The 144179-nt window shown below is 32.7% G+C and overlaps 5 protein-coding genes, 1 long non-coding RNA gene and 5 pseudogenes across 9 annotated transcripts; 10 read left to right on the top strand and 1 right to left on the bottom strand.

Annotated features, from left to right (window-relative positions):
- Positions 1–15146: 15146 nt before the first annotated feature.
- Positions 15147–18103, top strand: LOC142637046 (uncharacterized; annotated as a pseudogene).
- A 13404-nt stretch (positions 18104–31507) lies between these two features.
- LOC142633535 (receptor-like protein EIX1) lies at positions 31508–34362 on the top strand. The gene has a single exon (XM_075807772.1). The coding sequence runs from the start codon at positions 31517–31519 to the stop codon at positions 34304–34306; it is 2790 nt and encodes a 929-aa protein (XP_075663887.1). The 5' UTR covers positions 31508–31516; the 3' UTR covers positions 34307–34362.
- A 3402-nt stretch (positions 34363–37764) lies between these two features.
- Positions 37765–48789, top strand: LOC142633334 (cycloartenol synthase-like; annotated as a pseudogene).
- Positions 48790–56727: 7938 nt separating this feature from the next.
- LOC142633724 (beta-amyrin synthase-like) lies at positions 56728–68120 on the top strand. The gene is made up of 18 exons (XM_075807970.1): positions 56728–56986; positions 57352–57573; positions 61983–62168; positions 62386–62475; positions 62581–62778; positions 62973–63057; positions 63259–63425; positions 63768–63959; positions 64051–64164; positions 64257–64376; positions 64482–64604; positions 64694–64792; positions 65802–65858; positions 65978–66168; positions 66753–66930; positions 67130–67210; positions 67377–67460; positions 67758–68120. Exons 2-18 carry the CDS (start codon positions 57373–57375, stop codon positions 67878–67880), a joined length of 2289 nt encoding a protein of 762 aa, XP_075664085.1. The 5' UTR covers positions 56728–56986; positions 57352–57372; the 3' UTR covers positions 67881–68120.
- Positions 68121–71092: 2972 nt separating this feature from the next.
- LOC142635917 (tyrosine decarboxylase-like) lies at positions 71093–72522 on the top strand (annotated as a pseudogene).
- Positions 72523–81176: 8654 nt separating this feature from the next.
- On the top strand, positions 81177–83118 carry LOC142635916 (tyrosine decarboxylase 1-like; annotated as a pseudogene).
- Positions 83119–84527: 1409 nt separating this feature from the next.
- LOC142634534 (receptor-like protein EIX1) lies at positions 84528–88105 on the top strand (annotated as a pseudogene).
- Positions 88106–102155: 14050 nt separating this feature from the next.
- On the top strand, positions 102156–107182 carry LOC142635974 (receptor-like protein EIX2). Its single transcript, XM_075810022.1, has 2 exons — positions 102156–105076; positions 106210–107182. The coding sequence occupies exon 1, from the start codon at positions 102236–102238 to the stop codon at positions 105071–105073; it is 2838 nt and encodes a 945-aa protein (XP_075666137.1). The 5' UTR covers positions 102156–102235; the 3' UTR covers positions 105074–105076; positions 106210–107182.
- Positions 107183–108290: 1108 nt separating this feature from the next.
- Positions 108291–118509, top strand: LOC142635975 (cycloartenol synthase). The gene is made up of 19 exons (XM_075810023.1): positions 108291–108539; positions 109779–109959; positions 110157–110161; positions 110293–110382; positions 110674–110868; positions 110964–111048; positions 111339–111505; positions 112314–112502; positions 112729–112842; positions 113063–113185; positions 113270–113392; positions 113463–113561; positions 114482–114538; positions 116069–116115; positions 116202–116345; positions 116552–116729; positions 116804–116884; positions 117599–117682; positions 118211–118509. The coding sequence occupies exons 1-19, from the start codon at positions 108291–108293 to the stop codon at positions 118322–118324; spliced, it is 2325 nt and encodes a 774-aa protein (XP_075666138.1). The 3' UTR covers positions 118325–118509.
- Positions 118510–125629: 7120 nt separating this feature from the next.
- LOC142636296 (beta-amyrin synthase-like) lies at positions 125630–137501 on the top strand. 3 transcript variants are annotated; one of them, XM_075810466.1, is made up of 18 exons: positions 125631–125976; positions 126338–126559; positions 131642–131827; positions 132052–132141; positions 132236–132433; positions 132621–132705; positions 132907–133073; positions 133415–133606; positions 133698–133811; positions 133904–134023; positions 134128–134250; positions 134340–134438; positions 135141–135197; positions 135317–135507; positions 136304–136481; positions 136701–136781; positions 136868–136951; positions 137110–137501. In XM_075810466.1, the coding sequence occupies exons 2-18, from the start codon at positions 126359–126361 to the stop codon at positions 137230–137232; spliced, it is 2289 nt and encodes a 762-aa protein (XP_075666581.1). In that variant the 5' UTR covers positions 125631–125976; positions 126338–126358; the 3' UTR covers positions 137233–137501. The 3 variants fall into 3 exon arrangements, with proteins under 3 accessions (XP_075666582.1, XP_075666581.1, XP_075666583.1); XM_075810467.1 differs by lacking the exon at positions 134128–134250 and having other exon boundaries at positions 125630–125976; XM_075810468.1 differs by lacking the exon at positions 131642–131827 and having other exon boundaries at positions 125633–125976.
- A 4813-nt stretch (positions 137502–142314) lies between these two features.
- Positions 142315–142852, bottom strand: LOC142636298 (uncharacterized). Of its 2 annotated transcripts, none has more exons than XR_012844299.1 (2): positions 142668–142852; positions 142315–142557 (listed from the first exon to the last, which is right to left on the bottom strand). It is a non-coding gene; the product is annotated as an uncharacterized LOC142636298 (long non-coding RNA). The 2 variants fall into 2 exon arrangements; XR_012844298.1 differs by having other exon boundaries at positions 142315–142550.
- Between the last annotated feature and the right edge of the window lie 1327 nt (positions 142853–144179).

Genomic DNA, 144179 nt, shown 5'->3' with positions numbered 1-144179 from the left:
TTACAAAGGTTTAACCATCATGTGAGTTGTCTAACTATGACATTATTTAATATCTAAACTAAGTTATGTGGCTGTTTTGAAGTCATAGTTGTTTGTATGGTGGAGTTAGACTTATTTATTCTGTTTTCTCTTTAACTATTTGTTATTGAAAACTTTCATGGCAAGCACAAAAAGAATAAGGTAAAACAAAGACAACATGAGCGAAAGTTGAATAAAAATGTTCTTCATTAATTATATACAAAAAAGGGGGAGGAGTACAAAAGGTTCTATCCTAGGCCTTAAGCTTGTACAGAGGGGTCTTGGAGGGAGCTGCTGCCAGCCTCGGTACTCTTCAGCTCCAGTTCAAAGGTGGACAAAACTTGCTTCCCTTTGTTTGTTGAAGGGACGAGGGGCTCCATGTCTTGAACTTGCTCCTTCTCGGCGCCATCACACTTGTCCTTCTCTTTATAGGAACCTTCAGGTTCTGTAGGATCAGGAACAAGTTCTTGCACCACAGGAGGAAGGGCAGGAGAGGCAGCAACAAGAGGGTCTTCAATTTCCTGTATGTCTAGGGGAAGCCAAATGTTCTCGGGCTTCCTCAGCTCGGAAGCTTGAGGAACCCCTGCTGCATTCATGGCCTCTCCCCAGACCAGCTGACAGTACTCTCGGCACAAGGCCGTAAAAGCCTCTGTCAGCTGTTCTTGCGTTCTAGTCACCTCCTCCTGATAGCTGGCCTTCTTCGCGGCCTCCAGTGCGTGCTTGTGGGCGCGAGCCTCCTCCTTCGCCCGCGTAAGCTCCTTTTCCAAGTCAGAGCGTGCCTGTTGGACTTGGGCAAGCTCGTCATCCTTTTGGTGGAGAAGCTTACGCTGCCCCTCCACTTGGCCCTCCATCGTCTTCAAGCTGGCCTTGTCACCATCTCTCTCTCTTTTCAAGTCGGCTAGCTGTGACGTGATCTTCCCGTTCTCTGCTAGGGCCTGGCCTAGGGACCTTTCTGCCTCTTGCCTTAGCTCTTGATCCATCCCAGCGTGCTTCCGAGAATCCTCCACGAACTTCTCGGCCGCGAAAACTTCTTGGATGGACTGCAAAAATGTCAGGAGGTTAAATACGGTAAAGTGTTTACAAATAAATATAAAGTACGAGTGCGAGGTGGAACTTACCAGAGCTAAACCCCTTTTTAATGAGAGGAACAACTGCGGCTGGCCCATCTTCTCCAAGGTTTCCATGTCCTTGGGCAGCAGAAGAGGACGCTCCAACACCTCGGCCAAATGGTGGGCGTGGCCTTGTTGGACTGCCCTAATGCTGGAGTGACAGGGAATGGGTGCGCCGTCCAGTCTCAAGTCAGAAGACCAGGTAGCTGGTGCTCGGAGCACCTCGGCCACGTCTCTGATCTCCCCGCTTTCAACTGAGCGGGCGCGCCCTTTGCCCTTGTCCAATTTCTGCTGCTGGGCCGGCGTGGGCTGTTTCATCTTCTTTTGTTTTTCACCACCAGCCCCTTCGGCCTCCGCTTTCCTTTTCTTCTTGGGATCTTCAGCTGGAGGCTTGGGGTCGGCTGGAGGAGGAGAAGGTGGTGGTAAAGCCGGGGGAACCTGGGACCCCCTCGTCCCCTTCTTCGCCACTCGTGCGCCTCTCGCGGTCATAAGGCCCTTCAACTCGTCCATCTCTTCTTCAATGGAGCTGTCGTCTGGACGCGCTATCACTAGACCTTCTATCACTAGACCTTCGATCCCAGAGGCCTCGGCTGCTTCTTCCTCCTCGTCGGAAAGAACAACGAACGGGTTTTCGCGAGGTCGTGGGGAGTCCTCGAACTAAAATTGTTCTATCTCCTCGTCCAACGTGTTCGAAGAAGACACTCGCTCCTCTGGGACAACAATTGCCTGAGAGTGCACAGCGAGGGGAAATGCCGCTATGGGCTGTGTGTACAACACTGTGTGTGGGGCGTCAGGGATGTCGTGGTCGGCCAAAAAGTGGGGTCTGGCTACGTGAATTCTCCTACGCCTTCGGTCACCCGCGATTATTGCGTTCTCAATCTCCTGGAAGTCCGAGGAGATGGGATCGTACCCCAGAATCAAGTGGGCCGCCCTAAGTTGTAAGTCTCCGCTGACGAACACCTCGGAGCGTAGCACCCTATTCAAATCTGCAACGTTGCAGTGGCTTAAGCGTGGGCGCACGTTTTGCTTATCTGCAAAGAAAAACATCCAAATAAACAAACATGGTCAGATTCGTAGAACACATAATAAATTAAAGTTAGACGCTCAAGTAAATGCGAATGCACATGCCTAAATGATTTAGGGAGTTATGGAGTGGGAAGTTAAATCCTAAGGTGTCGCACCTGGATCTCCCCACTCAACTGGGCAGTGGGGGCCGTCGTGCCAGTTGCCAGAAACGATGAGGTAGTCATCCTTCATGCCTTTATTGGACTTGGGCAAACAGGAGATCAACCTAACTACGCTATAGCGGGATTTGATGTAATAACCTACTCCAGTGAGTTTGTGGCATTCGTACATAAAGACGACATCATGCCAAGTGAGGTTCAGACCCATTTGCTCGTTTAGAGTATCAACGCTTCCTAAGACCCTAAAAACGTTGGGAGCGCACTGATCGGGGCACAATCGGTGGTTGCGGAGATACTCCCTGGTAACGGGTTTCATTGGGAGGGTCATCCCACCTTCTACGAAGGCAACCATTGGGATGATGACCTCTCTGGCTTTCCTAGAACCGGCCACGGCTTCCGCCGGGCAGTATCTTAAACCTACGTCGCTGGGAATGAGGTACTTAGCTCTAAAACCCTCCATCCCAGCAGCGGTATCTATTAGACACTTAAACTTTCCCATCAGAAAGAAACGAAAGACTAAGTTCTAAGAGAGGGAACAGTTAAAAGGGGGGCCGAGGACAGGATCCGAGGAGAAAGGGTTAAGGAAAAGGAATAAAAACTTACAAATTTCAAGTTGTACGAATTTCCACGGATTTCTGCAGACAAAAGGTGATTACTGATGTTTTGATGGGATTAGCCTCTGAGGAAATAAATGAGGGCGCAAGTTCCCGAAGCGTCACGACGTGCGGGAAGCGGCCTCGAAATTGCATTTGTCCCGCCCAAATTTTCATGGAGTAACAAGGGCCGTTGGATGCTCATCTCACCGTTGAACGTGGGGGATAAGGTGTAACTTACGGTAATAAATGCGCGCGTTTTTTAAAATAAAACCGCCAGGTGGCACCCTTTGGAACGCGAAACGGTCTCCACACGTGCAATTATTTACAAAATGTGTGGGGAAAATTCTCGTTGGATCAAAACCCTATTTTTCTCCTCGGATGCTGAAAAATAGAGTTTTGAGGGGCTATTGTGGGGAGTAAAAGGACCCAAGTGGGCATATGGGCCTTTGGGCTGTAGCCAAGAGGGCCGACCTGCTCTTGAGCTAAGAATTTGTTAGTACTGCAAATCGGCCCATACGCCGAGGATCCGAGGGTACATCTGAGGGTAAGTTTCTCCTCGGATAGATCCAGGGGAACTCGGAGCTTCACTATGAAGGTCAAGGCAATATTCCGGAAAGACTGTTGGTAAAAAGGGGGAAACCCTGAACCTTCGAGGTGCACCGGTGTTAGAAAAATACCAAAAGCAAAGGCTGCCACCTCCACATTAAAGACTCTGCACCTACTTCCCTGGCCGCATTAATGGGGAAGTGACCCCTGAACAGTAGAACTGAAACTTCTGGTCACTATTCAAAGGCACTAAGAAAAGAAATATCTAGGAGGGAGGGGGTTGGAGCAACACGTGGATAAAGCATAAGGAAAAGAAGTATTTAAGGGGGATGAACGCCAAAGAAAAGGGGGGGATCTGCAACGAAGAAAGAAATTAAGAATTGTAACTTTTAAGCAAGAAAGAGAAATAATACAGAAGTAGTCCTCGGCTTACGTCCGAGGAGGCCTATTTGCAATTATCATTTGTTATTTACATGTGTTTGTAACTCTTAGCCTGTTATTAAGTTCTCAATACTTCTAACCTAGGTTTCAATCCCACACTCTACAAATTTTATTGTTTAAGGCTCATTGGGCCTGAGCCCGTAGTTGTCTTTGGGTCCAGGTGCAATTGTGCACTTACAACTCCAACCTCACCTAACTCCAAATCTTGGGTATGTCCCTTCCTTGAGGGCATACATTAGTAAAACCCTTATGGGAAAGAGAGAAATGCAGACTTGTTTGTTTATTTTTAGTTTCCATGAGACATGGTGTGGCACGTGTAAGAGTGGTGGAAAGTAACATGTGAATGGAATAAAGAAAATTAGTGATTTTTGTGTAAACTAAAACAAGACATGATGTGATATGTTTAAGAGGCCTTATTTCCACTAATTTTGGATGTGCAACTGATAAAGTCTCTTATGGCTGAATAAGAGATTTGAAGATCGATCCCCATTTATACAAAAAATTGATTGATGTATTGATTTAATGAAAAATAGCTATATCATAAGAGAACACTATAAGTTGAAACTCTTTTTAAAAAATAAAAAAGTTTGACTATTTATTTGTCATCTAATTTGACTGTTCTTTGCATCGCTCCATAGATTGTATAGTAATTGCTTTTTTAAAAACTAAAGTTAAATAAAATATATTGATTGTTTTTTAGGATAATTAAAATAAACTTATATGTGGTTTGACCCGAAATCATGTCTACCAATGATTTGAAAAGTGTCACTCTACAGACCTAAGGTAAGTACCGTTTATCTCCCATAATCCACATCTATTGAAAATAGGATTAAATTTGTATTTTTGCAATCATTTTATGTCTCTCTTAAAAAAAAACAAAAACACAAAAATACAAGAGAAACAAAATCAAAAATTGGTATTGATCACTCCTTTCATTCACACAGATCATGAATATGAAGAACATATACCCAAAAAAAAAAAAAATCAAACCCAAATCAACCTCAACAAAAACAAAATAACAGTAACAAAGTTGCTCGCTATATTCATGTATTAACGAATTTAGGAAGGGGAGTGGAGGTGGGGGAAGGGAAGGGAAGGGAAGGGATAACTGTCATTCATAAAATCCTATGAGAGGACAATACATTAGTGGAACCACATCAAAGCAGGCAAAAGGGGAATTAGCAAGTCATACCAATACTTTGTCCCAAATGACAATTTTGTGAGTAAATCCCTCATGCTAACCCAAACTATAAGCTAACACAAAAGAATAAATGACAATAGAAATGTAGGTGTCATAACTATCACCATGGCAGGGAAATAAATACTCCAACAAATTGTTGGAATTGGTTTTGGACACCAAAAATTCAATAGCAAGTACAAATGACACTAAAGAATTCACTTTAGAACACCTCCAGATACATGCGTATCACAATGACTGAAAATAAAAAAGAGGAAAGAGATATCAGATCAACCACAACTAAACCCAAATCGCAAAGCAGACATGCTCCTCCTCAAAACCCATTCCCAACCCAATGCAGCCACATTGTGCTCCTCCATAACCACCACAGAAGCCACCGTGACCCAAAGCTATTGTCGATCTAAACCCATTCCCTTCTTCCCCATCCCCTGTGTCTTTTGTTTATATTATCTCAAAAAAGAAAAAGAAAAAAAGACAAGTGATCTAAAGTACCACATCAGTTAGTTAGAAAACGAGTCTTCAGTTCATAAGTCTTGCTAGTACTTACAAAAATAAGCTTTTTTGTAAGAGCTAGTGTTGTAAGTCTTGTCTTTCTACTCCTCCTTTCCCATCTTATGTGTCTTCTGTCTATATTATCTCTCTCTCTCTCTCTCTCTATATATATATATATATATATATATATATATATATATATATATTGACAAAAATGTTTGCCTTCAACCTAAAAAACCCAAATAAACCGATAATTATACAACCAAATAGAGCTAGTGGCTATTGGAACAATAAATTGCTTGAACAAATTAATAACCCAATAGCAATCTAAAATAGCCCCTCAATCCAAACAAAATACCCAGGACTCTAGTATCAATTTGTTGAGATAGTGAAAGTTTTGAGACATATTTACTATATGCTTTTGTAACAAAATAATAGTAAGTTTATGCCGAAAAAAAAAATCACATATGGAATATATAAATTATGTAGTTTAGCTATATTGATTTTGGATACAATTTTTTGCTTTTTGTTATAGGTTACAGTCAGCTCAACTGATAAATTCTCTTATGGTCGAATAAAATATTTGGGTTTCAATCTCCCCCTACACTAAAAACAAATTGAGTGTTTTAATCTGATAATAAAGAACAATCATCATGAGTGGACACCATACATTAAAATTCTATAAAAATATTCAAACAATCTAATTTTTTGTTGTTTTTATTATATTATAAAAAAGCTAGCTTTTTTTTTTTTTTTTAATACCTTAACGTAAAACATATTAAAATTTACATTTTTGAATAAATACTATGCACTACCGAAAATTTGCAAAAAAAAAAAAAAAGTTAAAGATTTTCCACCCAAGTTATACAGTTGGATAATTATTGTCCAAAAAATCTTCAATAAAGTCAAGCCACCGATGTAATAGAGGATGTGTAGAACACCTTCCCAATTCCCATTGACTATTTCTTCTTCCTTAGAGCATTAACATTCGAGATTGTATAAAATGTTCTATCTTACCATCTAATAGTCCCTTTATCTATTATACAATACCGCTTTATAATACACTCAATAACTCATTTCTTATTTATCTCACCTATTTATTTATTTATTAGTTTCAACACATTTTTCTCTCTCCTCCTCTCGTCTTTCCCTTCTCTCTCTGTCTTTCTTCCTCTCTATTTCTCTGTGTCTAAAAGACTACTACCACAAAAAACCACCACCTCCCTCTTCATCATATTCTCTCTCTCTCTCTCTCTCTCTCTCTCTCTCTCTCTTCGTGTGTGAAACCAACCACCATCACAACTCAATCACTGCAACCCATCAGCCACTACCACAATCCCCACTGATAGACCAAAAATGTATTGACCCCTTGTGATGAATTAATTGATTAATTACCCAAGTTTATTAATTAATCAAATTAACATGCAATGTACGTGGCAGCACAAACAAATCACCAACTAAAATATAATGCAGTGGAAAATAAAAGTTGACACGTGATTTGTTTACGAATGGGGGAAACTTTCGAGGCAAAAACCCCACCAGGTGAATTTAAGGTCACCACTCTCAAGAATTCACTATTATCACAACAAGCGGTTACAAGTAAAGGAATCCCAGTACCTTATACCAACCTACAGTTGAACTCTCACCCCAATACCCAATTGGACTTATTTTGTAGTGACAATCTCTCCTTGTATTGCACGGCTCCCAGAACATGACTAACCAAAAGATGCACGGATCCTAGTACACGACTTGATCACCAACTTGAGAATGATGTTGGCTGTAAAGTTCTTCAGTTCATCACACAATGAAGATCATGAATTTGCTTGGTCACAAAACCCTACGGTGTACAAACACAGCAGCTTCTTCAAGATGAACTAGGGTAAGCTAGGTTTCCAGTCACAATCTGCATGAACAACACTTTGCTTCACACTTGTGCAATTGTGCTCTTTGTGACGGCCTTTAAAATAATCCTTATATATATATATATATATATATATATATATATATATATATATATATATATATATATATATATGTTTAGGGCTGTGAGGAAAGAAATCTCAAATACATACTCACAGATTGGCATGAAATCAGAACAGAAATTCTGATTTTCATAATTCTTGATAGATACCCTATTTGTCGAGAAGCTGTCAAGTTTTGTGCTTAGACAGCTTTTAAATCTCGATAGACACTAGCTGTCGAGATAGCTGTTGAGCTTTAAAATCCAACACTTCATCACTTGAATCTCGAACAAACTTGCATGACATAACACTTGAACTTGAAACCTTGTTCCTTAAAGTATTAAACACATCTTAGATCTACCTAAATACAAGTAAAGTGCGTTTTGTCAAAGGATTATCCAATTACATAAAATATTGACATATTTTCCTTACATGAATCACATATGTCCTAACACCCACCATCAACAACACAACCACCACCTAAACCCAAATAAATCCAAACATCAATAACATAACCACCATCTAAACCCAAAACTTTCCAATCACATTCGCACCACCACCTTGGCCAAACCTACCACCCCACCACTGCTGCACCACCCATACCACCACCAGCAATCCACAAAAAGCCATAATTACCAAAAATGAAATCCAGCCACAAAATAAATTACAATGGAAATAGAAGAATGAAAAAACAAAAACAAAAAAGGGAAGGAATTCCTACTGTCTTCACATACAGAACTGTTGTTAAATTGTTGGAAACCCCAACTTTGCATGGGTCATGTTGTTAGTCTAACTATTTTTAAGAGATATTTTTAGAAACCTTTTAAGGAAAAAGAAAAAAGTAGCTGACTTTTTTAATAGTTTTTATATTTCTCACAAAAGTGGTACTAAAACTTTCCTAAATTAATCTCTCTATATATATATATATATATATATATATATATATATTTAACAAATACCCTAATAGCATCTCCAATAGGCTTTTTAAACGTATTTTTGGAGATTAAATACACAGTAAATGATGTAGTATAGACAATACAAACCTTCCTAGAGCAACAAGGGCGCTGAAAGTCACGATGTAAGATCAAGGGGGGGTGCAAGTAGAACCCATTAGGGTGATAGTGTCAGAATTGCATGAAATTTGGTAAGTTGAAGGGAAACGACATTCTAATCCAAACTCAGAGCATAACCTAATTTTAGGCAAATTCCTTCGTTAAGGTCCCAAAAACAGTGTTTTTGCTATTTATAGTAATAGTTGTTTTTCTTTAATAACTTTTAGTTCAAGAGTCACAAGAAGACCCCGTCTATTTTGGGATGACCCTTAAGGTCAACAGTTTATAATTTTGCATTTAACTCAATTTTACTATTTTTGGTGAATTTCAGTATTTTGCCACCTAATCTCGTAATTAGTGCAAATTAGGGGTTTTGGGCGTTTTCCTAGCCGCCCTAGGGTTTTCATTACAATTTAAACATATTATAGCCTCTAGAGTAATTTAGTTTTTAGATTTATAAAAAAACAGGCTTTGTCTATTTCTCTTTGGTGGATTCTAAAACCCTATCACCATGTGGATTCAAGGAATCCCTTGTGGATTCGAGGTTTTCATTTAGAAACAGTGCAACTTTGTGTAGTAAACACTGATCTCCATTGGCCCTCATCCTTCAAGCGACTCTCTCAGATGTTCTTCGTTATCTGCCTGTTTAGAGATGATTGTACTAGGCATTTGGGATGAAGGGGTAGAAAAATAATAACATAGATGAAGAAAGAGTGGAGAAGACAATAAAATAGATAAGTGGAGAAGAGTGGGGATACATATGTGGAGAAAAAACAAGAGGGAAAAAAAGGAAAAAGATAAAGATAAAGATGATTCTAGAAAGTGAATAGCATGGATAAAAAAAAATTATATACACAATATTTTCACAATAAATTCTAAGTAAGAAATTGTTACTTATTATAATTTAAACCCATTACTTAAATTACTTTTTTACCCAGTAACAATCTGTCACTTAAGATTTGTTATGAAAATATTGTAGACACAAAATTTCTCAAAAATAAAATAGAGAATAAGAAATAAAAGGTTTTGATAAATTTTGAATTATATAGAATTTTTTAAAGACTTGCACAAGACTAATGTAAATTTGATAAATTTCAAATTAACGAAAGCATTAAAATTAAAATTAGATGATTCTATAACTCACTATATATTGCCACAAATGCTTCACTAGATTTGTTGAAAATTTTACAATTACTACTGTTGGAAATGTATATAAGAAGATAAAAAAATAAATAAATGAATGAAAAAAAAAAATTTAAATGGGATACATAAATGACAGAGAGTTTATTAAAAAGTGTAATTGAAAAAAGTAAGTAACTAAAAAGTAAAAGTAATTGTTCTATTGTTTACTTTCCAGACAGTATAAAAATTAAAAAAAAAAAAAACAGTTGAAAATACTCTAGAGACAACTGTTAACAATGCTGCTTTTTTTTTTTTCTTTTTTTTTTCAACTTTCTTTTTTGTTATCTGGTCTCAGAATAATTTGTTTGAACAGATTTGACAAAGTTGACCTGGCCTTGTAGTTCAAAAGTTCAACATAATCCTAGCCCAAAAAGTTCAAAGGTTCCCACTCAAGGCTCGATTGATTATCCATCTTGTACATTATAATTGAATAGTTGGATTTCGATTGGTCTTATACAAAGATCAACAGTTGAATACATGTGTCTCTCGAGTTGGGCCAGTCTCCGTGAAACAACCAACTGATGCTTTAGCCTATTAATCAAAACTAATTATTGTGGCCGAAATGGCATAATACTACGGGTCTACGACAGTGAAACTTTTTGGGAACATTTCTAGTTCCACGTTTTTTAATATGAGCAAAACTTCTTGTGTCCTGTGCCTTAAGTTACCGTCTTTAAAATTCCCCCACGTGGTAACTTAACAGAAATACTAAATGGTGTTAAAACACACTGTTTCTTACGGTGTGAGAAATCCCAACCCAGTCCTTTTTTCTCACTTTCGTTGAACTCTCTAAGCCAGGCCTAGAAATCAAGCACCCACCAACAGATCGGTGACTTTCCATACTCGGATAAACCCCTACGATCCATAACAATGGAGTATCTCTGTTGTATACAAGTTTTGGGTGGTTATGCAAATTGACAGGTTGTGTTTGAAAATTAATTTGAGTTTTAGGTTCTAATTCATTAGGCTGGAGGAGAGAATGAGAAGAATTAGTCTTGTGCGTGACAAATTCACGGTGGTAATGACACAAGTTTGGGAGGTTATGCAAATCCCCTCCAATAATTATCCAATTTATGCTATGTTTGGAAGTTTGGAAGGAGAGAAAAGTAGAGAGAAAAAGAATAGTGAGGAGGAGAGTAGAGAAGAATGTTTATCCTCCATCTTATTTGGATGTTTTTAAAAATTGAGTAAAGGAATAATTAGCCATTCCTTTTGTAGTTGCTATAAATGTTGAAGAGTAAAATAGATAATTCAAAATGTTTAATTAGCTCTACAATCACTTGTCTCTACTCATTCCCCAAATCTCTCTAGTTTTGGGGAATTAAAAATAAGAAGTTAGAGGTTCTTAGAATCTCTCAAAATTCTTTCCCCTCCTCCTCCTCCTCCTTCCTTAAAAAACAACCAAAATATGTAATGGGTAATGTTGATCCAGATCTACTAAGTCATTTTGAGATACAAGACATTTGTGCTGATGCTGGGGGACCCATTAACAGTAGGATTTATTAGTTAATACCCAGTGGTAACTTAGAACAAGGGTTAAGATTAATTACTTCAGATGATGATGTGACCTACATGTGTGAACTTCATGCTGAATGGCCAACAAATAAAATCACACTTTATGTAGAACCTGAAGTTGAACCAATTGCTATTGATAAACCTATGGTTGAACCAGATCAACCAATTGTAGTAGAAAAGGCATGGGAAATGAATGATGAAGATGATCATATTGATTGTGAGGAGGTGACTCCAGTAATGGGTGAACATAGTAGGGGAAGTGACAATATTGTCTCTCTTAGATCACTTGTGGTTGACCAAAATGATGTTAGTGAAAAACCTGTTGAAGGTTTAAGGGATGGTAGTATTGGTGGAGCTGTATATCGTAGTAGACCTAATTGGAATGAATAGAAACTGTTTAATTGTTAGGGAGAACAATTTATCTTCAACAAATTTTAGAGAAAAAATTATACATTATATTACAATACAAAATAATTATTTATTCATACTCATTGCTTGGGTTTGCGATTAGCATTTTTATAATTGTGGGCCACTTAAATTAGTGTGCATGGGATGTGGCAATTTGATGCTATGCCAATGGCAGCTTCAGAAATTCTTTTCAGGATGGTCCTTAAAAAACATAAATTACACAAATTAATAAAAAGAAAATTTCATATATTGACAATAATAACAAAAAAAAAAAACACAAATAAATAAAGTTTTACAACGTCTTTCTTCGAATTTTCATATTTTAAAATAGTTGCCTAACATAATTTTTTTTTTTTTTTTTTTTTTTTGTCTTTTATAATGTCAGGTGCACTTACTTTTAACGCCCACTATTCTAGTTTCGACCCCCCCCCCCCCACCCCACCCCACCCCACCCCAATGAAGCAATTGCCAATCAACACAAGTACATACACTCCTATCACCAAAAAAAAAAAAAAACACACACACACACACACACACACATAACACAATTACATGCACTCCTATCTAGGGCTGTCCAAGGACCCACCGGACCGACCCACCCGTTGCTGCCGACCAGAACCTGACCTGCCGTCGACCGAACCGATTGCTTCGGCGATCGGCAACGGATTTGATTCTCCAAAATCCAAGATTAACGGGTCGGAGATTGGATCTCCTCCTCTCAAATCCGAGAAACCCGATCCGACCGACCCATCATTTTTCCGGCGAGAAGGTGTAGATCCGGCGAGATTTGAGATTTGTTTGGTAAGATTTAAGCTAGATCCGACAAGATTTCGCTAGATCTAGCCAAGATCTTGCCGAAAATGGCTAAGATCTCGCTGGATCTGGCCGGATTTCTACTGTTTTTCAACATTTTTTCGCCGAAGTTCTACCGCTTTTCATCTTTTCTTGACCGGATTCTCGCCATTTTCGAAATAATCAATCCTGACTGATCCGCCCGAATTTTGTGGAAGCTCCGACCAGCCCGATCCGATCAACCTCACGGTCGGCAGCGGGTTAAAATTTGGGAGACCCAATATGGTCAGGTCGGTTTCGGGTTTGGCACATACCCAACCCAGACCAACATGTGGACAGATCTACTCCTATCCAAAAAAGAAAAAAAGAACAATTACATACACTTAAACAGTTACACAAAAGACAAAAGATGAGAGCCTGAGTCTAAATCACAGGTCAAACTAGTCTGTGGAGAGTGGGTGGGTGAAGTTAAAGAAATATAAAACATTAACATTACACAAAAGCACAGCCCGATAAAGTCAAATAAAGGCAAATCTATGCAATATTTAGTTACTAGTCTGTTGTGCATGTGCTATTCAGTATTTAGTTCAGAACATCAGATGATGAATCAGATTTTTCAATTCCAAAGAGAAAGAGAGAGAGAGAGCGGAGATGAGATCGAGAACAAAGAGAGAGAACTGAGACACCTTGAGGGCTTGCGTTTGAGGCTACTGGCCAGGCAATGAAGGCTGCCTAGGCTGGGTCACCAAATTAGCGGCGGCTGTTCTGGGCCAAGGCAATCTCGCCGATATGCTCTGGGACAGGGTCCTGACTGCTGAGTTTCTTATTTTCCTTTTAGGATAGAATTTTTTTTTTTTTTTTTGTTTAAAATTTGATTGGGTATATAGTTTATAGAAATTAAAATTAAAATTATTTTTATTGATTTAAAAATCTGTCTAAGTAGTGAGTAGAACTGATCTTGGACTTTTTTTTCCTGAGGTTTTTATTGGGCTTGGTATTATTATAAATATTTTTTAGGCTTTTTTTTTTTCTTGAAATACTTTAATAATTGTTAAGTGGAACAAGTTATGAATCAAAGATTACTTTTATTGGTTATAAAAAAAAATTGAGGTTGGTCACAAAATTTTTTTTAAGGGTAAATAAATATAAAATTTTAAATTATTATGTGTCTATTTAGAAATAGCTTATTTAGTGAAATTGAAAATTTTTTGTTGAAAATATTAAATAAAGCTAAAAGGTAACTGAAATAATACCGTGAGAGCTATGAATGGTATCACAAAGTGCAATAAACTTATAAATAATACCAAAAATAAGTTAAATAAAAAAATAAAAACAAAACTGGCTTTACAAACAATTATTACATGTCTGTTTGGATACAATTTATTCTGCTGAAAATTAAAAATACTGTAATAAAATAATTTTTAAACATGTGAATGGTATGGTGAGACTTATTTTTTATTTTACTGAAAATTAAAAATACTGTAATAAAATAATTTTTAAATATGTAAATATTACAGTAAGATTTATTTTTAATTTTTTTTTTTATGAATACAGTGGTTTGGGCGTCATGAACTACGTAAAAAGTGCATTCTGTGGAGGAAATCTGAAACGCGTGAAGTGCATGGGGGAAAAGTCAAATTTTACAGCTTTAAAAAAAAAAAAAAAAAAAACCGAAGGCTGAAAATGCAAACGCAATAGACGTGGACGTGAACAGATACGGCACATAAACTGAAAACTGAAAACACTATAGTAAAATAATTTTTAAATGTGTGAATAGTACCGTGAGACCCATTTTTAATAAAAAAAATCTGTAAAGTGAAGTTTGTGGGTCCCATGAACAGTACACGAGACCCACAAATGTGCTGAAAGTCAACAAAATCAGCTACTGTTCATGCACAGTAACATGAACAGTAACCTTCCCCTATGAAACGCGGGCAGCATAAGGAAAAAAAAAAAAACGCTGAAGTCGCAGACACAATAATTTTCATCCATATCCAAACTCAGCCAAAATGTTTTTTTTTTTCTAGGTCAAGTGGTCTTTTTCGAAGAAGAAGTAAAACACTGTGACCTTACATGGGGCCTTTTTTGCTCCAGGCAACTTTTTTTGCGTCTACTTAGGGCCAAGTTTGATAGTGGAAATCAATATCGAACCAACCTATGTTTTGTCTCGAGCGACTTATGGTGTCTAATCTTTTGGCTTTTTTCTTTTTACTTTTTAGTGCTAATAGTTTCTACTCAACGCATGTATAAATAATTAAGGCTATGATTCTAGGCAAATGAAATCATATACTTGTAACATTGCAAAGCTCTTTTTTTAATCATATTCCTGATCTTCTATGTTCTTCCAAATTATGGGTGGAAATTCCCTCCAATTTCTCCTCACTTTTGTTCTTTTTTTGTTGTGCACAAAGCCAACCCTCAGCTGCATAGAGCAGGAGAGACAAGCACTTCTTAAGATTAAGGAGGACCTTATTGATGACTATGGTCATCTTTATTCTTGGAGTGCTGAAGAAGGGCAAAAGATTGTTGCAAATGGAGAGGGGTCTGCTGCAGCAACCAAACATGCCACATAATCATGCTCAATCTTAATTTCTCCAATTTGGAACCTTTGAGAGGTAAACTTAGTCATTTTCTGATTGACTTACAATATTTGAATTATCTGGACGTGCAAAACAATGATTTTAATCAAAGCCAAATCCCAAACTCCATTTGTTCTCTCTCCAACCTAATACACCTTGCCTTAAATCTGCAAATTTCGGAACAAACGTTCCTTTTCATCTTGGGAACCTTTCGAGCCTGCAGTATCTTGATCTTAGCTGGAACAATTTTAATAATCCTAAAAACTTAAAGAGTGGCTCCCTCAACTTTCTTCTTTAAGATACCTTGACATGAGTTCTGTTAACTTGAGCAAAGTTAATAATTGGCTCCAGTAGTGAATAAGCTACCTTACTTGACATCCTTGCACTTGGAATCGTGCAGTCTTCCAAATATTTTCTCTGTTTGGCTTGTTAATTCTTCTACTTCTCTTCATTCCCTTGATCTCTCTGATAACATTCTCACTTCTTCTTCTTCTGTACTACAGTGGTTGTTCAACTTCAACACCAGTGTTGTTAAACTTGATTTACGATTTAATCAATTTCATGGTTTAATTCCAGATGGTTCTAGCAAAATGAAGTCTTTGACACATCTCTTTCTTGATTATAATGAGTTTGAAGGTGGGATACCAAATCAGTGGTCATATACCAAATTTGTCATTGGAGTTCTCCTCTCGCCCCACAATAGACTTGAGTTGAAATACCATCATTTTTATTTACAGTGACTCATTTGGGTATTTCTAATAATATGTTTTCGGAGCCAGCCTTATTCTTATGTACAACCAATAATAGGAATTTGAGCATTCTAGACCTCTCCAACAATCAATTATTGGGAGAACTTCCTAACTTCTGGATGCATTTTGAAGGACTTAAAATTCTTAATTTGGCAAACAATCGTTTACATGGGAAAATCCCAAACTCAATTGGTTCCTTACTTGGGATTGAAATACTAGATTTAGGAAACAATTGTTTCACTGGGGAACTTCCTTCCTCATTGAAGAATTGTACAAAGTTGAAATTTGTTAATCTTCGAAATAACAAATTGTCGGGACAAATATCTATGTGGTTAGGGAGCAGTCATCCTGATTTAGTTGTGCTTTTCCTTCGATCAAATCACTTCTTTGGAAGCATTCCTTCACATCTATGCCATCTAACACATCTTCAACTTTTGGACCTTGCTTTAAACCATATCTCAGGAAGTATACCAAAATGTCTCAACAGTCTTACTGCTTTGACTAGTCCAATTTCAACCATTGGTCATCTTTATAAAGGTCCTATAGACTTTTTTCACTGTAATGCCCTTGCATTTTGGTTGTGGAAAGGAAGAGATCTCTCTAGTATTCTTGGACAAATAAAGAGCATAGATCTCTCTAGTAATAAACTTACTGGGCCAATTCCAGGGGAAATTATGGAACTTGTTAGATTGATTTCTTTGAATCTCTCAAGAAACCTTCTAACTAGAAGAATCACTACAGAAATTGGTGTGTTACGGTCATTAGAAGTCTTGGATCTATCTAAGAATCAATTATCAGGTGGAATTCCTTCAAGCATCGCTCTTATTAATTCTCCAAATTTCTTGGACTTGCCGAACAATAACCTTTTGGGCATAATTCCAACAGACCCTCAACTCAATACTTTTAATGCCACTACATATGAAGGTAACCCAAATCTTTGTGGATTTCCACTTCCAAAGAAATGTCCAAGAGAAACAACTCAAAACCCAGCCGTGAATAGAGGTGGTGACCAAGCTGGCATTCAAGAGACGGAAGTTGGGTTTATAACCCCTGGATTTTATGTTAGTGTGGCCCTTGGATTTGTCATCGGTTCTTGGGGAGTTTTTGGCACATTACTACTAAACAGGTCATGGCGAGACTCCTATTTCAATTTCTTGAACAATATCAAAGATAAATTGGATGCGACTATAGTTGTGAATATGGCTAGATTACGGAGGCAGCATCAAACATAATTGGTAATATTTGTTTCTGTACTTTTATTATCATTGTCATTATCATCAATGCCATTCTAAGTTTTTTTTTTTTTTTTCTCTCTTCCTTCATTATTGTTTTTTTCTCGATAACTAAAGTCTAAAGTAGTATTATTATCACCATTATTACTCCCAAATTTATGAACATGTCTCTGTCTCTGTTCTTCATTTATTCAAAATTCTCAGTGACCTATGCTTTACAAAAGCATGTCATAGACCCTCTACTTCCCTTCGGTTATGTAACTATCCTTTTACACAACCATGATTGATCCCAATGAATTACAAGCTTACAACATTTTTATTTAATCAACAAGTTTACATGTTAAATATACTTTCTAGTTTACAAATTCGAAAAGTCTCCATCAAGATGTGTTACGTCTTAAGTGTCTTACTTAGGTAATTACTCAATTATGTTGCATGCATCACTAATTTTGGTTCCAGGATGAACTTGTGTTGGTTATTATTACCATTTTTAACACTCTTAATAACCACAAAGCTTAATTTGATCTATTCATTTCCTTCCGGACTCTTATTGTACAGGGCTTGGAATCATTATTAGAGACACGGGGGCAGGGTTTATTGCTAGCAAGTCTTGGAGAATTCCATTGATACGTGGTCGAATGGAGTTTTTTAGTTACATTCTGGGTGCTATTTGAAGCTACTAAATTCTTTCAGGAAATTGGTATCTATACACACTTAATCTGAACTATGCAAAAAGAACGTCTCCCAACGGCCTCATTTGGTCATTTGATAGATGAACTCAAGTTGTTCACAAATTGTTGTACCTGGGCACAGTTCAGTTTTGTAGCTACTAGTGGGAATAGAATGTCTGGTTTATTGGCGTCTCATGCTAGGGTCTATTGTAATGTTGTTATATGGTTTTTAGGATTTGTCCTATTATTTTTCTGCTCCTTTGGCAGACTGAATTTTAAGTTAAATTATACTTTTACTACTTTATAGTAAATGAATTTTTTTTACAACTGAGTATGTACAAAAATTCAACAATTTCAATTTATGTATGTACACAGAAGTTTATGAGGACATAAAAAAAAAAAAAAAAAAAAAAAAAAAAAAAAAAAAATACATGTGTGAGTGCGTGCGTGAACTTATCTGGATGGAGATAGATGGAACATGCTCTGTGAAATCAGTGAGCATCATCAATCAATATTTAATAACCACTTACTGTAGTTTGTAAAAAAAAATTGTTACTTTAACATTTACTCCTCCCAAATGAGACCTTCTCTAGCATCAAGAAACACCTTGATAAGCCCTTTGCTTGTGGAATATCTGGCTCTCCCCCAATAACTTAAAGCTAAGACGTACGGTAAAGACGTATATTGTATTTTTCACGTCTACCCTTTTGCTACTAAAGCAAGGCACAAAGGATCAACTGTTTTGATAATGTTGAATCCATGCTTACTGATTTCTTAAAAGCTAGGAATCTGACACGGGCCCATGGCTATCTAATTTGCTTTCATCACAATTGATAAAGTCATAGTGACACCAATTATAGTCTCGGATGACTTTGAAGTCCATACTCCCTTATTTACGTTGATAATTTGTAGTGACATGAGCTGAACGATGATTTAATTTCTTAAAAATGATCCAATATAGTACCCACTCAATTTAAATTTGAAGTGTGTTTCTATATATATATATATATATATATAGTTAGGTTCAAATTATACTTTATATAGCTCTAAGCTATATTTATATATATTCAAACTACACCTTTCAACTACTATCGACAATAAAGCAAATTGATATTGAAGCATCCTATGCTTTGACCCCAGTCCTAACCGAAATCTAAATTTTACTACTTTTCTTTCTTCTTTGATTTTTGTATTATAGTTTCTATTTGATGATATTCTAAATACTAAAAGCAGAGCTTTTGAGAACATGAAAACCATACCTTTATGATTTCTCTCATGATGGGTGGAAGTTTCCTCCAACTTTTCCTCGCTTCCGTTCCAAATTTGTTTTGCATATATAAATGATTAAATTCTAAGGAAAAAAGTAAGTCATCCTATTCCAATGCATTTTGGTTATTATCAATCGCAACTTTAAACTTAACCAAAATGCCTAATAAACATGTCATGTAACATGTAAGAGGAAACTGTTAATTAGAATAAAAAAAATCTTATGAAATGGTTTTATTAAACTCTCCACACATTTTGTGAGAGGATAGTCTTATGAGATATAATCAAGTCATCTATCATGACGGTATTTATAAATATAATTATTTAAAAAGAGAAAAAGTGTGCGTGTGCCCCTTTTGAGAGTTTAAAGTTAGCACTTAAAAACTTAATCGCCAGCACCTATAAAATAATTACCTTAAAACTCTCTCTGACGTATTGAGATTAAGTATATGAGACAATATGACCTAAAAGAAACCAAATTAATTAGTATGAAAAATATTATGGGTCCTGCTTACCCTAAAGGCACGAATTAAAGATTAATAGAAGTACAATTATAAGTTGTAATGCATACATTTCAAAGCATGCATTTCAAAGTATAAAATATACTATTCAGCATAAAATTAAAGATGTAGAAGTGCAAAGAATTAAAATTTTGTACAAGTTCAGGTTTGGATAAATCTATTTTGTCAGAAACCTATACCCATATTTTTTTTTTATCTCTCTCAGGTTCGAGCAAGTTATTGACTCTAAATCCAATTTTTCCAAGTCAATCAGCATTTTATATCCAATCCCTTTACACAAAATGAAGGAGGCAAGGGCCACATAGTCCCTTGCGTCCAACAACCAACCTAAAATGGGCTATGGTTTCAATTCCGCCAATGTCTATTACACACTCCGCATGTTACCCACACCTTACACACAACTTGGTTGTGTTACACGAGTCATTTTTGCACAGAAATTGATTTCCAACTTCCAAGTGTGTGTGTGGATGTGTAATAGGCATGTCAAAGAGACATTTCTCATGGTATAAACTAGAACTGTCCCAAATTAAACAGCACCACTCGTTACTGTCTCTCTTCCCTTCTTTCTTTCGCCAAAAAAAAAAAATGTATATATAAAAAGAATAAAATGAATTAAAGCACAGTGACTATGGGGCCTTTTCTGGCTCCGCGAAACACGTCAACTGTTGTTTTGCGTCTTTTTTAGGGCGCTAGGTTTGATTGGGGAAATCAAAACCCAATCCTCACGTCGACAATTGAGTTGAAAAGTACGTCAGTTGGTTAAAATTTAGGGCCAATCTGGGAAGAGATTTTTAGTAATATTGTTTGTATTTTTTTTTTAAATGAGTATGGGTGAAAAAATGTGTAAAAATTCGTGTAATGTTGTTTAAAGATTAAAAACTGTTGTTTAAACAACAGTAACAAACAAGCCCTTAGTCTCTATCTTAGGTTCTTTTACCAAGCATTTCTTGGACAATAAAACTTTTTGGTCCACTTTTTTACATTTACTCTTTTATATCGGTTTTTACTTTTAAGATTGCGTTTGGTATTGTCTTAAAAAATCAATTTTTTTACTATTATTCATGAGTCTCATTTCACTTTTTGATATTATTTGTGGGTCTCGTTGTACTATTTCAGTTACTTTTTAGGTTTATTTACAATACCTTTGGTAAACGTTTTCAGTTTCGACTAAATAAACTGTTCTGAAAGAGACTATAAATATGCAAATGTTTAATTGTGGATATTTGTATAAAATAGTTTATGTAAACAAGTATGGGAGGAAATTTTCTCATATTTTTTAGACTTGAATTCTCATGAATTAATAAAACTAGTAAGTTGTCCGTGCGATGCACAGATAATTTTATGATATTTTATGTAAAACACTTTTGAATAATGTTGTACATAAATTATAAATAAAAAGTAAACTAAATTAGAGTAAAAAAACATATACATTTTGAGATATTAAAAATTGGTTTAGTAGCTTCATTTCATATTTGTAGCCTTCTTAAGGTAAGATTTTTTTTTTTTAAATCATGAAACCAAAAAAAAAAAAAAATGCAAAAGAGTAATGGGACCATGAAATAAACTAATTTGTGTTGTATTTACATATTTCATACTATGAAATAAAAGTATACCCAACTCTCTGACTATCTTTCACTCATCGATAGTGCAACATTAAAACATGGTGTGAGCAAGTGTGTATGCATGTGTCTTATAGATGATTTAAAATTAAACCATGGTAAAATATGACTTCACATTGCACACTTAATATTCTCTCTACTTATATACCCAAAACAAAAACTAACTAACCAAATTACCTAACCTAAATCATATTTAAGCCCCTAATTTAAAAAGAAAAAAAGATTGCTCGTAGGGGTTTCGGTGTCTTGATGGTGGTGGGAGGTCAGTATAACGGAGGTGGTGACCCCTCAGATTTTTCTTTCTCTCTCTTTCAAATGTTTTGTTAGTCTCAGGTTTTTTAATTTGGTAATATATAGTGAAATAGTGCATTTTATTTAACAATTCACAATATTTTTGTGTCTCTTTGTCTCTCTTTAGAGACTTATCTCATTAGCTATTACTATTAGCCCGCCCTTATTTATTTATTTATTGTTTTTGAAAACACTAAAACAGTGGGTATGCTAAAAGACATGAAGAATAGTGAAAGATATGGTATAAGCTTAGGCAATTAATGAGATATGAATGAGATAACAGTAAAATTAGATAATGTGAACTTTTGGGTAACAATAAAAAATAATAATAAAAGAGGTAAAAAAAAGGCTAAATACAAAATTAGAGTGCCACTTGGCAGGACCTCATACATTCTTGCATGAGGTCTCTGAGAGAAAGACATTTTATAACAACTTTTATTCTACAATATTCTTCCAATCTTTTTTTTTACTCATTCCTTGAATCGAATAATTATAATGGTTATTTGTGCGCAATTTATAACTGTTATTTCACTACATATTTATAGCCTTCTCAAGGTGAGATTAATTTTTCACCCTAAAAAAAAGGTAAGATTAAGTTTTTTTAAAATTATGAAACAAAAAATAAATGCAAAAGACTAACAGGACTGTGAAAATCAAATAATTTGTGTTGTATTCACATATTTAATACTATGAAATAAAAGTATGTTCAACTCTCTCACTGTCTTCCACTCATTGATAGTGAAACATTAAAACATTGTATGGGCAAGTGTGTATGCACGTGTCTTATAGATGATTTTAAACCATCGTAAAATATGACTTTATATTGCGTACTAAATATTCTCTCTACTTATATACCCAAAACAAAAACTATCCAACCAAATTATCCAAACCTAAATCATATTTAATCTCCTAATTTAAAAAGAAAAAAAAAATACCCGTAGAGGTTTAAAGTCTTGATGGTGGTGGGAGGCCAATATGACGAAGGCGACGTCCTCTCAGATTTGTCTTTCTCTCTCTTTCAAATGTTTTGTCAATCTCAGGTCTTTTATAGTGAAACAATGCGTTTTGATTTTATAGAGAAACAATGCATTTTATTTAACAATCTACAACATTTTAATGTCTCTCTCCAGGGCCTTATCTGGTTAGTTATTACTAAAAGTCTTTAATTATTACTTTTTTTTACTTTTTTTAAAATATTAAAATGGTGGAGATGCTAAAAGACATAAGAAAGAGAGAAATGTGTGATGTAAACTTAGACAATTAATGAGAGACTAATGAGATAACAGTAAAATAAGTTAACGTAAACTTTTGGGTAATAGTAAAAAAAAAAAAACTTAATGAAAGAGGTAAAAAAAATACTAAATGCAAAATTAGAGCGTTACTTGGCAAGACCTCACGCACTCCCATTATATATTCATGATTATTCCTTTATAATTTCTAATCACTAATCAACATGAGTCTCAAAAAACTTTGTGATAGGACTTTATCATACGTACAAAATAAGAATAGATTTTTTCATCTTTACTTTAAAAAAAAAAAGGATATTGTTATTGTGTTCATCCTTATAAGAATTTAAGCAGAGATTGAATTTTCATTATTTTTGACAATTTTTCTTTGTTTTCTTTATAATTTATATATTGTGTTAATTTTAATGAATTTTTTCTCAAGCTTTAAGAGGATTGACTTTAGATAAGATGTTCAACTTTTATATGTCAAGCATTGATTATAAGTCTTGTACATGGAACAAATAGAGATAAGAAATGAAGATTATGGTCCATTTTGGTTAGCTTTAGCTTGATTTTTCTAAACATCAATTTTCTCTCTTGCCAAAAGTCCGATTTATTTTAGGTGGAAGTTTCCTTGACTATTACTTGTATACAAAATTCCAAAAACATTAAATTGGAATAGGTCCCTTACTAACCTAACCAATTGGAATTGGATGAAATTTCTTCCCATTCACACTAAACGTTGTGTACACTCCAAATTTTTTCTGCATCTCATAATGATACGTTGTTGATAGGTATTATCTAAGTCAAACATGATTGAGAGTTGTAATTGAGACTAAGGCCCAAAAGCTTTACTATTCAATACTTTGCGAGAAAAATTAAACACTCATTTGATGTAACAGGAGACTATAAAATTTGACATTGTATACACTGGGGTTTGTTTTTGATGTTGTAAAATTGTTGTACGTACTAAAAACTTTAGTTTGATTAGTTGGCAATTCATGTTCTTCAATCATGAAAAGTCTACAATGGAAAACTTTTGTGTTCCTACAACAAATGTTTTGGAGAGAAAATTGTTAACCCCCTCATCCCATTGGGACCCTTCTATTTATACAAAGGAAAAATGGTCCAATATTCCTAAGTGTGAGTTAGTTACATGGAATTTTTGTACAAATGTGTCTAGATTTCTTTTAAAAATTTAGTTATAATTTTAAACGCTAATTTGGCAATTTTTATATGATTTCATATGTTTATAAATAATCTAAATGTTATTTCAGTTTGTGCAAATTATAGAACATAGAATCGGTAATTTAGCAACATAGGCATATGAGAAGGCATGCAGTAGTTTAGGAAGAGTATGCATTTAGTTATAAGGGAAGAGGAGTAGGCATAAACATAAGAAAACCTTAGGACGGAGGAATAAGGAAAACAAAGAGTTTTTGATGATTAATATCCCTCTATCTTATCCATTAGTCTTATTTATTACTAATTAAAATCTGTTGAGTTAGTAAATAACTGATGTGGCATCTAATAAGTGTAATAAATGAAAAATGAAGTATTTTATTTCAAAAACAAATTTAATTATCTTTTCAAATAGAGTGCCACTTGGCAAAACTTCGTACTCTCCCACATGAGGTCTCTGCTTATATATATATTTACTCATTTCTTGAACTGAATAATTATAATGATTATGTGTGTACAATTTATAACTGTTGTTTTACTACATATTTATAGCCTTCTCAAGATAAGATTAATTTTTCACCCTAAAAAAAAAGGTAAGATTAAGTTTTTTTAAAATCATGAAACAAAAAATAAATACAAAAGAGTAACAGGACCGTGAAAATTAAATAATTTGTGTTGTGTTCACATATTTAATACTATGAAATAAAAGTATGTCCAACTCTCTCACTGTCTTCCACTCATTGATAGTGAAACATTAAAACATGGTGTGGACAACTGTGTATGCACGTGTCTTATAGATAATTTCAAACCATGGTAGAATATGGCTTTACATTGCGTACCAAATATTCTTTCTACTTATATACCCAAAACAAAAACTATCCAACCTATATCATATTTAATCTCCTAATTTAAAAAGAAAAAAAAAAAATACTCGTAGAGGCTTAAGGTCTTGATGGTGGTGGGAGGTCAATATCACTGAGGCGACGTCCCCTCAGATTTCTCTTTCTCTCTCTTTCAAATGTTTTGTTAGTCTCAGGTCTTTTATAGTGAAACAATGTGTTTTGATTTTATAGTGAAACAATGCGTTTTATTTAACAATCCACAACATTTTTATGTCTATCTATCTCTCTCTAAGGTCTTATTTGGTAAGTTATTACTATTATTCCTTAACTATTATTTTTTTACTTTTTTTAAAATATTAAAACGGTAGGGATGCTAAAAGACATGAGAAAGAGAGAAATGTATGATGTAAGCTTAGGCAATTAATGAAGGACTAATGAGATAACAATAAAATAAGTTAATGTAAACTTTTGGGTAATAGTAAAAAACACTTAATGAAAAAGGTAAAAAAAATATACTAAATGCAAAATTAGAACGTTATTTAGTAAGACCTCACGCACTCCCATATGAGATTTCTACTTTTATATATATATATATATATATATATATATATATATATACATACATACATATTCATGATTATTCCTTTATAATTTCTAATCACTAATCAACATGAGTCTCAAAAAACTTTGTGATAGGACTTTATCATACGTACAAAATAAGTATAGATTTTTTTTTATCTTTATTTAAAAAAAAAAAATATTGCTATTGTGCTTATAAGAATTTAAGCATAGATTAAATTTTCATTATTTTTGACAATTTTTCTTTGATTCCTTTATAATTTATATATTGTGTTAGTTTAAATGAATTTTTTCTCAAGCTTTCAGAGGATGGATTTTAGATAAAATGTTCAACTTTTATACGCCAAGTATTGACTATAAGTCTTGTACATGGAACAAATTGAGATAAAAAATTAAGAATATGATCTATTTTGGTCGGCCTTAGCTTGATTTGTCTAAACATCAATTTTCTCTCTTGCCAAAAGTCCGACTTATTTTAGGTGGAAGTTTCCTTGATTATTACTTGTATACAAAATTCCAAAAACATTAAATTGGAATAGGTCCCTTACTAACCTAACTAATTGAAATTTGATGAAATTTCTTCCAATTTACACTAAACGTTGTGTACACTCCAAATTTTTTCTACATCTCATAATGATACGTTGTTGATAGGTATCATCCAAGTCCAACATGATTGAGAGTTGTAATTGAGACTAAGACCTAGAAGCTTTACTATTCAATACTTTGCGAGAAAAAATAAACACTCATTTGATGTAATAGGAGACTATGAAATTTGACATTGTATACACTGGGATTTGTTCTTGATGTTGTGAAATTGCTGTAAGTACTAAAAACTTTAGTTTGATTAGTTGGCAATTCATGTTCTATAATCGTGAAAAGTCTACAACGAAAAACTTTTGTGTTCTTACAACAAATGTTTTGGAGAGAAAATTGTTAGCCCCTCATCCCGTTGGGACCCTTCTATTTATACAAAGGAAAAATGGTCCAATATTCTTAAGTATGACTTAGTTACATGGAATTTTTGTGCAAATGTGCCTAAATTTCTTTTTAAAATTTAGTTATAATTTTAAACTCTAATTTGGTGATTTTTATATGATTTCATGTGTTTTTAAATAATCTAAATGCTATTTCAGTTTGTGCAAATTATAGAACATAGAATCGGTAATTTAGCAACATAGACATAGGAGAGGACATGTAGTGATTTAGGAAGAGTAGACATTTAGTTATAAGGGAAAAGGAGTAGGCATAAACATAAGAAAACCTTAGGATGGAGGAATAAGAAAAATAAAGAGTTTTTGATGATGAACACTCCTATCTTATCCATTAGTCTTATTTATTACTAATTAAAATCTGTTGAGTTATTAAATAATTAATGTGGAATCTAATAAGTGTAATAAATTAGAAATGATGTATTTTATTTCAAAAAAACAAATAATTATCTTTTCAAAGAGAGTGTCACTTAGAAAAATTTGTACTCTCTCATATGAGGTCTCTGCTTTTTATATATATATATATATATATATATATATATATATATTTTGATGATAATAAAACTTTTTTTTGACAATAAAGTTCTCTCTGCACAAACTTTAATTTTAATTTCAGTTTGAACTGTGTTCAATGTAAAGTCAAGTCTCTGGCAAAGGACTTGGAAAGTTTATGCAACTGAAAAAGTTGGCAATAATTACAATCGCTTGCAGTAAAGAGAACAAAACCCTTTTTTTTTTTTTTTTTTGTAAGAGTGAGAACAAAACCATTTGACACGGACAACTCTAGGAGGTTTGTTGTTGACGTTTGGTTAGCAGTTTTTAGTATTTAATAATATTATATATTTTATATATATATTTTTTTGTTTATATATATATTTTTAAAGTATAAATAATATTATTAAAAATTTCTTATCAAACAGTTCTTAATTATTGTGGGACTATTTGGTATGCATGCTAAAATAAAAAAATTTAGTGTTTAAACACTAAAAACTATAGTAAAAAAAAAAATATTATCATCATGATGAAATTATTTGTCAAGCATGTTAGAGAATCTATCTATATCATTTTGACTGTTAGTTAGAATTGAGTTTAGTTTATGTCTTTGGGGAAAAGAATTAAGTTCAGTTTTAACGACTTTTATATAGAAAATAGAAAAAATGATTGTTTTTTTTAATAAAAATTTTTCTAAATAAATTTTTAAAAAATGGCCGTAGTTAATATTTTCCCCAAAAAAAAAAAAAACTTTAATTAGATAACAATAGTGAGTCAATTGAAGATCACATTGCCACAAAATGTGAAATCTGCTGCATTGGGCAGGTGAGGTGCTGTCAGGCTTTAAGAGGAGACTTTTGTGTTGCACACTCCGCATGTTACGCAAACCTTTCACACAACTTGGTTGTGTTACACAAGTCATTTTTGCACAGAAATTGATTTCCAACTTCTAAGTGTGTGTGTTTGGATGTGTAATAGGCATGTCAAAGAGACATTTCTCATGGTATAAATTAGAACTGTCCCACATTAAACAGCACCGCTCATTACTGTCTCTCTCTTCCCTTCTTTCTTTCACCAAAACAAAAATGTATATATAAAAAGAATAAAATGAAGTAAAGTACAGTGACTATGGGGCCTTTTCTGGCTCCGCGCAACACGTCAGCTGTTGTTTTGCGTCTTCTTAGGGCGCTAGGTTTGATTGGGGAAATCAAAACCCAATCCTCATGTCGACAATTGAGTTGAAAAGCATGTCGGTTTGGTAAAATTTAAGACTCGTCTAGTAAGAGATTTTTAGTAATGTTGTTTTTATTTTTTAAAAATACGTATAGACGAAAAAGTATATGAAAATACATATAATGTTGTTTAAATACTAAAAACTATTGTTTAAACAACACTAACAAACTGGCCCTTAGTCTCTGTCTTAAGTTCTTTTACCTAGCATTTGTTGGACAATAAAACTTTCAGGTCCACTTTTTTACATTTATGGCATGTTTGGAAGTTTAGAGAGGGAGGAGAGTAGAAGGAAATGGTTATCCTCCACCTTGTTTAGATGTTTTTAAAATTAGTAAGGGGGAATGAAGTAATTAACCATTTCTTTTATTTAGATGTTTTAAAAATTATAATGGCAATGAGAGGAAATGATTTAAATAGATAAATTTACTCCTATTTGAAAATAGACTTGCAACATTGGTCTATGATTAATTTGTTAGACTAAATAATTATTTAATCAACATTCTCATTCCATCAAATACCACTAATAAAAGTACAAAAATACTATTAACTATTATAAAATACTTTTTATTACCTCAAACAAAATTATAATAAAAATAAAAATTAATTCAATTTTCTTTAACAAAGGCTCCTTTTCCTATTTAGTGTCAACGCATTCCCGAGAAACAAACACCAATAAATAATCCATCAAAACCAAAATTCTCCTTCCTCAACCACCATTTTCCCACCTGAATTGAAACCCATAATTATTCACTAATCACACACGACGATGCCTCCACCGCCACTGAAGGCTGTGACATTGACCCACGTGCGTTACCTGAGAGGAGATTAGTTAGGTCACTTCCTAGCCTAGATTTCCCTGGTCCCTTCCAATCAAGCCTTTCATCGAATACCTTGCTGCTGAGGTTACCCTTTGATTTTTTTTTTTTTTAGGTTTGATTTCGTGGGGGTGTTTAGCTGCCGAGAGTATGTGGGAAACTGGTTGTGACTGATTTTGTGTTTTGTGATTGTTGCTCTGTTAGTTTATGGATTTGGCTATTGGATCTTTGGATCTATGCAATTAGAGACTTTGTGTCGTATTCAGTTTTGGGTTTCTCTTTTCTGTTTGGTTGCTGAGAAAATATTGGATAGAAAGTGTAAAGATACTAAATTTGGTAGAAATTGTGTTTGGTTTGTAAGAAAGCACTGGGAAGAATTGTCATCTGTAATGTTAAATTTTCTAATGAAACAAACAAAGATTATTTATATAATTAGTTTGTAATTTTGTTAATTTAGAAAGGGTAAATTGGAGAATCTATTTTGTCAATAATTTATCTACTTTACTGTCCTTCCAAATCTCTCCAATTTGGGGGAATTAAAAATGAGGGGTTAGATGTAATTGAAACCCCTCCCACTCCTTCTTTAAAAAACTTCTAAATAAGATAATTGAATTACTTTCTCTCCCTTTATTCTACTCCCCCTCATTTTTTTAACTTCCAAACAGGCCATTACTCTTTTATATTCATTTTAACTTTTAAGGTTGCGTTTGGTATTAGCTTAAAAAATAGGTTTTTTTTACCTATTAGCTTATTTTTGCTACTATACATAGGTCTCATTGCACTTTTTGATAGTATTCGTGGGTCTCAATGTATTATTTCAGTTATTTTTTAGTTTTATCTACAGTACCTTTAGTAAAACGTTTTCACTTTCAGCTAAATAAACGGTTTCAAAAGGATTATAAAAATGCAAATGTTTTAATTGTGGATATTTGTATATATAAAATAGTTTATGTAAACAAGTATGGGAGGAAATTTTCTCATACTTTTTAGACTGGGATTCCCATGATGTAATAAAAAGATGATAAAACTTTTTTTTGTCAATAAAGTCTTTTTTTGAAAGTTTGTCAATAAAGTTCTTTCTGCGCAAACTTTAATTTTAATTTCAGTTTGAACTGTGTTCAATACTTCAATGTAAAGTCAAGTCTCTGGCAGAGGACTTGGAAAGTTTATGCAACTGAAAAAGTTGGCAACAATTACAATCGCTTGCAGTAAAGAGAACAAAACTTTTTTTTTTTTAAAGAGCGAGAACAAAACTATTTGACACGGACAACTCTAGCTGTTTGGTATGCATGCTAAAATAAATTTTTTTGGTATTTAAAACTAAAAATTATAGCCCCAAAAAGAATATTATCACATGAAATTATTTGTCAAGCATGTTAGAGAATCTATCTATATCATTTTGACTGTTAGTTAGAATTGAGTTTAGTTTATGTCTTTGGGGAAAAGAATTAGAGTTTTCACAACCAAAAAAAAAAATTTCCAATAAAAATTAAGTTCAGTTTTAACGACTTTTATAGAAAATAGAAAAAATGATTGTTTTTTTTAATCATTTCCATGTTCTGATCAGATCTGATGTGACGCTTTTTCATGTAGATTTGAAGAGAGAGCTGTTGGATTTTTTGGTGTAAGAAACGATAGACCCCAGAAAAATAGGTAATGTGAACTAAAGAGCAGCTGGCCTAACCACATGGATTAAACTGGACCAACCATTGCAAATCGAGTCTTTGAGACTCGATTTTACTTTTTAAAAACTGAGTCTTTCAGACCCAATATCTAGCTAGAGTTCATGTGGATGCAACTGACAACATAAATAGAGTATTTAATTGTTCATATGTAAATCGACTCTTAGAAACTCGATTTTCAGGTGGCCGCCACGTGGAAAAGCGCTACATCAGATCTGATCAGAACATGGAAATCGTGTCTCTAAGATTCGATTTATAGGTACAAAATCGACTCTCTAAGAGTCGAGATGTTAATATTATATTAACTTTCGAAATAGTACCTGCTAACTATATTGTTTAGTAATTATGGTTAATTGCCCATTTTCGCCCCTATTTTATTGGTTAGTTTGAGTAATGTTGTTGGGATGTTTTTGATATATGTGTGGAAAAAAAATGTGTTGAAATGTGTGTAAGATTGTTTAAAATGTGAAAATGTTGGTTATAACTAATCAACCAAACATGCCTTCAATTTTTGTAAACTCGAATTTCAAAAAAGTGATACATTGTTAAATATTTCTCAAACAATAGTAAAACACTAATAATTTCAAAAAATAGTAGTATTTGTCTATTTGTGTCTATCTATCAATCTTTAGTCTAGATTAGAGGTTTGAGACTTTCAGCAAGCATTAATTAATTGGTAGGCTTATTGTCTGGCCGGCCGGGTTCCTATTGTTGCATTAATTGCTTATTAAAGAGAAATTAAGGGCTGTTTGGAATAGGAGTTTAAGGATATGTTTTCAGTTTTTAAATAATATTACATATATTTTTATACATTTTTTCATCCATGCGTATTTTTAAAAAATATAAACAATATTAATAAAACAGCATTACCAAACAGACCCTAAATTTCCAACCCTCGTCTTCTTTGTGCCAATGCTTCCAACCTAGCACATGGTATATAAAGATAGGGTTGTAAAAGCAAATGAAATCATGCGTACATGTTAAATTGCACCTTTTATGTGTTGATACTCTATTATCTTAATCACATTCTTGACCTTCTACGTACATCCCACTCATGGGTGGAAGTTCCCTCCAACTTCTCCTCACTTTTTTTCTCTTTTTGTTGTGCATGAAACCAGCCCTTGGAAATTATTGGGGTGTGGGAAATGCTAACCTCAACTGCAAAGAGCGCGAGAGACAAACACTTATCAAGATTAAAGAAGACCTCATTGATGATCATGACCATCTTTCTTCCTGGAGTACTAAAGTGGGGAGAGAAGATTGTTGCAAATGGAGAGGGGTTCACTGTGACAACCATACAGGCCACGTAACCCAGCTCGATCTTAGTATCTCGGATGTGGAACCTTTGAGAGGTAAACTAAGTCCTTTCTTGAGTGAGTTGCAATATTTGACTTCTTTGGATGTGAGTTTCAATGATTTTAATCATACCCAAATCCCAAAATCCATTGCTTCTCTCTCAAACTTAAGACACCTTGACTTTTATCGTGCTAATTTCGGAAGAAATATTCCTTTTCAGCTTGGGAACCTTTCTAGCTTGCAATATCTTGATCTTGGCTGGAATAATTTTAATGAGCCTGAAGACTTGGAGTGGCTCCGTCCACTTTCTTCTTTAAGTGTCCTTTGCATGACTTCCGTTAACTTGAGCAAAGTTAATAATTGGCTCCACGTAGTGAATCAATTACCTTATTTGACAGTCCTAGTCTTGCGTACCTGTAGTCTTCCGAATATTTTTCCCATTCCCCATGTTAATTCTTCGAATTCTCTTGATGTCCTCAATCTTTCAGATAACAATCTCACTTCTTCTTCTTCAGTACTTGAGTGGTTGTTCAACTCCAACACTAGTGTTGTAGGACTTGGTCTTTCTCATAACCAATTTCAAGGTTTAATTCCTGATGCTTTTAGCAAAATACACTCTCTTGAACTTCTCATTCTCAATGATAATGAGTTTGAAGGTGGGATACCAAAAAGCTTCAGTGGAATGTGTAATTTAAAAATATTGTCTCTATCAAGTAACAATTTTAGTGAACTACTTCTAGGAATTGTTCATAACTTGACTGGGTCTGCAAACCACTCAATAGAGGAATTGTATTTAGATAACAATCACATTATGGGATCATTTCCTGATCTCACAGCATTTTCATCATTGAGGGTATTATTTCTTTCTGCCAATCGATTAAGTGGGACAATACCTGAAAGTTTGGGAAAACAATCCAATCTAGAGAGATTATATATTGGTGGTAATCCATTTGAAGGTGTTATTTCTGAAGCTCATTTCTCAAAACTCACAAAATTGAAGGTGTTTCACATATATAATAACTCTTTGGTTTTCAACTTCAGCTCTAATTGGGTTCCACCTTTTCAATTAGAGCAGTTATATTTTGTGTCTTGTCAACTAGGCTTTGGATTACCAAAATGGCTTCAAACTCAAAAAAGTTACTATTGGCTTGATCTCTCTAATTCTACGATTTTGGATACTCTTTCCAATTCATATTGGATCTTCCCAAATCAAAAATTCTATATGAATTTGTCTGACAACCAAATTAGTGGCCATATTCCAAATTTATCATTGGAGTCATCCTTCGGCTCTATCATTGACTTGAGTTCAAATGAACTTGAAGGCGAAATACCATCATTCGTATTTAGAGGTGTACATTTGGATCTTTCCAAAAATATGCTTTCAAAGCTAGCCTTCTCCTTATGTGCTGCCAATAATAATAGTCTAAGATTTCTAGATCTTTCCAATAACCGATTATCAGGAGAGCTTCCTAATTGTTGGATGCATTTTGAAGGACTTAAAATTCTTAAGCTTGAAAACAATAATTTTCATGGGAAAATCCCAAGCTCAATGGGCTCTTTAATTGAGATTGAAACACTGGATTTAGGCAATAATAATTTTAGTGGGGAACTACCTTCATTCCTGAAAAATTGCTCAAAGTTGATATTTCTTGATCTTCGAAACAATAGCTTGTCAGGACTGATACCAATGTGGTTAGGGAGGAGCCATCCAAATTTAGTTGACCTTATCCTTAGATCCAATCACTTGTACGGAAGAATGCCTCCACATCTATGTCATCTAACACATCTTCAAATTTTAGACCTTGCTTCAAACAAAATCACAGGAAGTATACCAAAATGTCTCAACAATCTTATTTCCTTGATGGATAAAAAGAATCCAAGTGTAGCCACTAGCCATTCATATGAAGTACTCTCTTTAAGCTATGTTGACCACACAATTTGGATGTGGAAAGGACGAGAGTACGAGTATAGAAATAATCTTGCACTGGTTAAGAGCATAGATCTCTCGAGCAATAAATTAAATGGGGTAATTCCAGAAGAAATTGGGGTGCTTGATGGATTGATTTCTTTGAATCTCTCAAATAACTTGTTGACTGGAAAAATCACTTCAAATATTGGTCTGTTATACTCATTAGAAGTCTTGGATTTATCTGACAACAAGCTGTGTGGTGAAATTCCTTCAACCCTTTCTCTTATTGATCGTCTGAATTTCTTAAACTTGAGAAACAATAATTTGTCAGGCAGAATCCCAATAGGCCCTCAATTCAATACATTTATTGCCTCTGCATATGAGGGGAACCCAAATCTTTGTGGATTCCCACTTCTGAAGAATTGTTTGGGTGAAGAAACACCTCAAAATCCAACCGTGAATAGAAGCAGTGGAGATATTAGCATGCAAGGTGAGGAAGATGGGTTTATAACCCTAGGGTTTTATGTTAGTGCAACCATTGGATTTGTCGCCAGTTTTTGGGGAGTTTGTGGCACATTACTACTAAACAGGTCATGGCGATTATCCCATTTCAAGTTCTTGAACAATATCAGAGATTAATTATACGTGATTGGAGGAGTGACTATGGCCAGATTGCAAAGGCAACTTCAAAGCTAATTGGTAATAATATTTTCTCTATTTTTGGCGGTCATTGTTTGGGCCCATTTCTACTTTCCATAGTTTGTCAAAAAAATTTCTAGTTTCCATATCTTTGAAGACTACCATTGAATTCTACATAAAATTAGTGAAGTAACCAAGTACAAGAATAAAAGAAAAAAAAAAATTTTACTTACTACTAGTATATTGTGATAAGGAGGGGATTTTGTTTTGGGTCACTAAAGCTTTTTTTTTTGTTAAAGTAGATAGCAACATTCACTAACAAGAAAATAAAAGCAATACATCTTAGCTAATGAAAACTCAATCATATATGAATGTTAGTTGTTTTGTTGTTGTTAGTATGTTATTGTTTATTTTAGGCCCCCACCCAAAAAAATACCTCATACGGTAGTTTTGCCCCTGATTTTAATGGGGAAATACAAAAACCATAACCTTCTATATATATAGCACAAAATTCTTTACTTTAAAAAATATAAATTAATTTTTTTTAACAAAAGAAGAAAATTTTACGATCTAAAAGAAATACTTTGGAAAATTTACAAATAATTATTATACAATATGCTCCAACTTTTTTTCATTCGATAAAGAAAAGTCAAAGTTAATGAAAGCTGTGTGCCTTTTACTATTTGAAAAACCATGGAAGATGACTTAAAAAAAAATGATTATCAACTCAAAGCATTCAATATATGTTCCAAAGAGCATCTTATGAGAAAAACTATACATGAAAAAATCCTCTCCCAAAATTATTAAATTATATATATATAAAAAAATCACAACAGATCACCCTAAGTTGCTAACCATTGTAGCAAAAGTTGTGAAAGTGTTTGTGTCATAAGACTTATTGTTTCTTAAAAGATCATGCTTGCTCAAAAAGAAAAAAAAGAAAAAAGAAAATAAAAGATCGTGCTAGCGCAACAAATATTGCCATTCTTTTATAGTTTATAGAATTTTATTCTTTCAATATTGACTATTCATTAAGCAAGAAGGTTATTTTTTTCTATTTTTTATTTGTTTAAAATAAGTTCTACACTAAATTTATCATTCATTCCAATATTTTTAAAAAGTGTTATCCTTCCTCAAACATATTATTTTCTTTAGTTAGTTTTTATTTATTTTTATTTTTGTTTTAATTTCTGTCCAATTTGATATCGCCATCTTAATCATTTTGTTTTCACACCAGGTGTTGCTGTGTAAGCCTCAGACTCAGAATAAATTTCTCTGGGAGATATATCATATATGTAATGTATGGGTGTTTGTGTACGGTGTGTCGGTATGTGAGTAAGATTTGGTGTGTTTTTCAAAACATTTACAGTGTGATTAGGTTTGTGCTTCAATAATTAAGATTTGTTGAGGTTGATAATTTGATATGTATTTTAATCTCAACTAGCAAAGTGGCTGTAGGATGTAGACTTGTTTACCCTAAAATAACTAGTTTTTCATGTGCTATGATAATTGATGAAGTGGTAACATTATTTTTCTTTAAATTGCTAACAAATTACATTAATTAATGACTGACAAAGGTTAGGTTCTTTTGTAGTTGTACTCTGGTTAAATAATGTATTATAAATCCGGTTTAAAACACTAATATTACTATTTTCGTGTGTATTCTAATAAATATTACTGTTTACTAAAAAAAATGACTGACAATTATATTTTTTATACCATTTTTTTTTCCAATTAATAGTTCTGATAAATAAAGATAAATGAAAGATATTCTGTCAACTTAAAGTGATGTAAAATCCCAAAACCTTTTGACGGTGTTCATTAGAATTATTTTCTTAGAAAAAGAAAAGAAAGAAAAAGATAAAATAAAACAGACAACATTGGTGTGGCTACTATGTATGGACTTCAATTGGGGTTTTTAATATTGGGCTTAATGTAATATGAGTTTAGGTTTGGGTATTTTAATTTTTAAGTGGATTTGAACTTTGGGTTTCTACTAGCTAGGCATGGACTTGGAGCTTACTTGGGCTTTTAATTGACGTTGGGGTTATTGTGTGTGATGTTAGAAATGGGGCTTATTTATTTATTTTACATCAATTTATGATGGGAAATTATATTTTTTTTTACTATTTTTCCCCATTACTATGGACTTCAATCTGGGTTTAATATTGGGCTTTAATGTAATGGGAGTTTAAGGTTTGGGGTTATTGTAAGGCGTTAGGGTTATTGTGTGTGACGTTAGAAATGAGATTTTTTTTTTTTCCTTTAGAAAATTTAGTAGAAATTTGACACAGTTTCTGTACAGTGTCCAATGCCCTTTTCTCTTTATTTAAAAGAGAGGCTGTGGACTCTCTTGTGGCCTTGAGAACTTTAATTTATAGAATTAAATGATGATTTTAATCTTAAATAAAGTTCGAAAAAAAAATCCTGAAACAAAAAATTAGAGAAAACTATGAAAAATGTGTGATTCAGAATTTCACTCTTTTTTTCTTTATATGCAAATTTGATAATTGTTATTTATTATCATGTCAAAACATTAATATATATTTTTGTGTAAATATTGTCCAAACTTGTCTCAAATATCTTAGGTAAAGGCAAAATACTTTACCAATTTCTTCTTTTTATACACTTCTTATCCACAAAAAAAATTATAAAATAATGAACCACTGCACATGTATATTACTTTGATAAAGGACACGACAAAAAAGAAATTTTTTTTTTTTTGGGAAAAAGGGAAAGGACAGTTATGTGTGCGTTTGAGAAGCAATGAAAATTATAAATTATTTCACTATTCAGCTTATTTTTACTACTATTTATGGGTCTCACTGCACTTTTTGGTACTATTCATAAGTTTCACTGTACTATTTCAATTAATTTTTATCTTTATCTATAGTACTTTCAGTAATAAGTTTTTTGTTTCAATAAAATAAGCAGTATCCAAATAGACTCTATGTATACAAAGTATTGCACGTAATTGAAATCTCTTAATATATAATATATTAATAATATTGTTTTTAAAATTTATTATATTCATAATATTTTTTAATATTTTTTTAATAAATATTATAATATTTTTACAACAGCTAATGAGTGATAAATTATTAATGATTATAATTTAAATTTAAAACTTTAATTACTTTTTTATTTACACTAATAACAACTACAAATATATTTCTTTTTTGAGAAAAGATAGGACAAGAAAGAAAAACTATTTTTTAAAGGAAAAAGAAAAGGGCAACTAGGTATATAATATAAATTCTGCACGTAATAGAAATCTACCATATATAATAAATATATAATATTTTTACAATAAATAATAAGTGGTAAATTTTTTTTAAAAGAATAGTAAATTTAAGTTTTTATTAGTTTTAATTTAAATTTATAATTTAAATAAATGTTTTCCTTTTAGAATTTAGGATTTGTTATAACATTTTTTATATCCTTTTGCGTGCAAACTGTTGAAGTGGAAGAAGCGAGGGAAAACAGGCTGTCCTGTCTGGTGTCCACTCTGCAGTCTCCATTGTCAACCTCTTCTTTCTCTCTCTCTCTCTCTCTCTCTCTCTCTCTCTCCAAGTTATCTCATTTGATCCACTGAAAAACTAAGCAAATTCAAAGCAACTGTGGAATGTGGAAGCTCAAGACCGGTGCAGAGACAGTGAGAGAAGAACGTAACAATGATGATGAAAGTGGTGGCAGTACTGGCAGTGAAACGTGGCTGAGAACTTTGAACAGTCACTTGGGACGTCAAGAAACGCCAGAAGAGCTTCAGCAGATCGAAGATGCTCGACGCGGCTTCTCCGATCGGCGGTTCGAGAAACGCCACAGCTCTGACCTTCTCATGCGCATTCAGGTCTGGTCCCATGTACCCACTATCCTAAATCTGTTCAATTTTCTTTCTTTCTTGCTTGTTTTAGTTCTATGGTGAGTATGGTGAAATGGGTTGTTTTCAATTTTGTTTGTTGACTTATTTGTTAGTGGCATTTCTCAATTTTGTTGAATCTAATGGTTATATGAAGTTTTGTATTTGAGATCATGATATGGGGTCTGTGATTACCAAGAAAAGAGTGGGGTTTTCACTTTTTCTTTTTTTGTTGGTTAACTTTTTTGTTTGTGACATTTCTCAGTTTGATTGAATCTAATGGTTATATGAAGCTTTAGTTTTCTGCTAGATTTGGATGAATTGGAGTGTGTTTGTAATGATGTATGTGTTGACAATTGAATCGAGATCATGATGTGGTGTCTGTGATTATCATATTCTAACCACCAGTTGTGAAGTGGGGTTTTCACATTTTGGATGAAATTTAAAGGCCACAGCTTCCTGGATTTTGCATTGTAGAATTCAAGAGAATACTTCCATTCCAAGCGCAAAAAGATAAGGAGATAAGGGATCACCTTGTCTAAGTCCCTTACCTCCTTGGATAGAATTGTATCAACTTAAGGGCCAAAGTGGGGTGGTGAAAAATTCTAAAGCTCAAGAGACTTATTCAGGCCTCATCTCAAGTTCCTAGTGGGGCCTGGTACTGAAATCTACTTGTGGTATGACAATTGGCACCCTGAAGGTCCTTTAATCCAGAAATTTGGTCATAGAGTAATTTATGATTCCTACATTAATTGAAGCTAATGGTTGTATTTACTTTTAAATTTCAATTCAGATTTAGATGGATTGGGTGTGTTTGTATATGTGTATATACTGAGAAATTGAGAATTGAGGTGGGATCATATTCTTCTTCTGAGCTCATGGAACATCTTCTGTTTGATAACAATTATAAATCTTTGTGGATTCTATGATATATTAAGTGGGTCTGTAACCATCAAGAAAAGAAAATGTAGACTGTGTATGAAATGATTTTTAGTATTTAAATTTTTTGTTAGTGGCATTTATCAATTTACTGGAAACTAATGCTTAAGAAAGGATACGCAATTTTACATTTTTTTTAATCAGAATTTAGATGCACTGGGTATGTTTGTCTTAATGTATATATTGTGAATTAACTTAAGGTCATATTATCCTTAGGCAATTACTTTTTGCTGGGAACATATTGAAATTTGTAATTGACTTGGTTTTTTCTATTTTTCTTTATGTACTAATTGATTCACAGTATGTTGCTTTACTTTTTCCTCTCAAATTTAGTTTGCAAAGGAGAATCCATCTTTTTCTACTGTACCACAAATCCAAGTACAAGATACAGAAGAACTCACAATGGAGGCAGTTACAATCACATTACAAAGGGCCATCAATTTCAAACCAACAATTCAGGCACGTGAATCACATTACAAAGGGCCATCAATTTCTACTCAACAATTCAGGCATGTGATGGTCACTGGCCGGGGGATTATGGGGGTCCCATGTTTCTAATTCCCGGTTTGGTAAGGATGAAACCTACAAAATGGAATTTTTTCCATAAGAGTGGGGAATAAGAAGGCGATCTCATAATTTTGTGTAGTAAAAGAGAACTAATCTATGTATTGTGGTTGAATTTGAAAGCACACAGTTTCATGTTATAAGATTAGCATATTTGATTTGAAAATTTGTTGGATTTGCAAAATGATCTGGTAGAGGTCTGGTAAGGCTTAGCAAGGAATGGGAAAAAAACAAAAAAACAAAAAACAGAAGAAAAATGAAGTTCTTTCACTTCTTGAATTTTTCCTCTGAAGTTATCTTGAGCTGACCTGAAGTGTGATCCTTCTTATAAATTGCAATAGGTGATTACTCTTTCAATTACTGGAGCACTCAATACCAACTTATCAAAAGAACATATACGTGACATCTGCAGATATCTGTACAATCATCAGGCAAGAATATTTTCTTGCAGCATAGAAAGTTTTATATATAATGCTCCTTTTCCACTTTGAATTTCACTTTTAGTCACACTGTTAACAAAGGGATAACTGCCTTACTAATAATTTATTTTTTTTGTCTTCAATTTTGTGGAAACCTTTTTAATGATTTTATTCCTCATACTCTGGTAAATTGCATATATGATTGAAGAAAACGTTATGAATTAAACTCAATAGAGCTTTGTTCTAAACTTCTAATTACTTTGGGTGTGGTAGTATTAATATTGTTAATGAAAAAAAGAACTTGAAATGGTGACTCTTCTAATTGCAGAATAAAGATGGGGGTTGGGGTCTACATATTGAGGGCCCAAGCACCATGTTTGGTACTGCACTAAATTATGTTACTTTGAGATTGCTTGGTGAAGGAGCTGAGGATGGATTAGAGGCAATGGAACAAGCACGGAAATGGATCTTGGATCATGGTGGTGCCACTGCAATCACTTCATGGCGGAAAATGTGGCTTTCAGTATGAACTCATTGTTATTTTTTGTAAGATATTGCCAAAGAAGTTAATACCTTGAAAATATCAACTGACTTGTGGTTGATTTTCTCTGGTTTCAGGTACTTGGAGTGTATGAATGATCTGGGAATAATCCACTGCCGCCAGAAATATGGCTCTTCCCTTACCTTCTTTCCTTGTCATCCAGGTCTCTATTTGACTGCTCTTTCTTATACCATTAACACAATGTATGTTAAGTTTTGTCAAGGAAAAAGTATCATGTATTGCTTATGGTTTAAAAATCTTACTAACATGGTTTAGAAAACATTGGGAAAATGTCATATATCGCTTAAAATTTGTTCAGTCTGCATATTCTCTGTTAAAATTTGTGAGGAAGAACTTTGATTCATGAGTGTCAACTAAGAGGGTTGCTAATTGCAGTAGAATGGCTTTGTCCTCAGTTTCTTGGTTATGAATTTCCATGTTTTCTATTAATAGGAATGATGTCGTGTTAGTGCTGAATGGTGTATTTGCCCATGTCTTATTTATATGGGAAAAGATTTGTCGGTCCTATCACGTCCACAATCCGATCTTTGAGAAAGGAGCTTAATACGGTTCCCTATCATGAGATAGATTGGAATGAGGCTTGCAATCTTTGTGCGAAGGTAGGTAAAAATTATACCTTTTCTTCTCCTTTAAGTTTTCTACATTTAAATTTTACCCTTCCACACTATAATATATTTTATTCTTTTTTCAAGCTCTTGCCGTTGCACAGAAAAATAATTCCAATAGTAGGTTTCAAAGACACTTCAAAATAGGAAGCACAGATACTTCAAAATAGCTGCTGTATTGGATTAATTGATATTGTATAAGTAATAATGATTGCGTCAAGATTTAGAATTGTAATAAGATATTAATTAATACTGCAGAGTTTGGTCAGGCTCCCAGAGGGTCAACTTCAAACCTATTTCTGTCCCAAACTCAAATTGTATCATGATTTCCTATTCAAAACCATTATCCATAGTATCAAAAAATGTGGAATTCATAAACAAAAAATGTCACATCAATTACAGATATGCATCAAAACCCTATGGTGCCCAGAGTATCATTATTGCTTACTACAATTTGCTAGCTTTTTAGCACTTTCCAACACCATCAAGGTTTTATTTATTTTTTAATTAAAAAAAAATCATATCTTAGGTTTGTTGTCTATTGAATATAAGCCAACTTATTTTTTGGGGCTATGTGAATGTAAGCTAACTATATAACTATTGCTCTTAAGTTTTACTAACATACCCTCTGAATTGGTCTGAAAAAAGCAACTGAATTAGACAATGAGCTAATTTGAGTTCATAGATACATTAATATGCAATAGAACATCTGATTCAAAATAAGATTTAATATGCAACTTCTGTCATGTTTCACTGTCTCTGTTGATGCTTACATGGGTTGCTTTACAAATATTGTTAGGAAGATGTATGCTACCCCCATCCACTGGTTCAGGATATCCTCTGGGGATCTCTATACTATGCCTATGAACCTGTTTTTATGCGTTGGCCTGCAAAAAGATTGAGGGAGAAGGCTCTACAAACTGTAATGCAGCATATCCACTATGAAGATGAAAATACTCGGTATATAAGCATAGGGCCTTGCCAGGATCGGTGGCGGATTTGATATATTGCTGGCATCAGTGGCATGGAAAGGATAAGTCGGACATATGGAACTTGGTTCCAGGGTGCTTAATGTGGATTGTGTGGTTGGAACGAAATCGTCGTTCCTTTGAGGACAAAGAGAAGACCTTGGTTGAGTTAAATCTTTTATGCCAGCGTAGTCTCTTAGAATGGTCTCGTTGTTGGGGGTTTACTAATTGCTCTTCTCTCTCTGAGTTTTTGTCCTCCCTTAACTTAGTTTCCTAGTAGTTTTTTTCTTATTGTTCATCATCATGAACTTCTTGTATGACTTTCTTTCTATCATTTATAAAAGCATTCGGATTACCTATCCAAAAAAAAAAAAATATGCATAGGGTCTGTCAATAAGGTAATTTTTTTTTTAAGAGGTGAGAGAGAACTAGAGAGCAAGGTTTGACACTGGAAAATTTTAATTTGAAGCTATGAGGAAAAATTGTTGATAGTCATTCAAACATAATATCAATTGAAGAGTTAGATTAATTAGCTTCTTTAGCTCTACACCTTCACTCAAAGGCACTCACTGTACTTGTTGGTAGTTCCATTGAGCTATTGGCCTTGTATTTTTTGGATGATGCAGGTGTTGAATATGCTTTGTTGTTGGGCGGAGAATCCAAACTTAGAGGCATTCAAATTACATCTTCCAAGAATCTTTGATTATTTGTGGATTGCTGAAGATGGCATGAAAATGCAGGTTCAGACATTTACTGTTAAACAGTTTTTAACTGACTTAACAAGCATTTCTCTCTCTCTCTCTCTTTCAGTATTCCCCCCCCCCCCCCTCTTCCTGTCTGTGGGGGGAAGACCTTCTTAGTATTTTTTTAATTGTTCAATGAAGTATAAAGAGCCCATGATTATGTTTCACTACCTCAAATATTGAGAATTATACATTGTGTGTTTGTATTAATTTTGAGGTAGGGTTATAATGGGAGTCAATCATGGGATACTTCTTTTGCTATTCAAGCAATTATATCAACTAACATTGCTGAAGAATATGGAGCAACTTTAAGAAAAGCACATGACTACATAAAGGATACGCACGTTCTCCTTTTGCAGAATTTTTTTATTATCATATCTTAAAATTATTCTTTTCCATTTTTTCATGACCAATTGTGGTTTGCTTTGAAGGTCTTAGAAGATTGTCCTGGAGATCTAAATTTTTGGTATCGTCACATTTCAAAAGGTGCTTGGCCATTCTCAACTGCAGATCATGGATGGCCTATTTCTGATTGCACTGCAGAAGGATTGAAGGTAAAGTTAGAACAAACAGTTCCATACTATATAATGTAAAAAATTTCTGATATCTATTTCTTTGTGCAGGCTGTTTTATTACTATCAACATTCCCATCAGAAACAGTTGGGAAGTTGTTAGATTTGAAGCGGTTATATGATGCTGTAAATGTTCTCCTTTCCTTACAGGTGATTGTTAGATATGTTGCATTTTTAGAAGCTCAAAGTTGGAGTATGACATAGCTAGTTTATAGAAAAAATGTTAACAGATTGAGAAAAGACATAATAGTTTACTCTCATGATTCTTGTAATTGACTTAAGTCAGCCGTTTAACTCAAGGCTTTGTTCATCTGGGTAGAAGTGACTAGAGTAATTTATAATATGTACATTTCCCTCACTGATGGCAGCAAATTGTGCCTTCAGCTTGGGCTTGCTTAAATATTTAAGTATTAAAGAATGTAGGTGTTGGCAGTACTGAACTCTGAACATCCAAGGATTTATCATTTATTCACAAATGATGAAAATATTAACCTGAACATTTATTGTCTTATTTTCTCTGAAAAATGTAGACAATACTCTGAAGTTCATAATTCTCATACCTCTGGTTGTTCTTTTTTATTCGGATAGATATCTTCAGAAGATAATAGTGGAAGAGGAAAAGAAATTCCTCCAACAAAGGATGTAGTTTGTCTACTCTTTAGCTTTTCGTACGTATATCTTAATGTCATGAATGCCTTAAAAGAGTCTTGGTTGATTGGATTAGATGATATGCAGAGTATTAAATATGGTTATAAGCATGTTGGGTTTTTTTTTTTTTTTTTTTTTAATGTTTTATTACTCTTTCCAGAATCATGCATCTGAAGGTGTGAAGTAAACATAGAATAGAATGTGGCACTTTGAAGCTTTGAAGTTTTATGCAATTCTTAAAAGAAAAGAGTTCTGTATACGAACATTTCTGCATGATATGTGCACCTGACTTTATTGTTCTTCCATTTTGTTGTGATATATATATTTTTGTTTAGTTTGCTTGTCTCTGGTATTGTTAGCAGATTAGTATGCAATTCAGTAGCTGGTGAGTTATAAACATTCTAATGGATGTTCTTAGATCACTGCAGAATTCTAATGGTGGCTTTGCAACTTATGAATTAACTAGATCCTACCAGTAATTGGAGGTAACTATTATAACTTCTTAAGGCTTCTTTCTTTTACTTTTACCTTTAGTTTTAAATAATTCTTCTGACCATGAATTTGCTATGTCTTGAAAGTTTGAATTATTTCCAAGTACCCCCTTATTAAGAGCTTCATGACTCAGCTGGCCCTGTTCTTCCAGTGATATTTGAACTCAAATACAATGAATGTTTAGGCTTAGCCTTCACTTAGAAAAAAATTATAAATTACTTGAGAATTGTTTTTCCTCATTCATGTTCTTAGACATATATTATATAACTCAGCCCTAGAATCTTTTTTGACTTTTGGCTGCACCAATATTGTGATTCATACTAATCCATTGGAAGAAAACCATCAGTGTTTGGAATGACACTTTAGAAGCTATTCCACCTTGAATTTCATTGTATGGAAACCCCTTGAATTGAGATGGCTAAAATACATTAGGGATTTTTAGTTCAGAAAAATAACCTTGATTCACAAACTTAAAAAAAGCTGAATTTTTACTGGCATCCTTACAGTCTACCAATGATACTTGTTTCCAGAGTAAAAGACTTTCTTACATGTCATGGGACTCAGCTCATGGCTCCTATATTAGCTCTGGTTGGTAATCACTAATTGCCCAGATGACTTCCTATATAGATGCCTGTGTGGGTGTGTGTTTTGCATAGTCTATACTTTCCTACGTTGATTGAGAATTATATGACATTGATAGGGGATTGTAGGGAATTGAGGTCAATGAGCACTCTAACGATACCATATTCCCCCATAAGAAATGGTGGACGGTAACACTGTAGGTTTAAAACTCACTGGGTGTTTGTGTAGACTTATCAATCTAAAAAAAAGGATTGTAGGAAGTTGATATAGAGCAATGGTGTTTTGACCTGAGAAATTTAGGGTCAATGTGATGATTCACTCTATATAAGATTCTTTTTTGATTGTTAAGTTTGCATGTGCACTTAAGTGGGTTTTGAAACTATGGCCTTACCCTTTGCCCTTTCTTATGGGGAAAGAGGTGCCTTTTGAGCTAGAGGTCATTGGCAATTCCGTATCAATTTCTAATGATTTTATGGTTGTATTTAATTATGATTTGATGAGCTCTTTTTAGATATAGGGAATGTGGTAAAGAAATCATATCAGTTAGTAATTTATCCACACACAGTAGGTGCTTCTAACCCTTGAAATTATGGCTGAGTCACATGCATTTTTATAGGGCAGTCAGTTGGAAATTCACTAGAAATTAAAATTTAGTTCTTTGTAATCCATATTCATGTGTTTTTCCCTCTTCTTTGCCTTTCTTCGGGTTTGAGCGGGGGATAAGGAGATGATGTGTGAAATGAAGATACTTTACTATGCCTATCTGGCTTTTAAGTGGTGGCTTTGCAACAGTGGTCGAGTTATGTAAAACTAAACTCCATGTTCTTATCTTGTAATTGGCTGTATAGTTCATTTTATCCTATGCTGCAAGTTTATTAGAATGATGCTGAGATTATATTTGCATTGTCTGTTGTCTCCATCAATTTTCAGTTAATCAATCCTGCTGAAACCTTTGGTGATATTGTGATTGATTATCCGTAAGATTTCATCACACTTCATTTTGTAATTCTATCTACTTTCATTGAAAAATTCTGATATGATGTTAAATGAAGTGATTATGTAGATATGTTGAGTGTACGTCAGCAGCAATTCAAGCACTGACATTATTCAAGAAATTATATCCTGAGCATAGGAGGGAAGAAATAGAAAATTGTATTGCTAAAGCTGCAGAGTTCATTGAAAAAATACAAGCTTCAGATGGCTCCTGGTTTGCTTTCACATTACTTTTCTATTTATATTCTGCATATTTGCTTGAATGTCTTCTTTATTATCAGTCACTAATTTCTCTCCCACTTTAATTTTGTATCAGTGCCTGAGCTTAACCTACTTAGTCACTTGTATATCTTGGAATTGTTTGAACTTTGAACAGTTATGAAATTACTTGCACCCAATTAATCTAAAATATTTAAATAGGTATGGATCCTGGGGAGTCTGCTTCACCTATGGTGGGTGGTTTGGGATAAAAGGGTTGGTAGCTGCTGGAAGGACATATAAGAATTGCTCTAGCATCCGAAAAGCATGCAATTATCTGTTGTCCAAAGAGCTTGCTTCAGGTGGTTGGGGAGAAAGTTACCTATCATGTCAGAACAAGGTTGGTACTATTTTTAATTCTTATATTCTTCTGTAACTCCCACATGCAGGCCATCTTAATCTTTTCTTGAACAGGTGTATACCAATCTCGAGGACAACAGGCCACATATTGTCAATACCGGATGGGCTATGTTAGCCCTAATTGACGCTGGGCAGGTACATTTGGTGAAGAATCTTTTGGAAACTCCCCCCTCCCTTCTTTTTTTTTTTGCCTTTGGTGCAAATCAACCTTTCAAATTTATTTTAGCATTTGGTTGCTAATATGAATTCGTCTTCCCATCTGTCTAAAGTTCCTCGCAGTAAGGTTATTAAAACTAGAGAATTATCATGCATGCCTACGTAAGAGTCATGAAGGAAAAGTTTCAACATCATATTGGTAATGAAATATTAGTTCCATACATTTCCTGCACTCAATGACATTTGGCCACAGAGAAAATAGCTTCTGATAATCATGCATTCCTTGCAATAAGGTTATTAAAACTAGAGAATTATCATGCATGCCTACTTAAGAATCATGAAGGAAAAGTTTCAACATCGTATTGGTAATGAAATATCAGTTCCATACATAACCTGCACTCAATGACATTTAGCCACAGAGAAAATAGGTTCTGATAATCAGTATTCTGTGTTTGATTGTATGCAATACATTAAACGAGAGAGTGGAAATTCACTTTTGTGAAAACTAATGGGGATTTTTGAACAGTAATGTTTAAAAATCCATACGTTATATAATTAATACTTTGATACACAGAGGAAATATTTGTGTTAATTTCACCAATCGTGTCTTGCATGAAAATCACATTCATCACCATATTTCTCATAATTTGAAAATTAAAGTAACTATCAGTTTTGGTTGATCGCAATCCCAGTTTCATTTAAAAAAAAAAAAACGTAATAGAAACCAGAAAATAAGGACAGGCAAAAAAAGATTAAGCCGGTTGTATACTTTTTTCTTCCCAACAGAAATTTGTATCTCCTACTGTATAATTTTTCTAGTCTTGATATTAATAATTGATTTTTTTTTCTTCTCTCTTCTGAAAGGCTGAGAGAGATTCAACTCCGTTGCATCGTGCAGCAAGGATATTAATAAATTCTCAAATGGAGAATGGAGATTTTCCACAAGAGGTAAACCTAGGCATGGTTTCTCTATTTTTCTTTCCCATCAAATCGAAATATTTCTTGAATGTGCAATTGTATTATGTTCTGAGGAAAGACAGGAACAGGCGAACAGTCCATTTCTATGGCTTTAAAAATGCAGTATCCTATTACATAAATTTGACTAAGAAATAAACCACACCAAGATAAAAACATGTAAAACTTGGTATTGACACTTTGTTGTTAATATTTTTACTAGGGATAGCCAACCCCAAAGTTTTGGTATTGACGCTTCGTTGTTGATATTTTTGCTAGAGGTGGTTAAATGGATGATATGGAGGTTATAGGTTCTCTAGACCATTAATTTCTTTAGATATCTGGGTTCTTATAGACTAGAAAAGATAAATATTGTAAATCTTTGGCTTGTCCGCTCATGTATTTTATTTAGACCACACAGCATAAGAATCTTTTAAAAACAACTTGTTTCACCAGCAACTGCTCAAGAAAGTTATATATCAATACCTTATATGTATGTGTTAATAATTTATGCATTTTGTCATACAGGAGATCATGGGAGTTTTCAACAAAAATCGTATGATCAGCTATGCTGCATACCGAAACATTTTTCCTATTTGGGCCCTTGGAGAATATTGTTGTTGAGTATTGCAGGCACCCTAAATGATGTCACTATTACCTTCTTTGTTTTTTTGTTTTTGTTTTTGTTTTTGTTGTTTGTATTCCATAAATGTCACTTTTGCAGGCACCCTAAAATATTTTTACTTTTGCACTCAACAGTTTAGTTTTCCTAAAATTTTCTCTCTATGTATACGACCATTAATGAATAAAAATAGTCCAAATATCTTTATAATTGTGGGCCACTTACATTATTGCCAATTGGACTTGAGTGAGCCCTAGTAAAAGTCCCAATGCTAGCTTAAGGCCCCAATTGCATGAGATAAATGGTAATGGTAGGTTTGATGTGCACTCATACTATGAGGCATTGAAAGGTTCAAGTGATGAAAATGTCCTTAGAAAAGTATTTGGTGTTCAAACGATTTGAAAAGTACTGCATTTACTGTGTGGATTGCAGTTTGTGGACGGATTCTTTTGTGATAATCCCGTTGTCTTTTTGTTTTTTGGGTGTTTGCGCACTTCGTTGGGTAATGTTAATGGGTGTTGTTAATTTACTTGCTAGATGGAATTATTAGTTTAGCCTACAGGCACTACACTATCATTATTATTTTGTTTGGAATCTAGTCCTCTTGTGCTTCATGTGGAAACTATGGAGTTTTAGTTTGGCATACACTAGCATTGTTTTTTTTTTTTTTGTTTGGAATCTAGTTAGCTTATGCTTGATGTTGAAACTGTGGAGTTATCAGTTTGGCATACACACTAGCATTGTATTTTTCTTGTTTGGAATCTTGTCCTCTTAGGATTGATGTGGAAACTATGGAGTTATTAGTTTGGCATACACTATCATTGAATTTTATATTATTTTTTGTTTAAAATTAGTCCTCTCACCAGTTCAGCTGAAGTTTTTTACTGCATTATTTTTTGAATATTTGGATCTTAGTACTCATTCTCAGTCTTGGACTTAATCTTATGTATACATAATGTATAGAGGAGATTTGCATCAACATCCTTCTTTTCTTTTCTTTTTTTTCTTTTTTTTTTGTATAACATATTATATATCCAAAAGATTGGATAATTGACACCAATAGTCTGTTTGGGATTTGTTTATTTTGTTGAAATTGAAAACTTTTTGCTGAAAGTATTATAAATAAATGTAAAAGTTAGCTGAAATAGTACAGTGAGACTCATAAATAGTAGCAAAAAGTGCAATGAGATCCATGAATAGTTCTAAAAATAAACTGAATAATAAAATAAGCTAGCTTTTTAATTTGTTACCAAATGCACAGCTAGTCCACGTCCACGTTTTGCGTTTTTTTTTTTTTTTGACAAGCACCTCTTGCACACATGAACAGTGGAATAAGCCAAATGAATAGTAAGCACGCGTGAACAGTAATTTTTTTATTTTTATTGTTTTCAGTTTTCAGTAAAATAAGTGGTATTTAAACGCATTTCAAGTATGTCTTCTACTGGAATGTCAAGCACCTTTATGTATCTCACGAAAGATTTTTCTCTCATAAAATGTGAGGTTCCATATTGTGAAAGAGATGTCTTTTGAAACTGTATCGAAAATAATTTATTAGCTGTAGGTGTCATTGCAATTTAAGTCAATCAACCATCTCCGACTGTATAAACAGACTTCTATTTCGAAAGCGTGGGAATTCCAACATTTGGGCTTGACATGAGCAATTTTCAGAACCCGCTACTTGGACAAGACTACAAATGTATTAATTGGCCGCGACAAAAAAAATCGCCTGACTTTGACTTCTGAGAAAAGTAGCTTTTTGTAAACTACTTGTAAATGCATATAACATTTTATTTTTTAAAACTACGTATTAAAAAGTTTCGAAGTTTTCAAATTAAAGAGAAGATTTTTGCATTTTTTATGTTGACCTCAACAAGCACATGCCCATTTTAGAAAAGTCCCGGTAGAAAGTGTCTTTAAAACATGAAAAAGGAATATCTTTTCCCCTCATACTATCAACCGACAACTCTTCACCTACTAACGGTGACATTAACTTTACATTTGTACATATTTCATAACTCACACAAAGAAGAAAATGTCTTATATATACGATTGCAAATGTCCTCATTACACTTTGTGAGAACGGCATTTAAGATCTCTTCCCAAACCCCCCATCTACCACCAATAATACAAACACTGATTACTTTACATATTAATAATATATTAATTACATCGCCTACAATTTTCACTGTACTATATGAATGCATTTGAAATCATGGATAACTTTCCACTTGCTACCTTAGGGAATATTGTCAAATGATTTTTTCATTTCGACAGATAGAAGTTCTTTTCAACTGTCAACTTCATAATATGTCTTGTCTATGTCGATGTCCTGCGCATTCTAGTGGCCATTAGTTGTTGACCTATAAGGTGGCGGCGATATTTAATTAGTTGAAAATTTATCATCTACGCATGTTCAACAATTTATTGCTTATCATGGTCCAGGTTGATGAGTCCAGATCAAAAACTCTTTTCTTATTGAACAAAAAAAAAAAGTGATCCATAATTATTACTTTTTAAAACTGCATAAGAAAGTCTCGTACTACAGTAATAATGTTGTGAACTGAGAAATAAAAGATAGTGTAGTCAATTTGAGATGATTAATCTTCTGAACTTGAGAGAGGAAATAGACATTTTTTGATTAATTTTCTGCTTTCTTCATTCATAATTCTTACGTACATAAATACTAGTGAATAGATAAGCTTCATCACAACTAAGTCCTAAAGCATAGGATCCAACTCCTACATTTAAATACAAATTGAAATTAAATCTTAATCATCATCCTAATCTACTGCATAATTTTATTAGAATTCTATTCAAATTCAAACTACTTCAACTACTTCAGAATTATTTGCCATTTGGCCTTGGGACACAACATTCCCTTCCCCTTCAGATGAATCTTGTCCTCAAGATTCTACAACATATAAATTAACATTGGCTCACATTGATTGGAGAATACTCTGCCTCGGATTTTGAAGTGTTGAAGGAAAATTATGACCATGGAAACTTGCATTAATTCTTTAACCATTTCTATGAGCACTAGAAACAAAAATATCTTGCTTTTCATACCCTTGAACTTATCGGGAATGACAAATTCAATGTGTGGGATTGAGATCGGCTCATTTGAATTCATGAAAAGATCCCTTTGAACAATCTTTTCCACTTCATTAAACCTTTGATCTTCAAACTCAATTTTTGTAGAAAGTGCACCCTCCAACATATTACTTTCTTGAATTGTTGGTTCTTGAATAGTTGGTTCTTGAATATTTGATTCTTGAACGGGTTGGACAAGATTTTCAAATGATTTTTCCATAGGAACCTCCATTGATACTTCATTGATTGGTATTCGAAATCGATCTTGAAGGGTGCATATGAACGCCACCCAATCTGTACATAATCTCGTTGCCTCTAAGGTTTGAAACCAATCATGTGCCTCTCCTTCCATGTAATATGAGGCAATGGAAACCATATCATTTGATGGTGTGTTGTTAAAAGCGAAGAATTTGTAGACCTTACAAAGCCATGAAAAAGGGTCTCCACCTTTGAATTTTGGTATCTCCATAAATTTCCTTTGAGTCATAGACATGATGGCTTGATAAGGTGTTTTTTTTTTTTTTTTTAATTTTTTATTTTAATAAATTTTTTGTGCTGCACGTGGAAACTTGTTTGAATGGCTTGATAGGTACTCTGTGAGTTGAGTTTTGGATTATGGTGGGCACGAGGATTTTTTTTTTTTGGCTTATGGTATTTAGTGGATGGCTATAGGTTGATGTAAGGTTGGTTTGAAAATAATATTTTGTGTGTTGATATTGGTGTTGGCTGGATGTGGGTTTTTGTTTTGAGAAGGGTGAGTTTGGTTGCTTGTTGAGATGCGGTGATATTTCAAATGGATCAAAATACTTTGATACCAAATGTTGTGAACTAAGAAATAAAAGATAGTATAGTCAATTCGAGATGACTAATCTCCTGAACTTGAGAGAGGAAATAGACATTTTTTGATTAATTTTCTGCTTGCTTCATTCATAATTCCTACGTACATAAATACTAGTGAGTAGATAAGCTTCATCACAACCAAGTCCTAAAACATAGGATCCAACTCCTACTTAAATTTAAATACAAATTGAAATTAAATCTCAATCCTCATCCTAATCTACTGCATAATTTTATTAGAATTCTATTCAAATTCAAACTACTTCAACTACTTCAGAATTATTTACCATTTGGCCTTGGGACAGAACAAATATATACATATATATATACACACACACACACACACACACTAATAATTGTTAATAAAATTTGTTTACAATATTAAAGAAATATTATTCTAATCATATATAGGTATACAAAAAAATTGTAAACATTATTGTGATTTTTGTATTACTCTTTTAGGAATTGTCCTTCTAGATCTCTAGACTAAATAGTCATTTAGGATGTTAGGTATATACATGTGAGTGCAGTCCTAAATTGAATAATAATGAGAAGAAAGAGTAGTTAATATATAGTATAATTGAGCATATACCCATTAGGCTTAGGCTTTTTGGGTTCAAGTGTGCCTCTATATGTTAAATTAATTATTCAAGAAAGCTTTAGTAGATGTTTATCTCTCCAACATAGGAAGCCTTGTAAGCAAAGTCATCCTTAAATTTTGGTATCAAATGACCAAGTGGAAGGGATTGATTTGAGGGGTATGGATGGCTATATTTCTAGGAGCAAACTCCAAGCAAATTTGAAGCGCATGAATATAAATTATGCCTTGGAATTAAAGACAATTCCAAATCTGCTTTGTTACGAACAAGGAAGTTTTAAGTAATACAACTATATATGAATCTCATGGAGAGAGATGCTAGCGGCATGCTTAACACATACAAGTCGGATGGGTAATGCGTAAGAACCTACCCTTGGAAGGGGAGCAACAGCTGGAAATGACTGCTAATACCCCTAGGCTAAGGAACAAAAGGAGAAATCTGCCTGAAGAAGGACTCACGTCTAATTAGCTAGTTGGCAAGGAATTCTGGTATCAAATTTCCAAGTGGATCTTTGATCCTTAAATATTGGTACCAAATGGCCATGTGGGTCATGATTAGAAGATCGAAATTAATATCAAAGAAATAAAACAAAGATATATCTTTGACTAGTAGTATTTTATCAACAAAAGAAGCCATTGTTGATCTACAGGAAGCCTCATAAAGGATCAACGTCTTCCTCTAATTTTGGTATCAAAACCGAAAATTATATAGGCATAGGCTTAATTATGGCAAAGTGGATCATAATTAGAAGACCGAAGTTAATATCAAAGAAATAAAACAAAGACATTCAGCAAAAAATAGAAATAAAACAAAGACGTATATCTAACTTGTAGTATTTTACCATCAATAGAAGTCATTGTTGACCTACGAGTGACGGACCCAGGTGGGGCCTAGGGGGCCCAGGCCCCGATCCAATTTTTTTTTTTTAAGTTATTATATATTTAATTTTTATAGTAGGCCTTTTCTAAAACTTTAGTCATTTTTTTGTCCTCAATAAGCCTAGTTAGTCTCATCTAAATAGCAACTACCCAACTGAAAAACTTAACAAAACAATAAAAAAAAAATTCACAATGGTGATTGTAATTTAGCAAAAAAAAAAAAAAAAAAAAACTAGTTTACCACCAAAGAAAAAAAAAAAATCATGTGTTATTGGAGAAGCTAAAACTAAAATTTTTGCAACGATAGTAAATTAGTATAAGAGGAATGATATGTCTATAACATTTTTATAACAAATCCTAAGTGGTAGGTTGTTATTGGTTGTTATTGTTGGGGCAAAAAAGTAATCTTTGTGTTAGATTCAAATTTGAACCAATAACAACGAACCACTTGTGATTTGTTGTGAAAATGTTATAAAAATATTGTGGACGTAGCATCTCTTTTAGTATAAATACTAGTTGACTGTAGTAAGCTGTTAAAAATAAAATTCAGTATTTTATTAAGATTATATCTCTTCCTTTAATTAAAAAACTCAAATTCCCTCTTTTCATTTATTATTTTAATGAGTTGTTTATATTATTTTTAAATGAAGTGATAAAAAAAATATTTGATATTGGGTGTATTGTAAAGTGAGGTGGTAAAATAAATAAAGTAACTTTTTGATGTGTTAAAAGTAAAAATTTTTAGCACCACTACTGTGAATGCTTTGACTTTAACAAAAAAATCCTACCCAGCCTAACATTAATAAGAAAGCATTATTTTGTTTTTGTTTTTATCTTTGTTGGTAAATGATTGTATGTTAATGTATTTAGAAATAACTCAAAAATAATCACAACCAATTTTACTCCACCTTTCATTCGAATAAAAAACTAACTATTTTGAATATTTATAATTTTTTGATACTATATGATGCCTATTTAGAGGTTTTATTTATTTATTATAATACTTCAGCCCCACTAGTTTAAAATCCTTGGTCCGTCTCCGGCCTATGACTAATTATATAATTAGTAAGGAGTTGATTTCCCATTATGTGTTCTCTCAAGTCTCAATCATGCATCAAAGAAACAATTAGGATAAACCTTTCATCAAGTTATAACCAACAGTTTTGATGTCCAGAGTTTGACAGATACAAACTTGGATATCATATCGAGACAAAATGGTTTAGAAAGAAATACAGGGAATCTTGAAGAGTAAAATATCTGCAAGTCTCTTAGCATAGTAATTTAAATAGATGTATTATAACAGTCTCTTGTTGATTGTTTAGTAGCAACTTCTACTTATCCTATATGAGAATATCAAATATTTTTGGTTTATGTTCATTTGTTAATAAGATATTTTGTCTAACTAGTAAAAAAAAAAAAAAGAATCATATCCATTGTACAAAAATATCAATTTTATACAGTTAAAAAGAAACGATTAGTCATGTAATCCATATCTCCAACTTATTGAGGTTGTTTGTTGGACTTTAATATGTGACATATGTATTTGAGTGGAAGACATCTACCATTGCTTCAAGACACAACTTCTAATTATCTAGAGTAATCAAGACAAAAGGAAAAAAAAAAAAATGAAAGTGCGAGTTAGGTAGATTTGATTTGGGGGTAGTTGGGTATAAATGTCAATGGCGACAATTCATTTCCAAGGCTTTCAATCAATTATCAATCATTACACACTCTATGGGATATCAGCCACTACTGAGTATACATTATTGTGTGATGGATAATGATGAAAATAATGAAAGAAAATGAATGGTTGATCAACAGATATATTATTGAAGCATGTTATATTTGCAGTATATATATTAGTAATATTTTGGGACATCCCATAATTTTAACATCAATGTTACGTTAAAAAAAAAAAAATCATATAAATCCAGCTAGAGCTAACAAAAAGGTTACATCATCTTGTGAAAAATGACTCTCTTTCCAATTCTCCTTTTCAGACATTTTATCAGAACGTTTTTTTTAATTTTTTTTTTTTTGAGAATGGAGACCGAATGCTTTATTAAGAAGTAGGCAAATCTGCCTGATTTTATCAAATCAAAATCAGATCTTAGTATAGTTCACATGGCTGAATGGACCAATAAATCACAAAATAATATATATTTTTTTTAATGTCAATATTTTATGGCTACAAGAAGATATATACAAAACTTGATTCTCAAAAAAAAAAAAAAAAAAAAAAAAAAAACCTAAACAATTATCCAGGACAAAGTCCAACAAAATAAGCGTTGTTGAGCCTATTAAGACACTACAAAAAACGCGTTTTTTGGCCGCGTTTTTTAGCCGCGTTTTTGTAAAACGCAGCTACAGTCTGCGGTTTTGAACCGCGTTTTAGAAAAACGCAGCTCCAGGAAACAAGTATAGCCGCGTTTACTAAACGCGGCTATAGACCCTCACTGAAGCCCACGCCCCTCATTTATGTTCACTTCGTAGCCATATTCTGACTTTGGTGGGAAGTTCTTAACAGAAGTTATTGTAATTTCTTTATAAAAATTTGCATCCCACGATCACTTAGCTAGGTATGCCATCTCTCTCACTCTCTCAAAGCCTAAGGGGTACGTTTCAGTCGTGGACCATAGTACTTGCCGAGGAATCAATGCTAGAGGACGAGTGCTCACTCAAGCATTGGTTATAAGTCACAGTCTTGGATTCAGTTCCTTCAATGTTGTCCCACTAGCCTTAACTAGTTTGTGGACATCCTAGCAGTACTGAACAAGTATATATCCGGCTGACCCAACCAAAAGAAATTAGAGTAATAAACCTTTGTCACTAGGGCACTCTCTAATACTTAATTAGTGTAGATTTTTCTATATTAGGCGAGTTTCAGCCTGTTGAAGATCAAAAATTATTCTCAAGTTTAAGGCCTTGCAAACCCACAAATCTCCATTTGTTTCTCTCCATAGCCAAATCTATATTGGTGGTAAGTTCTTAACACAACAGTACTAGTTTTGAGTACCATATATTTCATAAAGGTAGCTCTCTCTCTCTCTCTCTCTCTCTCTCTCTCGTATTCTAACATGTTTACAGTGAAATATATGGGATCACATAAGTGTTTTCTGGTATTCGTCATCTAAATGGTAAATTTCTAGATCTTTTTTCGTATGTTGTTTGTCTATCACAGACTCTAATCTTCTTTGCTGAAATGATGTTCATTGTATCTTTATATATATATATACATGATTATTTACTATCACAGACTCTAATAGTTAGAAGCAAAAGAGAAGAGAAGAGAAGAGAAGAGAGTGGTGTCGTTATCATCACTAAAATAGAGCTTTGCACATGCAGATTCAAATTAACTAAGAAAGAATGTGGAAGCTGAAGATAGGAGAGGGCAAAAATTATCCGTACCTTTTTAGTACAAATAACTTTGCGGGAAGACAAACATGGGAGTTTGACCCGGAGGCTGGTACACCAGAAGAGCGAGCTGAGGTTGAAGAGGCTCGTCAAAATTTCCACAAAAATCGACGTCAATTCCCGGCTTGCGGTGATCTTCTCTGGCGAATGCAGGTACCTTAAACTAATGATTTTTCGGTCATGCATGGTCAAAACATTAATATCACGTGTTCATAAGAATTTCTTTCCTAATTTTAATGTTTTGTTTGGATACTGCTTAATGTTAAAAATTGAAAATTAAAAATACTATAATAAAATAATTTTTAAATATTAAATAGTGTCGTGAAACCCAATTTTAAAGAAAAATTTGCTAAAATCTGTACTTGTAAATTTCAATATTTTTCTAATAAGTAGATTGAGCTAAATTTTGTAACTATGGTATTGGTGAAAGTGTTGGTACCTGTTATTGGGTTTTTTTTTGGAGTTTGCTATTTATAAGGGTGGGTAAGTGTAAATTTATTGAATCAAATTGCTAAATTAGTACCTGTGTGTGTGTGTATGTGTGTGCATGTGTATATATATTTTCAAATTTTAGGGGGGCAGTGCTCTCTAAAGCCAAAGAATGGCTTCGTCCCTGCCACCCTTTGATATGACCCTTTAAATAATGATATGAGTTGTCTTTGTTTCATTCAACAACAATCTTACACAATACAACAATTTTAACAAATTCTTTAAGTATCTTGCTTCAACCCATGATGTGGTAATTAAAAAGGTCATCTATTATAGTTTTAGTTACATAATGTTTTTATTGAGTCAAGTGACTTGTTTAAATAACACACATAGATATTGATAGTCTTATAAATTGCCATGTAAGTGATTGGAAAAAAGAGCTCTAATCATGTTTGATTTGGTATTATCCGTTACTTACACGATCAAGTATTTTGACATTAATGGGTTTTTGAAGTGTAAAATAATATTCGTAATTTTTTCTTAGAAAAATACCATATAATTAAAAAAAAAAGTCATATTAAATAGATGCACTTAGAAAAATGGTTAATAAACCATAATATGAAAGTTTTGACACCACTTTCGTGTGAAATATAAAATTTTGTCAACAATATTTATTATTTTATCATTTTTCTAATAAAGTGTTTCTAAAAATAATTCTTAAACCAATGTATGGTTAACATTTCCCTTAAAAAAAATATGTTAGGTCACTATTCCATCAACCATGAATGCAATACCACTAACCCATCAGTTAACAAAAGAACATATATAGTTTAACTTGAAGGACTAATAATGCCTACTTAAAACTTGAGGAATTAATTACGCTAACATATAAACTCTAGTGATTTATAGAGCAAATTCTTCTTAACTCTTTTTTTACTTCTTTCACAATGTTTAAGGTGACAAATCATAGTTAATGCAACATTATTTGCACATAAAACCACTACTCGGAAAAAAAAAAAGAAAAGGAAAGAAACTGTGTAATTGGTTGCATATGTAATTATTATCATTATTTTGTTTAACTGAATTTTTGTTTAAAAAAAAAATGGAGAAAGTCTTACCTAACCTTCAATATTTTGTTGGTGTTGATTGTTGACTCATTCTACTAGGAATCTAGGATGCCATTAATGCAATAAATAAATATATAATGCCATCCAATAGTTGTTTTTTGTATTGAATAGAATCCAATAGTTTAACACTTGAACTTTTATAGGATTAGAGTATCCGAAATGGTGTAATAATGATTCTAAAAAAAAAAATGGTGTAATAAAAATTCAAAATACACTATTCAGAAAGCATAAAAGGAAAAGACTCTTTTAGCCCCCCACACACACAACCAATAGAAAATCGAATTATACTTTTCAAGAATGATTTCTTTATTTACCTTTACTTATTATCTGTACCATATTTCCTTATCTTATCCCCTTCACCTATATATATGTGTGTGTGTTTGCGCGTTTCTCAAAACAAAAATTATTTGTACCCAATTTTGATCCAACCGAACCCGCACGTTCACAAAGTCTTATTATAAAATTTTAAATTTATATTTTTTATTGATATATTTTCAATATATGTTTGTGTATTGAAATTATATTAAATTTTTTATATCACAGATCACTGAAAGTAATAATAAAACTTAATGTCCAATTCTCAAATATGAATATTTTCAGCATTGGATTAGATCTACAACCAAATTTGAGTAGTTAATAGTAAGTTAATTATATATATATATATATATATATATATATATATATATATATATATATTGCTTTATAATTGACTTTTCTTTACTTGACATGTGATATTCTATTATTAAAGATCTATATATTTAAGCATGAGTTTGAATTTGCTTTTTTGAATTTTTTTTATAAACTTATATGTTTGTGTTCAACTTTTTATTACCTCAATTTTTTGAATTACAAGTGAACTTTTACCATCTTTCAACAAATATGCAAATAAAATTTCAGCAAAAAGGTAATCCAAATGCAAAGTTAGTTATTTTATAGGTGATTTGACTTTATTTTTTATTTTATGTATACCATGCATAGGTATTTTATTTATTTATTATTTTTGTGAAATTATTTGACTAGTAGGTTATGAGAATTAATTACCAAACTACAAACTTAAGGATTTAAGTATTATTAAAGTCATTGGGTACTTTTCTTTTTTATTTTATTTAAATTGAAAGAAATTCAAACAAAGAGAGGTTAGAATGTTTGTTAAAGCCTCTTTTTTAATGAAAATGAATACAAGTTATATTGAGTTACGTTGACCAATAAAAAAATCAGGTTAGGGTTATAGATATAATAACTGGCTTTAGTATGATAAGTTTCTTACTCATATCCGATTGGGTCAAAATCAAACGAATCCAATCTATCGTCATATATAAGTTATTAGTAATAACGGTAATTACACTTTCCTCACTTGAGGTTTAAAGAAATTAACACCTCTCTTTTTGTTTATATTAGTAATGAAATATTCTAAATTTTTATAAGAATCTCTTTACAAAAATTTAGCCATTGTTAGTAAAAATAAATCTGATAAATTTAGAATAAACGGAAAAATTATTAAACACCAAAATACTTGCAATGCAAAATCTCTACATAACCCATTGGGTCAAAATCAAACGAATCCAAGCTATCGTCATTTATAAGTTATTAGTAATAGGGGGAATTACACTCCCTTCACTTGAGGTTTAAAGAAATTAACACCTCCCTTTTTGTTTATATTAGTAATGAAATATTCTAAATTTTTATAAGAATCTCTTTACAAAAATTTAGCCATTGTTAGTAAAAATAAATCTGATAAATTTAGAATAAACGAAAAAATTATTAAATACCAAAATACTTGCAATGAAAAATCTCTACATAACCCATTGAAAAAAGAAAAAAAAAATTAATAAGAAAAGTTCACACTTAATATTTTAAAATAATTAATTAAAAATTAAAAATAATTAAATAAAATAATTTTAGAAATTTACCAGCAAATGGTAAGTTAGTGCACAATATATTTAATATTAATTTAACAAAGTTTGTTCAATCGGATGTCAAGGAGGGAAAAATGATTTTTTCCTTCAAGTTTGGGATGGAGTGTTATTTCCCCTAACATTAAAGCAAGGGAGTGAAATTACCCCTTTGTAAAACTATATAGTAAAATTTTTTGTATCACTAGAATCACTCTTTCACCAATAACCATATAACCGACATTATCTTTGCATTGCATGGGCATATAAATGTATAATTGTTACATGTGCATGTTGTTGACTTGTTTATTTTAGTTCAAGTATAATTCTACTTAAAATTTTTTAAAAGAACCTAAAATGATAAAAGAAAAATTTGTTAACAACCAAATCAAAATCAAATGTTTAATTGGATTTGAGATTTATTTTTGGTAGTGTAGAAGCCCAACGGACTATTGGCCCCATGAACTTTACTTAAACTACATACATATTACTTGTAAAATACTCTTATATCTAAATTTTGAATATCAATTTTAACATGGTATTACAGCTAAATTTTCTCACTTGTCAAGATCAGCTTGTAGGCATCTATACTAAATCTCATCCCATAAGATGCTTTTGTGATCTAGTTTTCACACTTAATGTTTCTTATCCTTACTTTGAGTTTGCGAGGGGCTATTAGTATACAAGCCCAATGGACTCTAGGTCCAATATACTTTACTTGTAAACGTATTACTTGTACAATACACTTATGCTTGCCTATATATAGAAAATTGATTCTCAATTCTAACAACTTTCATTTCATTGTATTTACACCAAAAAATGAAAAATGAAAGTAAAAAATAAGAAGAAAAAGCCAACAACAACCAATACTCAAAGTAACTTCTAGTGGCCACTTGGATTAGTTAAACGATATTATTGATCGATGTTCATCAAACTAAAATTCTAGTATAATATAGTGCACAAATTTATAAAAGTTGTTTTGGTTTTTAATTTTGTGAAATGAAATTCTATGGTATTTATAGGGATGCTATTGTTCACACATATGTATTTTGAAGTTTTAACGCCTTAGGAATTTTTTTGGCTAATGACATAGGAATTATTGAAATGGTTGCAGTTTTTGAGGGAGAAAAGCTTCAAACATACAATTCCCCCAGTTAAGATTGAGGATGGAGAGGAAATCACATACGAAAAGGCCACAATTACATTGAGGAGGGCTGTCCATTTCTATACTGCCTTGCAGTCTTGTGATGGCCATTGGCCTGCTGAAAATGCTGGCCCATTGTTTTTCCTTCCTCCTTTTGTGAGTTGCATCATTATCATTATTAAGTTTTCAATATTATTATTAATTTATTATCATTATAATTTGTCAAGTACATAAAAACCTCCAGGATATCTTCTAAGTTTGAGTTGACTGTGAACAATGAAATTGTTCCAAATAACATCCTTGCTAGTGAACTATTTTGGCTTTCAGCCTGATATAACTGCTATTTTTCTTGTATTTGATCCAAAAAATGCAGGTATTATGTTTTTACATTACAGGACATCTTAATACTGTATTCCCAGCTGAGTATAAGAAAGAAATTCTTCGTTACATATACAATCATCAGGTATATATTCTTGAAAGTTTAAAATGTTTATTTAATCAATAAGAATAGATTTTGCAAAATTTTTCACATTCACATTCACTTTCATTTTCTGTTTTTTGTTTTCAGAATGAAGATGGTGGATGGGGATTTTACATAGGAGGGCACAGCATCATGTTTTGCACAATTCTCAGCTACATTTGTATGCGAATACTTGGGGAAGGACCTGATGGTGGTCAGGACAATGCTTGTGCAAGAGCAAGAAAATGGGTCCTTGATCGTGGTGGTGCGACACACATATCTTCTTGGGGAAAGTCCTGGCTTTCGGTATGACTATTTATTTGTGAAGATTCACATCAAATTAGAGTTAAATACTCAAAATATTTTATATTTTTAATTAAAATATAATCATATTTATTTCACAATTTGAGAAATGAACATATTTGGTTTCAAGTACTCACCATGCATGATGACTTTCTGTTGATAATTAACACTAATATGCAATGTCCTGTAAACTGTAGATACTTGGTGTGTTTGAATGGGCTGGAGCCAACCCAATGCCTCCGGAATTTTGGCTTCTTCCTCCATATGTTCCCATGTATCCAGGTTTATACAATATATGATTACTTCTTCATTAAGTATTTTAAATCATTATTGCATGTGGAACCTATCTAAAATCAGTTAAGTTGATGTTTAATAGAGTTAGTTCATTTCTTTGATGCCTTTGTCACTATAGAGGTTTAACATTCTTTTTAATGCACCAAATTCTATTAATAACATATCAATTTTGTGGTGCCCAAAATGCAGCTAAAATGTGGATCTATTGTCGGTTGGTGTACTTGCCTTTTTCATACTTATATGGGAGAAGGTTTGTTGGGCCAATCACACCTCTTATTCTTCAATTAAGGGAGGAACTTTACACTCAACCTTACAGTGAAGTTAATTGGACCAAAGCACGTCACCAATGCGCAAAGGTGAGTTTACATTTGATGAGTAGATAACACCATAAGAAGACTTCAATTGAAGAGTTAATATGATGTATAAGGACATAACATTGCCCAAAAGTTAAGCCTTTAGGTTTGGACCCAGTTATATTATATTAATCACTCAATCTTGTCATTAGCATCCAATCTAGAAATTTAATACTTAGATAATCACGTCACTCACTCGTCAATATTCCAACAATTTTCATGGTTGATAATTGTGGAATGACATTTACCATATAGTCTTTTAAATACATCTTTCAATGCATCAATTGAGTGTTTTTTTTTTTTTTTTTTGCCTAATGCATTGATTTTGGAAATCAATTACTACAGGAGGATATCTACTATCCACATCCTTTGATACAAGATCTACTTTGGGATAGCCTATACATATTAACTGAGCCTATTCTCACTCGTTGGCCTTTAAACAAATTGGTTAGAGAAAAAGCTCTTAAAGCAGCAATGAAGCTCATTCACTATGAAGATGAAATCACTAGATACATTACCATTGGGGTTGTGGAAAAGGTAATGTGATTCTACAATGCTCTAGAAAAGCTATAGACATGGTTAATTTGGGCTATATAATATTCCTCCTAATACCGTTTGCATTGAACAGTCGATGTGTATGCTTGCTTGTTGGGTTGAAGATCCAGATGGGGATGCTTATAAGAAGCATCTTGCTAGGGTGAAAGAATACATATGGGTCGCTGAAGATGGAATCAAGGCACATGTTAGTACACATTTTATGCAAAACAATTGCAGAACTTTTTACCTATCCATTTTCATGAATTGCTAACTTTGATATATGCAATTTGTGTGTAGAGTTTTGGTAGTCAATCGTGGGATACGGGTTTTAGTATTCAAGCTCTTTTAGCTAGTGATCTCATTGATGAAATTGGACCGGTATTGGCGAAAGGGCACGAGTTCATAAAAAGATCCCAGGTTTGATTTTCAATTCTTAAATCATAAAAGTCTACATTTTTGCTCAGGAAAGTCATTGTCAATATATCATTTGGAGTTATTGTATTCCCCTTAAACAATGTAAAGGTTAGGAACAATCCTGTTGGAGACTTTAGAAAAATGCATCGGCACATTTCTAAAGGATCATGGACTTTCTCTGATCAAGATCATGGGTTACAAGTTTCTGATTGCACTGCAGAATGTTTGAAGGTAAATAACTCAGTTTAATGCTTCTTCAAATTCTACTGTTGCTACTTGTCCATAATCATCGTGTGACCAAATTCTCCTTTACTTTACAGTGCTGCTTGCTTTTTTCAATGATGCCACCTGAAATTGTTGGTGAGAAAATGGAGCCTAAGCAGTTGTTTGATGCTGTTAATATCTTACTTTATTTACAGGTGAGAATTAACTTTTCCAATAATGATTAATTACCACTTGTAGCAAAGACGTATGCCCTTGGGAAGAGACGAATTTAATTGATTTTACCATTATTGCTAACACATTTCCCTCATAAATGGACCAAGATTTAATAAGTATCAACCAAGACTTTTAACTTGTTAAATTAATGAGAGTTATAGTCTAATTGCTATAATATCATTATAAACTATCACTCTTCCTAAAATTTCAAACAATCCTGAATTGGTTAACTAATCATCTAACCATTAGTCTAACATATAGTTGTATATTTCTGTTTGCTTATTTTGCATGTGTAGGCGTAAATAAAAGCTACCATTATTATAGGTGGATCTAAAAATGCTGAAAATTACTTGTTCAAATCTAGAGAGATTTGATCTAAGAATATTCTTCTTAAAAAACAAAAAATTGTTTACCATTTCCAATATATACTATATATGTATATGAGTTGAGTTCAAGTTACATCTAGTATAACTCTAAATAATGTTACACCACCTAATAACTTGTTATAGAATTCAAATTTTGAAAATCTCACCACTGAATTACATATTCTATATGTTCTTAACATTCATACAAATTTTCATGTCAATTGGATATTATTTATCATACTTTCCATAAACTCATCCTTTATAGATTATTTTAAACTATAAAAACTTGAATTTAAATAATTGATTTATGGAATAACTTTTAATCTTTTATCACCTTAAAATTTTGCAAGTATGCAAAATATACAAAGATAAAATAATCTAACGGTGGATTTGTCAAAATTCTTATCTAATTAAAAAATACCGAGTGGTATAACATTATTTAAAATTACACTAGGTATAATTTGACCCAACCGTATATATATACACACACCCTCATCATCTTTTCATCATCTTTTGAACTAACTCTGAAGCAACTTTGTTAATGTTTCTTTGTTTTGCTCTTTTTTTTTTTTTGGTGGCTTGTTTCTTTACATATTTAATCATTACTCTCGTGTCAATAATGCAGAGTAAGAATGGAGGTTTATCGGCTTGGGAGCCTGCAGGAGCTCAAGAGTGGTTAGAAGTTAGTACCTTAACATTTTGAACTGCCGTTAAATTGTTCATTTGAAAATTTATGCAGATATATTCACTCTTAATTATCATATATCAGCGGAAAATTTATGACTTTTTTTTCCCTTCTAGTGGCTTAATCCCACGGAATTCTTCGAGGGTATTGTTGTTGAGCACGAGTATGTTGAGTGCACTGCATCATCAATCCAAGCTTTACTTTTGTTTAGGAAGTTGCACCCCGAGCACAGGAAAAAGGAGATTGAGAATTCCATTCAAAAAGCAGTCCAATACATTTTAGACATACAAATGCCTGATGGTTCTTGGTACGTTCATGTACTAATTTACTAGATATTATTAGGCGTAAACACACTTTTGGTCCCCACATATTAGGGCAATTCTCATTTTGGTCCCTACGGGCCATTCGAAAATAAAATTAGAAGTTCCATGGTGGAAATTTGTTTGATTTGATTAGCTATACTGAGACATGCTTTCACTGAGTGTTAGATCTTTAAAAGAAAATTGACAACCTCAGCAAAAGAAAAAAAAATTACTACTAGGCTATTTGCAATGGGGAACATGAATATAATGGTAGTTCTTTGTATCTATTCTATGGTAGGGTCTTGGGAAGTTGTGTCATTATCAATCTTTAAAGTAGAAAAAGTTTTTTTAGTTGTTTTTAATTTTTTTTTAATTTTTTCGGTTTAAATTAAAATTGAGAATTAATTTTTTTTGTTATTTTTTATTTATTTAAATGCTGATGTTGCATTTAAAAAAATTAAATACATTTTTTTTAATATTGTTATTCTCTTAGTCACATTAGCATCTATCAAGCGAACAGTTTGCTTCATTTGCCACGTATGTATGGAAATTAATCACAAATTAGTTACATGATGACTCTTTGTGGTAGGTATGGAAATTGGGGAATTTGTTTTATGTATGGTACATGGTTTGCCCTTGGAGCATTAGTAGCAGTGGGCAAGACTTATGACAATTGTTCTGCTATACGTAGAGCCGTAAAGTTTTTACTTAGAACACAAAAAGATGACGGTGGCTGGTCGGAGAGCCATCTTTCATGCCCAGAAAAGGTAGTTTTTAACCATGGATTTTGCTTTAAGTCTCTAAATTCTTTATGTTTTCATATTTAATTTATTTAATTACATCAATTTGGTTCAATTAAGTTTTTGTAGATCAATGAGTCAATTTAAAGAAATTTATATCTATTCTTGTTTTAATGAGATTCTTTGATCAAAATTAAAATAACAAATTCTCTATGCTTGGTTATAGATATATATACCTGTTGAAGGAAATCGATCAAATTTGGTACAAACTTCATGGGCAATGATGGGTCTTATTCATGCCAAACAGGTTAGTTTATGGTTTAAAAAATTATCATTGCACACACACACACACACGCACACACACACACACACACACACACACACACACATATATGTGTGTGTGTGTGTGTGTGTATCGCATTATCATATGCTTTTCTTGAATAATTATAAGAATAAAATTTTACTTGTAATAGGCTGAAAGAGACCCGACACCTCTTCATTGCGCAGCGAAGTTGATAATCAATAACCAATTGGAAAATGGAGATTTTCCTCAACAGGTATCATTGTTTAACATAACTTCAAATAACAAATAGAAGGAAAATGATACTAATTAGAAATATGAAAACTGACAAGAGTATCGATATCATTCTTCCATTATGGAACATAGTTCTTCCCTTGACTAATAAAGTTTATAGTAGTTTGAAACTTGCAACACAACTGATAAAGCTATCACTTCCTATTTTTATTTTTTTTAAAAAGGGGGAAAAGAATGTAAAATAATATGACGTACTATACTTTGCTTAAATTTTACTTCCAATAATTCTAATTAATCATTAATTACTTTGTTGTGGCAGGAAACCACAGGAGTCTACTTGAAGAACTGCATGTTGCACTATGCATTATATAGAAATGTTTTCCCAATGTGGGCTCTCGGAGAATACCGCAAGCATGTTCCATTGCCATCCAAAACTATATAACTAAGAGTGCTGTAGCGAGTTCTTAATTATTTTACCATTATGTACCATATAGTTTTTTGTCTTACCCACTGGTACTTTATCTTTCTTTAGCAGCTATTAGTGTTTGCATAGAAGTTTATAATGGCCACCTAAATAAAAGAGAGTAAGGCTTACAATATCATATTGTATTAGCATGTAACTCGTACTTACACACAGAAGCATTCAATAATTGTGATGATGAAATATTCATCTCGGTTTCCACACTGAGCATTATGAATGGAAGTCACTCCGCACAAAAGTTTTAAAAATTAATTGGACAGATATGATGGGAATTTAGACCCCGGTTGATAGAATTAACAAGTTTTAAATCCAAGTTGTTAATTAGATTTATTATGTATAAAACTTGTTAAAACAAACAAAGATCAATATCATGTCAATATCATGCACAACGGAAAATTAAATAAGACAAAATATGATGACCCTAAAAACCCAATGAAACAAACAAGTTTCACAGTAAAAAATCTGGGAGAAAACCTTCTCGAAAAGCAATTCACTATAGTAAAGAGAAGTTTCAGATCTAGTACAAAACTTTTGTCCCTAAACTTTACAATCCACGTAGATGAACTTATAGCAGAAACTTTCTACCGCTTCAGAACTTTTGAACTCTTCAATAAATGAACACCACCCTTTTGATGTAAGGATCCCCGTACATAACTAACTTCTTTGCACGAATCTCAGTACGTGACTCACGCACCAACTTGAGGAAGAAGAATGTTGGCTGCAAAGTTCTTCACTTTGTCAACAATGAAGATCAAGAAGTACCTGGTTACAAAACCCTAAGGCATAAAAACGCAGTAGCTTATTTCAAAGAGAATAAGGCATCAGACACCTTTTGTATATGTTCTCCTTGTATTCTCTTATGTGATGGCCTTTAAAATAAGCCTTATATATGTTTAGGATTGTAAGAAAAGAAACCCTACCCAAATACATAAGCATGGGCCAAAAATCAAATCTGGAAATAAGCCCACATGTTAGTCTCACATAGATTATATATCCTTGCGTATACAAGATTTTCTAGTGAAATAGACATTGCTCCTGTCCAAGGATTCACTTTTCAACACTAAAAACCTCCCACAAAGAATGGTAATATACTTGTGGTGGGAAATTGGTAGTCTTATAGCCCTTGACGTCAATGGTGTAATGAATGATTTTAGAATGCTGAATCTGATTAATATTTGGGTGTTTATGAAAAAAATTGGCGATTGCCTTCTCTCTTGTAATATATATATTTTAACTATCATTACAAATATTTTTTGCATTTTTTAAAGATAAAGTGTTATAATTGATGTTAATTAAAGTTGTGTCACTGGTGATTTCAAAGAAGTAATGTTATTTTTTCCCTCAAAAAAGAAGAAGAAGAAGAAGTAATGCTGTTTTAATCATATCCTACTAATTTATTTGTTATGAATAATAATGGAAATTTTGTTAGATCCCAAATAATATTATCACAAAAAATTATCAATCCAAAATAGACATTACATATAAGAATACAAATATTTAAATGGAAAACCCTTTTCTCTCCTTGAAGGGAAAAACCAAGAGATAAACTCTAAAAAATTTCACTATTATCAAATCAATTACAATAATTCTTAAGTTTATCAAATCAATTACAATAAAAAAGAAAAATTTGTGTATGTCTCATAGCCTTAAATTTTCTTTGCTCTCACACTTTAATTATCTATCTCAAAGGCGACAACACTTCACTCTCTCATTTTTATTTAATTTCTCTCTCTAACTTGACTTTGTCTCTGTGTGTCAAATCTTGTTACTGTTATCACAACTTTTCTTATGCTCATTAATTGAGCATTCACATGGGCTGGACGTAGAAAATTTTTTAATTATGTAGATGATTTGTCAAATGGACGGAATCGATTGATATGGAACTATCTAAGGTCCTATGTTGTTAGGTTCTAATAAATATGATAGCAATTTCAGTGTATATATATAATGAAGTAATTGCTTCTCTCTGTTCTTTATAATCCCTTTTTTCCTTTCTGAAAGCTCGAAAATGTGTAAAAACACAGGAGCTGTTTAGACCCCCAAATCAAAAAATTACGACTTGATTGATTTTGTTCTAACTTAAATTAAGTGTGGAATAGAGTAAATGCGAGTGAACAAACAATAAAACTACACTAAGCCATATTCATCAAATATCAACAATAAAATGAAAGTTAAAAGAGTAGGGAAGAAGGATGCAAATACAAAATAACACTGAAATGTGTAATCGAAGAGGAAATCAAAGAACTCGGCGAAAAATCTCTTTGCTGCCCTCCAAGCAGTAAATTGATCCACTAGAGAATAAGTTGGAGTACACGAATAACAAAAGACCCTCCAAGCCTAGTCTACTCCATGTACTTGAACCCTTCAAGCTCCTGCTACCAACTAATTTGACGAAGCATTGTCTTCTCTAACTCTTTGGATCATGTAATTCAGCCTGATTGCATCCACCAAACAAATGGCTTCTTCCAATACTTCCCAGTAGCTCCAAAACCTCACTTTACACTCAGAATGGGTGTGATAAATTTTTGGGTTATCAACCTCTCGAGGATTTGGATATGGAGAGATAGGAGTTGAGGAAAACCACAAATAATTATGTAGAGGATTGTAGGTATAACAATCTCTAACTCTCTAGGGTAATATCTAGCGTTTTCTTTTTGAAAAGCACTCCTTATAATATGTGAGTAATGATGGAATATATGGTGTGGGTGAAGACATGGTGGAGCAAATATACCAAAATAGCAAAACAGAATGTTTCACGGGTATTCCGCAAGAAGGCCTTACCTGCGAGTTACTCACAAAAACCAGCTGTCATGACTCTTCGCATTCCAGTCATGTGCTCTGTACATGGCTCACTTTGCAGGAAGACTTCTCATGAAATCCACTTAGTCTTCAATGAGAACTTGAGCCTTCACACTCCCTCTCACACACAACCCATACAATGAAATCCCACATAAAAATAGGCTATATGATTGAATAAAATTACAATCAAATTTGGCACAGAATTAAAGCCAATACAAAATAGTTGTATATCACAACTTTACACATTCATTATATCTCACACAACCAAAGCATAGTCCTTTGGTTCTACACAGATTTTTCAGCTTTATTATAGAGCGTCTTTTAGCTTGGCAAAGCACCAATCAAAACAATCAATATGAGGAGCCTCAAGTTTCATGAACATAACGATAGACTTCATTGCTGATTACTATCAAAATATAGAGAGTTACAAAGTCCTAAGCCAAGTTGAGCCAGGTTACCTTAAAAAACTCTTGCCAGAATCAGCACCCTATTATCTTGAATCAATTGAAACCATCCTCCAAGATATACAAAAATATATTATACCTGGTATTACACACTTGTAAAGTCCTAATTACTTTGCCTACTTCCCTTCAAGTGGTAGCACTGCAGGTTTTCTTGTTGAAATTCTAAGCACTGGCTTTAATGTAGTCGGATTCAATTGGATGTCATCACCAGCTGCAACTGAGCTAGAATGTATTGTCATATATTGGCTTGGAGAAATGCTTATGCTACCAAAGTCTTTCCTTTTCAAAGGTAATGGTGGAGGTGTATTACAAGGGACTACTTGTGAAGCCATTCTGTGTACACTAGCTGCAGCGAGGGATCAAATGCTAAACCGATATGGGAGTGAGAAGATGGAAAAGTTGGTGGTCTATGGGTTTGACCAAACACATAGTGCACTACAAAAGGCAGTTCAAATTGCTGGAATCCACACAAAGAACTTCCGAGCCAGCAAAACTATGAAGTCAAATTCATTTAGGCTATGCCCAAACTCTCTAAGAGATGCAGTTCATGCAGATGTTAAAGCCGGGCTAGTCCCATTATTTCTATGTGCCACAGTTGGGACAACCTCAACAGATGCTATTGATCTGATAGGGCCATTGTGCGAAGTAGCCAAAGATTTTAACATATGGGTTCATGTCGATGCTGCATATGCTGGGAGTGCTTGCATTTGCCCAGAGTTTCGTCATTTCATTGATGGGATTGAGGGTGCAAACTCGTTTACTTTGAATGCACATAAATGGTTCCTCACAACTCTAGATTGTTGCTACCTTTGGGTGAAGGATCCAAGTGCCTTGATAAAATCTCTCTCAACAAATCCAGAGATTTTGAGAAACAAGGCCACAGATTCAAAACTAGTGATGGACTACAAACACTTGCAAATAACCTTGAGTAGAAGATTCCGAGCCATGACACTATGGCTTGTGCTAAGAAGCTATGGCGTGGCTAAACTTAGGAACTTCCTAAGAAGCCTTGTCAAAATGGCAAAACTTTTTGAAAAGCTTCTAAGAAATGATAGTAGGTTTGAAGTTGTTGCACCAAGAAACTTTGCTCTGGTTTGCTTTAGGGTTTTGCCATGGCCAAATGATAACAATGTGGCTAATCAAGTAGAATGTGCAAATGAAACAAGAAGCTGCTAGAGTCGATCATTGGGTCAGGAAATGTGTACATGTCTTCTACCATGGTTGATGGAGCATACATTATACGGTGTGCTATAGGTGCAACTCTGACAGAGGAAAGACATGTGATTAGGGCTTGGAAGGTTATTCAAGAGCATTCAAATGCTTTACTCAGCAAAAACTAGTGTAAAGGTATTGGCACTAGTCACATTGGGTTTGCTTGGAGAGTCTTTTGCTATTCATGTACTCCAACTGATTTTCTTGTGAATCATTTTCTACTTGGATGGCAGTGGAGAGGTTTTTTGCCAAGTTCTTCAGTTTCCTCTTTGATAACATGTCTCAATGTTATTTTGTGTGTGCTTCTCTCTATCCCTTACTCTTTGCTTTTAATTATTGTTGTGTTGTGATTAAATATGGCTTAGAGTACTTGTTTTAATTGTGCATGCTTGCTACACTTATTTCGTATCATATTTGATTGTGTACAAGTTAGGCCAATTAGTGGATTTTTGTATTTGGGGTCTATATTATCACAAGGGATTTATCACTAAGTGAGTTTTCAGTATATTCTGTCCTACTTCAGACCCCTTCACTTGAAACAAACTCGTCCCCGTGTTCATCTTTGAAATTTAAAATCCTCCATGCCAAGAGAACAAATACTTTGAATAATTCATCTTTCTTATTTTCTTGCCAAACTTGAAACTCATTAATTGAGCAACTTCAACTTCTTGTACCTTGATCTTCATGCAATTGACAATATTCACCAAATAAGAGTCAATAATCAAATCAAATATTTCCACCCCAATAAAATCAATAAACTTTGTTTCAATGTCTTCCACTATAATAATAGGAGTTTGAATATTGCAATCATCTAACTTGATTTCACCGAGATCGTAGACAACTTCCTCTATAATTTCTTCCTCAATGGTCTCTACTATCTCAACTTCAAGATCTTTATGTATACTAGAATCTTCATTAATCTCCTCCATATTATTCTTGATTTCATGATCTTCTTCTATAATAATTCCTTCATAATTTCCTCTTAAATCTTTATATTTTTTTTCTTTAACTTATACATAATCTTCAAGAACAATATTTACTTCATGTTATGGTCATATTTTTTTATATAATTGACTAATCATTTGATAAAATGCACTTTATTTGTAAATTGGGTAGATCGAAGTTGGGTTTAATACATATCAAACAATAGTATTAAAAACGTGAAGATTGATCCAAGAAACAAGTGAAATTTTTTTTTTTTTTTTTATTAAAGCTCGACAAATAGCTGTGCGCTATTGAGATTAAATGGGAAGCTCAACACAAGATCGATCTATAGAGAATTATGATTTCAAAATTTTCAGATCTGAAATTCGGCTCATGATGATGTATTTGTCTATCTCAAAAAATAAAAAATAAAAAAATAAAAAAAAAAGAAAGAAAAGAAAGAAGAAGAAGAAGCATTGAACACATCTATCTCAGGCTTTCAGCCACTGCCTAGCTCTTTCTTGACATGCCCAGAGTATCTCCACTGTTCTAGAATCTAGACCTGGATTATTATACTTGGAACACAGGATAGTAATTTGATTTTACTTTTCATAAAAGATCGTGCTGGTGACCAAATATTTTCATTCTTTTCCATTGATGATTTTATTCTTCAACCATGAATATTGTAGAGCATACAATAGTAACCTTCTCTGTACAGATTAGTGGGCCACCATCCACCAGTTAGGCACACAATAATTCATGAACGAGTATTAGATTATCATATTATCGGTTATATTAGTTCAAAATAAGTAAACTATAGTTATGCTAGTTTGTGTAAATAGTGACATTAGTTTTTTTTTTTTTTTTTTGAGAATAGTGTCGGTAGATGATTTTCCCAGAAGCAATCAAATAGTTATGGTAAGATGAATATATGGGAATTCATTAATTGTACGTACTCAATATTTGAAGAATTCAGATAAAATAGACGTGTCGTTGTGATAAGTGATTAATTCATTACCGGTGCTAAGTTACCCTAATTGAAAAACTTTTTTTTTTAATACAGCTTTCTTTTTCTTTTTAAAAAGGAAGAAGCATAGGGACATAAAAGATTTCACAATTTGCCATCTTAGCAAGTTGTAAAAAACTTTTGTGTGGTTTAATTTCAACCTAAACATATCACTTTAATAAATTATACTAGCCTCCTCACATGTGCTTCATACATGCTTTGAGGTTCTATTTGTCAATCTCTAATTATAAATTATTGTATCCCCTTAGTTATAGACTAAATGTAAAAATTGAAATGCTCAATTTTTGGTCCTCAAAAAAAAATGCTCAATTTAGTATTATATATATCCTCGTTATTTTTTTATATTAAATCACTTTGAATTTGTTAATATGGTTATTAATCTTTAATTTATAAAATATTGGACACCAAATATTCCTATCCCAATTCTATACATAGATAAAAAGTAAAATAAAATATAATAAAAGATCCCAAAAAATTGTGTATCCCTAACACTCAAAGAGGGAGTTATTCTGTTTTAATTTTCTAAATTTTTTACTGGGTAACATTATTTAAATTTTAGTAAACAATATATAATGATAAGAAATGTGACTTTCAATTTTCTAATCCATGCTATTTTCTTTATAGAATAGTTATACTTGTGTTTACTCTTTCAATTTTCTCTATAATCACAAAAATAAGAATTTTTAATCAGGAATGTTATAGCTAGGATTAGGTTTCGAAAGAAAATGAAAGATGATTTTCTAATGGATTCTTTGTCTTTAAATATCGAAGGGAAAGTTGCTGCAAAATTTAGTACATAATTAATTATAACTAATTTTCATGATTTAAAAGATTATTGAATTCCATTTTTTAAAGATTACATTAGATTAAATAAAAATTTATCATCGTATACCTTTCCTAGTTATGCCCAAACGAGCAATATTCCAATCTCTTACTTGTAGAGACATTATCAATTGGTAAAAAAGTGATGAATTTTTTTAGAATGGTTATATATATATTAGACCGCATTGGGTCTAAATGAAAATTAGTGAATATTTACCAAATTACCAATTCAACTAGTATGAAAAATGTTGTCAAATATGTTGTATACACAATATTACTCTTCGATATATCACGTCAACAATTTCAGGACCATCCAACCTAATAATATATACTGTAATTTGCCATATTAATTGTTACAAATATAAAACGTAATTGTCTACCGACAAAGAAAATATATAGAGAAAATATGATTCGAAGAGTGGACCAGAAAAATATAGACTTGTAATTAATAATGTGCAGAAAAATAGATGATTACCAAAATGTTATTGGGTCACTAATTAATAATATCTCCCAATAGTCGAAATACTAGACAGTTAGATAGAACCCATATAAAACAATAAAATAAATTAAATAATAGACCTTTACAAGTATGGTACGAGTATGACATGGTATCAAATTCAAAAGTGATAGGCCAAAAACGTATTGACCCCTTGTGATGGATTAAGTTGATTAATTAGCCAAGTTCAATTAATTAATCAAATAAACATGCAAACGCGTGGTAGTACAAGCAAATCACCAATTAAACTAAGTATGCAACGGAAAATAAATAACACGGTGATTTGTTTACGAATGTGGAAAACCAACACGACAAAAATTCCATCGGGTGAATTTAAGGTCACCACTCCCGAAACTCCACTATTATCACAACAAGCGGTTACAAGTAAAGGAATCCCAAGTACCTTACCAACCTACAGTTGAACCCTTACCCCAATACCCAATTGGACTTGTTATGTAGTGACAGTTTCTCCTTTTGATGCACGGCTCCCAAGTACGTGACTAACCAATTGCGCGGATCCCAGTACGCGACTTCAATCACCAACTAGAGAAGATTTGTTGGCTGCAAAGTTTTTCAATTCATCCACACAATGAAGATCAAGAAGATGCTTGGTTACAAAACCCTACAGTGCAAAGACACAACAACTTCTTCACAAGAAAGATGAACTAGGGCAGGAATTTCGTCTCAAGTTACAATTTGCATGAACAAGGAATTCTAAATGCTTATGCAACTTGCCACACTTTGACGGCCCTTAAAATAATTCTTTTATATGTCTAGAGTTAGGAGAAAAGAAGGCCCAAAGACACATCCACGGATTGGAATCAAAACAGAACTAGGAATCTGTTTTTTTTAAATCTCGACAGCTACAGGTGTCAAGGTGCTATCGAGCAGCTGTCGAGCCTCGAGGCTAGAACAGCTTCTTAAAGCTCGATAGATGCAGCTGTCGAGCCAACTGTCGAGCTTTAATGAAGAGCACTTCTTAACTTATTTCTTGAACAGACTTTCATGGCTTTAACACTTGATCTTGAAACCTTGTTTCTTGAAGCATTAACCTCATCCTAAATTTACTCAATTACAAGTAAAGTGCGTTTTGACAAAGGATTAGCCAATTACATAAATAATGAATGACATATGTTATAAACAAGTGAAACACATATGTCTTAACAAAAAGTGGTGACACAAAAAAGTAAAAATAAAAATAAAAACAAAGATATCCCTATTGGAGGTTATGACCCTTAAATTATTCGAAGGCTTACAAATTTCTCAAAAATAATAAGGAGTTCAAGGTGGGATATGTTAGGATTAGTGCCCTTAAATCCTATTGTATGATGCTATGTATGTTATTATTTATGACATTATGTATGACTTAATGTTGTGTTTAATAAAATTGTTTTATTATTATCTAAAAATAATAGTAACATGAATATTGGGACATCATCATAAAGTCCATGAGATGTATTATATGTGATTTATGTGATTTAGTCATAGAAGATGTAAATCACAAGTTCCTTGTAAACTTAAAATGTAGTTCGTAGTCGGTGATGAAAATTGAGCATTTCATCTGCGAAGACTATATCATATCAACTAAGATGATTTGTCTTGATCATGGAAATGGAGATTTCTAGTTGATATGTTGATATGTTTTAAGAATTAAAACATATTGAACTGGACTGTGTGAGATTTATTACTCTTCCAACGACTGTCATATGAATAATAAACTCACGACTTATATTTGCATGAACTCTTAATCCTGAGAGAATAATGGACTTGATCATGAGGTGTAAGTTGCTTTGCTATATCAGGAGTGAGATCTAGAATAACGATCAAAATCTCAGTATGTTGGGCAACCACATTTAGTATTGATAGAACATATATTCTTAAGATGGAATTCATAGTCTCTTAAAGGAGATACAAAATATTCCATTGAGATAAGTTTAATGGGATTGTTATTCAGAGAGTTAGGCCTAATCACTTTGGTAAGAAATTATTAAAGTATATATTTATGAAATTAGATTTTATAAATGTATAATGAATAACTTTAAATGATTAAACCGGGTACTCAATGATAAGATGTAATAATTTATAAAGTGGTAGTCTATATTCATGATTTTGTGTTACTACGAATATTTTATGAAGGGGTTGCATATATAATAAAGTCTTGGGATATAATTTATAGATAAGGCCTAGAGTACAATTATATTTATATAGTGGTATTAAATATAATTAATGGTAACTTTGGACTTATCAAGAGTTGACAGAAAAGCCCAAGGCCCATTAGAGCTAGTGTCTTATTGGTCCCTTTTGGTCCTACTCCAAGCCACACACTTAAGCCCAATTGGAAAGGCCCAAAAGGCTAGCCCAATTAGATAATCGGTTAGACACAAAAGGAGAAATATACAGAATTTTTCTGTAGAGAATTTTGTAAGAACACTATTGCGAAATGATGTAAGAAATGTTAGACACTTTGACATTTCTCTCTTTGGAACTGATTGAGAGACCACACATCTTGGGTGTTAGTGGAATTGGAGTGAAGATTGAAAGTGTTCCCAAGCGATTTTGATCTTCAATTTTTGAAATTAACCGCTCCACGGTACATTCTCTTGTTCTTAAATTCTGAAACTTATATAGTACATGTTAACTTTTATGAATGGAGTAGATCCGTTATTTTTCCGCTACGCACATGCATAATTCCACCAGGATATCCCTGGATATATGCGGATGCAAAGTAATACTAAGTTCACCAAATCGTTGAACTTAGTTTTCAAGATATATATGGATGCAAACTATGTTATGTGGTTCGATGCAAACTCAGTTTTCAAGAAAGGGATGTATGACTATGAATATCCACACACAAGATATCGTTGCATATACACGTTCACTATTAATAGACGGCATAATCACTTTGTCAACAAACCACACACAAAATGGTGATAAATACTTATGGTGAAATATTTGGTGGAGTTATGGGCCTTGATGTCATGTGGTCTAATCAAGTTACACCTGATCTAACTCTAAGTAATGTTATATCACCAAATAACTTGTTATTAAATTAATATTTTGAAAATCCAACCGTTGAATTATATGTTCAATATGTTCTTAACATGTATGTCAATTTTTATATCAATCAGTTGTTATCTACTATTTGATTTCTAAACTAATCTTTTATACATTATGTTAAACTGCAAAAACTTGAATTTTAACAATTGATCAATGGCATAGCTATTAATTTTTGATCATCTTGAAATTTTGCAAGCATGGGGAATATACGAAGATAATGTAATCTAACGGTGGATTTGTCAATATTCGCATCCAATTAAAAAATATTAAATGGTGTAATATTGTTTATAGTTATACCAGGTGTAACTTGAACCCAACCATATATATACATATAGCCAAAGCTAAGAGAAAATTTAATTAAATTCTAAATTGGAGTTTAATTTGCGCCACGTGTTTCATCAAATTTTTAATTTTGTGTGTCAAATGAATTATTAGGTCAAAAATCAAAGAGTCTAAATTAAATTAAATTCTAAATGTATTTTAATTGGAGTTCAATTTTGTGACATGGATCTCATCTAATTTATTTTATTTTATTTTTGTGGCAAGTGAATTATTAAGTGTAAAAACCAAAGGGTCTAGATCCAATTAGATTTTAAATCATATATATGTAATTGTGATAGTTTTTAAATGTACTCGTGTATCTGTAAGGGATTACACACTAAAGCTCTGTTTATATAGCTTATTTTGTGTCAGTTTATTTTACTATTCAACTTATTTTTGTTACTATTTATGTGGCTCACTGCACTTTTTGGTACTATTCATAGATTTCATCGTACTATTTCAACTAACTTTTCCTTTATCTACAATACTTTTAGTATTTGGCTTCCCAAACAGAAGCTAATATTTTTAACAACAATGTTTAGCTAACGTACTTCACTTTGTATTATGTAACATTGCATTACTAATACCTTCTCAACACCTAATTATATGCCACACCAGCCATTCTAAAATCATGTCAACAAATACACACTATTCCCACATAAATAGAAAAAACTTGTAACCAAACAATTTCACCAACATCTAACAGCCCTAATCCCTATTCTCTTCTCACTTTTTTGCTCTTAGCCGTCTAGCACTCCACCGGTTCAAGAACTTCACAACTGATCTTGCCGTCAAGCACTATACTAATCAATGATGACGAACAATAAATCTAACAATCAAGGCTGGCCCTTCCACTAGGCCAATTAGGCCATTGCCTAAGGCCCCCAAGTGGAAAAGGGGCCCCAAAATTTTGAAAAAGAAAGGGGTAGTATAAAAAAATTAATAAAATAAAATTTAGTTTAAGATGAAACTCTAAAAAATCTAATACATCCTTGTGACCAAAGAACAAAAAATTTGGAATATTCTTGTAAACATCGGTACCCAAAAAAATTCTTCGGTCTAAACAAAATTAATTATCCCCAAAAAATCATCATTAACCTCTAGACAAATCAAAAATCAACCGGATAAAATGCAAATCTAGTCTAAAAAATTACCCACAAAACAATCTCAAATCAAAAGTCTCAAATCCCTAAAATTAATCCGTACCTTTCCTCTCTCTCTCTCACTCTTGCTCTCCGCCTCTCTCTCTTAGCTAGTTGATGATAGTTTGCAAAAATATTGTCTTAAACTTGAATCTTTTCTCAAACATGATGTTTATTATGACATTGATGGTTTAAATTTATTTTTAGAGTTAAAAGTTTTACAAGAAATTTTACAAATAAAAGGATACACTCCTACCTTCTTCAGTAAAAAAAAAAAAAAATGATATAATCTAGTTGACATACTATATTATATAAAAATATTAGATTCATGTCCAAATACATGCATTATTTATAGAATTTTATTAACAATACGTGCTATAGTTACTTTTGCAGAAAGAAGTTTTTCAAAATTAAAATTAATAAAATCATATCTAAGATCGACAATATCTCAAGAAAGATTAATTAGATTAGCTATACTATCGATTGAAAATGAAATATTAGAAAAACTTGAATAAAAAAAATTAATTAATCAATTTGTATTTCGAAAGGCAAGAAAAATAGATTTTAAATGAAATATATTATAATATAAAAAAATTAAATAAATATTAATTTAATTAATATATAAATATTAAAAAAAAATGTCACATTTTAGTTCTCACCTAAAGTCTCAAAATGTTTAGGGCCTGCCCTGCTAACAATACAAATACCTCTGTTACAAATGATAATGAAAGCAATAAAAAATTTAATTACGGAGCTGAGTTCTCAAGTGTATGAATGTTGTTAGTTAGGTTCCAATAAATATGTATGATAGCAACTTCAGCATTTTTTTTTTTTACAAATGAATTAATTGCTTCTCTTTTCTTTATAAGCCCTCCTTGCCATTGATTATATCTCACTCAACCAGCGCAAACGTAGATTCTGCATAGATTTTTCTACTTTATTTTTCATAGAGCAACTTTTAGTTTTGCAAGAAACCTACTCAAAACAATCAATATGGGTAGCCTCAAGCTCCATCATGAACTTGAAAATGATTCTCACATGATGGTTAACCCTCTAGACCCAGAGGAATTCAGGAGGCAAGGCCACATGTTGATAGACTTCATTGCTGATTATTACCAAAATATAGAGAGTTACAAAGTCCTAAGCCAAGTTGAGCCAGGTTACCTTAAAAAACTCTTGCCAGAATCTGCCCCCTATTATCCTGAATCAATTGAAACCATCCTCCAAGATGTGCAAAAATATATTATACCTGGGATCACACATTGGCAGAGTCCTAATTACTTTGCCTACTTCCCTTCAAGTGGTAGCACTGCAGGTTTTCTTGGTGAAATTCTAAGCACTGGCTTTAATGTAGTCGGATTCAATTGGATGTCATCACCAGCTGCAACTGAGCTAGAATGTATTGTCATGGATTGGCTTGGAGAAATGCTTATGCTACCAAAGTCTTTCCTTTTCAAAGGCAATGGTGGAGGGGTATTACAAGGGACTACTTGTGAGGCCATTTTGTGTACACTAGCTGCAGCAAGGGATCAGATGCTAAACCGATGTGGGAGTGAGAAGATGGAAAAGTTGGTGGTCTATGGGTCTGACCAAACACATAGTGCACTACAAAAGGCAGCTCAAATTGCTGGAATCCACACAAAGAACTTCCGATCGAGCCATCAAAACTACGAAGTCAAACTCGTTCATGCAGATGTTGAAGCTGGGCTAGTCCCATTCTTTCTATGCCCCACAGTTGGGACAACTTCAACAAATGCTATTGATGCTGGAAGTGCTTGCATTTGCCCAAAGTTTCGTCATTTTCATTGATGGGATTGAGGGTGCAAACTCGTTTACTTTGAATGCACATAAATGGTTCCTTACAACTCTAGATTGTTGCTGCCTTTGGGTGAAGGGTCCAAGTGCCTTGATAAAATCTCTCTCAACTAATCCAGAGTTTTTGAGAGACAAGGCCACAGATTCAAAACTAGTGGTGGACTACAAAGACTGGCAAATAACCTTGAGCAGAAGATTCCGAGCCATGAAACTATGGCTTGTGCTAAGAAGCTATGGCGTGGCTAACCTCAGGAACTTCCTAAGAAGCCATGTCAAAATGGCAAAACTTTTTGAAGAGCTTCTAAGAAATGATAATAGGTTTGAAGTTGTGGCCCCTACAAACTTTGCTCTGGTTTGCTTTGAATGAATTTCTTAGAAGATGGTGTAGTACGATCTTGTAAGAAACTGTACTTGAATCAAGATTAAGTTCTGTTTGTGTGAAGAGAAGCTTTAGGAAACAAGAAAGAAAGAGTAACAGAGAAAAGAGATTTACTGAGAAGAAAAATAGACTTTCTTGCTTAATGAAAATATCTGTGAGTACAATCATTTCTCTCTATATATATATATATCCCAAACTGACCCTGAAGCTTCATAACTAATTAACCCAAACTATACGGATCAATCCCGTGAAATTAGGGAAGGAAACTAACTACCCAACTAACTGTTCTTCGTGCCAGAATTGAGGGAAGACTTTGAACAGTGAAAACGACATCGTTCTGTCTTCTGTAGCTTAAATATCAAATACATAAAAACGGTGTGTTTCAGCTTTAGTGAAACAGTGCGTTGCGCCTATATTTAAATGTAGTCATCTTCAACCTCACGCCTCTGTGTGCAATTCAATTCTTTAACCTCTTTAACTTCTTTAATACATGCTTTAGGGTTTTGCCATGGCCAAATGATAACAGTGTGGCAAATCAAGTAGAATGTGCGAATGAGCTAAACAAGAAGCTGCTAAGAGTCGATCAATGGGTCAGGAAATGTGTACATGTCTTCTACTATGGTTGATGGAGCATACATTATACGGTGTGCTATAGGTGCAACTCTGACAGAGGAAAGACATGTGATTAGGGCTTGGAAGGTTATTCAAGAGCATGCAGATGCTTTATTTAGCAAAAACTAATGTAAAGGTACTGGCACTAGTCACATTGGGTTTGCTTTTAGTTGCCAATAAAAGTAAAATAAGTGTACATGATGTGGCAATTTGATGCCATGCACAGTCCCTTATCTTCTATATATGTAAGATGCTTTTAATTTTATTCTAAACATATCTTTTTATTGAAAATAATAATTCGTTATTTTATTTATAACTGTCCTAGGTAGATTTAGATAGAATGGAAAGCTTTGGCAAAGACGATTTCTCAATGTCTATAGGTCTGTTTGTCTGTCTCCTTCTCTCTTTTCACCCAAAAATAATAATTATTATAAAAGAAGTAAAACACTTGTCTGTCTCCTTCTCTCTTTAGTCTCTTTCCACCCAAAATAATAATAATGACAAAAGAAGAAGTAAAACATTGACTGAGTGGCTAGGCTGGGTTACCAAATTAATGGCGGCTGTTCTGAGCCAGGGCAATCTCCCCAATATGCTCTAGGACAGGGTCCTGACTGTTGAGGTTCTTATTTCCCTTTTAAGATAGGAAATTTTTTGGTTTAAATTAAAATTTGATTGGGTATTTAGTTTATAGAAATTAAATTTTTTTTTTTTATTGATTAAAAAATCTGTTTAAGTAGTAAGTGAGGACTGATCTTGGATTTTTTTTTCTTTTTTTCCTGAGGTTTTTATTGGGCTTTGTATTATTATAAATATTTTTTAGGCTTTTTTATTTTTTTTGCTTGAAAGACCTTAATAATTGTTAAGTGGACCAAGTTATGAATCAAACCTTACTTTTATTGGTTATAAAAAAAAAATTTGAGGGTGGTCACAACATTTTTTTAAGGGTAAATAAATATAAAATTTTAAATTATTACGTGTTTATTTGAAAATAGTTTATTTAGTTGAAACTGAAAAATTTTTGCTAAAAATACTATAGATAAAGCTAAAAAGTAGTTAAAATAGTACAGTGAGACCTATGAATAATATCAAAAAGTGCAATAAACCTATAAATAGTACAAAAAATAAGCTAAATAGTAAAAAAAACGACTTTACAAATACTCACTACACATAAAAAATGTTTTTATTTTCCAGGTCAAGTGGTCTTTTTTTTTGAAGAAGTAAAACACTGTGACCTTACGTGGGACCTTTTTTTCGCTCCAGGCAACACGTCTACTCTTGTTTTGCGTCTACTTAGGGCCAGGTTTGATAGTGGAAATCAATATCGAACCAACCTATGTTTTGTCTCGAACGACTTATGGTGTCTAATCTTTTGTCTTTTGTCTTTTTTTTTTTTTTTCTTCACTATTTAGTGCTAATAGTTTCTACTTAACGCATGTATAAATAATTAAGACTATGATTCTAGGCAAATGAAATCATACTTGTAACATTGCAAACTCTTTTCTTAATCATATTCCTGATCTTCTATGTTCTTCCAAATTATGGGTGGAAATTCCCCCCAATTTCTCCTCACTTTTGTTCTTTTTTTGTTGTGCACGAAGCCAACCCTCAGCTGCATAGAGCAGGAGAGACAATCACTTCTTAAGATTAAGGAGGACCTTATTGATGACTATGGTCATCTTTATTCTTGGAGTGCTGAAGAAGGGTCAAAAGATTGTACGTTGCAAATGGAGAGGGGTCCGCTATAGCAACCAAACAGGCTCAATCTTAATTTCTCCAACTTGGAACCTTTGAGAGGTAAACTTAGTCCTTTTCTGATTGACTTACAATATTTGAATTCTCTGGACGTGCAAAACAATGATTTTAATCAAAGCCAAATCCCAAAGTCCATTTGTTCTCTCTCCAACCTAATACACCTTGACCTGAACTCTGCTAATTTGGGAGCAAACATTCCTTTTCATCTTGGGAACCTTTCGAGCCTGTAGTATCGAGGTCTTGGCTAGAATAATTTTAATAATCCTGAAAACTTAGAGTGGCTCCCTCAACTTTCTTCTTTAAGATACCTTGACATGAGTTCTGTTAACTTGAGCAATGTTAATAATTGGCTCCAAGTAGTGAATAAGCTACCTTACTTGACATCCTTGCACTTGGAATCATGTAGTCTTCCAAATATTTTCTCTGCTTGGCTTGTTAATTCTTCTACTTCTCTTCATTCCCTCGATCTCTCTGATAACAGTCTCACTTCTTCTTCTTCTTCTTCTTCTGTACTACAATGGTTGTTCAACTTCAACACTAGTGTTGTTTAATTTGATTTACAATTTAATCAATTTCATGGTCTAATTCCAGATGGTTTTAGCAAAATGAAGTCTTTGACACATCTCTTTCTTGATTATAATGAGTTTGAAGGTGGGATACCAAAAACCTTCAGTGGTTTGCGTAATTTAAACACATTATCTCTGCCAGTGAACAATCTTAACGGACAACTTCTTGAATTTTTTCATAACTTGACTGGTTGTGCAAATTAATCAATAGAAGTTTTGAATTTAGATTGGAATCAAATCATGGGATCGTTACCTAATCTCACCACATTTCTATCATTGAGAGTATTATCGCTTTCTCAAAATCATTTGAATGGGACAATACTTGACAAATTGGGAAAACAATCCAAGCTAGAGAGATTTTATCTTGGTCATAATTCATTTGATGGTTTTATTTCTGAAGCCCACTTCTCAGAGCTTACAAAATTGAAGTATTTGGACTTATCTAATACCTTATTAGCTTTCAACATCAACTCTGATTGGGTTCCACCTTTCCAATTAGAAAAAATAGGGTTACGGTCCTACCAACTAGGCTCTCGACTCCTAAAATGGCTTCAAACTCAAAAAAATTACGTTTGGCTTGATATTTCTAATTCTGGAATTTCAGATTCCCTTTTTAATTCATATTGGATCTTCTCTTCTCGATTAATTTATATGAATATGTCTCACAACCAAATCAGTGGCCATATACCAAATTTGTCATTGGAGTTCTCCTCTCGCTCCACAATAGACTTGAGTTCCAATAAACTGGAAGGTGAAATACCATCATTTTTATTTTAAGTGACTCTTCTGGATATTTCTAATAATATGTTTTAAGAGCCAGCCTTATTCTTATGTACAACCAATAACAGGAATTTGAGCATTCTAGACCTCTCCAACAATCAATTATTGGGAGAGCTTCCTAACTGCTTGATGCATTTTGAAGGACTTAAAATTCCTAATTTGGCAAACAATCGTTTTCATGGTAAAATCCCAAACTCAATAGGTTCCTTACTTGGGATTGAAATACTAGATTTAGGCAACAATAGTTTCATTGGGGAATTTCCTTCCTCATTTAAGAATTGTATAAAGTTGAAATTTGTTAATCTTCGAGATAACAAATTTTCGGGACAAATACCGATGTGGTTAGGGAGCAGTCAACCTGATTTAGCTGTGCTTTTCTTTCGATCAAATCACTTCTTTGGAAGCATTCCTTCACATCTATGTCATCTAACACATCTTCAACTTTTGGACCTTGCTTTAAACCATATCTCAGGAAGTATACCAAAATGCCTCAATAGTCTTACTGCTTTGACTAGTCCAATTTCAACCATTGGTCATTTTTATAAAGGTCCTATAGACTTTTTTCACGGTGATGACCTTGCATTTTAGTTGTGGAAAGGAAGAGATCTCTCTAGTAATTTTGGACAAATAAAGAGCATAGATCTCTCTAGTAATAAACTTACTGGGCCAATTCCAAGGAAAATTATGAAACTTGTTGGATTGATTTCTTTGAATCTCTCAAGAAACCTTCTAACTGGAAGAGTCACTACAGAGATTGGTGTGTTACGGTCATTAGAATTCTTGGATCTATCCACTACAACCAAAAATGTTTATTGCAACGAAAAAAACCATTGCAATAGCATTAGAGTCATTGCAATAGTTAATACAAGATGTTGCAATAAAATTTGAGGCAATAGGTTTACGCAACAAAAATTTTTGTTGCAATAAACCTCAAATATTTTAATAATAACTTTGATGCAATGAGATATATATCGTTGCAATAAATAATTTACTATTTCAAATATTTTGTAAGTATAGGCTATTACTTCACAAAACTTATTGTAATAGATTGCAAATAATTGTACAAAATAAGTTAGATTGAATTACTGTAATGATATCTTCATTGTAAAAGATAATTAATTCATTTTGTCACTGCGATTGACTATGAAATAATTGATACCAAATTATTGCAACGATATATTCATTGCAGTTAATAGATTGTAAAAGAATTAATATCAAATTGTAAAAGAATTAGTATCAAATTATTGCAATGGTAACTTTGTTGCAATAAGCTATTAATTCGAAATTTTTGTTGCAATAGATTGCAAAAACAATTAGTATCAATTTATTGCAACGATTATTTCATTTTAAGTTATTGCAACAATTTTTCCTAATATATTAAAGCTTCTATTGCAGCTAAAAATTATAAGTTATTGCAACTTATTATTGTTGATGTAATAGTTTAACACTTTTAAGTTACTATTGCAACTATTTTAACTTGTAGATGCGATATTTTGTCTAAAACTACTATATACATATTTTGTTGTATTAACGCTTGATGTAATAGACATTTTTTGATGTAGTGATATGAGAATCAATTATCAGGTGGAATTCCTTCAAGCATTGCTCTTATTAATTCTCTAAATTTCTTGGACTTGTCGAACAATAACCTTTCGGGCATAATTCCAACAGACCTTCAAATCAATACCTTTAATGCCACTGCATATGAAGGTAACCCAAATCTTTGTGGATTTCCACTTCCTAAGAAATGTCCAGGAGAAACAACTCAAGACCCAGCCGTGAATAGAGGTGGTGACCATGCTAGCATTCAAGAGACAAAAGATGGGTTTATAACCCCAGGATTTTATGTTAGTGTGGCCCTTGGATTTGCCATCGGTTTTTGGGGAGTTTTTGGCACATTACTACTAAACAGGTCATGGCAAGTCTCCTGTTTCAATTTCTTGAACAATATCAAAGATAAGCTAGATGCGACTATAGTAGTGAATATGGCAAGGTTACAGAGGCAGCATCAAACATAATTGGTAATAATTGTTTCCGTACTTTTATTATCATTGTCATTATCATCAATGTCATTCTAAGTTTTTTTTTTTTTTCTCTCTCTTCCTTCATTATTGTTTTTTTTTTCTTGATAACTACAGTCTAAAGTAGTATTATTATCATCATTATTACTCCCAAATTTATGAACATGTCTCTGTCTCTGTTCTTCATTTATTCAAAACTCTCAGTGAACTATGCTTTACAAAAACATGTCATAGACCCTCTACTTCCCTTCGGTTATGTAACTATCCTTTTACACAACCATGATTGATCCCAATGAATTACAAGCTTACAACATTTTTTTTTAATTAACAAGTTTACAACACGTTAAATATACTTTCTATTTTACAAATTCGAAAAGACTCCATCAAGATGCGTTCCGTGTTAAATGTCTTACTTAGGTAATTACTCAATTATGTTGCATGCATCACAAATTTTGGTTCCTGTATGAACTTGTGCTGGTTATTATTACCGTTTTCAACACTCTTAATAACCACAAAGCTTAATTTGATCTATTCATTTCCCTCCGGACTCTTACTGTACAGGGCTTGGAATCATTATGAGAGACACAGGGTGGCAGGGTTTATTGCTGGCAAGTCTTCGAGAATTCCATTGATTCGTGGTCGAATGGAGTTTTTTAATTACATTCTGGGTGCTATTGAATCTACAATTTTCTTTCAGGAAATTGATATCTATGAATGCATTTCCGAGTGTGGTAATGCACACTTTATCTGAACTATGCAATGAGGATGTCTCCCAACAACCTCATTCGGTCATTTGATAGATGAACTCAAGTTGTTGACAAATTGTTGTACCTCGGCATTTTAGTTTCGTTCTTACAAGTGGGAATAGAATGTCTGGTTTATTGGCGTCTCTTGCTAGGGTCTATTGTAATGTTGTTATATGGTTTTCAGGAGTTGTTTCCTCTGTTTTTCTGCTGTTTTGGCAGACGATGTACCCAATTTGTAAGTTAGTAAATAAATTGATACACTAGTAAAAAGCAACAGTTAAACAGTAATCATGTAGATGACGAAAACAATCACATACTAACAGACTAAATTTTAGTTTAGTTATGCTTTTACTCATTCATAGAACATGAATTTTTTATAATTGAGTATGCACAAACAGTCAACAGTTAGTACCTACATTCATACATACATGTACGAGGACATAAAAAAAAATACATGCATTGGGATAGATGGTAATAGATGGAACATGCTCAGTGAAATCAGTGAGAAAGTTCCTGTATCAGTTGTCCCATAGGAACACATCAACAGCTAGATGGTCGTGGTTATGGAAAACTACAACTCCCAATAATTTAAAATAATTTATCTGGGAAAGCTTCAATGATCATTTACCAACATGCAGTTTATTTATAACCAGAGGAGTTCAAGAACAAATTTGTTTGAGATGCCATCAGACAAATTTAGCAAGAAATCATCACCCTTAGATTGTTTTCATAGAACTGTCCATCAAGCGGATGTATTTTTGTTCTTACTAAAAAAAAAAACACATGAAAGCCGTAAGACCTTGTGGCATCTATGTTGCTTGGCTTCCACCTCCTGAAAACTTTGTGATGCTCAATACGGATGGGAGTGGGAAAGCTAATCCGGGACAAACAGGAGCAGGGGGAGTTGTTCGGGATCAAAATGGGAATTAGATTACAGGATTCTGGATGCATATAGACACCACAAACCATTAATGCTGCTGACATTTTGGGTTATTCAACATGGAATAAAATTACTTGCTAATAGGGAAGACCGCTATGTGGGTCTTTCTACATTTGTGTATGATTGCAGGGAGCTCTTGGATAGGTAATGGATGGTGCGTCGACTTAATGGCGGAGCTAAGAAATTTTTTCAGGAGAGCCGGTGAATACATTTTTGTGTAATTTTTAGATCTATTACCAAATGTAATTTTCAGGGGGATGGTGCGTCGACTTCACATGCTCAGAGAGACTAACGTCGCTGCAGAGAGATTGGCAAGGAAAGATGGGGTATTTTTGACGCAGCTTGATTCTTGGTATAGTTTGGAGTACTTTGGACAATAGCATGCATTCCTATCAAGTATATACAGCACAAATAGGTCTTAATTCAGCTAGTCTTGAAGAGCTTGGGTTTTAGGGACCCAAATGCCAAAAATTGACGAACTGGACTCCAAACCTATCATTTATGTGAAATCACTTATGTCTAGAATCCACTTCACATACGGTCCTTTTACGACTATATTGTCAGTTTCACATGAATTAATCATTTTTTTTGGAAACTTTTTTTAATGCAACCCAAAGTTAGGTGTTACCGTCAAAAATTGACATTTGTCTTAACCCAACATCAACTAACCCACTTCACCCAACATCACTTAACTTAATAATTGATTAGTAATTTATAATTACACAGCTCTCACATAGCAAAAAAAGGTGAAAGGCCTAATAATTCTACAAATGATTTTTTATGTTTCAATATGTTTTAGTCACAACTTAAATAAAAAATTTTAGGGTAAATTCTACTGATATATCTTAAGGTTTGGGTAATGTAACTAAGTCCAAAACTTTTCAAAACTAGTCAATTTGGTCCCTAAACTCAACTTAGTCCATAAATAGTTAGTTATTTTTTACTCAATTGTTTTAGGGAATGATTTGGTTTTAGGGACTAAGGGTCTGTTTGGATAGAACTTATTGCTGAAAACTGAAAACTGAAAACACTGTAGCAAAATAATTTTAAAATGTGTGAATAGTACCGCGGGACCCATTTTTAATAAAAAAGTTGCTGAAAAGTGAAATTTGTGGGTCCGTGAACAGTGCACGAATGCACTGTTTACAGAAGACTGGGTCAACAACTGCGGCTGGAAAAAAAAAAAAAAATGAAAACGCAAACGCAGCATTTTTCAATGGAATCCAAACGCCCTCTAAATTGATTAGTTTTGAAAAGTCTTAAGATCTAGTTGGCATTAGCTCAAATCTCGGGAAGTGTGAATGGATTTTACCCATTTTATTTTTATACAAGACAGAATTCTACTCTAACATAATCTATGTGTATATGTGTATAAAGCTCATTTCTAGAAACTTGAACCCCGACCCTTGTCTCCCACATCCTACAAGTACTTAGAGCAATCACATCAGCTTGTGTAAAGTTTTGCAAAATAGAAAAAGTTACTCTTTTTACACATTTTGGCCCAAAAAAACACAACTTATCACTGGGCGTAAAATTGTGCATTTATGCACAATTGCTACAGTAACCATGCATATATGTACGATTACTGTAGCACTTGTATTTAATATTTTAATAATTTTTTCTCTCTTCTTCTCTCTGTCTCTTTGGTTGCTCTCATTCTCACTGCCACCCATCATCAGAGAATGCCACACCATGCATCAACAGAGAACACCACATCAAAAAATTTCTTCCAAAATCAAGTAAAACAAGAAATTAGTATTACAGAGGATTTGTTTGGTTGCTGAGAAAAACACAGAGAAAACAAGAAATAAAGAAAATTAATCAAACACAAAAAATCAACAAATCTTGGGTTGTCGATTGTCTTTCCTTCTATTTCTACTCTTTTCCACCACTTTCTCACCAACCAAACAAGAAATAAAGAAAATTAACAACAAAAAAGGCTTGAAGGATCTGGATCTTCAGTGCTAAGAGGAGCATAAGAAGACCGATCCAAGAAGCGAAGCCATTTCAATCACCGGACCGTCGGAACTGAATGCCGACGAAAACAACGGAGCTCGCACATCGACGAAAACAACTGCTACTTTCCTTTGTGTGGTGGGTCTATGAGAGAGAGGGGCAGTGAGGGAGAGAATAATAAAAAATTGTAAAAAAATGAATATTTTATTGAATAAATGTGTAGAATAGATAAACTGATGCTGGTGTTTTGTAAAAATGGATGTGTAAATTAGAAAAAGTAGTTTTTTTTTTTTGCAACATAGATGGAAATTTTGCATCCACTGATGTTGATGCTCTTATACTTGTAGAGTGACCATCATGCCAAGTGTGCCAAGGGTAACCACCGCATACCCTTGGCACGATGGTTACCCAAATATTTTAATACTACTACTTCCAATTGATACATTTCACAAATATTAATCCAATCAAAACTATATGGAAATTATGCAATCACCTAATGATTTTAGTAAAGAGCACAAAACTATTTATATATGATTATATAATCTAATTATGTAACTACCCATTGCAAAAAGGGTAATGTCATTTATAGCAAAGAGAACAAAACTATTTGACACAATCACAACTTTAAGGAAAATATATTGTTTTGAAGTCACCTTTCTCATGTGAGTAATGCTACATACAAAATATTTCACAAGTTTTTTTACAGCAATTGAATTGACAAATTTTTATTTGTTTTTATCTAAATTCACAACTAACATTATTATTATTTTTTTTTATCACATCGCCTGGGTGTGAAAATTTTGGCATATTTTGTCAGGAATGGACCAAGGATTTCAAGCTAGGCATCCCTATAGTATTAACAAATTATAAATGCACAAAATCGTTATATCTTAATACATTAAGATGCATTTGTCTACCCAAAAAAAAAAAACAAAAACAAAAACATGTTTTTTTCTTTAATACTAGGCTAGCTAGGATTTTTTCTTTTTTGGAAGTTAGAGCATTCACAATAGTAGTGCTAAAAAATTTAGATTTTAGTACCTCAAAAAACTAATTTATCTATTTACATCTCAATTTACAATACACACAATATCAAATGTTTTTTTTTTTACCACTTCATTTAAAATAATATAAACAACGCATTAAAATAATAAAGGAAGAGAGAGAATTTAAGTTTTTTAATTAAGGTAGAGAGATAATCTTAGTAAAATGTTGTATTTTATTTTAAAAAACTTGCTACAGTTAACTAGTATTTATGCTAGTTTATTGTAGTTGCAAAAAATTTTGTTTTAACTTCTCCAATAACACATGATTTTTTTGGTGGTAAAATAGATTTTTTGCTAAAATACAATCACTATTGTAAATGTTTTTATTGTTTTTGTTAAATTTTTGGGTTGGATAGTTGCTAATTGGAGAAGACGTAAGATTTTAGAAGGAGGGCAACTACAAAAATAATATATATATATGTGTGTGTGTGTGTAATAAGTAAAAAAAATGGACTAGGAAGCCTTGGCTGGCCCCACCTGGGCCAGTCCCAGAATTTGTGCATACTTTCTCTTCTCATGTAAAGAAAAGCATGTGAGGGAAGAATACACTCAATACAGTGTGAAAACTTAGGATCTATTTGGTAAATGATTTCTAGTAATGTTATTTAAATTTTATGAAAATACGTGTAAGTAAAAAAGTGTGTAAAATTACATGTTGTGGCATTTAAATAACAATTTTTGTTTTTAAACAACGTTTTCAAATAGGCCATATTATCTTCTATAACTTTTTAGCTTTTTAGTTTGAACCGAGTTTTGTTTTTTGTTTTTGGCGTAAGACATTGCAATAATACAGTCGCTTTTATGAAACACAAGGTGTATACCTCGCTTAACTTTTATCAAACTTGAACAATATATAAAGCATATAAATATCGAAGCAGGTAATGAAATATGTATACTGAATATTATCTTCCTATAACTTCTATATTAATAAGAGTTGGAATTGGAAGACTTGGTGGAAGACCTGGAAAGTTCTCGCAACCAAAAAAGTTGGCAATAATACAATCGCTTATGAAACACATGCAACCTTATTGTTGCGCCAATGCTAGTTACAAGATGGTTCTCATAAATTTCTTTAACTAACTTGTCATGATAAAATAACATTACTTTCAATTATATTTAATATTTAAATGAAATATTTAAGGAGGATGGGGGTTTGGGTTTTCGGGATATCAAAGCATTCAATCTTGCTTTACTGGCAAATCTATGTCATCGGAAAGTAATCAGGGAACCAATATGTGAGGCGTGTGGAACGAGGGAGGAGAGTGACAATAGGCCACATCAATAAAGTTGTTAAAGACAATTTCAACATTTTGCACTGACTTGATGTTTTGGATCCTAATAGACGTTTGCATGCAATGACTTTAATTGTCGGACCCCATATGACTTTAATCGTCAATGTATGACTTTAAAACATTATAAATTGTCAGATGGAGAATGGACTTTCAGTTTAGCTATATATGTCTAGATGGATTGATTGATGTGTCCCCTTATTTACGTTGGATTTGTATAGTCTACTTTGATTTTAAGACAATGTAAATTGATTGATGGAATCATGAAAAGAATGAAATGCCAGCATACCTAAATGCGGCTTACTACTAGGCTTGCTAAATTGTCTTTACTACGTTGATGAGTATAGTTTAGCTTTTAATATACGGTGTTAAGATGTCTTTTTCTAAGGGAAACTTAAACAATGTACTTTTTATTCCTGTGATTGTTAAGAAGGAAAATGTTAACCAATATTCTTAGGATATTAGTTTAAGAGCTATTTTTAAAAATATTTTATTGAGAGAGTGATAAAATAATAAATATTGTTCACAGTTTCTTATATTTTCCATAAAAGTAATGTCAAAATATTCCTATTATGGTTTAGTAGTGTTAGAAATACTGAATGATTGTATTGTATTTCTCAATTAATGAATATACATGTGTGTCTTTATATAGGAGGCATAAGAGTGCAATACAAGTAAATGTGTAGTACAAGAATGTGTGTTATACAAGTAATCTAGTTGGGCCTAAAGCCCATAACACTATACACGTTAACAATCCCCCACAAACTCAAGGTGGATATGAGACCAACTTGAGGTTGTCAACCAAAGTATGAAGGTGTCCCTTAGGATGAGACTTGGTGAAGATATCTGTAAGTTAATCTGTAGAGGAGACTGAGATTAGCTTGAGAGCACATGGACGAGATGATAACTGATAAAATGACAATTGATCTCGATGTGTTTAATCCATTCATGAAAGACATTATTGTGAACAATATGAATGGCACTTTTGTTGTCACAATAAAGAGAAGTAGCAGAGGATGTAGACACACCTAAGTCTTTGAGAAGCCATCATAGCCAAAGAAGTTCAGATATGGTATCAGCAAGGGCACGATATTCTGCTTCAGTACTGGAGCGGAGCCATATGAGTTTGTTTCTTGTTTCGCTAAGAAATCAGAGAAGAACCAAGAAGAAATCAATAACTAGTGGTAGACCTGCGATCAGTGGGATCTCCTACCTAGTCAGTATCAAAAAATACACGGAGAATAAGAGGAGACTGAGCAGAGTAGAAAAGACCATGGAAGAGAGTGCCCTTTAGGTACCGAAGAATGCGTAAAATAACAGCATAGTGAGTCGATCGTGGAGCAGACAGATACTAGCTTACCTGGTGAACAACATAGGAAATGTCTGAACGAGTAACAGTGAGATAAACTAGGTTGCCAACTAAGCGTTTGTAAAGAGAGGGAGTCGAATGTGCATTAAGCTCAACCAGTGATCTGTAGAGGAGACTAAGATTAGCTTGATAGTACCATGGACAAGATGATAACTGATAAAATGACAATCGATCTCGATGTATTTAGTCCATTCGTGGAAGACATTATTGTGAGCAATATGAATGGTACTCTTGTTGTCACAATAAAGAGGAATAGCGGAGGATATAGGCACACCTAAGTATTTGAAAAGTCATCATAGCCAAAGAAGTTCAGATGTGGTATCAGCAAGGGCACGATATTATGCTTCAGTACTGGAGTGGGCCACATGAATTTGTTTCTTACTTCGCTAAGAAATCAGAGAAGAACCAAGAAGAAAGCAATAACTAGTGGTAGACCTGTGATCAATGGGATCTCCTGCTTAGTCAGCATCAAAAAATGCACGGAGAATAAGAGGAGACTGAGTAGAGTAGAAAAGACCATGGAAGAGAGTGCTCTTTAGGTACCGAAGAATGCGCGAAACAACAACATAGTGAGTCGATCGTGGAGCAGACAGATATTGGCTCACCTGGTGAACAACATATGAAATGTTTGAATAAGTAACAGTGAGATAAACTAGATTGCCAACTAAGCGTTTGTAAAGAGTGGGAGTCAGATGCGCATTAAGCTCAACTAGAGTGTCAACAGTCTTGCTATCAGTGAGTCTAACTTGAGATAAGAGTTCAGAGGCATACTTGGCTTGAGTAATGTAAAGTTCATCTGTAGAATGAGTGATTTCAAGACCCAAGAAGTAGCTGAGATGTCCAAGATCTTTTATCTCAAACTGCTAACTGAGAAAATCCTTGAGTTCTTGAATGCCACTGAGATCATCATCAGTTATGATCATATCATCCACATACAGGAGAAGTAAAATAGTTCCTTTGTCAATGAGACGAAGAAATAAGGCAGAATCATAATGACTGGCCATGTAACCCAAGCGAAAGATGGTAGAGCTGAATTTGGCAAACCAAACTTGTGGAGCTTGTTTAAGACCATAAAGTGCACGTCGAATGTGACAAATCTTGTTTGATTCAATAGAGAGACTAAGAGGAGGTTGCATATAAATTTCTTCACTTAAATCCCTATTAAGGAATGCATTTTTGACATCCATTTGGAAAAGATCCCATTTACTGGCAGCAACAATAGCTAAGAGGGCACGAACAGATGAGATACGAGCAACCAGAGTAAAGGTCTCTTCATAATCAATCTCATACTTTTGTGTAAAACCTTTTGCAACAAGACGAACTTTGTAGCATTCAATGGACCCATCAGAGCGAGTCTTAATCTTGTAAATCCGCTTACAACTAATCACAGATTTCCCAAGGAGGGAGAGTGACCAAGTCCCAAGTATGGTTTTAAGACAACGCATCAAGTTCCTCTTTCCTTACAATCTACCATAAAGGGTAGTGGAAGCCTCGTGATAGGAGCGAGGCTTATGCAGTGTAGCAAGGGTAATGTAACAATGATAGGAGCGAGGCTTACCCAAGTTGAGCGATGAGGTGGAATATCTTGTGCAGGATCTTCAGGCAGAGCAAGAGCAGGTGACTCAAGCTCATGGTTAGGTAGCTCGCCTTCGACTTGTTCATTTTCCACATGTTCATTAAAGAGGGAACTAGGTAAAAAATTAAGGATATCTGGTGGTTGGACAGAGAAGTCTATAGGAGAATCAGGAGCAATTACAGGAGGGTCAAGAGCAGCTACAAAAGGTTTGTTACAGAAGGAATATGTGCCTCATTTGGAAATAGATCTAAGACAGAGGAGGAAGATAGAGAAGCACGAAAGTGAAAGAGCTCGACAAAGAGACGATGTTCCCAAAAGACAACATTGTGGGAGATACAAAGACGATGAGAAACAGGATCATAATACCGATATCCCTTTTGAGTTTCGTCATAGCCAAGAAAACAACAAAGTCTTGACCTAGGCTCAAGTTTGTTATGCTCATGTGGCTAAAGAAGAACAAAACAACTAGAACCAAAGGAGCGAAGGTGGTAATAGTCTAGAGGTGACCCAAAAAGGCGCTCATAAGGAGTTTGATTTTGGATGACAGGACTGGGAATGTGATTAATAGCATGAACATCATGAAGAATAGCTTCGCCCCAAAAGGGAGCAGAAACTTTGGCAGAGAGAAGGAAAGCACGAACAGTGTCAAGAATATGACGAAGTTTTCGTTCAGCTCTACTATTTTGCTGAGAGGTACCTGGACAAGTTAGTTGATGAATAGTGCCATAGGAATGCAAAACAACTGGGAAAGCATATTGAGTGTATTTAAGAGCATTATTAGATCGAAAAATTTTGATACGTTTGGAAAATTGAGTTTCAACCATTTTTGCAAAATTAGAATATACTTGTAATAATTCAAAACGATGTTTCATATTAAAAATCCAGCTATAATAAGAGTAATCATCAACAAAGACAACAAAATATCGAGATCCACCAATACTAGAGACAGAGGAAGGCCCCCAAACATCAAAATGAATAAGGTCAAATATATCAGTTAAAATTGATTCACTAGTATTGAAAAGGCAAAGCTGGTTCTTTTCCTAACTGACATGAAACACAATTAAAATTTTCTGTAGACACTGAACCTAACAAATCTAACAAACCTCTAGAAGTCAATTGTTGTATTCGAGAAGAAAATGTGTGACCAAGTCAAGCATGCTAAAGTGCAAGGGAAGGAATAGAAGAAACTACAGCAGTTGCGGCAACATAAACAGGAGCAACAAGTGGAAGTTGAAGATTGTCCACGGGAAACTAACGCCCAACTCTGGGACCGGTCCTAAGCTCATGTTCTGTCCTTAGATCTTGCACAATACACCTAGAATAATAAAATATAATGTGATAACCCAACTCAGCTAATTGTCCCACAGAAAACAAATTGTAAGAAAGGTCAGAAACATTAAAGACCCTAGAAACTAAGAGGTTGGAGGTCGAAACGGAACATATATTATGACTAAACATTGTGGAACCATTTGCTGTGCGAATATTAAGAGGGTGTAGTGCAGGTTTAAGTTCAGAAAATAAGGACGAGTAAGGTGTCATGTGATTGCAACAAGCAGAATCCATAAGCCAAGAGGAAGGAGACATACCAGATAAAGCTGAGAAAGAAGTGGAATAAGATGTATTACCAACCATACGGATGACATTGGCGATGATGTTTTTAAGGTCATCTGTGGACATGGTGAAAGTGTGAGCTGAAGACTTAGACTGTGCAGAGACGGGAGCTATTGGTTGGACAATCTCAGTGTTAGCAACAGTAGCAGCAGAAATTGAAACAGCTAATTTGTTGCGATGATAGCAAGTCTCAATATTGTGGCCAAAAATTGCAAAAACATTTGTTAGATTGTCAACGACGATTATTGCAACAAGAAAAAGACCTATCCTTATTCTTCATTTAGAAGCAAAATATGCAAAAATGGATTGCAAAGATAAAATCTATGCGAAAAACTGGGTAAGGAGCACTTGAACTACAAAAAAGTCAATCCCTAAAAAAGTCAACAGTATAACTGCCTCAAAAGTCAATGGTCAACCGTGTGGAAGTCAACAGTCAAAGCTGAATGAAAAGTCAACTGCCAGATGACACAAGTGAAGATGATATCAGCAGATGAAGCAAGCGAATGATGCTAGCAATTAGGGCTGACGTGGTAGAATGACGTTAGCAATGACGTCAGCAGGCTTGTGTTGACGCATGAAGGCGCGTGTGAGCGCATGACCAACAGAGGTGGTGCGTGAGGGTGCATGGCAGTACAACCGAGATGGGCAATGGCGCATGGAGGCGTATAGCTTTCTACGCAGATTACTATGGCAGCGCATGTGGGCGCGTGTGGACTTCGTTGGCTGTAGGACTTCCACGAGTGAGTAGATTGGCGCAAGTCGATCTCAGTGGTACCTGCAAAAAATTAATTGGAGTAATTTTCGAGTCGGTGATGAGAAGAGTAGGGGTCTTTATAGTGTGGGACTCCTCAACGGCAGCGGTTGCAGGTCTGGAACCTAAAGACAATGGTTGGAAGATGTCGGAGGTTCAATGGAGAAAGACTACGGCGGCTGCTATGATGGCGGAAGCAATGTTGAGAATGGAGTAACGCCAATAAAGACAAGACTGCTAGGAAAAGGTTAGAGCAGTGACTCTGATACCATGTTAGAAATACTGAATGATTGTATTGTATTTATCAATTAAAGAATATACATGTGTGCCTTTAAATATAAGGCATAAAAGTGCAGTACAAGTAAAGGTGTAGTACAAGAATGTGTGTTATACAAGTAATCTAGTTGGGCCTGAAGCCCATAATATTATACACGTTAACAATTAACAATTCTCCTAAGGGTATCTGTTAAGTGTTAACATGACCCTTCAAAGAAATTAAGTGCGTAATTGTTAATTTCGAAGTTGTTTTCTACCCAAATTTGTTGGTATTAATATAAAAATGACTTTAGGGATACTACAACGTTTTAACTGTAATTATTGGGACAAAATGTGTTCTTTGTGCATGGAAATATGGATGTTGAGTGTAGAAAATTGCAGCAAGTGTGAAAAAAAAAATCTGTATTTCATCAAGTGTGAAAAAAATAAAAACAAATTTCGTATTTCATTTACTTTCTGCTCATACTAAAGTAGAATACACGTTATAGTGTCAAGTCTTGATTCCAACTTAACAGAGGTTTTTTTTTAATTTTTTAATTTTAATTATTTATTTAAAGAGTGTGAGATAAGATATACCACACATAACACACCTTTTTAAACATCTAACTTAATAAAGTTGATAAAAGACAATTCTTAACATTTTGCAATGACTTATGGGCCGTTTAGTACATGATTTTGAACAATAATTTTCAATTTTTAAACAATATTATATGTATTTTCACACACTTTTTTACTTACACGTATTTTTAAAAAAACTAAAAAATGTTGTTCGACCCTAATATACGTTTGCATGCAATGACTTTAATTGAAGAGATTATATATTGTCGGGCCCCAGCCTTCAGTTTCGCCATATATGGCTAGGTGGATTTGTAAACTTTGTCATGTCCCCTTATATACGTTTTTATAGTCTTTTTTGCCTTCAGTTTCGCCATATATGGCTAGGTGGATTTGTAAACTTTGCCATGTCCCCCTATATACGTAAATATAAAAGCATATCAACATTAAAACATGACTAAATCTGTCAACTACGAACGACGTTAAAGCATATTGATATTGAAGCATTCTATTCTTTGAATCCAATCTTAGCCACAATGCCGGCTTAATAGGTGAGCTAAATAGGCAATCACCTAAGGCCCCTAATGAGAAAAGACCCCTAAATTTTTATCAATAGAGATATTGTACCAATAGAAGTATTAATTAAGCCCTAAATATTCATCAATAAATAAAAAATTGTTTTTTATCAAAGAAAAACTAGTTACAGAAAAATGTTTTCATTGGATGGGTCAATCATTTAATCTCTCACAGATAAATGTTAAAGAACTCATCAATCTTCCACTAGAAATAAATTTATACTCAAATTTTATTAAGTCAAATATATAACTTTATTAAAATTTTCAATCATAATTTTTTAGTATTTGGTTACTTCATTCAATAAATAGTGTTTATTTTAGTTGTATAATCATTGAGTTATGCAATGGGTTTATTTTAATTTATAATTTTTTTCTAAAAAAAAACAGATTTTAAATGGAAAAAAAAAAACAAAAGTTAAATAAATATTCTATTAAAATTCAAAGTATAAAAATAGAACTCACTTAAAATAGTCGCCTTAGGCCCCATAATACTTGAACCAGCTCTGCTTAGCTAAAATCAAAAGTTTGCTAGTTTTCTTTTGTCTAAGCTAAGAAATTTCCAATGATTTTATACTTTGATTTTTGTATTATTGTCTCTATTATTTTATGCTATTCTAAATACTAAAAGTAGGGGTTTTGAGAACATGAAAACCATACTTTTAAGATTGCTCTCATGATAGCTGGAAGTTTCCTTCAACTTTTCCTCGCTGCTGTTTCAATTTTGTTTTGCATAAATGATTATATTCTAAGGAAAAAAATGAGTAATTTTATTCAAATGCACTTCGGTTATTATCAATTGCAATTTTAAACTCAACCGAAATGCCCAATAAAGTTGCCTTGTAGGAGGTACGTGTTAATTAGAAAAAAAAAAAAAAAAAATCTTATGACATGGCTTATTATAAAACTCCGCTCGCATTCTAAAACACACACAACCACTACCTTTAGGTTTTCTTTAACAAAATCCAAATATTATTTATTAATAAATATTTTAAGAATAGTTCTTTTTTTCTTTTTGAACCATAACACTTTACTTTTGGTTTATATTGGGTAGGTACGTAGTTTAAGCCTTTGGAAAGTCGTCGCAACAAAGAAGGATGGGCATTTTCCCATGTGCGCAGAAATTAAAACCGGAAACAATTTCACCTTTTGGTTTCTAATGGAATTCAGACTCATAGTTGCAAAGAAAACAGTAATGTAAAACATCACTTTTTCTTTAACAACTTCCGGTGTCTATCTGTTGAAAGAAATTTAAAGTGACTTTCGTCTTCTTTTTTTTATTATTTAGTGCTAATAATTTCTACTTAACGCATGTATAAATAATTAAGACTATAGGATTCTAGGCAAAGGAGATCATACACGTAACATTATTGCACCTCTTATGTGTTGATGCTCTTATTATCTTAATCACATTCTTGATCTTCTACGTTCATCCTAATCATGGGTGAAAGTTCCCTCCAACTTCTCCTCACTTTTTTTCTCTTTTTGTTGTGCACGAAACCAAACCTTGGAAATTATTGGGGTGTGGGAGATGCTAACCTCGGCTGCAAAGAGCATGAGAGACAAGCACTTGTCAAGATTAAGGAAGACCTTATTGATGATTATGGCCATCTTTCTTCCTGGAATACTAAAGAAGATTGTTGCAAATGGAGAGGGGTCCACTGTAACAACCAAACCGGTCACATAATCCAGCTCGATCTTAGTATCTCAAATGTGAAACCATTGAGAGGTAAACTAAGTCCTTCCTTGAGAGACTTGCAATATTTGACTTATTTGAATGTGAGTTACAATGATTTTAATCATACCCAAATCCCAAAATCCATTGCTTTCCTCTCCAACTTAAGACAACTTGACCTTTGTAATGCTAATTTCGGAAGAAATATTCCTTTTCAGCTTGGGAATCTTTCCAACTTGCAGTACCTTGATCTTGGCTGGAATAATTTTAATCCTGAAAACTTAGAGTGGCTCCGTCCACTTTCTTCTTTATGTTTCCTTCGCATGAGTTCCGTTAATCTGAGTAAAGTTAACAATTGGCTCGAAGTAGTGAATAAGTTGCCTCACTTAACATCCTTGCACTTGCGTTCTTGTAATCTTCCGAATATTTTTCCTATTCCCCATGTTAATTCTTCTGCTTCTCTTGATGTCCTCAATCTCTCTTATAACAATCTCACTTTGTCTTCTTCAATTCTAGAGTGGTTGTTCAACTCAAATACCAGTGTTGTTAAACTTTATCTCTTTGATAACCAATTTCAAGGATTAATTCCTGATGCTTTCAGCAGAATATACTCTCTTGAGGTTCTTATTCTCGATGATAATGAGTTTGAAGGTGGGATACCAAAAAGCTTCAGTGGAATGTGTAATTTAAAAACATTATCTCTATCAAGTAACAATCTTGGTGAACAACTTCTAGGCATTGTTCATAACTTGACTGGGTGTGCAAACCACTCAATACAGGAGTTGTATTTAGATTACAATAATATCATGGGATCATTTCCTGATCTCACAACATTTTCATCATTGAGAGAATTATGGCTTTCTGACAATCTATTAAGTGGGACAATACCTGAAAGTTTGGGAAAACAATCCAATCTAGAGATATTATATATTGATCGTAATCCATTTGTAGGTGTTATTTCTGAAGCCCACTTCTCAAAACTCACAAAATTGAAGACCTTTTATGCATATAATAACCCTTTGGTTTTCAACTTCAGCTCCAATTGGGTTCCACCTTTTCAATTAGAGCATCTATATATAATGGGTTGTCAAGTAGACTCTGGATTACCAAAATGGCTTCAAACTCAAAAAAGTTACTTTTGGCTTGATCTCTCTTGGTCTATGATTTCGGATACTCTTTCCAATTCATATTGGATCTTCCCCAAAAAGAATTTTTTCTATATTAATTTGTCTAGCAACCAAATTAGTGGCCATATTCCAAATTTGTCATTGGAGTCATCTTCTGGCTCTATTATTGTCTTGCATTCAAATAAATTGGAAGGAGAAATACCACCATTTGTATTTAAAGGGTCACATTTGGATCTTTCCAATAATATGTTTTCAAAGCTAGCCTTGTCCTTATGTGAAGCCAGTAATAATAGTTTGGAATATCTAGATCTCTCCAATAATCGATTATCAGAAGAGCTTCCTGACTGCTGGATGCAATTTGAAGGGCTTAAAATTCTTAAGTTGGCAAACAATCATTTTTATGGGAAAATCCCAAGTTCAATGGGCTCCTTAATTGAGATTGAAACACTGGATTTAGGCAACAATAATTTTAGTGGGAAACTTTCTTCCTCCTTGAAAAATTGCACAAAGTTGGTATTTCTTGATCTTCGAAACAATAGCTTGTCAGGACCGATACCAATGTGGTTAGGGAGAAGCCATCCAAATTTAGTTGTCCTTTTTCTTAGGTCCAATCACTTCTATGGAAGAATGCCTCCACATCTATGCCATCTAACGCATATTCAACTTTTGGACCTTGCTTTGAACAGAATCACAGGAAGTATACCAAAATGCATCAACAACCTTATTTCCTTGACTAATACAAAGAGTCCCAATGCAGCCTTTAACCATTCATATGCATTACTGTCTTCAAGATATGTTGATCAAACAATTTGGATGTGGAAAGGAAGAGAATACGAATATGGAAATATTCTTGCACTTGTTAAGGGCATAGATCTCTCAAGCAACAAATTAAGTGGGGTAATTCCAGAAGAAATTGTGATGCTTGATGGATTGATTTCTTTGAATCTCTCAAGGAACTTGCTAACTGGAAAAATCACTTCAGATATTGGGCTGTTATGTTCATTAGAAGTCTTGGATTTATCGGATAACAAACTTTGTGGTGAAATTCCTTCAACCCTCTCTCTTATTGATAGTCTGAATTCCTTGAACCTGAGAAACAATAATTTGTCAGGCAGAATCCCAACAGGCCCTCAACTCAGTACCTTTAATGCCTCTGCATATAAGGGGAACCCAAATCTTTGTGGATTCCCACTTCCAAAGAATTGTTTGGGTGAAGAAACACCTCAAAATCCAACCGTGAATGGAAGCAGTGGAGATGCTAGCATGCAAGATGAGAAAGATGGGTTTATAACCCGAGGGTTTTATGTTAGTGCAGCCATTGGATTTGTCGTCTGTTTTTGGGGAGTTTTTGGCACATTACTACTAAACAGGTCATGTCGATTATCCTATTTCAAGATCTTGAATAATATCAGAGATCGGCTATACGTGATTGGAGGAGTGACTATGGCCAGATTGCAAAGGCAACTTCAAAGCTAATTGGTAATAATATTTTCTCTATTTTCGGCTGTCATTGTTTGGGCCCCTTTCTAGTTTCCATAGTTTGTCAAAAAAATTTCTAGTTTCCATATCTTTGAAGGCTACCATTGAATTCTACATAAAATTAGTGAAGTAAGCAAATAAAAGAATAAAAGATAAAAAAAAAAAATTACTTACTACTAGTATATTGTGATAAGAAGGGGATTTTGTTTTGGTTCACTAATGCTTCTTCTTCTTCTTCTTTTTTTTGTTTTTGTTTTAAAGAAGATAGCAACATTCATTACGAAGAAAATAAAAAAAATAAATCTTAAGATAATGAAAACTCAATCATATATGAATGTTAGTTATTTTGTTGTTGTTAGTATGTTATTGTTTATTTTAGACCCCACCAAAAAAAAAAAAAAAAAACCTCATATGGTAGTTTTGCCCCTACTTTTAATTAGGAAATACAAAAAATCATAGCATTATATATATATAGCATAAATTTTTTTACTTAAAAAAATATAAATGATTTTTTTTAACAAAAGAAGAAAATTTTACAATCTAAAAGAAATAATTTGGGGAATTTACAAATTATTATTATACAGTATGCTCCAACTTTTTTTCATTTGATAAAGAAAAGTCATAGTTAATGAAAGCTGTGTGCCTTTTACTATTTGAAAAACCATAGAAGACGTCTTATAAGAAAAAATGATTATCTTCTCAAAGCATTCAATATATGTTCCAAAGAGTATTTTATGACAAAAACTATACATGAAAACTATTGATTCAAAATCAAATCCCCTCCCAAAATTATTAAATTATAAATAAATAAATAAAATCACAACAGATCACTCTAAGTTCATAAAAGATCATGCTTGCTCAAAAATAAAAAATAAAATAAAAGATCATGCTAGCGCAACAAATATAGTCATTCTTTTATATTTTCTAAAATTTTATTCTTTCAATATGAGTTATTCGTTGAGCAAGTAGGTTATTTATTTATTTATCTATTTTTGTTTAAAATAAATTCTACACTAAATAAGTCATCAAACAAATTATTTTCTTTAGTTTGTTTCTATTTTTTATTTTTAAATTTTAATTTCTGTCCACTTTTATATCGCCATCTTATATATATCATTTTGTTTTCATACCAGGTGTTGCTATATAAGCCTTGGACTTGGAATAAATTTCTTTGGGTGATATCATATATGTAATGTATGGGTGTTTGTGTACGGTATTCAGTATGCGAGTAAGATTTGGTGTGTTTCTCAAAACATTTATAGTGTGATTAGGTTTGTGCTTCAATAATTAATATTTGTTGAGGTTGATAATTTGATATGTGTTTTAATCTCAACAAGCAAAGTGGCTGTAGGGTATAGACTTGTTTACCCTAAAATAATTAGTTTTGCATGTGCTATGATTATTGAAGAAGTAGTAACATTATTTTTCTTTAAATTGCTTACAAATTACATTAATTAATGATTGACAAATTCATTTTTTATACTATTTTTTTCCAATTAACAGTTCTGAGAAATAAAGATAAATGAAAGATATTCTGTAAAATTAATATTATGCAAACTTCCAAAACCTTTCGATGGTGTTCATTAGAATTATTTTCTTAAAAAAAGAAAAGAAAGAAAAAGATAAAATAAAACAGTTGGCATTGGGTGTGGTTACTATGGACTTCAATATGGGTTTTTAACGGGCTTAATGTAATGTGAGTTTAGGTTTGGGTTTTTTAATTTTTAAGTGGGTTTGGACTATGGGTTTCTACTAGCTAGGCTTGGGACTTGGAGCTTACTGGGCCTTTTAATTGGTACTGGGGTTATTGTATGTGATGTTAGAAATGAGGTTTTTTTTTTTTTTTAAATAGAAAGTTTTGTGGCTACCATGTTTGGGTGAGTAGAAATTTGACACAGTTTATGTAGATTGTAGAGTGTCCAATGCTCTTTTCTCTCTATTTAAAATAGAGGCAGAGGATTCTCTTGTGGCTTTGAGAAATTTAATTTATAGAATTAAATGATGATTTTAATCATAAATAAGGCTAAAAAAAAATCCCCAAACAAAAAATAGAGAAAACTGTGACATATGTGTGATTCAGAATTTCACTCTTTTTTTTTTTTTTTTTTTATATACAAATTACTTATAGTTATGATTATCAAAAAATGATATTCATTACTTGATAATTGTTGTTTACTATCACGTCAAAACATTAATATATTTTTGTGTAGATATTGTCCAAACTTGTCTCAAATATCTTAGGTAAAGACAAAATACTTTACCAATTTCTTCTTTTCATCCGCGTCTTATCCGCACAAAAATTATAAAATAATGAACTACTACACGTGTATATTATTCTGAGGAAGGACACAACAAAAAAGAAAAACTATTTTATTTTGGGGGGGGAGGGAAACAACTAATGTATACAAGTTCTGCACGTAGTTGAAATCTCTTAATATATAATAAATTAATAATGTTGTTTTGAAATTTATTATATTTATAATACTTTTACAATAAATATTATAATACTTTTATAATAAATAATTGATTCTAAATTGTTATTGTTTTTAATTTAAATTTAAAATTTTAATTATTTTTTTGTCTAAATTAAGGGTTTGTTTAAGATTCGTTTATTTTGTTAAAATTAAATTTTTTTGTTAAAAGTATTGTAAATAAAAATAAAAATTAGTAGAAATAGTATAATAGAACTCATAAATAGTATTAAAAAGTGCAGTAAGACTCATAAATAATAGCAAAAATAAAATAAAATAAGTTAGTAAAATTAATTTTTACCAAACGGACACTAATAACAATTACAAATATATATATTTTTTGAGAAAAAAAGGACAAAAAAGAAAAACTATTTATTTTTAAAGAAAAAAGAAAAGGGCAACTAGGTATATAAGTTCTGCACGGAATAGAAATCTTTGTATATAATAAATATATAATATTTTTACAATAAATAATAGGTGATAATTAAAAAAAAAGAAAAAAAAGAGTAAATTTAAGTTTTTATCAGTTTTAATTTAAATTTATAAAGAATTTAGGATTTGTTATAACATTTTTTATATAGTTTTGCGTGCAAACTGTTGAAGGGGAAGAAGCGAGGGAAAACAGGCTGTCCTGTCGGGTGTCCACTCTGCAGTCTCCATTGTCAAACTCTTCTCTCTCTCTCTCTCAAAGTTATCTCATTTGATCCACTGAAAGGCTAAAGCAAACTCAAAGCAACTGTGGAATGTGGAAGCTTAAGACCGGTGCAGAGACAGTGAGAGAAGAACGTAACAACGGTGATGAAAGTGGTGGCAGTACCGGCAGTGAAACGTGGCTGAGAACTTTGAACGGTCACTTGGGACGTCAAGTTTGGGAATTCCACCCAGAACTAGGCACCCCAGAAGAGCTTCAGCAGATCGAAGATGCTCGACGTGGCTTCTCCGATCGGCGGTTCGAGAAACGCCACAGCTCTGACCTTCTCATGCGCATTCAGGTCTGGTCCCATGTACCCACTATCCTAAATCTGTTCAATTTTCTTTCTTTCTTGCTTGTTTTAGTTCTATGGTGAATATGGTGAAATGGGTTGTTTTCACTTTTTTTTTTTGTTGACTTATTCGTTAGGATTTGGATGAATTGGGGTGTTTTTGTATTTGAGATCATGATATGGGTTTTCATTTTTTTTTTGTTGGTTAACTTTTTTGTTTGTGGCATTTCTCAATTTGATTGAATCTAATGGTCATATGAAGCTTTAGTTTTCTGCTAGATATGGATGAATTGGAGTGTGTTTGTAGTTATGTATGTGTTGACAATTGAATCGAAATCATGATGCGGTGTCTATGATTATCATATTCTAACCACCAGTTGTGAAGTGGGGTTTTCACATTTTGGATTTTGCATTGTAGAATTCAAGAAAATACTTCCATTCCAAGTGCAAAAAGATAAGGAGATAAGGGATCACCTTGTCTAAGTCCCTTACCTCCTTGGATAAAATTGTATCAACTTAAGGGCCAAAGTCTCTGGTGTTTTAAGATCCCTTAAGATAGTTCATGGGGGTGGTGGAAAATTCTAAAACTCAAGAGACTTATTCAGGCCTCATCTCTAGTTCCTAGTGAGGCCTGGTAGTTAAATCTACTTGTGGTATGACAATTGGCACCATGAAGGGACTTTAATCCAGAAATTTGGTCATAGAGTAATTTATGATTCCCACATTAATTGAAGCTAATGGTTGTATATACTTTTAAATTTCAATTCAGATTAAGATGGATTGGGTGTGGTTGCATATGTGTATATACTGAGAAATTGAGAATTGAATTGGGATCATATTCTTCTTCTGAGCTCATGGAACATCTTTTGTTTGATAACAATTACAAATCTTTGTTGATTCTATGATATATTAAGTGGGTCTGTAATCATCAAGAAAAGAAAATGTAGATGGTGTGTGAAATGATTTTTAGTATTTAAATTTTTTGTTAGTGGAATTTATCAATTTTTTGGAAAATAATGCTTAAGAAAGGATATGCAATTTTACATTTTTTTAAATCAGAAATTAGATGCACTGGGTATGTTTTTCTTAATGTATATATTGTGAATTAACTTGAGGTCATATTATCCTTAGGCAATTACTTTTTGCTGGGAACATATTAAAATTTTTAATTGACTTGGTTTTTTCTATTTTTCTTTCTGTACTAATTGAATCACAGTCTGTTGCTTTACTTTTTCCTCTCAAATTTAGTTTGCAAAGGAGAATCTATCTTTTTCTACTGTACGACAAATCAAAGTACAAGACACAGAAGAACTCACAAAGGAGGCGGTAACAATCACATTACAAAGGGTCATCAATTTCTACTCAACAATTCAGGCACATGACGGTCACTGGCCAGGGGATTATGGGGATCCCATGTTTCTAATTCCTGGTTTGGAAAGGATGAAACCTACAAAATAGAATTTTTTCCATAAGAGTGGGGAAAAAGAAGGCGATCCCATAATTTTGTGTAGTAAAAGTGGACTAATCTATGTATTGTGGTTGAATTTGAAAGCACACAGTTTCATGTTATGAGACTAGCATATTTGATTTGAAAATTTGTTGGATTCGCAATATGAACTGGAAGAGGTCTTGTAAGGCTTAGCAAGGAATGGGGGAAAAAAAAAACACAGAAGAAAAATGAAGTTATTTCACTTCTTGAATTTTTCCTCTAAAGTTATCTTGAGCTGACCTGAAGTGTGATCCTTCTTATAAAATGCAATAGGTGATTACTCTTTCAATTACTAGAGCAGTCAATGCCATCTTATCAAAAGAACATATACGTGAGATCTGCAGATATCTGTACAATCATCAGGCATGAATATTTTCTTGCAACATAGACGGTTTTATATATAATGCTCCTTTTCCACCTTGAATTTCACTTTTAGTCACACTGTTAATAAAGGGATAACTGCCTAACTAATAATTTTTTTTCCTTCAATTTTGTGGAAACCTTTTTAATGATTTTATTCCTCATACTCTGGTAAATTGCTTATATGATTGATGAAAACGTTATGAATTAAACTCAATAGAGCTTTGTTCTAAACTTCTAATTACTTTGGGTGTGGTAGTATTAATATTGAAATGGTGACTCTTCTAATTGCAGAATAAAGATGGTGGTTGGGGTCTACATATTGAGGGCCCAGGCACCATGTTTGGTACTGCACTAAATTATGTTACTTTGAGATTGCTTGGTGAAGGAGCTGAGGATGGATTAGAGGCAATGGAACAAACACGGAAATGGATCTTGGATCATGGTGGTGCCACTGCAATCACTTCATGGGGGAAAATGTGGCTTTCAGTATGAACTCAGTGTTATTTTTTGTAAGATATTGCCAAAGAAGTTGATACCTTGAAAATATCAACTGACTTGTGGTTGATTTTCCCTGGTTTCAGGTACTTGGAGTGTATGAATGGTCTGGGAATAATCCACTGCCGACAGAAATATGGCTCTTCCCTTACCTTGTTCCTTGTCATCCAGGTCTCTATTTGACTGCTCTTTCTTATACCATTAACACAATGTATGTTCAGTTTTGTCAAGGAAAACTTATCATGTATTGCTTATGGTTTAAAAATCTTACTAACATGGTTTAGAAAACATTGGGAAAATGTCATATATCATGTAAAACTTGCTCAATCTGCATATTCTTTGTTAAAATTTGTGAGGAAGAACTTTGATTCATGAGTGTCAACTGAGGGGGTTGCTAATTGCAGTAGAATGGCTTTGTCCTCAGTTTCTTGGTTATAAATTTCCATGTTTTCTGTTAATAGGAAGGATGTGGTGTCATTGCCAAATGGTGTGTTTGCCCATGTCTTATTTATATGGGAAAAGATTTGTTGGTCCAATCACGCCCACAATCCGATCTTTGAGAAAGGAGCTTTATACAATTCCCTATCATGAGATAGATTGGAATGAGGCTCGCAATCTTTGTGCGAAGGTAGGTGAAAATTATACCTTTTCTTCTCCTTTAAGTTTTCTACATTTAAATTTCACCCTTCCATACTATAATATTTTTTATTCTTTTTTCAAGCTCTTTCTGTTGCAAGGAAAAATAATTCAAATTGTTGGTTTCAAAGATACTTCAAAATAGGAAGCACATATTCTTCAAAATAGCTGCTGTATCAGATTAATTGATATTGTATAAGTAATAATGATTGCATCAAGATTTAGAATAGTAATAAGATTTTAATCAATACTGCAGAGTTTGGTCAGGCTCCCAGAGAGTCAACTTCAAACCCATTTCTGTCCCAAACCCAAATTGTATCATGATTTCCTATTCAAAACCATTATCCATAGTATCAAAAAATGTGGAGTTCATAAACAAAAAATGTCACATCAATTATAGATATGTATCAAACCCTATGGTGCCCAGAGTATCATTATTGCTTACTACAATTTGCTAGCTTTTTAGCACTTTCCAACACCATCAAGGTTTTATTTTTATTTTTAATTAAAAAAATAAAATCATATCTTAGGTTTGTTGTCTTTTGAATATTAGCTAGCATATTTTTTGGGGCTATGTGAATGTAAGCTAACTATACAACCATTGCTCTTAAGTTTTACTAACATACCCTCTGAATTGGTCTTAAAAAAACAACTGAATTAGACAATGCGCTGAGTTGAGTTCATAGATACATTAATATGCAATAGAACATCTGATTCAAAATAAGATTTAATATGCAACTTCTGTCATGTTTCACTGTCTCTGTTGATGCTTACATAGGTTGCTTTACAAATATTTTTAGGAAGATCTATACTACCCTCATCCACTGGTTCAGGATATCCTCTGGGGATCTCTATACTATGCCTATGAACCTGTTTTTATGCATGGGCCTGCGAAAAGATTGAGGGAGAAGGCTCTACAAACTGTAATGCAGCATATCCACTATGAAGATGAAAATACTCGGTATATATGCATAGGGCCTGTCAATAAGGTAATTTTTTTTAAGATGTGAGAGAGAACTAGAGAGCAATGTTGGACGCTATAAAATTTTAATTTGAAGCTATGAGAAAGAATGGTTGATAGTCATTCAAACATAATATCAATTGAAGAGTTAGATTAATTAGCTTCTTTAGCTCTACAACTTCACTCAAAGGCACTCACTGTACTTATTGGTAGTTCCATTGAGCTGTTGGCCTTGTATTTTGTGGATGATGCAGGTGTTGAATATGCTTTGTTGTTGGGTGGAGGATCCAAACTCAGAGGCATTCAAATTACATCTTCCAAGAATCTTTGATTATTTGTGGATTGCTGAAGATGGCATGAAAATGCAGGTTCAGACATTTATTGTTAAACAGTTTTTAACTGACTTAACAAGCATTTCTCTCTCTCTCTCTCACACACACAGTATTCCCCCCCCCCCCCCTCCTCTCTGCGGGGGGAAGACCTTATTATTTTTTTAATTGTTCAACGAAGTATACAGAGCCCATGATTATGTTCCACTACCTCAAATATTGAGAATTATACATTGTGTTCGTATTAATTTTGATGTAGGGTTATAATGGGAGTCAATCATGGGATACTTCTTTTGCTATTCAAGCGATTATATCAACTAACATTGCTGAAGAATATGGAGCAACTTTAAGAAAAGCACATGACTACATAAAGGATTCGCAGGTTCTCCTTTGCAGAATTTTTTATTATTATATCTTGAAATTATTCTTTTCATTTTTTCATGACCAATTGTGGTTTGCTTTGAAGGTCTTAGAAGATTGTCCTGGAGATCTAAATTTTTGGTATCGGCACATTTCAAAAGGTGCTTGGCCATTCTCAACTGCAGATCATGGATGGCCAATTTCTGATTGCACTGCAGAAGGATTGAAGGTAAAGTTAGAACAAACGGTTCTTTACTATATAATGGAAAAAATTTCTGATATCTATTTTTTTTGTGCAGGCTGTTTTATTACTATCAACATTCCCATCAGAAACAGTTGGGAAGTCGTTAGATGTGAAGCGGTTATATGATGCTGTAAATGTTATCCTTTCCTTACAGGTAATTGTTAGATATGTTGCATTTTTAGAAGCTCAAAGTTGGAATCTGACATAGCAAGTTCAAAAAAAAAATGTTAAACAGATTGAAAAAAGACATAATAGTTTACTCTCGTGATTCTTGTAATTGACTTAAGTCAGCTGTTTAACTTGAGGCTTTGTTCATCTGGGTAGAAGTGAATAGAGTAATTTATAATATGTACCTCACTGATGGCAGCTAATAGTGCCTTCAGCTTGGGCTTGCTTAAATATTTAAGTATTTAAAGAATGTAGGTGTTGGCAGTACTGAACTCTGAACATCCAAGGATTTATCATTTATTCACAAATGTTGAAAATATTAACCTGACCATTTATTTTCTGATTTTCTCTGAAAAATGTAGACATTACTCTGAAGTTCATAATTCTCATACCTCTGGTTGTTCTTTTTTATTCAGATAGATATCTTCAGAAGAAAATAGTGGAAGAGGAAAAGAAATTCCTCCAAGAAAGGATGTAGTTTGTCTACTCTATAGTTTTTCTAACACATATCTTAACGTCATGAATGCCTTAAAGAGTCTTGGTTGATTGGATTAGATGAAATGCAAAGTATTAAATTTGGTTATAAGCATGTTGGGTTTTTTTGTTTTTAAATGTTTTATTACTCTTCCCAGAATCATACATCTGAAGTTGTGAAGTAAACATAGAATAGAATGTGGCACATTGAAGCTTTGAAGTTTTATGTAATTCTTAAAAGAAAAGAGTTCTGTATACGAACATTTCTGCATGATATGTGCACCCAAATTTATTGTTCTTCCATTTTGTTGTGATATTTTTTTTTTTTTTTTGTTTAGTTTGCTTGTCTCCGGTATTGTCAGCAGATTAGTTATGCAATTCAGTAGCTGGTGAGTTATAAACCTTCTAATGTATGTTCTTGGATCACTGCAGAATACTGATGGTGGCTATGCAACTTATGAATTAACTAGATCCTACCAGTGGTTGGAGGTAACTTTTATAGCTTCTTAAGGCTTCTTTCTTTTACTTTTACCTTTACTTTTAAATAATTCTTCTTACCATGAATTTGCTATGTCTTGAAAGTTTGAATTATTGCCAAGTACCCCCTTATTAAGAGCTTCATGACTAAGCGGGCCCTGTTCTCCCAGTGATATTTGAACTCAAATACAATGAATGTTTAGGCTTAGCCTTCACTTAGAAAAAAATTATAAATTACTTGTGAATTGTTTTTCCTTGTTTATGTTCTTAGACATGTATTTTATAACTCAGCCCTAGAATGTTTTGTGACTTTTGGCTGCACCAGTATTGTGATTCATACTAATCCATTGGAAGAAAACCATCAGTGTTTGGAATGACACCTTAGAAGCTATTCCACCTTGAATTTCATTGTATGGCAACCCCTTGAATTGAGATGGCTAAAATACATTAGTGATTTTCAGTTCAGAAAAATAACCTTAATTCACAAACTTAAAAAAAGCTGAATTTTCACTGAGATGAGATACTGGCATCCTAATAGTCTACCAATGATACTTGTTTCCAGAGTAAAAGACTGTCTTACATGTCATGGGACTCAGCTTATGGCTCCTATGTTAGCTCTGGTTGGTAATCACTGATTGCCCAGATGACTTCCTATATAGATGTGTGTTGGTGTGTGTTTTGCATAGTCTATACTTTCCTACGTTGATTGAGAATTATATGACATTGATAAGGGGTTGTAGGGAATTAAGGTCAATGAGCTCTTTAATGATACCATATCCCCCCATAAGAAATGGTGGAGGGTAACAATGTAGTTTTAAAACTCACTGGGTGTTTGTGTAGACTTATCAATCTAAAAAAAAAAGGATTGTAGGAAGTTGATATAGAGCAATGGTGTTTTGACCTGGGAAATTTAGGATCAATGTGATGATTAACTCTATATAAGTTTCTTTTTTGATTGTTAAGTTTGCATGTGCACTTAAGTGGGTTTTGAAACTATGGCCTTACTCTTTGCCCTTTCGTATGGGGAAGGAGGTGCCTTTTGAGCTAGAGCTCATTGGCAACTCCGTATCAATTTCTAATGATTTTATGGTTGTATTTAATTATGATTTGATGAGCTCTTTTTAGATATAGGGAATGTGGTAAAGAAATCATATCAGTTAGTAATTTATCCACACACGGCGGGTGTTTCTAACCCTGGAAATTATGGTTGAGTCACACTCATTTTTATAGGGCAGTCAGCTGGAAATTCACTAGAAATTAAAATCTAGCTCTTTGTAATCCATATTCATGTGTTTTTCCCTCTTCTTTGCCTTTTGGGGTTTGAGTGGGGGATGAGGAGATGACGTGTGAAATGAAGATACTTTACTATGCCAATCTTGCTTTTAACTGGTGGCTTTGCAACAGTGGTTGAGTTATGTAATCCTAAACTCCATGTTCTTATCTTGTAATTGGCTGTATAGTGCATTTTATCCTATGCTGCAAGTTTATTAGAATGGTGCTGAGATTATATTTGCATTGTCTGTTGTCTCCATCAATTTTCAGTTAATCAATCCTGCTGAAACCTTTGGTGATATTGTGATTGATTATCCGTAAGATTTCATCACACTTCATTTTGTAATTCTATCTACTTTCATTGAAAAATTCTGATATGATGTTAAATGAAGTGATTATGTAGATATGTTGAGTGTACGTCAGCAGCAATTCAAGCACTGACATTATTCAAGAAATTATATCCTGAGCATAGGAGGGAAGAAATAGAAAATTGTATTGCTAAAGCTGCAGAGTTCATTGAAAAAATACAAGCTTCAGATGGCTCCTGGTTTGCTTTCACATTACTTTTCTATTTATATTCTGCATATTTGCTTGAATGTCTTCTTTATTATCAGTCACTAATTTCTCTCCCACTTTAATTTTGTATCAGTGCCTGAGCTTAACCTAATTAGTCATGTGTATATCTTGGAATTGTTTTAACTTTGAACATTTATGAAATTACTTGCACCCAATTAATCTAAAATATTTAAATAGGTATGGATCCTGGGGAGTTTGCTTCACCTATGGTGGGTGGTTTGGGATAAAAGGGTTGGTAGCTGCTGGAAGGACATATAAGAATTGCTCTAGCATCCAAAAAGCATGCAATTATCTGTTGTCCAAAGAGCTTGCTTCAGGTGGTTGGGGAGAAAGTTACCTATCATGTCAGAACAAGGTCGGTACTATTTTTAATTCTTATATTCTTCTGTAACTCCCATATGCAGGCCATCTTAATCTTTTCTTGAACAGGTGTATACCAATCTCGAGGACAATAGGCCACATATTGTCAATACCGGATGGGCTATGTTAGCCCTCATTGACGCTGGGCAGGTACATTTGGTGAAGAATCATTTGGAAACTCCCCCCTCTCCCTTCTTTATTTTTTGCCTTTGGTGCAAATCAACCTTTCAAATTCATTTTAGCATTTGGTTGCTAATATGAATTCGTCTTCCCATCTGTCTAAAGTTCCTCGCAATAAGGTTATTAAAACTAGAGAATTATCATGCATGCCTACTTAAGAATCATGAAGGAAAAGTTTCAACATCATATTGGTAATGAAATACCAGTTCCATACATAACCTGCCCTCAATGACATTTAGCCACAGAGAAAATAGGTTCTGATAATCAGTATTCTGTGTTTGATTGTATGCAATACATTAAACGAGAGAGTGGAAATTCACTTCTGTGAAAACTAATGGGGATTTTTGAACGGTAATGTTTAAAAATCCATACGTTATATAATTAATACTTTGATACACAGGTAATATTTGTGTTAATTTCACCAATCGTGTCTTGCGTGAAAATCACATTCATCACCATATTTCTCATAATTTGAAAATTAAAGTAACTATCAGTTTTGGTTGATCACATTCCCAGTTTCATTTAAAAAAAAAAAGTAATAAAAACCAGAAAATAAGGACAGGCAAAAAAAGATTAAGCTGGTTGTATACTTTTTTCTTCCCAACAGAAATTTGTATCTCCTACTGTGTAATTTTTCTAGTCTCGATATTAATAATTGATTTTTTTTCTTCTCTCTTCTGAAAGGCTGAGAGAGATTCAACTCCGTTGCATCGTGCAGCAAGGATATTAATAAATTCTCAAATGGAGAATGGAGATTTTCCACAAGAGGTAAACCTAGGCATTGTTTCTCTATTTTTCTTTCCCATCAAAGCGAAATATTTCTTGAATGTGCAATTGTATTATGTTCTGAGGAAAGACAGGAACAGGCGAACAGTCCATTTCTATGGCTTTAAAAATGCAGTATCCTATTACATAAATTTGACTAAGAAATAAACCACACCCAAGATAAAAACATGTAAAACTTGGTATTGACACTTTGTTGTTGATATTTTTACTAGGGATAGCCGACCCTAAAGTTTTGGTATTGACACTTCGTTGTTGATATTTTTGCTAGAGGTGGTTAAATGGATGATATGGAGGTTATAGGTTCTCTAGACCATTAATTTATTTAGATATCTGGGTTCTTATAGACTAGAAAAGATAAATATTGTAAATCTTTGGCTTGTCCGCTCATGTATTTTAGACCACACAGCATAAGAATCTTTTAAAAACAAGTTGTTTCACCAGCTGCTCAAGAAAGTTATATATCAATACCTTATATGTATGTGTTAATAATTTATGTATTTTGTCATACAGGAGATCATGGGAGTTTTCAACAAAAATTGTATGATCAGCTATGCTGCATACCGAAACATTTTTCCTATTTGGGCCCTTGGAGAATATTGTTGTCGAGTATTGCAGGCACCCTAAATGATGTCACTATTACCTTCTTTTTGTTTTTGTTGTTTGTATTCCATAAATGTCACTTTTGCAGGCACCCTAAAATATTGTTGTTGAGTATTTTTACTTTTGCTCTCAACAGTTTAGTTTTCCTAAAATTTTCTCTCTATGTATACGACCATTAATGAATAAAAATAGTCCAAATATTTTTATAATTGTGGGCCACTTACATTATTGCCAATTGGACTTAAGTGAGCCCTAGTAAAAGTCCCAAAGCTAGCTTAAGGCCCCAATTGCATGAGATAAATGTTGAATGGTAATGGTAGGTTTGATGTGCACTCATACTATGAGGCATTGAAAGGTTAAAGTGATGAAAATTTCCTTAGAAAAGCATTTGGTGTTCAAACTATTTGAAAAGTACTGCATTTACTGTGTGGATTGCAGTTTGGGGACGGATTCTTTTGTGATAATCCTGTTGTCTTTTTGTTTTTTGGGTGTTTGTGCACTTCGTCGGGTAATGTTAATGGGTGTTGTTAATTTACTTGCTAGATGGAATTATTAGTTTAGCCCATAGGCACTACACTATCATTGTTATTTTGTTCGGAATCTAGTCCTCTTGTGCTCATGTGGAAACTATGGAGTTTTAGTTTGGCATACGCTAGCATTGTATTTTTTTTGTTTGGAATCTAGTTAGCTTATGCTTGATGTTGAAACTGTGTAGTTATCAGTTTGGCATACACACTAGCATTGTATTTTTCTAGTTTGGAATCTTGTCCCCTTGGGATTGATGTGGAAACTATGGAGTTATTAGTTTGGCATACACTATCATTGAATTTTATTTTATTTTTTGTTTGAAATTAGTCCTCTCACCAGTTCAGCTGAAGTTTTTTACTAGATTATTTTTTGAATATTTGGATCCTAGTACTCATTCTCAGTCTTGGACTTAATCTTATGTATACATAATGTATATAGGAGATTTGCATCAACATCCTTTTTTTTTTTTTTTTTTTTTGTGTAACATATTATATGTCCAAAAGATTGGATAATTGACACCAATAGTCTGTTTGAGATTTGTTTATTTTGTTGAAACTGAAAACTTTTTGCTAAAAGTATTATAGACAAAGCTAAAAGTTAGCTGAAATAATACAGTGAGACTCATAAATAGTAGTGAAAAATGCAGTGAGACTTATGAATAGTAGCAAAAATAAGCTGAATAATAAAATAAGTTACCCTTTTAATTTGTAACCAAACTCACACCAAGTCCACATCCATGTATTGCATTTTTTTTAAAAAATTTATTTATAACTGACTAGCTCCTCTTGCACTGTTCATGTCTCATGAACCGTGCAATAAGGTAAATGAACAGTAATTCACGCGTAAACAGTAATTTTTTTTATTTTTTATTTTTATTTTTATTATTTTCAATTTTTAGCAAAATAAACGGTATCAAAACTCACTCAAAGTAGGCCTTCTACTGGAATGTCAAGCACCTCTACGCATCTCATGAGTGATTTTTCTCTCATAAAATGTGAAGTTGGCATGATGTGAAAGAGATGTCTTTTGAAACTGTATCGAAAATAATTTTCTAGCTGTAGGTGTCATTGCAATTTAAGTCAATCAACCATCTCCGACTGTATTAACACTTCTATTTCGAAAGTGTGGGAATTCCAACATTTGGGCCTGACATGAGCAATTTTCAGAACCCGCTACTTGGACAAGACTACAAAGGTATTAATTGGCCGCAACAAAAAATATCGCCTTACTTTGACTTCTAAGAAAAGTAGCTTTTTGTAAACTATTTTTAAATGCATATAACATTTTATTTTTATTAAACTACGTATTAAAAAGTGTCGAAGTTTTCAAATTAAAGAGAAGATTTTTGCATTTTTTATGTTGACCTCAACGAGCACACGCCTATTTTAGAAAAGTCCCGGTAGAAAGTGTCTTGAAAACATGAAAAAGGAATATCTTTTCCTAAAAGGATTAATTTTATGAATCAAATTAAAATTTTCAAATTTAATGATGTACATATTTAAAATTTTAAATAACGTGACTATGTGTATGTTGTTAGATTAAAAAAAAAAAAATCACTATGCAATAGTCAAAATGGAGAGAATAAAGCATAATTTTATATAAAATTTTTGAAATAGCAAAAATACCATAAAAACTTCAAATTTTATTTTAGTTAGAATCCCTTATTTTAATGGTCTCAATGCTCCTTTTTCACTCTTCAATCTCACACACACATGATGCCCTTCTCTTATAACATATATGGTTCCTACAACAAATACGTGGAGTTCACCACATATGAGAGATTTTATTTCATGAAATTGAGAGTGACTCTAAAACCACTCTTTTTCACAATTATTTTATGTAGCAAGCTATAAATAATTGTCAGTCACTTTTATATGATTCTATCACGTTGTTTTTACCATTCAATCTACTATGTTAGACTTTTGACAAAATTATAGCACAAAAATTCTCTGCCCTCAATATTTTCTATGAGATACTTTCTCATAGGCCCTCATCCTTTCCACTTGTACTATCAACCGACAACTCTTCACCTACTAACGGTGACATTAGCTTTACATTTGTACATATTTCATTACTCACACAAAGAAAAAAATGTCTTATATATACGATTGCAAATGTCCTCATTACATTTGGTGAGAACGGCATTTAAGATCTCTTTCCAAACCCCCCATCTATCACCAACAATACAAACACTGATTACTTTACATTTTAATAATATATTAATTACATCACCTACATTTTTCACTGTACTATATTGACAAATGATTTTTTTCATTTCGACAGATAGATGTTTAGATGTTTCTTTCAACTGTCAACTTCATAATATGTCCATATTGATGTCCTGCGGATTCTAGTTGCCATTAATTGTTGACCTAAAAGGTGGCCTCGATAATTAATTAGTTGAAAATCTATTGTCGACGCATGTTTAACCATTTATTACTTATTATCGGTGCAAGGTTGATGGGTCCACAAAAACTCTTTTTTTATTTAACCAAAAAAAAAAAACGTGATTCATAATTTACTTTTTAAAACTGCCTAAAAATTTTGACCGGTTATCAAAAAAAAAAAAAAACTGCCTAAAAACTGCCTAGAGATTCTTGTGGCTGTGGGTGAGTGCAATTGTTCTACCAATATATGTTTTAGGAAGTTGTCTGGCTATGGTGATAGGATACAGAATTAGAAATTAGTAGAAATTAGTTTCTACTCTTAAATTTTAATAAAGTCTTTTCTCATCTTTGTGATTCGGCATTACAAGGATTTAAATTTAAAGTTAAAGTTGTGTAGAATCATTGTATTATCATTTTTGGAAGGATTTGTCCTCGTGCCTTTGTTATTTTTATAAAAAAAAAACCATGGCAAAATCAAGTGGGTTGGGTGGAGAGAGTTTAATGACTAAGTGGATTCTTGAAAATGACAAGTGCCCTTTAATCAAGTGAAAAACAATAAATAAGGAGAGAGACAAAAGTAGAAAGTAATAGCATTTAATGATATTTTTTTAACTGTTAGATCTTTTAAAAATCTACGGTGTAAAAAAAGTTTAACTTTATAAAAGTTAAACCAGGTGTAACTTGAACCCATCTCAATATATATATATATATATATATATATATATATATATATATAAAAGTTCCTCCAAAAAAATATAATATTAAAGTAATATTATTCTGATCATATATAGGTATACAAAAAAATTGTAAACATTATTGTGTTTTTTGTATTACCCTTTTAGGAATTGTCCTTCTAGATGTCTAGACTAAATAGTCATTTAGGATGTTAGGTATATACGTATGAGTGAAGTCCTAAATTCAATAATAATGAGAAGAAATAGTAGTTAATATATAGTATAATTGAGCACATACCCATTAGGCTTAGACTTTTTGGGTTAAAGTGTGCCTTTATATGTTCAATTAATTATTTAAAGAAGCTTTACAAGATGTTTATCTCTCCAATATAAGAAGCCTTGTAAGCAAAGTCATCCTTAAATTTTGGTATCAAATGGCCAAGTGTATGGGATTGACCTGAGGGGGTATGGATGCCTATATTTCTAGGAGCGAACTCTAGGTAAATTTGAAGCGCATGGATATAAGTTATGCCTTGGAATGAAAGACAATTCCAAATCTGCTTTGTTGCGAACAAGGAAGTTTTAAGTAATGCAATTATATATGAATCTCATGGAGAGAGATGCTAGCGGCATGCTTAACACATGCAAGTCAGACAGGTAATGTGTAAAAACCTGCCCTCAAGAGGGGAGCAACAGTTGGAAATGACTGCTAATACCCCCTAGGTTGAGGAGCATGTTAGAAGTATATGGTTAAATGATTAAATTTACCATATCCCATTAGCTTAAACTTTTAGAAAAATCGATAATTTAACATGGTATCAGAGCAGGAGGTTTCGAGTTCGATCTCTATCTCCTTCACTCTACCTCCCATTTAAAATTCTCATGTGTTGAATCTCACATATTCAGAGGTAGTTTTGGCTCACATGTGAAGAAGAGTGTTAAAAGTATGTAGTTAAATGATTAAATTTATCATATTTCATTAGCTTAAATTTGTGAAAAAGTCAGTAATTTAATAAAGCAAAATAAAGAATCTGCCTAAAGAGGGACTCACAGCTAATTATGGTGAGGAATTTTGGTATCAAATGGCCAAGTGGATTTTTGATCCTTAAATATTGGTACCAAATGGCCATGTGGGTCATGATTAGAAGACTGAAATTAATATCAAAGAAATAAAACAAAGATGTATATTTGACTAGTAGTATTTTATCAACAATAGAAGCCATTGTTGACCTACTGGAAGCCTCATAAGGATCAACGTCATCCTCAAATTTTGGTATCAAAACCGAAAATTATATAGGCATAGGCTTAATTATGGCCAAGTGGATCATAATTAGAAGACCGAATTAATATCAAAGAAATAGAAGCCATTGTTGACCTACGAGCGACGGACCCAGGTGGGGCCTAAGGGGCCCGGGGCCAGTCCAATTATTTTATTTTGTTTTAAAGTTATTATATATTTAGTTTTTAAAGTTATTTATGCCTTTTCCAAAACTTTAGATATTTTTTGTTCTCAGTTAGTCTTTCCAAATAGCAAGTATCCAATCCAATCTAAAAACTTAACAAAACAAAATTAAAAAAAAATCAAAATGGATATTGTAATTTAGCACCAAAAAAAAATAAAAATAAATTACCAACAAAGAATAAAAAAGTCATATGTTATTGGAGAAGTTAAAGTTAATTTTTTTGCGACTACATTAAATTAATATAAATACTAGTTGACTGTAGTAATCTGTTAAAAATAAAATAAAATATTTTATTAAGATTCTATTTCTTCATTCAATTAAAAAACTCAAATTCTTTCTCTTCCTTTATTATTTTAATGAGTTGTTTATATTATTTAAAATGAAGTAATAAAAAAAAAAATTTGATATCGGGTATATTGTAAAGTGAAGTGGTAAAATAAATAAAGTAGCTTTTTAATATGTTAAAAGCTAAAATTTTTAGTACCACCACTGTAAATGCTCTAACTTAAAAAAAAAAAAAAAATCCTATCCAGCCTAGTATTAATAAGAAAGCATTATTTTGTTATTGTTTTTATCTTTGTTGGTAAATGATTGCATCTTAATGTATTTAGAAATAACTCAAAAATAATCACAACCAATTTTACTCTACCTTTTGTTCAAAAAAAAAAAAAAATTTGTATATTTATAATTTTTTTAATACTATATGGATGCCTTTTTTATTTTTATTTATTTTTTTATTTTTTTCTTTATACTCTAGTCTCCGCTAGCTTAAAATTTTGGATCCATTTCTGGCTTGCGACTAATTATATAATTAGTAGGGAGTTGATTTCCCATTATGTGTTCTCTCAAGTCTCAATCATGCATCAAAGAAACAATTGGGATAAACCTTTCATCAAGTTATAACCAGCAGTTTCGATGTCCAGAGTTTGAAAGATACACACTTGGATATCATATCGAGGCAAAAAGGTTTGGAAAGAAATACAGGGAATCATGAAGAGTAAAATATCTGCAAGTCTCTTATCACAGTAATTTAAATAGATGTATTATAACATTCTCTTGTTGATTGTTTTATAGCAACTTCTACTTATCCTATAAGAGAATATGAATATGTGTAATGTGTGGTTTATGTTCATTTGTTAATAATATATTTTGTCTAACAAGTAAAAAAAAAAAAAAGTCATATCCAGTGTACATAAATATCAATTTTATACAGTTAAAAAGAAACGGTTAGTCATGTAATCCATATCTCTAACTTGAGGTTGTTTGAGTGGAAGACATCTACCATTGCTTCAAGACACAACTTCTAATTATCTAGAGTAATCAAGACAAAAGAAAAAAAAATATTGAAAGTGCCAGTTTGGTAGATTTGGGGGTAGTTGGTTATAAATGCCAATGGTGAAAATTTATTTCCAAGGTTTTCAATCAATTATCAATAATTTCATACTATATGGGATCCCAACCACTACTGAGGATAAATTATTGTGTGATAGATAATGATGAAAATAATGAAAGAAAATGAATGGTTGATTAATAGATATATTATTGAAGCATTTTATATTTGCAGTATATATATAAAATTTTGGGACATCCCATAATTGTAACATCAATGTTATATTAGAAGAAAAAAAATCATATAAATCTAGCTAGAGCTAACAAAAAGGTTACATCATCTTGTGAAAAATGTCTCCCTTTCCCATTCTTCTTTTCAGTCATCTTATCAAAACGTTTTTTTTTTTTAAATTTTTTTGAGAAAGGAGACCGAAAGCTTTATTTAAAAGTAGGCAAATTTGCCTGACTTTATCAAAACTTAATATAGTTCACCTGGTTGAATTGACTAATGAATGCAAATAATATATATATATATATATTTTTCCTAATGTCAATATTTTATGGCTACAAGAAGATATATGTATATATATATATATATATATATATATATATATATATTTTTTTTTTTTTTCTAATGTCAATATTTTATGGCTACAAGAAGATATATATATATATATATATATATATTAACAAAACCTAAACCAACATTTACCTCCTGACAACATATATATCGTTTAACTCGTAGTAGGTGTAGCCTACTGAAGATCACAAAACTACCCACACCTCTTATTTATGTTCACTTCGTAGCCATATTCTAACTTTGGTGTGAAGTTCTTAACAGAAGTTATTGTAATTTCTTTATAAAAATTTGCATCCGACAATCACTTAGCTAGGCATCCTATCTCTCTCACTCTCTCAAAGCCTAAGGGGTACGTTTCAGTCGTGGACCACAGTACTTTCTGAGGAATCAATTAATGCTAGAGGACGAGTGCTCACTCAAGCATTGGTTATAAGTCACAATCTTGAATTCAGTTACTTTAATATTTTCCCACTAGCCTTAATTAGTTTGTGGACATCCTAGTAGTGAACAAATATATATCCGGCTGACCCAACCAAAAGAAATTAGAGTAATAAACCTTTGTCACTACGGCACTCTCTAATACTTAATTAGTGTAGATTTTTCTATATTAGGTGAGTTTCAGCCTGTTGAAGATCAAAAATTATTCTCAAGTTTAAGGCCTTGCAAACCCACAAATCTCCATTTGTTCCTCTCGGTAGCCAAATCTATATTGCTGGTAAGTTCTTAACACAACAGTACTACTTGTTTTGAGTACCATATATTTCATAAAGGTAGCTCTCTCTCTCTCTCTCTCTCATATTCTAACATGTTTACAGTGAAATATTTGGGATCACATAAATGTTTTCTGGTATTCATCATCTAAATGGTAAATTTCTAGATCTTTTTTCGTATGTTGTTTGTCTATCACAGACTCTAATCTTCTTTGCTGAAATGATGTTCATTGTATCTTTATATATATATATATATATTTACATGATTATTTACTATCACAGACTCTAATAGTTAGAAGCAAAAGAGAAGAGAAGAGAAGAGAGTGGTGTCATTATTATCGCTAAAATAGAGCTTTGCACATGCAGATTCAAATTAACTAAGAAAGAATGTGGAAGCTGAAGATAGGAGAGGGCAAAAATGATCCTTACCTTTTTAGTACAAATAACTTTGCGGGAAGACAAACATGGGAGTTTGACCCGGAGGCTGGTACACCAGAAGAGCGAGCTGAGGTTGAAGAGGCTCGTCAAAATTTCCACAAAAATCGACGTCAATTCCCGGCTTGCGGTGATCTTCTCTGGCGAATGCAGGTACCTTAATCTAATGTTTTTTCGGTCATGCATGGTCAAAACATTCTTTAAATCGGTTGATTAGGCTAAATTTTGTAACTTTGATATTGGTGTAAGTGTTGGTGATTTTGTTATTGGGCTTATTTATTTAGAGTTTTCTATTTATAAGGGTGGCTTAAGTGTAAATTTATTGAATCAAATTGCTAAACTAGTTCCTCTATACCAATATTTTTTTTCCAAATTTTAGTGGGGGCATTGCTCCCAAATAAGGGCACCAACCCTTTAAATAATGTTATGACATGTCTTTGTTGCATTCAACAACAATCTTACACAACAAAACAATTTTAGCAAATTCTTTAAATATCTTGCTTCAACCCATAATGTGGTAGTTTAAAAGGTCATCCATTATAGTTTTAATCACATAACATTTTCAAATAACTTGTTTAAATAATATACATAGATATGGATAGTCTTATAAATTGCTATATAATTGATTGGAAAAAAGAGCTCTAATCATGTTTGATTTGGTATTATCTGTTACTTACTTGATCAAGTATCTTGACATTTATGGGTTTTTGAAGTGTAAAATAATATTTGTAATTTTTACTTAGAAAAATACCATATAATTAAAAAAAAAAGTCATGTTAATGGATGCACTTAGAATAATGGTTAATAAACTATAATAGGAAAGTTTTGATATCACTTTCATGCAAAATATAAAAAGTTGTCAACAACTTTTATTGTTTGATCATTTTCCCAATAAGGTGTTTCTAAAAATAATTCTTAAACCAATGTCGGCATTGGTTAACATTTTCCTTAAAAAATATATGTCAAGTCACTATTCCATCAATCACGTATGCAATACCACTAACACATCAGTTAACAAAAGAATTTATACAGTTTATTTTTAAAATTTGAAGGACTAATAATGTCTACTTAAAATTTGAAGAACTAATTACGTTAACGGATAAACTCCAGGGATCTATAGTGTAATTTCGTCTTAATTCTTTTTTTTTTTTTACTTTTCTCACAATGTTTAAGGTGACAAATCATACTTAATGCAACATTATTTTCACTTAAAACCACTACTGGGTAAAAAAAAAAAAAACGGTGTAATTGGTTGCATATGTAGTTATTATCATTAATTTGTTTAACTGGAACAATCGAAACTGAATTTTTGTTTAAAAAACAAATGGAGAAAGTCTAAAGTCACAGAAAAAGTCTTACCTAACCTTCAATATTTTGTTGGTGTTGATTGTTGACTCATTCAACTAGGAATCTAGGATGCTATTAATGCAATAAATAAATATATAATGTCATCAAATATTTGTTTTTTTGTATTGAATAGAATCCAATAGTTTAACACTTTTTTTTTTAATTTTTTATTACAAGATATAATTATGCTCTAGCTCAATGTAAGTGGAGATGTGTATAGGAATGGACCCAGGTGGGGGCCTGGCCCCTGGTCCAATTTTTTTATTTTTTTATTTTTTATAGTTATTATATGTTTAAGTTTTGTAGTTTGGGCACTTCCAAAATCTTAAGTCTCTCTTCTCCTCAATAAGCTTAACTAGTCTCATCTAAATAGCAACTATTTAACCTAAAAACTTAACAAAAACAATAAAAATATTCACAATGGTGTTTGTATTTTAGCAAAAAAAAAGAGAAAAAAAAATTACCACAAAAAAATCATGTGTTATTGAAAAAACTAAAGCTAAATTTTTTGTAACTACAATAAATTGGTATAAATATCAGTTGACTGTAGCAAGTTGTTAAAAATAAAATACAATATTTTATTAAAATTATATCTCTTCCTTCAATTAAAAAACTCAAATTCTCTCTCTTCCTTTATTATTTTAATGAGTTTTTTACATTATTTTAGATGAAGTGATAAAAAAATAGAACATTGGATATTAGAAAGTGATGTGGTAAAATAGATAAGTAGCATTTTGAGGTGCTAAAAGCTAAAATTTTTAGCACCACCACTATGAATGCTCTAACTTCAAAAAAAAAAAAAAAAAATCCTAACCAGCTTAGTATTAAAAAAAAAAAACATTATTTTATTTTTGTTTTTGTCTTTGTTGGTAAATGATTGCATCTAGCTAAATTAGCACCTCCCCATGCACAAAGTATTTGGGGGTCTAGGGGGGAAAGGGTTTGAATTGCGGGGTTAGCAGCATGTTGTAATTATTTCTATAAAAAAAATGTATTTAGAAACAATGATTTTAAGTATTTATAATTTTTTAATATTATATGGATTTCTATTTGTTTTTTTTACTCCGACCCTTGCTAATTTAAAATCTTGGGTCCGTCCCTGTATGTGTGTAAAGCTTCCTCGTGGAGACTTGAACTCTGGCCCTTACCCCCACTCCACAAGCACTTATACTTGTAAAGTAACTATCGCACCAATGGTGTACAGTGGTTAGTTTAACCCTTAAACTTTTATAGGATTAGAGTATCCGAAATGGTGTAATAATGATTCTAAAAAAAAAGATGGTGTAATAAAAATTCAAAATACAGTATTCAGAAAGCATAAAAGGAAAAGACTCTTTTAGCGCCCCACACACACAGCCATTATACCTTTCAATAATGATTTCTTTATTTACCTTTACTTATTATTTGTACCCAATTTTGATCCAACCGAGCACCTTCAGAAAGTCTTATTATAAAATTTTAAATTCATATCTTTTATTGATATATTTTCAATACATGTTTGTGTACTAAAGTTATATTAAATTTCTATATCATAGATCACTGAAAGTATTAATAAAACTTAATGTTCAATTCTCAAATATGAATATTTTCAGCTTTGGATTAGATCTACTACCAAATTGAGTAGTTTATAGTAAGTTAATTATATATATTTTCTTTATAATTGACTTTTCTTTACTTGACATGTGATATTCTATTATTAAAGCTCTATATATTTAAGCATGAGTTTGAATTTGCTTTTTTTTTTAATTTAATTTTTTAAATTTATATGTTTATGTTCAACTTTTTATTACCTCAATTTTGTGTAATACAAGTGAACTTTTACCATCTTTCAACAAATATGCAAATAAAATTTCAGCGAAAAGGTAATCCAAATGCAAACTTAGTTATTTTATAGATGATTTAACTTTATTTTTTATTTTATGTATACCATGCATAGGTATTTTATTTATTTATTATTTTTGTGAAATTATTTGACTAATAGATTATTAGAATTAATTACCAAACTACAAACTTAAGGATTTATGTATTATTAGAGTCATTGGGTACTTTTCTTTTTATTTTATATAAATTGAAAGAAATTTGAACAAAAAGAGGTTAGAAATTTTTTTAAAGCCTCTTTTAAAAAAAAAAATGAAAATGAATATGAGTTATATTGAATTAAGCTGACCAATAAAAAATCAGGCCAGGGCTATAGATAAAACAACTCGCTTTAGTATGATAAGTTTCTTACTCATATCTGATTGGATCAAAATCAAACCCATCCAATCTATTGTCATATATAAGTTATTAGTAATAGGGGTAATTACACTCCCCCATTTTTGTTTATATTAGTAATGAAAAATTCTAAATTTTTATAAGAATCTCTTTACAAAAATTTAGTCATTGTTAGTAAAAAAAAAAATAAAACTAATAATTTTAGAATAAAAACAAAAAATTTATCAATCACCAAAATACTTGCAATGCAAAATCTCTACATAACCCATTGAAAAAAGAAAAAAAAAATTAATTTGAAAAATTCACACTTAATATTTTAAAATACACTTTAATTAAATTTAAAATAATGAATTTTAATAATGAAAGAAAATAATTTTAGAAACTTAACCTTAAGCAAATGGTAAGTTAGTACACAATATTTTTAATATTAATTTAACAAAGTTTGTTCAATCGGATGTCAAAGGGGTAAAATGTTTTTTTTTTTCTTTAAGTTTGGGGTGGAGTGTCATTTTCCCAAACATCAAAGCAGGGGAGTCTAATTACCCCTTAGTAATATATCTTTTTGTTTTTAATTATTATTCATACTTTTGTTGATGGTTAGTTAGTAACTAACGTGGTTGACTTGATTTTGTAACCTTGGCCTATGTTACATCAAGTGTTATTACGAAATTTATTTCAAAAAGAATGCAAACAGATGATATAATTGATATCACATCAATAATATAGTAAATAGTTTTTTTTTTATTTTAAAAAATAAACACATCAGTTTGTAAAACTATATAGTAAAATTTATTGTTATATCGCTAGAATCACTCTTTCACCAATAACCATATAACCGACATTATCTTTGCATTGCATGGTCATATAAACGTGTAATTGGTACATGTGCATTTTTTTGACCTGTTTAATTTAGTTAAAGTATAATTATACTTAAAATATTTTAAAAGAACCTAAAATGATAAAGAAAAATTTTTAACAGCCAAACACTAGAAATAGAAGATCAAATTCAAATGGTTAATTGGATTTGAGATTTGTTTTTGGCAGTGTAGAAGCCAAACGGGCTAAAGGCCCAATGAATTTTACTAAATCTCATCCCATAGGATGCTTTCGTGATCTAAGTTTCCAAACTTAAGGTTTCTTATCCTTACTTTGAGTTTGCCGGGGCTGTTAGTATACAAGTCCAATGGACTCTAGGTCCAATGTACTTTACTTGTACAAGGTATTACTTGTACAAAACCTTATGCTTGCCTTTATATAGAAAATTGATTCTCAATTCTAAGTTCTAACAACTATCATTTCAGTGGGTTTCAGTTAGCTCAGCTGATAGTATAAGAGATTTGGGGTTCAATCCCCGCCTACACCAAAAATTGATTGGTGTCTTGGTTTGATAATAAAGAGCTATTATCAGGAGCGGACGTCATATGTTGAAACTCTTAAAAAAAAAAAAAACTATTATTTCATTGTATTTACAAAAAAAATAAAAGTAAAAAATAAGAAGAAAAAGCCAACAACAACCAATGTTCATCAAACTAAAATTCTAGTATAATACGTTGCCCAAGTTCTATTGTAATCGAAGGTGATGCTAATGTTCACATTTATGTATTTTAAAATTCTAATGCCTTTAGGAATTTTTTTTGCTAATGACGTAATTAAGAATTATTAAAATGATTGCAGTTTTTGAGGGAGAAAAACTTCAAACAAACAATTCTCCCAGTTAAGATTGAGGATGGAGAGGAAATCACATATGAAAAGGCCACAATTACATTGAGGAGGGCTGTCCATTTCTATACTGCCTTGCAGTCTTGTGATGGCCATTGGCCTGCTGAAAATGCTGGCCCATTGTTTTTCCTTCCTCCTTTTGTGAGTTGCACCATTATCATTATTAAGCTTGCAATATTGTTATTAATTTATTATCATTATAAGTAAATATAAAACTCCAGAATATCTTCTAATTAAGTTTGAGTTGACTGTGAACAATAAAATTGTTCCAAATAACATTCTTGCTAGTGAACTATTTTGGCTTTCAGCTTGAAATAACTACTATATATATTTTTTGTTGTTGTATTTGATCCAAAAAAATGCAGGTATTATGTTTTTACATTACTGGACATCTTAATACTGTATTCCCAGCTGAGTATAAAAAAGAAATTCTTCGTTACATATACAATCATCAGGTATATATTCTTGAAAGTTTAAAATGTTTATTGAATCAATAAGATTAGAGATTTTGCAAAATTTTTCACTTTCATTTTCTGTTTTTGTTTTTAGAATGAAGATGGTGGGTGGGGATTTTACATAGGAGGGCACAGCATCATGTTTTGCACAATTCTCAGCTACATTTGTATGCGAATACTTGGGGAAGGACCTGATGGTGGTCAGGATAATGGTTGTGCAAGAGCAAGAAAATGGGTCCTTGATCGTGGTGGTGCAACACACATATCTTCTTGGGGAAAGTCCTGGCTTTCGGTATGACTATTTATTTGTGAAGATTCACATCAAATTAGAGTTAAATACTCAAAATAATTTATATTTTTAATTAAATATAATCATATTTATTTCACAATTTGAGAAATGAACATATTTGGTTCCAAGTACTCACCATGCATGATGACTTTTTGTTGATAATTAACACTAATATTCCTATAAACTGTAGATACTTGGTGTGTTTGAATGGGTTGGAGCCAACCCAATGCCTCCGGAATTTTGGCTTCTTCCTCCATATGTTCCCATGTATCCAGGTTTATGCAATATATGATTACTTCTTCATTAAGTATTTTAAACCATTATTGCATGTGGAACCTTTCTAAAATCAGTTAAGTCGATGTTTAACAGAGTTAGTTCATTTCTTTGATGCCTTTGTCACTACAGAGGTTTAACATTCTTTTTAATGCACCAAATTCTAATTATAACATATCAATATTGTGGTGCCCAAAATGCAGCCAAGATGTGGATCTATTGTCGGTTGGTGTACTTGCCTTTTTCATACTTATATGGGAGAAGGTTTGTTGGGCCAATCACACCTCTTATTCTTCAATTAAGGGAGGAACTTTACACTCAACCTTACAATGAAGTTAATTGGGCCAAAGCACGTCATCAATGCGCAAAGGTGAGTTTACCTTTGATGAGGAGATAACACCATGAGAAGATTCCAATTGAAGGGTTAATATAACATAGAAGGACATAACATGACCCAAAAGTTTAAGCTTGTAGGTTTGGACTCAATTATGTGATATTAACCACTCATTCTTGTCATTAGTATCCAATCTAGAAATTTAATATTTCGCTAACCACGTCACTCACAGGTCAATATTCCAACAACCTTCGTGGTTGATAATTGTGGAATGACATATACTATATAGTCTTATAAATATATCTTTCAATGCATTGATTGTGGATTTTTTTTTTTTTTTTTGCTAATGCATTGATTATGGAAATCAATTACTACAGGAGGATATCTACTATCCGCATCCTTTGATACAAGATCTACTTTGGGATAGCCTATACATATTAACTGAGCCTCTTCTCACTCGTTGGCCTTTAAATAAATTGGTTAGAGAAAAAGCTCTTCAAGCAGCAATGAAGCTCATTCACTATGAAGATGAAGTCACTAGATACATTACCATAGGGGTTGTGGAAAAGGTAATGTGATTCTACAATGCTCTAGAAAAGCCATAGACATGGTTAATTTAGGCTATATAATATTCCTCCTAATGCCATTTGCATTGAACAGTCGATGTGTATGCTTGCTTGTTGGGTTGAAGATCCAGATGGCGATTCTTTTAAGAAGCATCTTGCTAGGGTGAAAGAATACATATGGGTCGCTGAAGATGGAATCAAGGCACATGTTAGTACACATTTTATGCAAAAAAATTGCAGAACTTTGTACTTATCCATTTGCATGAATTGCTGACTTTGATATATGCAATTTGTGTGTAGAGTTTTGGTAGTCAATCATGGGATGTGGGTTTTAGTATTCAAGCTCTTTTAGCTAGTGATCTCACTAATGAAATTGGACCGGTATTGAAGAAAGGGCATGAGTTCATAAAAAGATCCCAGGTTTGATTTTCAGTTCTTAATTTATAAAGTCTACATTTTTGCTTACGAAAGTCATTATCAATATGTCATTTGGAGTTATTGAGTTCCCCGTAAACAATGTAAAGGTTAGAGAAAATCCTTCCGGAGACTTTAGAAAAATGCATCGTCACATTTCTAAAGGATCATGGACTTTCTCTGATCAAGATCATGGATTACAAGTTTCTGATTGCACTGCAGAATGTTTGAAGGTAAATAACTTTGTTTAATGCTTCTTCAAATTCTACTATTGCTACTTGTCCATAATCACCGTGTGACCAAATTCTCCTTTACTTCATAGTGCTGCTTGCTTTTTTCAATGATGCCACCTGAAGTTGTTGGTGAGAAAATGGAACCTGAGTGCTTGTTTGATGCTGTAAATATCCTACTTTATTTACAGGTGAGGATTAACTTTTCATAGAATGATAAATTACCACTTGTAGCAAAAACATATGCCCGTAGGAATAGACAAATTTAATTGATTTTACCATTGTTAATTAATGGGAGTTAATTGTTACGATCTTTTTTATACAAGATAAAGTTTTACTCTAACCTAATCTAAGTATATATGTGTGTGAAGCTCTCTTCTAGAAACTTGAACCTCGGCCCTTGCCTCCCACACTCCACAATCACTTATATTTGTGGAGTGACCATCACACCAAGGGTGTGAGGTGATTATTTTGTTACCATTGTCTAATTGCTATAATATCATTAAAAATTATTACTCTTCCTAAAATCTTAAACAATTATGAATTGGTGAGCTAATCATCTAACCATTAGTCTAACATAGTGTTGTATATTTTTGTTTGCTTATTTTGCATGCGTAGGCATGAATAGGTAATACAAGCTACCATTGTTATAGGTGGATCTAAAAGTGCCGAAAATTACATGTTCAAATCTAGAGAGATTTGTTATCTAAGAATATTCTTCTTAAAAAACCAAAATTGTTTACAATTTTCAATATATATATAAACCCTCATCATCTTTTGAACTGACTCCGAAGCAACTTTTTTAATTTTTCTTTGTTTTGCTTTTTTTTTTTTTTTTTTTGGTGGCTTGTTTCTTTACATATTTAATCATTACTCTCATGTTAATAATGCAGAGTAAGAATGGAGGTTTATCAGCTTGGGAGCCCGCAGGAGCTCAAGAGTGGTTAGAAGTTAGTACCTTAACATATCGAAGTGTCTTTGAAATGTTCATTTGAATATTTATGCAGATATATTCAATCTTAATTATCATATAGCAGTGGAAAATTTATTACCTTTTTTTCCCTTCTAGTGGCTTAATCCCACAGAATTCTTCGAGGGTATTGTCGTTGAGCATGAGTATGTTGAATGCACTGCATCGTCAATCCAAGCTTTACTTTTGTTTAAGAAGTTACACCCTGAGCACAGGAAAAAGGAGATTGAGAATTCCATTCAAAAAGCAGTCAAATACATTTTAGACATACAAATGCCTGATGGTTCTTGGTATGTTCATGTACTAGTTTACTCAATATTATTAGGCGTAAATGCACTTTTAGATTTCTCATTTTGATCCCTATGGAATACCATTCGAATATAAAATCTAAAGTTCCACGATGGAAATTTGTTTGGTTTCACTAACGATACTAACACATGCTTTCACTGTGTGGTAGATCTTTAAAAGAAAATTGACTACGTCAGCAATATATATATATATATATATATATATATATATATATATATATATATATATATATTGCAGTGGAGGGTATGAATATAATGGCAGTACTTTGTATCTATTCTTTGGTAGTCTTTGGAAGTCTTGTCATTCTCAATCATTAAAGTAGAAAAAAAAATTTTAGTTCTTGTTTTTTTTAATTTTTTCAATTAAAATTAAAATTGAGAATTAACTTTTTTTTTGTAATTTTTTATTTATTTAAGTGTGGATGTGGCATTTTTTAAAAATCAAATAAATTTTTTATTTTTATTATTTTATTAGCCACAACAGCATTTAACATGCCAATAGTGTGCTTTGTTTGTTACATATGAATTTTTTGTTAGTGGGTTGACAGTAGAGATCAAAATAGACATGGTTTTTCATAATCGGGAACTAAAAAGTAGGGATGAAAACAAAAATCAGCCCAAAATCTAGTATCAAAAGTGCATTGACATCAAATTATTATTGTTATTATGGTCAGATAAATTACATGATGAATTTGAAACATTTGCTTACTATTATTGTTATCATAGTTTTTTATATAGATATAATACAAATCAATTACAAGATGAGACTTTGTCGTAGGTATGGAAATTGGGGAATTTGTTTTATGTATGGTACATGGTTTGCCCTTGGAGCATTAGTTGCAGTGGGCAAGACTTACGACAATTGTCCTGCTATACGAAAAGCTATTGAGTTTTTACTCAGAACACAAAAAGATGATGGTGGCTGGTCGGAGAGTCATCTTTCATGCCCAAAAAAGGTAGTGTTTAACCATGGATTTTGATTTAAGCCTCTCAATTCTTTATCTTTTCATATTTAATATCTTTCGTTACATCAATTTTGTTCAATGTGTTTTTGTAGATCAATAATTCAATTTAAAGAAATTTATATCTATTCTTGTTTTAAATGAGATTTTATAGATGTTGCATAGATTCTTCCATGAAAATTAAAATAACAAATTCTCTATGATTGGTCATAGATATATATACCTCTTGAAGGAAATCGATCAAATTTGGTACAAACTGCATGGGCAATGATGGGTCTTATTCATGCCAAACAGGTTAGTTTATGGTTTAAAAACATTTATATCATGTTATTGTATGTTTTTCTTGAATAATTCTAAGAATAAAATTTTACTTGTTATAGGCTGAAAGAGACCTAACACCTCTTCATCGCGCAGCGAAGTTGATAATCAATTCCCAATTGGAAAATGGCGATTTTCCTCAACAGGTGTCTTTGTTTAACATAACTTCAAATAACAAATAGAAATATGAAAATTGACAAGGCATAGATATCATTCTTCCATTATGGAACGCTGTTTTTTCCCTTGACTAATAATTTTACTTCAAATAATTTGTAATTAATCATTAATTACTTTGTTGTGGCAGGAAACTACAGGAGTCTACTTGAAAAACTGCATGTTGCACTATTCAGCATATAGAAATGTTTTCCCATTGTGGGCACTTGGAGCATACCGCAAGCATGTTCCGTTGCCATCCAAAACTATATAGCTAAGAGTGGCATAGCGAGTTCTTAATTCTTTTACCAATATGTACCATTTACTTTTTTGTCTTACCCACCAGTACTTTATCTATCTTTAGTAGCTATTAGTTTCTGCATATAAGTTTATAATGGCCACCTAAATAAAATGGGAGTAAGGCCTACAATACTATATTGTACTAGCATGTAACTCGCGCTTACAGACCGAAACATTCAATAATTATTTTGATAAAATATTCATCTCAGTTTCCACACTGAGCATTATGAATGAAAGTCACTCGGCACGAAAAATTTTAAAATTAATTGGACAGATAGAATTAAATTAGACTGCAATTATGAATTTTGATTTGATTTGAATTTTAAAATTGTACTTCAACTTTATGATATATGTGATTATATATATATATATATATATATATATATATATTCCCACTTTTAACAAATTAACAAAATCTTAATCTAAACACACTAAAAACTATTGAAAAATAAGATTCATAGAAATTTTGGTCTATTTTTCTTATTTTGTAGAATATATATATATATATATATATATATATATATATATATATATATATATATATATATATATTCTTTTCTTTTTTGTAATTTGAGATGTTGCTATAAGTTACAGTTTAGAGAATGCATTATTTGCTACTAAATTCAATATTAACTGTAAAACTTACCCATAAGATTAATTTGTGCCTTGAATTTTTTGTTTTTGTATTTACCACTTACTCATCATAAGCACCACATCAACAACACCAATTGAAAAAGTTTACTAAATGATAGTATGTTAAAATTAAAAAGTAAAAAAAAAAAAAAAAAAAAAAAAAAAAAAAAAAAAAATTAAATTCCCAAAAAATATGAGTGAATAAATATTTACCATAATTGACACCTTAAATATATGATTTATGAAGTCTATGGGTCATTATAAAATTCAATTAACCAATATTCATAAAACATTTATGAGGAGTTGAAAGTTTTATCATGTTAATTGACTAAAGGGCAAAACTTTTTTTTTTTTTTTTTTTTTTGAGAGTCACTAAAAGGCAGAACTTAGATTCTCGTATTCTTTAAGTTTTCCTTTTAAATTTCAACACCTACCCAATTTAAAAAATAAAGTTAACGTGTTAACTTATCTCTGTTTTTTTTTTTTTTTTTTGTTGGATGCGCTAAAGTTTAAAAGAAAAAAAAAAAAAAACATTTAGAAGTGACCCTCCTATTCCTCTCTTTTCTCATCATCATAGGCGGTTGGAGAATAGGCCACTGCGGACGGTGGGGCGGTGTTGGGAGGGTTTACGGTGGCCGTAGAAGAAGTAGAATTTGTTTTTTTGGTTTTGGGATTTGGGAATCGGGGGGCTGAGGAGGCATTTCTATGTTTTGTTTTTTCTTCTTTCATTGATTTTTGAATTCACCACAACTCATCAGCTTCCAGCTTCTCTTAAGTGAGACCCAGGTTACACTTATGTTGTTGGTTGCTGACTTACTGGTTCGGCACTCACAACACTCACAAGAGTCAGATCTTAGGAGACTCACTTTCGGAATTTAAAGAATATTAAAAAAAAAAAAACCGAGGAATCGATTAAAATTAAAAAAAAAAAAAAGAAAAGAAAAGAAAACGTAAAGAACCCAAAAGTGAAAAACCTCTGTACCTTCAAGATAAAGACGAGTTGCTCTTGGGCTCGACGATGATCTCTACAAGTGGTTAGGTTCACAACACGCCCTCTCAATTAAGCGCAAAGCCTTGGTAGTTTACGCGTCATTTTTAAGGTTTTCCATCACGTGCCCTTTGAGGTCTGTGTCTTTGTGGCGTAATAAATAAGAACAAATAAGTCCAAATCTTCTGTCTCACTTTTCCTGTTCTATTTTATACTTCACGAATAAAAATTTGTCGCGTGTTCACTTAATTAATTAAATACTGCTATTAATTAATAACAGTAGCATTAATAAGTCAATAATGATAGTATTTAATTAATTAGGTGAACACGTGGCAAGTTTTTATTAGTGAAGTATAGAATGGAACAAGACAAGTGAGACAGAAAATTTGGACTCAGAACAAATAAGAACAAAAATGTTGTCAACGATGAAATAGCAGAGGAGGATTTTGCAAATTTTGAAGAATGTGAGAACTCGGTTTTACACCTCATAAGGATGCCGAGCCCATTTTGTCTACTTACAGTTTGTGTACTTGAGATTTGTTCCTAATATTTGCGTACTGTAGGTAAGGTTTGGGTACCTAAGATATGTGTCTTCTTCTAAGCTAAACAAGAGCGTTGGCAATTTATTTTTTTGAGAAAGAAACACAGGGTAGCTCTGTTAATGCATCCAAGGAAAAAAAAAAAAAAAAACAAACAAAGAGAGTAAGAAAGAAAGTTAACAGTGGTTAGATTTATTAGTAAAGTACACAAGTGACTAAAATTTAAAAAGAGAATTTAAGAGACAGGATTTAAGGTATTGTATTTATGTTTTGTCAAAAAAAGGAACAAATTCCTTAACAACATTGCTAAAGGTGAATGATAGTGTAGAGATTAAAAATATAGAATAGAAAAGAGAGAGGATTAACTTGGACAACATTATCGAATTTTTCATACATAAACATTCCAAAAAAAGTTACAAAACCTATCAAAAGAACAATAAAAATATAAAAAAAGAAAAAGTGAGGACTAACCTTGATGGCGTTTTTGAATTTTCTATACACCTAAAGAAACAAATTTCTAGGTTAAAGGGAACAACATGAGATGTTCCTATACTATACCAAAAATATAAATTAAACAAAATAATTAGACAAAGTTGAAGAGTTTATTTCATAAACACCACTAGCTCACGTAAGCTTATTTCATGAAGAATAGAATTCTATTGAGGCCACAACTCTAATAGATGATCACAAATTCCTTATAAATAAATAAATATATATATATATATATATATATATATATATATATATAATGATCAAGCAATGTTGAACTACAGTACTTAAATTTATGTTTTTTTTTCCATAAAAAAAACTTTATGTTTCTTTAATTATTGCAATAACATGTGATTAAAGTATAAAGGCCAAGAGCCTTGTAGCTTGCTAACATTTCTTGTTGTTTTCAATAGGGAAAATGTTAAAGTCATGAACTATTTTAAAAATTGTTGAGGAGGTGGGTAGTTATTGATATGTAAGAGAGGTGATGATAGTGATGAGCCTAGATGATGTGGGTTTTTATAGTTCTTCACCAAATTGAACACTCTACCCATTACATTTAATCTTATAAACATGCAAGTAAATGATTGGAGAATTACAATCAAATTTGACACGCATCAAAGCTAATAAAACAAAATTGAAAATGACAATTTTACAAATAATTTTATTAACTTACCCTTAACTTTATGAAAAATTCAATACCCTTTATCACTATAATTGAAATAAATGAGTTGTGAATAAGGGGAAGAAATTACAAAAACTGCACTTTCCTCGAGCTTATCCTGAGTCTTTGTATTGGACTTAACAATACACTTAATTTCTTACTCAATAAAACTTACAATTGTCATAGTTTTCAAACACTAAACCTATTTAACTTAAACAAGAATTTATGAGAAACAGTCAAAATGAGGTGAACATTGATGATTTGACGTGAGGTGTCAAACACCATCCCAATGCATAACCAAACCCTTAAACTAATTTCAATTTTCTTGTTTGAGACCAAATTTACTCAAGCTTAGGCTAGGCAATACTAACTTCCATTTGAATTAGGTTTGAATATAAGATTTGTTGATGAAAATTGTTAATTTAATTGTTAACTTATGTTTAACAAAGATCATTAAGTTATGTTTAATGAAATCGTCAATTTTATATTTAACAAACATTGTCAAATTATGTTTAACAAAAATTGTTATTCATCAAACAAATTTCAACCATAGACATTTTGGTGTATGAGTTTCATTGACGTGAATAGTACCCATTCAAGATAACACACACACACACACACATATATATATATATATCTTAAGAGAGGTGCTACGTTCACAACATTTTTACAACAAATCATAGGTGGTTAGTTGTTATTGGTTCAAATTTGAACCTAACACTAAGATTACTTTTTTGCCCCAACAATAACAACCAGTAACATCCTGCCACTTAGGATTTGTTGTAAAAATGTTATGGACATATCATTTCTCATATCTTAATTACATTCCCTTGTTTTAAGGGAAGACCCTCTGATTTCAACTACATTGCCTTTGTACATAAATTTATTTATTTATTTTTATGTTTGAGGGAATATGTGTTTTTATTTATTTGTGGTTGCACTTAATAATTTATTTAGATTGCCTACGTACCCTTGACAGGGATCAAACCAATTCGTAGTTTTTAGATTTAAAATCCTCAAATATGATTTTGCCCAATTTAAATAATGGACACTTAAGTCAAATACTTGATGTTTAATTAAGCATCAACTTAATTTCTTTTTTGGGTGAGATAATTGATTTTAATCTCAAGGATAAGTCAAGGTCCATGTTGTTATGGAAGTTGAACCAAGGATTTTCTCTTTGAGAAGTTGAATGTCCAAGCAATTTTCTATTTCTTTCATTTGCTTCTTTGTAGGAATTTTAATGCTATTTTGATTGAGGTTCCTAAATTTAATTAAGGGAAAAAAAACTTCTTTGAAGCAATTTTATTTTTATGAACATGTTTTAGGAGTAGGGAATTAGAAAATTTCCTCAAATCAATTTTATATTCATTTCATTTTTGAAATTAGAAACTCTATTTTTTATTAAGAAATTAGGAATCCCAAAGAATTAGTCAGGTTGAAATTTGAAGGAATTAAAATTCCCACTTTATTTAAAATAATTTTAGTTGTTAAAGACTCCATTGAAGTATTTTTATTTTAAATTAGTGGAGTTAAGAATTTCAACTTGTTTAAGATTTGATAAAATTAATAACTCTATTAATTTGGTAAAATCAAGGAGTCCATTAAGATTTGGTGAGTCCAGTACTCCATTAATTTTGGTAGAGTTAAGATGTAGTGACCCAAAATGAGGGTCTTGAATTCTATAAAATCTCACATCGCCTAGAGATGCACATGAAAATACGCTTATAGGGAATGACCCCCTTTCAAAACGTGGGTTATGTGTTCTTCTTTTAAAAATTTAAAAGCCCAAATACAACAATAATAATAATAATAATAAAATACAAGAAAAACAAAAAATAAGGTGAAAGGTTTTCTTTTAAGCCCAAATAAAACAATGATAAGATAAATACAAAGCAGCAGAGTGTAGAGGCCTGAGATGAAACGGGGAGTTTTGTGAAATCAGTACCTCAGTCGGTCTTCTTGCTTCATACGCTTGGCTGTGATCTTGGAAGAAACAGAGGAGGGTATGAGAAGTGTTGGGAGGGTCTTTTCCAAATAAAAGCAAAGTATATAGGCAAAAGATCAGCAAAAAGGAAGAAAGCAAAAGATCATACCTTGCAAACTCAAAGCCTTCCCTCATTCCGATCTACCCATCCCCCTTTGCTCTATTCAGATCGGCCGATACACCACCATAGACGTCCAAAAAAAAGCCATCCACAACCATGGCTTGTTCTCTCGTTCCAAAAATTCTCTAGACATTGAGAAAGAGAGAAAAATAGAGGTTGAGAGGCAGAGAGAGTTCCAGATTCCAGAACTCTCTAGCCCTCTCGCTCTATTATCTCTGCCTTCTTTTTTATTTCGTTTTTACATTTCAACCAAACGAACCGTTTTGGCTTCACAAAAAGGCAAAGAACTATACTAAACCAAAAGTCACTGTAGCGGCATAGCTGCTTTTTATATAGTTAATAAATAAATAAATAGATTGAAATAAATTTTTTCACTTCACGGACACACAGATGTCAACACCCGAACTCATTCTTTTAAGACGACACACTTTACCATAAGAGCATCCGCAACGAAGAGCGCATATGGCAAATGTAAGGATATTATACCATTTAGGTTCAAAATATCAGCTTTATTGAAAAGTGTAAAATATAATTATTGTAAAAAAAATACAATTGAGCTACAGTGTGATTCTAAATGTAGAATCACACTGTAGCTCAATTGTAAAACCAAATATTATTATTTTATTAGTTTTACTGTTGCTTTATCTTCTCACTCTCTCACCGGTACTCTCATCTCTTCTCTCTCTTTTTTTCTTTCTTCTTTTTCAGTTCTCTGATTCTCTCCTTCAATCCTTCTCCCTCTCTCGTCCCTTTATCTTCTCACCCTCTCACCGGTACTCTCATCTCTTCTCTCTCTTTTTTTCTTTCTTCTTTTTTAGTTCTCTGATTCTCTCCTTCAATCCTTCTCCCTCTCTCGTCCCTGTCTACCCTTTCTTTTTCTTTTTTCCTTTTTTTCTCTATTTTCCCTTGAATCAAGCCTTTGTGGGTCTCATATTGGGTGGAGCTCATGGTTCGATGTGGCAGATCGGGGTGGTGCCGTGACCGTGGATCGGGGTGGTGTTGTGCTCGCCGTGACTAAGCCGCCGTGGGTCTCGGGGTGGTGTCGTGGTGGTGGATCGAGGTGGAGCCGAGATCGCCGTGGATCGTGGGTCTCATGGGTTGGTGGCGCTCGGGTTTGATGTGGAGGCAGATGTGGCAGGTCGGGGTGGTGCCATGCTTGCCGTGACTAAGCTGCCGTGGGTCTCGAGGTGGTGCCGTGGTGGTGGATCGGGGTGGAGCCGAGATCGCCGTGGATCGTGGGTCTCATGGGTTGGTGGCGCTCGGGTTTGATGTGAAGGCAGATGTGGCAGGTCGGGGTGGTGCCATGCTCGCCGTGACTAAGCTGCCGTGGGTCTCGGAGTGGTGCCGAGGTGGTGTATCGGTGGGTGGTGGATTGATTTGGGTTTGCTGAGTTTGTTGTGTGGATTGATTTGGGTTTTTCTGATAGTGTTAAGATTTTTTGTGTGGTGAAATTTTTTTGTGTTTCTTTCCCTCTTGGTAGTTGTTTCTTGTGGTTGTTGT

The sequence above is a fragment of the Castanea sativa genome, chromosome 5 (genome assembly GCF_040712315.1).
Source record: "Castanea sativa cultivar Marrone di Chiusa Pesio chromosome 5, ASM4071231v1".
NCBI lineage: Eukaryota > Viridiplantae > Streptophyta > Magnoliopsida > Fagales > Fagaceae > Castanea > Castanea sativa.
The sequence above is the reverse complement of the archived record's forward strand: the minus strand, read 5'-3'. Positions and strand labels throughout refer to the sequence as shown.

Excerpts from the sequence above, each read along its gene's own strand:
- LOC142633535 (XM_075807772.1), top strand. The coding sequence starts at position 31,517 with ATGGGTGGAAGTTCCCTCCAACTTCTCCTCACTTTTTTTCTCTTTTTG.
- LOC142633724 (XM_075807970.1), top strand. The coding sequence starts at position 57,373 with ATGTGGAAGCTGAAGATAGGAGAGGGCAAAAATTATCCGTACCTTTTT. Across the intron at positions 63,960-64,050 it reads CCATTGGGGTTGTGGAAAAG|TCGATGTGTATGCTTGCTTG; the intron begins GTAATGTGATTC and ends TGCATTGAACAG. Across the intron at positions 67,211-67,376 it reads GTCTTATTCATGCCAAACAG|GCTGAAAGAGACCCGACACC; the intron begins GTTAGTTTATGG and ends TACTTGTAATAG.
- LOC142635974 (XM_075810022.1), top strand. The coding sequence starts at position 102,236 with ATGGGTGAAAGTTCCCTCCAACTTCTCCTCACTTTTTTTCTCTTTTTG.
- LOC142635975 (XM_075810023.1), top strand. The coding sequence starts at position 108,291 with ATGTGGAAGCTTAAGACCGGTGCAGAGACAGTGAGAGAAGAACGTAAC. Across the intron at positions 111,049-111,338 it reads CCTTGTTCCTTGTCATCCAG|GAAGGATGTGGTGTCATTGC; the intron begins GTCTCTATTTGA and ends TTCTGTTAATAG. Across the intron at positions 112,843-113,062 it reads AAGATGGCATGAAAATGCAG|GGTTATAATGGGAGTCAATC; the intron begins GTTCAGACATTT and ends ATTTTGATGTAG.
- LOC142636296 (XM_075810466.1), top strand. The coding sequence starts at position 126,359 with ATGTGGAAGCTGAAGATAGGAGAGGGCAAAAATGATCCTTACCTTTTT. Across the intron at positions 132,142-132,235 it reads GTTACATATACAATCATCAG|AATGAAGATGGTGGGTGGGG; the intron begins GTATATATTCTT and ends TTTTGTTTTTAG. Across the intron at positions 134,439-135,140 it reads ATATCCTACTTTATTTACAG|AGTAAGAATGGAGGTTTATC; the intron begins GTGAGGATTAAC and ends TTAATAATGCAG.